This window comes from Aplidium turbinatum, chromosome 15, assembly GCF_918807975.1.
Source record: "Aplidium turbinatum chromosome 15, kaAplTurb1.1, whole genome shotgun sequence".
NCBI lineage: Eukaryota > Metazoa > Chordata > Ascidiacea > Aplousobranchia > Polyclinidae > Aplidium > Aplidium turbinatum.
The window spans coordinates 3,717,745-3,861,923 of record NC_137486.1 but is presented as its reverse complement, the minus strand read 5'-3'; the positions used below and the strand labels follow the sequence as shown (position 1 = coordinate 3,861,923).

At 38.7% G+C, this 144,179-nt stretch overlaps 5 protein-coding genes across 7 annotated transcripts in view; 2 read left to right on the top strand and 3 right to left on the bottom strand.

Moving 5' to 3' along the window:
• LOC145784236 (transformer-2 protein homolog beta-like) overlaps positions 1-4,579 on the top strand; it is a 6,417-nt gene extending 1,838 nt beyond the window's left edge. The window contains exons 5-10 of one of the 3 annotated variants that reach the window (XR_014290992.1): positions 451-579; positions 865-1,034; positions 1,600-1,662; positions 1,821-1,996; positions 2,582-2,662; positions 4,303-4,579. Coding sequence is in view for 2 of the 3 variants with exons in the window: in XM_082596020.1 (XP_082452146.1) it covers positions 451-579; positions 865-1,034; positions 1,600-1,662; positions 1,821-1,996; positions 2,582-2,592 (549 nt within the window). In the remaining variant the exon portion in view is untranslated. Of the gene's footprint in view, positions 1-450; positions 580-864; positions 1,035-1,599; positions 1,663-1,820; positions 1,997-2,581; positions 4,186-4,302 lie in introns of those variants that run through there. The other 2 variants (XM_082596020.1, XM_082596021.1) reach the window with 2 other exon arrangements.
• Positions 4,580-42,039: 37,460 nt separating this feature from the next.
• LOC145784588 (uncharacterized) lies at positions 42,040-42,769 on the bottom strand. Its single transcript, XM_082596443.1, has one exon. It carries the CDS (start codon positions 42,767-42,769, stop codon positions 42,068-42,070), a length of 702 nt encoding a protein of 233 aa, XP_082452569.1. The 3' UTR covers positions 42,040-42,067.
• A 5,071-nt stretch (positions 42,770-47,840) lies between these two features.
• LOC145784703 (chondroitin sulfate synthase 3-like) lies at positions 47,841-71,010 on the bottom strand. The gene is made up of 8 exons (XM_082596565.1): positions 70,907-71,010; positions 70,463-70,632; positions 69,924-70,179; positions 63,490-63,652; positions 62,193-62,427; positions 57,563-57,723; positions 55,724-56,872; positions 47,841-48,693 (listed from the first exon to the last, which is right to left on the bottom strand). The coding sequence occupies exons 1-8, from the start codon at positions 71,008-71,010 to the stop codon at positions 48,493-48,495; spliced, it is 2,439 nt and encodes an 812-aa protein (XP_082452691.1). The 3' UTR covers positions 47,841-48,492.
• Positions 71,011-75,424: 4,414 nt separating this feature from the next.
• LOC145784702 (uncharacterized) lies at positions 75,425-77,798 on the bottom strand. The gene is made up of 2 exons (XM_082596564.1): positions 76,721-77,798; positions 75,425-76,452 (listed from the first exon to the last, which is right to left on the bottom strand). The coding sequence occupies exons 1-2, from the start codon at positions 77,796-77,798 to the stop codon at positions 75,425-75,427; spliced, it is 2,106 nt and encodes a 701-aa protein (XP_082452690.1).
• A 9,901-nt stretch (positions 77,799-87,699) lies between these two features.
• Positions 87,700-105,432, top strand: LOC145784495 (chondroitin sulfate synthase 1-like). Its single transcript, XM_082596323.1, has 9 exons — positions 87,700-87,863; positions 88,229-88,297; positions 88,528-88,709; positions 89,082-89,337; positions 90,837-90,999; positions 91,971-92,205; positions 92,574-92,728; positions 102,058-103,203; positions 104,930-105,432. Exons 2-9 carry the CDS (start codon positions 88,254-88,256, stop codon positions 105,152-105,154), a joined length of 2,406 nt encoding a protein of 801 aa, XP_082452449.1. The 5' UTR covers positions 87,700-87,863; positions 88,229-88,253; the 3' UTR covers positions 105,155-105,432.
• The last annotated feature ends 38,747 nt before the right edge of the window (positions 105,433-144,179 follow it).

Below are 144,179 nucleotides of genomic sequence, written 5' to 3'. Positions count from 1 at the left end.
GGATCATTACCGGAAATTTTAAAATGTTTGCAGAAATTCCGATCTCAACCCTAACCCTTTTAAAATGTTTGCGAAAACTGCGATCAGCGACTTCTGCAAACTCTTAGGATCATTACCGAAAATTTTTTAAATGTTTGCGGAAAAATGGAAACTGCGATCAGCAACTTAGGCTTTGTTCCATTTTTTTCTCTCGATCTTTTCAGTTTGCTCGTTTGCGGAAACTCCAAACAATGACTTGGGCTTTTTTGATATTTTTCTCTCGATTATTTCAGGGTACAAACTAGGTTGCACCTACTTAAATCTTGTCCAAGACTTTCACTGGCTCCTCTCGGTGTGGTGTGGACAAACATTGACAACCTGGAGTGGTAATAGGATGGCCCAAAGGTTCTTATGACGGCAAAATAGTATTTTATTCACATTGTAAACAATCACAATTGTTTATGTTTTCAGTTAGACCCTCCTCGGAGCAAATGCTTGGGAGTATTTGGGCTCAGTTTGTACACAACTGTGAACGACGTGAGAAGTGTTTTTTCACGTTATGGGAGGATTGATAATGTTAACATTGTCATGGACCAGGCAGTGAGTAACTTGTGTGTTTTTTAGAGTTTAGCACTCAATGTAACATGTATATAACAATCAAAAATATTTAACTAACAAGTATTTATATTCAAATAGCTTTCATTTAAAGATAAACCAAGATTAAAAAATCAGCAATTTGCTTCAATATTTCAAATTTGTAGACAGCATTGCAATGGATAACTTTAGAAACAGTTAGCGCATCGTTCCACTACAGTATATGTATCTGTAGATGCAACTACAATGATGTAGCAGTTTGTTTCAATCTATTTTCACTCGCGTCTTCAGACTGGTCGCTCTCGTGGCTTTGGCTTTGTCTATTTTGAACATGAAGAAGATGCAGAAGAAGCGAAAGAACGAGCAAACAGCATGGAACTTGATGGGAGACGCATCAGGGTCGATTATTCCATTACAAAGCGTGCCCATACTCCTACACCGGGCGTCTATGTTGGCAGGCCGTATGTTGTGATTTGTTTCTTTTTGATTAGTTGTTACATCCACAACAAACATTTTTCCTGTTCCACGTGTAGCAATGCTCAACAATGATTTGCTCGTCTACTGTAGTACAAAATTTCTTGTTAGTCAATACAATATATTCTATAGATGAACTTGCAAGCGGTGAATGGAGAGATTATTCCGATTAACTTACGAAAGGATTGTTTTGTATTGCAACTGGTTTGAATGTAAGGTTGTCTCATTGACGCTATATTAAGGGACTCGCAGCTCCACTTTCCTGGCCACACTGGAAGGACCAATTCTTAATTTTGTATGCCTTGCTACAAGGTTGCTTTCAACAAAAAACCTTAAATTCCTTTTGAACTAACTTCAATAGTCACTACTTCTACTGCATACAGCTGAAAAAAGTACAACATACATTTTGTATAAAAGAAACGTAATCCTTCTAGTGTGATGGATGGTCTGTCTGCACCCGAAGTATCTCTAGTAAAAGTGGAACCTGTTATAAACTTGTCAACAACTGTGTCTCTGTATGTCGCATAAATTAGTTTTTATCACGTGTCACAGGTATAAAGCGCCACCACGCGGGCGTAGTGACCGGCACAATGACCGATACGAAAGCAGAGAGAGGTAAAGACATGACAACAAAATCTGAAACAATCATTTGTTCTACTATCCTGTAGCAAAAGAAACTTTCAATTTTTGATTCTTGCTCAGTTGCTTTGGTAATACAATCATGACTTGCTATGACATGAGTTTGCTACTAACACGTTGGTTTACTGTTCTAGACCTGCTGCTTCACATTACGGTCGACATCGCGATGACTATAGTCGAGAGAAACGCGACAGTTATAGACGAAGCCCGTCTCCTTACAGTCGTCGTCGGTCTCCTTCCCCCTACCATCGCAGATCACCTTCTCCCTATCGCCGTGACAGCTACAGGGAACGGTCACCATATCGCAGCAGTAAGTTGTTTTACATGTAGATCCCATCAATAAATTGTTCGTTTTTTATCTGAAGCCTGTTTTTTTTTCGCTGAGACTTTTCGGTCATTTTTTCTGATGAAAATATTTCCTTACAAGTAGCTGGTACAAACCAAAATTTGCACTTCCTGGCTAGCTACAACAGTAAGTTTCGCTGAGAAACGTTGTCGTGTTTTATCTCGAAAGGGACATTTTGACTGAATTGACTATATCTTTTTCAGACATTTTGCTAAAAAAATCGGTCAATGACCAAAAAAAAACCCAGTCTGAAACCTAAGTGTTTTAGGTTTGTGAACTTTAGCTAAATATCCTCATGTTGGCATCATTAAGCATGGGCACTGGCAGTTAAGACAATCGCAAATATTGTATACCGGTACTCTTAATACAGTTGATCTCAATCTAAAATTCATGTTAATTTTTTTACTAAAATTAATGTCTTAATATTGGATAAGCTAAGCATTATCAAAATAAGAAACCAAATGATAGAGTCAATACTCAACATGTTGATGTGCTTTGGTATCAAGGCAAAAAAAACTTTGCATAACTATCCTCTTTTTTGATGCACAGGCCGCTACTGAAACACCAATACTCAAGATCTACGCCCAGCTTGCTAACAATAAACTCTTCATAAAACAACAGTTTGTGTAGGTATGTGTATAAAAACACTTTTTTGCCTGCATTGCCACGTTTGGCGTCATTTGAATTATCGAACGCTGTTTCGCACATTCGAAGAAAGTCTCAATTATTTTAAAATCTGTAAATTTGCCAGCTTTGCTCGTTTTGAAGTTATATATACTTCTTTTTGATGCTTAAATTTAATGGTTGTCAATGCGATGGTGTCTTTGCTTGCTCGACTATTTTAATGGTATAATAACAGTAAAAGGGGCTATTCATTTTACTTTCTCGTTGTTGGCATTAAGATTTTATGCTTTCACCTTTGTTCGTAGCCAAGGTGTTTAACCGAAACAAAGTACTTTTGAAAGCAACATGAGATCAACGTCATAACAACATAAGACCACTTACATTCCCTGACAAATGGGTTAGACAGTTGACTACACGAAATGACAATATAATTTTAAGTTTCGGTACAATTGTTACCGCTTCAGAAAAAGTTGGTTTAATAGTTTGATCGGCATCTGTCACCTGCAAATTCGCTGTAGTTTGAGCCACTTATATGTGAAGCTACTTCGGTATAACTAGGTAGCGCCAACTATTTATTCAACAATATTTTCAGATACTGGTGTATTAAAAACTAAATTCTTTTCAGTATATTACAATTGACGTTTGCTAAAGCATAGTTTATTAATTGACCCCCCCCCCCCGGAATTGCAAAGTTTTGTAAGTCAGCATCTCCTAATATCTCTTAGATTGCTGGCACCTTTTCATGGTTGCGTAGTCATTGCTGGATATTCAGTTCTTTAAATTTACCGCATTGTGCATTGCTTCCAGTGTATGTAGATTAGGGTGTTTATTTCACATACCTTTCAGGATATCAATCTGTGTTAATAAATCAATGAAATCAACCGGGTTAAAATCCAAACGTTGTTTCAAAACAACACACGAGAAAGCAACTGTTTTTCTTTTCTTGCTGCAAAATATTTTTTGTTGTCATTAAAGTCCCTTTCGTATTTCGAAACTTTTAATCTAATTTGAAAACCATTTGTGAAATGAACAACTCTAATTCAATCGTTTGGATGATTATCGCCAATTTATAAACGATATGTATTTTTATGGGGTTGAGATTGATGTTTAACGTCATGATCTTTGCCATCTGGAGCATCTAACTTAACCTGCAAACATTGGAATAATTTTGTTTTAGTGTTTTTCAATTCTTCACTGATTGTAGTATTGGTTGATTAAATTAAAATACTAGTAAAGCAATCCAATATAAGACAATTACAAATTGTAAGATGCGTAATAATGAAATTTACAGTTTTTCAACTATTGAAAATTTATCTCAACCTTGATTGTACTTTTGTTACGTTGTCTAGTTATAGCCGTCTCAACGCATGTATGCGGCCAACCACTGAAGGACAGCCAATGAGAATACCAGTAGTAAAATTGGTTTGTTTATTGTGCTGATTCTTAACGCTGAACTACGCTTGACTTGCTTTATCAATCTGAAGTCTGTCTTTTTCATCAATAAAACAAATGAGAGATTTGGCATAGAAGTGCTTTGTAATCTTTGTATTCACCGATTGTAAAACAGACTTGCACGAAGCTGTACTCTCCTGTGCCATATAAAGTTTTCTAGTTCACTTTCTCACGTTTTGTTTTCTGATTTGCAGTCCAAGGAACTGAACTGTAGAAGTATTCCGAAAAATTCGTGAGAAATCAAGTCGAAAATACTCACTAGGGAAATAGAAAAAAATCAAGAAAATGAAAAAAGAATAAAAGCATGAATTAGAAATGAACCCAAGATAGAGGAGAATACCACAAGGCCTTGTAGGCCTTGGAGAATATCACAAGGCCTCCATCCTACTAATACTGCTAGAACATATTAATTCTATCTACTTCTAGATGGTGATGGCAGAGTTCACGAAACTTTTTGCCAGGTATGTGATACAAACATTCAACTAAGTTGTAAAAATACTCCATTCCCAATCAAAGATTTTTTTGCTTTTATCAACTTCTGTTTAGTTTACATCATTGATGACTTAATTAAGCCACCCCAAATATTTCTTGTCGATCAACCCCATGTAAATTGATTTAATAAGTTTGTTTTCTGTACTGTATGAAGCATACCAAGCTATAGACAGACACGTCCAGGCCATGGCCAACTACACATCAGGCCATGCTAACAGTGTGAACCTATAAAGATGAGTAAAGGCTTATGTAATTTTGATGTTGCACTCCATGTTTGAAGGCTCAATGTACTTCATATCGCTTTAAAATGATAGTCATAAGAAACCAGAATTTCAATGTGATAACTCAACTTCAAATCACTCCAAAATTTGTTTCCTTTTTACAAAATAACAAACCTTTTCTGTTACCAGTGTTGCCAAATTCTACAGTACGTGGTTCAATATTACATGGTATGGTAGGAAAAAAAATAGTCCAAAAGATAAACAATGGCTATCAACTACCACTCAATCTATTAACTTAGTGATTTTGACTGCTATCAAATGTAGCAGGTCATCTCTCAGCCAGTTTGAAAATTTGCACGTTGGCATGGCCTGTGTATATCGCCCACAATGGTATCAAGCTACACTAAACTTAACTGTTGCATTGCTGACAGTTGATATATAGAACTAAAAATATATCAGTTGTTTTAATGCTTCACTGACGTTTCATACATTATAGTAATGAGCATCTTCAGGGAGAAGATCCACAGTTTTTTTTTAAATTTGTATACAACTATACACTGTGGTATTGGTAAAGGAAAAAGAAAAGTTTTTAGTTAAGTTACAGTTTTAAGTTGCATTGATTTTATGTATTTATTTTTTTATTTATAGTGAAACAGGCTAATTCGCATCGGTAATTCGCAAACTTTCTAATTATCGGAAATCTGTGCGCAATTTCAGCGCATGGTTTGCTTTTACAAATGCCAACCTTCTATAGGTAAAACAACATGCAAACGTTGTTTACGCTCAGATTATGTTTCAGGTGTAGCCTAATTAAACATGGCAACTGCGAATTCCACTAATACCATACCAATTCGCAGTGCGAATTGTAAATTTCGCAGTTACCACTGCTAAATCGCAAATTAATTTGCATATCAAACCCATCACTTCCATATCCGTGGCAAACTGTCAATTGAAGCGAGCAAGGTATTCTAATTTCCAAGAGTTGTTAGATCACGTGACATGAAATTGCTCGACAGGAACACGTGATTTGTTGGGGAGTTTTAAAGAGTTGTTTTTCGTTTGCCTTTGTTGTTTTCGTTTGTTTAAAAAAAGTCAAATCGGAAGATCCTGATCTTTCTTCTGAAAGCATCTTGCATGCCTATTTCTGATTTGCAATCAAGGAGACTGTGGCCTTTGGAATAACTATTGGGTATTGACTATAGTATAAACTGCAACTGGCGGCAGAGGTTTCACTCTGAGGCAAAATGGAGTTATCTCTTTATTTTTTTAAATTTTTTTTTTTAATAAAGAGTTCTAAAAACATATTTACATTATGTACACTTTTATATACACTTATTGATACTCGCGGTTTTTCGCTTATCTCGGCTGGTTCTGGTCCCTATTAACGCAATAACTGAAGCATCTTTAGTTTGTTTTTATTTCCGATCATCAAAACGAACAGTAATGCTTTCCGTAACACAGTAGAAGTCTGGAAAAGGGAAGAAGCGACAAAACGCAAACGTTAAAGCGCGCCCGAGATGGAAATGATTTACTTCATGCAAGGATTAGGCACAGTTACAAGACCTTCAGAAATTTACAAGCGGAGAAAAAAACAAAACAGGTGTTAGTTAAAAAAAACATCAAAAAAAGCAACTACATAATAAACATCAACAAGAAAAGAAAGACGATTGCTATGTTGGACGGCTGTCGGCCGTGGTGCATTATCACAATACTTACTTCACACATCAAAAAATGTTATTTAAAGTGCATCTGACAGGTAAATAAATTCGCTAAATTTACCTAAGATACCAAAAAGATGACACTAACAAACTTCCCTGACCAGCAAATCGTAAAAAATATCAACAGGCTACTAAGTTACACGCTTGCAAACTTTTGTTGACATTGGCGAATCTGGCACTCATTCAATTGCGAAAATAAAAACGGCAACACCGTAAGCGGGAAGGATACATTCTTTCTCTGTGGTGACTTGGTAAAGTATAGTACGGCTACTGCAAAACGTGAATGTGTGGGGCTCTGTTGGTCTAACGCATGTGCAAATTAAGAATTACCGAAATGAAAAAGTGAACTTATTATTACTATCAGGTTTCCATCAAATAGGTTGAGTTTATTTTTATCAAACAGCATCTCAATTCAATTGAAATTTCAGTTTCGTAGGGCTACAATTTTGATACTTTTTTATTTGTTCTAATCTGGCCATAGCCATTTACAGTGTAACAATAGTATCTCACAAACAGTAGCCTTAATTTATGGTTGAGGCAATGCCTACAAATTGCTGTTTATGTGTCAGTGACAAAGACCGTGTGCTTTCTTTTCACGCTTTCCCACAAAACAAGATGCTGAGAAAAAAATGGTCAAAGTTTTCTTCAAGTGTTCGAAAGTGGGATGGGCCATACAAAACTAGTCGTATTATGTTCTCTTCACTTCACTGAAGATGATTTTGTTAATGTAAAAATGGGCTTGAAGCCTTGAGCGAACTTTACATTTTGAAAAAATCTGCCATACCATCTATAAAAGAAAAGATGCAACCAGTTGCTGCTGATGATTCCAGCACTTCTAAACAACAACGTTTACAAAAACGTACTCTTGCATAGGTAAAGTAGGCTTTTGCATGTGTAGACTCTGCTACGTAGGCTACGTAACTGTATAACTAAGATTTTGTTAACACTGGCACTGACAACTTGCATTGCGCAAAGCTCACTGCTTGCAGTTTGATGCTCTCGGAAGCAACAATCGGATTGTGCTGCCGTCATACATTGTTTGGTGAATCCGAAACAATTTTCTAGATCTAGATGGCCGTTACACCGGATTTCAATGGCCAACTGAAGGCACATTATGAGAGAGAGAGAATTTTTATTTATTTTTGAATAGTGATGATGAATTAAATATGAATGATGATTCGTAAATGTCTTCATTTTTCACTTCAAGTATATTTTAGGTTTTGTAGGAACGTATCCAGTACAGTTTTATTAAACTGCAAAAAGCAATAAATCTTTGAAAAAGCAACCGCTTGTACCAACTCCGACCAAACTGTGATCCACCAATTACATCTAGGAAACGTTTGTTTCATCTGTCGTTAACGACGCTCACTTAGGATGACGTAATACCACCAAAGTCGTCCCAGAGCAGTGAAATATGGAGTTTTGCCTGTGGTGGCGCTGCGGAACAGTCGTTTGATATAAATTACTTCTGCGCTAGGAAATGCTTTAAAAAGTTTCTATACTTGGATCCAACCTGTCAGGGGCACTTTAAGTGGAAAAGGCATGGTATTTTGATTTTCTGTCAATGTCTCTAACCTCATTGAATAGACGATTTATGGCAGCAGCATTGCGTAACTGCCACTTGCTTTCTCGTAATGGGTTCATTTCTGCCTGCGCAATGACATCTTCTGCAAAAAAGTCAATGTCTTTTGGCAGGTGCGACGGAACGTTTTCATACAGGTCATCATGACCAGGCACAGGCCTCACAGAACAGTCTATTTCGAGCTGCGAAACTGCACCATTTTCATCGGTTAAAAAACGCTTTAATGCCCTTCCTACAAACAAAAGCTTTTTGTGCTTTGCCACATAAATACAAGCAAACCATTTGCTCTGCACATCCTTTTCAGAAGCAGGTGGACTGATCCCTGCCCAGCACTTTTCCAGGGTAAGGTTTTCAGCATTGCTATAACTGCAACCTGCTTCGTTTGGATCATCTTCCCTCTCTTCAATTTGAAAAACCAACTTACGATTTGGCTGGCTTGGCTTTGTCGTCTTTGCAGTTTTTTCCTTTATTGCATCCAGGTATTGTTCGTCAGTTATGACCTTTGCATGCAGGTCTATTTTTCGACGCTTTGCCACAGGAGCTTTTGCTTTGCAAGCATCTATTTTTCCTAAAAGTACCTCTTCAAAGCTTGTTTCGCAGGTGCTGTTTGTAGGTGTTGAGGATTCAACCGGTGGGGGCATTGTGGAAGATTTTTCATTGAGCAAAGTCCATGCTGCCACCCACACTTTTCCTTCAACTTCAGCCGGCTTTTGCCCTATTTGGACACAAATTTCGCATCGGCAGGGGTCGGAGGATGTGCTTGCTGTGTCATTTGCATCACCCAGCGTGCTTTTTGCTTTCACTAGTGTATTTATAAGTGTTGTCAGATTTTCAAAATTTTCTTCTGGCTTACCAGAAGAGATCCAGCTCATAGCGATGCATTAGCTGCGGATTGAAACGGTTTGTGGGATACCTCCCAGCATCAACAGGAAATATCCCTGTTGATGCAAATCCCGACTTTACGTTGTCTTCTGATAGACCCACGTGCCAAATACCACACAACTCATCAACGAAGTACTGTTGTCGCATTGGGTTTCTCGCATGATATTTACTCACCCACATGCGCAGTACATCCTCCCACTTTCGCTTGAGTGGCCCAAAGCATGCCACATCAAGGGGCTGCAAGACGTCAGTGACGTGTGGGGGAAACTTATACAGGATGACATCATTGTCCATGGCAGCTTCAATCACCTGAATTGAAACATGGCTCAGATGGCCATCAAACAGCAACAAAAGTGGTCTTACTATGACTTTTTTGATAAACTTTAAAAACCACTAATAAAATATGTCACTGTTTATCCAGCCATTTTCACTGACAGCGTACATTGTAGCTGGCAGAGCATTATTTCCTCTCCAGGTTGATTGCAAATTTTTGCCAGTAAATATAACCAGTGGAGGAAGGCAAGAACCGTTTGCACAGCATGTTGCAAGTACTGTAGTATTTTGCCTCCCAGCACCACAGGTTACCTTATAAGCTTCCTGTCCACGCCTACTTACAACTCTGCACCGGTGCAGATCATGCGGAAAGCCCGACTCGTCGCAGTTCCAAATTTGTTCTTCCGTTAAATTGTGTTCTTCTACAAGGTTTTGTAGCGTTTCATAAAAGTTATAAATCACAAAGGAATTTGATGTTGCTGACTTCCTGGCCAAGCTTATCATATTCGCCTTCTTCATGGAAAGTCTGTTCCGTTTCAAGAACCCAGAAAACCAATCCGGACCTGGTCTATCATTCTTAAATGGCGTCCTAATTTTGTTCTTTTGTACGTACTCTTGCACAGTGTTTAACTCTTTCGCGCCCAGCATCATTTTAAAATGATTTGCGGTTTAATGCGAAACGCCCAGCATCATTTTAAAATGATTTGAGGTTTAATGCTAAACGCCCAGCATCATTTTAAAATGATGCTGTTTGAAGCGTGATATAAAACTTTGTCTTTGTAGCAGAATATCTACAAATTTACAGGTCCCTTTTAAAATGCTTATTTTATTGATATTCTCGTGTTTTTCAAAAAAAAAAAAATGCTCAAATTTGACAAAGTGTGGTTACTTTTAGCCAACAGTTAAAAGAAAAGTATGTACTAAAGGAACAAGGCATGTTTGATTTTTCCTTGATACTTCATATCATTAGGAAGTCCACTGAAGAAAAAAAATCTTTTTAGGTTCTACAGAAAAGGTGGGAGTATTTTTTTTGTAAGATCCTTCATTTTCACAAAATTTTTAACAAAAAAAAAAGTTAAAAAAGTACACATTTTGAAAATACTGCATCTTCAAATGTGTTGTATTAGGAAAGTAGGTTCTTACATTTATAGTCAGAACTTGAAATTATCTTTACAGTGAGATATTCCATGTCAAAATACGCAATCGGTGTCACGCGTGTCAACTCGTTAAAGTTAGAGAAAAAATAGCAAAAATGCCTGGGTTTTGCGGTCAAACCGTGCAAAATCGCTGGGCGCGAAAGAGTTAAAACCTGCTGTTGGGTTGGACTAAAGCCACAGTTGCACAACACGTCGATACACTTTGCCAGTCTTTCTTCTTCAGCTTTACTAAAGACAGAACGACGCCCTCTTGGTGGCAAAGGCAGCTCCGGCATCTCTTTCGTCTTTCGTAAATGAAGTGTGCTTTCATTTATGTCATACTTCTTGGCAATGGCATGTAAACTACTTGTGCCAAACTTAACTTCACTCAGAGCATTTTCCATATCCTCTTCCGACCACTTGAACATTTAAAAAAATATTTAGTTTGCTAATTGAAGATGTGGTATGATAATATTCCTGTAGAGAAATGTAAAAGTGTGTTAACATCAAAAAGATGTAGGCTACACTAATATCACCTGACATAATCTCAATAACTGTGCTTGCTAACAGTCCTATGACAGTAACTTGAGTCACGTGTTAGCTTCAACTAAGTTCTATCCAACAAGAAGTCAGTACTAATAGCTGAAAAGGTTATATTACAGACAATACAAAAACGACCTACACATCACAAACAAGCAAGAAATAAACTATTACTATAATAATGACCAACGAGCCTTGGCTATCTAGCACGAGGTATGAGCTTATTGTTATTGACCAGATTGTGAAAGCCTATGACTAAGCGTTCGCCCGGCTAGAAGTTACGCAATCAAACCATGCGGTCTAGTTAAATGATCTACTGCGAAATCGATAATAAAATTATGTTCATAGAATCTATATATTAGGGTGGCTCTTAAAATTGAGTTTTTGAATTTTGCTTGGGACACCCTTTCAAATGGTGAGGTTGTCAGAAAAAATAACTCTTGCAAATTTTTTTTTAATTTGAAGTTGATTTAGAGGTGGCCCTCCCCCCCTAAAGTTCTGTGCCCTCCCTCGAAATACCAAATCTGCGTATCTCGAAAACCAATTGAGCTAGAGATACAGTTTTTGTGTTAAAAGATGCAGAAAACATGGTTTTCTATCTGCTTTCTGAACATTGAATGCATCTATCTTGAGTAGAAAAGCAGTTATTTAGAAAAAACGCCTTTGACCAAATCTTGATTTTACAACCTTTTTTGTGACCACGAAACCGTCTACAAAATTTCGTTTTTTTGTCTTAATTTTTGCACCTTAGAGGGAACACTGGTAACGATATTCATATCAAAATGTAATTCTGGTCAGTATCATACTGGAAGAAGCGATATTATCGACAATATTTCACATATTGCCTTGCGCATCGTGACAGGATGTCTGCGACCTACACCATTGGACAATTTCCCTGTCCTTGCAGGCAACCAACCAGCTGAGTTTCGTCGCGAAGAAGCCATCCTGTCTCTTTCTCGCCGCACTACGAACCCCAACCACTTGCTCCACTCAAATCTCTACGAGTCTGTGAGCGAGCATCCTCGGCAACTGAAATCGAGACACCCATTTGTATGTGACGCACAACTTCTGATGAAAACCGCTGAAGACCAATCCATCAGCGCGGCTACCTGGGAGAACAACAAATGGAGCTCAGAGTGGAAGAAGAACTCCTCAAGACTCTAAAGTTGTATCTCCGACACCAGCCCCCATCCAACCGGAATGCATAATTTGCCAAGGAAGGCCTGGGTGCGGCTCAACCGCCTGCGTACTGGGCTAGCCTACTGGAGTCAGACTATTTCGCACCAACATGCACAAATTGGGGATGGCTCCATCCGCAATCTGTGAGTGTGGCAAAGAGGAACAAACCACAGACCACACCATCTGTAACTGCGCCAAATGGTGTGCGTGGTCTGCTTGAACTGGATGACGAATCAATGGACGAATCAAAGGATTGCTGCTCGACACCTGCTCAAGCATCTAAACCGCATCGCCACTGCCCAAGAGTGGTAAAAGACAGAGCCCTTGACCCCTGGAGTAACAAAGAAGGTTTAAACGAAGAAGAATAGACAATATTGTTCTTGTTGGAATTTGGAAACAGTTTTCTGTGTTCAGTAACAACTTGCAAAAGAAACTGAAGTTGGTACTCATCTTCAGTTAAGATTTTGTTAAAATCCTGGATTAGACTTAGAGCAACTCCTCTCTCTGCTCTGTCATTGACTACTGAAAGTCCCTTTGCCATGTGTAAAGCTTGAATAAATGCACCATCTTCAGTCCAATGAGCAGGATCCTTTGAAAGTATAATTATTGCTTCATCTTCACCCAACAGCTGAAGAAGCCATTTTGAATTAGAGGTGCAATACTGTTCTAGACCCTTATTGCTAAGAAACGCATCTACTTTGATGCTTGGTCTCCTTGGTGGACGTTCTCCTGTTTCATCTAACATGGTTGCCACCATTAGCTTTTTACTTTCCACAGACAATCGAGAGTCAAACAAGGCTAGTCCAACCATTTCTTCGGACAGATACCATAAATGCACACCAAGCTTTTTGCATAAATCGCCTTTGCCATCCAACAAGTGCGATGCATAGCACCTGAAGCTTGAAAGCGGATTCCACGCTCAGGAGTTTCTCCAAGGAATATGATACAAAACGGGCATTTTAGCTATGCATGAATGCATAAAAGTTTAGGAATACTTATTTCGTTAATTGCTTTACCAGTTTTACCGGTTAGTTTATGAACTTTGTTTATTGAATAGCTTGGGCCACAATACTTGTTTAGCACTGTTTTGTGCTAGAATACCGAAAACAGGTTTTTTCTAAATAACTGCTTTTCTACTCAAGATAGACGCAATCACTGTTCACAAAGCATATAGGAAATCATGCTTTCTGCATCTTTTGACACAAAAACCGTATCTCTAGCTCAAGCAGTTTTTGAGATATGCAGATTTGGTATTTTGGAGGAGGGAGCAAAACTTTAGGGGGGGAGGGCCACCTCTAAATCAATTTCAAATTCAAAAATTTTTTGCAGGAGTTATTTTTTCTGACAACCTCACCTTTTAAAAGGGTGTCCCACACAAAATTCAAATTTTTTTCATTTTTTGCCAAATAAAAGCCACCCTACTATATATAACAGATGCCTTCAAAGATATGAAATATATCATAACGAAAACCTGAGAACCTGCCCAAAGCTACTTCCATGACTACTTTCCACGAGGATGCAAAAGAATAAATAAATTCTCCACATTCAGAGTATTTATACAATACACCCGTCCCTTTCTTTCCCAGCGTATTGGATTAAAGAGGTCGAAAATTAAGTTCCAAATTATCTTGGGGAAAGACTAGAAATTTTGTATTGTGCTATTGGAACTAACCAGGACAAGAACGGCCTAATAAGAGACAGAAATAATCGTCCAGGAATATCTCATGACTAGACGACAAAAGAAATAATTAAGTGCATGCACAGGCGATTTATAATTGAGGTGACACATTTTTTAAATCTTCTAGAATTCATGCTAGCCCTGTTTTACGTAACACAATTAAACAATGAACTGTTTGCACAGGTCGATTTCTGATCGAGGTGACCCGTTTTTTTTTAATCTTTTAACTCCATGCCAGCGTCTTTATTCGTAACCGATGTCAAGCTGTGACTAAGTCTCCCTTCAAAGAAACAAAAACTCCGAGTAGGATGTCAATCTGGGAACTGTAACGGTGACACAAACTTCCAGCAGCGATAATGACGTCAGAACTTCTAAAATGCGAATTGCCCTGGATTTGTAGACAGGAGGGGCAATTTGCATTTGTTTTCATGAAAACCATTTAAAACAAGACAAAACGTTTTGCATGCATTTGCAGAAAGCCTTCAGCAGCATACCCCAAATTGATCTAAAACTTTGATTTACTGCGACAATCTGCTGGATGCAAAGTTAAAGCTCCTTCTCACTACTCGAAAGTATATATCTTTCTAATTTAGACCCCTTTCAAATTCTTCAATGAATCGCGATCGAATACGTGTGACAACATCTAAGTGATGCCTATTCTATCTCAGAAGGGACTGATCTTGGTAGCAGCGCAAAAATTATCGTGGAATTGTTTTGTTTATTTCTTTTAACAGGGGTGACTGCGAACTAGACAGAAAATCAAAGAAATGCGAATTGCCCTGAATGACTATATTTATTTGTATCAGACAAGAATGTCCAATTGTCCAATTTGTCCATACTGAATCACAAAAGAAACAGCACAAAGAAAGTATAAAAATAAGAGGCGTACAAACAGCAGCAACCAAAAGCATTCAAAATGAAATTACGAGCTCATTTTGATCAGACAACCAACCAGTAAAATTTTACGTTATCAAACGATGAATACCCAGCATCGATATCTTTGAGCCATTTCTATTGCATAACCTACACGTTACACAAGATGCAGTAATGCTGTAAAAGTAACCACCTTGCTTTAGTCAATGAAGCAATAACACAACTTGTTTTGGTCATTGGTCTGCTTTTTCTTGTCAGATGAACGTTGATCTAAAGGAGTCTATTGTTGGAATTGTTTATATTGATACAGAAAGTGTTCAATTTTATTACTACCCAACCCAACATGCTATTTTTTGTATGATACCATTTTATAATAGGTATGTATAATATATATGCGATCTTTTTCTGGGACAAATTTTAAATGCTGACATCGTCTGCTTCAACTGGTTTAGAACAAAGTTCAGTATTATTTTTTTGATAAATGCAGAAAATGCAACTATGAATTTTTTATGAGGCAACTGCGTGAAAAACTGAATTTGAGCAATGGAAGATGAAAAAACTAAATAGAGGGATTCCACGGTGAACCAACAGATCGTGACGGGTTGAAGCTTGCGTTGAAAGTCTACACAAACTACAGTACCGTAAGATGGGGTGGATAGGAACAATTTGGAGGTATTTTGTAATGCTGTTTTAAAATTACCGACTTAACCAATACCACAATAGTTCCAAAATGTGTACATCAACACTAGGTATACGTGTAACAACCAGATTAGTTGGAAAGTAACTACGTTTAGAAAGCAGAGACAAATAAGTGATGTTGCTATTCACCCCACACTTCGGGGTGAAAAGGAACGCTTTTGCTTTTTAAGTATTTGTTCCTATAAAACCCAACTGATGTTGCTAAAAGAAACATGCTTCGACTTGTGGCTTATAATCTACAATATGACAACCGCATGTGGGAGTTGTGGAGCAACTAATGCACACATAATTGCATTTAAACGAAGTTTTATTGTTACTCAAGAAATAAGTCCATGCAGTCAATCAATCAATATCAGAGTTCAAAATCCCCAAACGGAATCGAGTTCTGGTACAGCGAATATGCCCCTTTTCCTGACCAGTGGAGGTGCAATTTTCCTTTTCACATCTGAAAAAGGATAAACGAGGATGTCTTCGTCTTTCGGCCACTTCCAATGGAAGCCACTTTTTACCATAGATTTAATTAAGCAGCCTTCGCTTTCCACAGCTATGATCTGGCCAGGAAAAACCTCCCCTTCACAATTAAAAATTACATAATCTCCTGCCGCATTTATCTCAACAATATCATCCTCCTCAAAATCGTCCACTTCTGTTGATTCGGTGTTAATACAAGTTTGTGCCGGTGACACATCTTGACCAGAACATGAAGGAACATCGGCCGTTCCTACACTTCTTCCGGGTTCCACAGTTAGCCGTTTCCGTTTTTGAGCTTTGTGTTGCGCAGTAGCTTTGTAACGCATTCCTTCCAATACTGAAATTAAGGTATCATCCACTGCAGAAAACGAATCTCCATCATTTGGTTCGGTACCGGTACTGCGATGTGGAAGTGAGGAAAGAGCCCTGTCTTCATTTAAAGGATAAATTCCACACTTTTCAAAACCAGACTTCAGATTTGACGCAGCATTGTTATACACATCGTTGTGCAACGTATTTAGGAGGGAAGGGAATGAATCTTTAGAAAGGCCAGCCGAATCTTTGCATTTGCGCTTTTCTATCTCCAGTATTTTCCTCCAGGAACGTTTAAGAGGCCGAAAAAAGGAAACATCAAGAGGTTGGAGGATGTGGGTGGAATTTGGTGGCAAGAATGCAAACGCAATGTAGTTTTCTTCGCACTGTTTTATGACTTCAACAGACAAGTGAGAACTTAAGTTGTCTCCGATCATTATTTTTTTCCCTTCCAGATTTTTCAGATACGGAAGCGCAATGCTCACAAACCAGTCCTCAAAGGTTTGCATTTCGAACCATCCTGAACTAGAGCGATTATATCGAGCACCGGATGGCCCTCCAACTGTCCACGATTCATACAAATGAACTGCTTTGTAGCAAACGTATGGCGGAAGCAAAGTGCCGTCTGCACAGCCAGCGTACATTATCGATATTGATGATTTGCTATGATCCATGATTCTTTCTGGATATTTGATGCCTCGCTTAGTGATGACCTTTTTTCTCCCTGGGTCATTGCTTAAGTTGGTCTCATCGTAATTCACGATGTTGGCTGGTGGAATGCCAGCAATCGACACTGCAAGATTAGAAAAATATGTCTTGACAATGGCAGGCGACAACGATGCTCTTGAAGGCTTTATGTTTTGACAAATCCGATAAGACACAATCTCACGATTTCTTTTAACAAATGAATCGGCCCAATCTTTGCTTGGCAAATTATTTTTGAAACGTGGAATAGAAACACCACGTTTGTCTAGATGTCCTTTTACCATGAATGTGATGTCGAAGTTGTCCAAAGGAAAGCCCCATGTAGCACACGTAGCTACTCTTTGTGCCATATATGTCTCCAACTCTTGATCTAAGGCAGTTTGCCCCCCTTGAGTCTTCATTTTGGGATTGTTGGCTCTTCTGCAAAGGACTGCAATCGGAATCCCATATTTTTTTGAGCATGAGCGAAAGGACATTCCACGACGGTGATCTGCCAGAGCTTGATTGATTGCTTCTGGAGTATGTTTCTTGTATGTTTTTCCTCGAGGATCCGATTTATATGTTTGTGGCATGTTCTTTTGGCGTGTTCCTAATCTCCCCGAAAATTTGTCTGAAAAAAATGAAATCCATGAGCACAAAATTTTGTTAGGATTTTAATTGAAAATTACCATGAAGCGTAAACTACTTACTATGGCCGAGGTCTTTGGCAATATGAAAGTTCTCCACCTCTGCTCAACGTCGTCAGGGAATAGAAGTTTTTCACGGTTGCAAAAAACACTCCAAAAAGTTTCAAAAAAAAATCTCTGCTTAGCAGTAAGTCTGTCAAAGTACAGATCAAACACTTATGCTATTCTACACTCTATATAATGCCTAACCAAAATAACATGCGAGCCTGCAAAAATATATAAACAGATATAAGGAAATATGCAAAATATTCTAAGTCTAAAATTTGTTCCTATTCACCCCCATGTTCCTATTCCCCCCGCTTTACGGTACTGTACACTGCACAGATTGTTCCGTTCATATTAAAACCATCTTTCTGATTTATTTTTAAGTCATGTACACAGAATAGGTTACATAACCACATTATCACAATAAAACAATTATTCAGCCAAATATGGTAACGCAAAACTAAAATAAAAATTTGCAAGAGAAGGTACCGTTTTTTGCAGTCCAGAACATTATATCGAAGTGTATTCGTTCTATAAATAAAGACTTTGAAGTATAGACAACTAAGTCACACCAAGGGAGACCACTGAGGGCTATTTGCCCCTGAATTTGATAGAAGTAGTTGTGTGTACATGTCAGTTTTCGTTCATCATCAATGAAATGGAGACAAAAGTCATCATTAAGAGCTGCTTCTTGTACACAGTTGTTTCTATAATTAAATGGACAGCTGCACTTTCAAGAGTCCAAATTTTTCCCCGGTTTTGTACTTGTTAAGCACTTTTCCATCTGGGGAAGCTCCAAAAAATTTAACCCAGGATTGACTATTAGACCGCTGTCAAAAATCTCTACGTTTCTGTTTAGTTGTCTTTCCATCTCTTCGCGATATAACCGAACTGCATACTTCTCCTTTGTCAAACCATGGCAAACAGCTGGAACATGGTCTAGCATTGGTGGTTTAAAAATTGATTTTAAAAAGGAAGTAGATGCCTTAGTCTTCCGCTTAATAATTTTTCCAAAGTTTGAGGAGGTTAGTCGTAGTTTTCAGCTATTGTGCCATAAAACTGATTGCGACTGCGAAGGTGTTGCCTCCTCAAGAGCATGTGCTTCCTGTAAGCTCATGTACAAGCATGTCTTCATTTGATGCATCATGATGTTTCATGAAGCATAAACTGCTTCATATTACAGTAGGTAGGCTACATAAACCGCACATAGCCTTAGCTGTAATATCAAATGGCTTAATATGCTACAAGCAGCAGTAGCAATAATATGGTTAATAAAACAATAATCATCAAAATTTGCAAGAAGACTAATTTGCAACTACATTACAATTTAATATCACCCATCCAAACTTTCACATGACATAGAAAGAAATATTTAGCATTATAGATTGCCTACAACTATTTACTTACCCTGCATTACAAGAGCACTTACATTTGCTTTCTGTGTTACTGGAGTCGATTGCTTCATTTGAAGTGTGAGTTCATGCGGTTTATCAGTTTTTCTCTGACTTGGCCAACATTTTGCCTTGCAGATAAAACTTTGAGAATCTCCACGTTTAATAAAAATTTCATGCAAATAATCTTCAATGAAAAACTGGTAACCTCCTTTGAGAGGTCTTGCAGATTGTCCAATCCAGTCTGATATCAAACGATGGTAAATGTTGTAAAGATTTTGACCAGTCGTTCACTTCCATCATAGATATTTAGCATCGAAGCAACTAACTTGACTTGACTGGTAACAGAGGGTTTCGTAATATCTCGTTTCCATGCAACGCTTTAACCTCTCAATGCGCATTGAAGCGTAACATGGAATCCCTCTATTGAATCCAGCTCGTTTTATCACAGGTTGATTTGATATTTACTGTTACAGATATTTTCCAAATTTTGGAATATTTGCTTTTATTTAACGATAGTAGGGTCATTATGCTGAACAACCCCGAAAAATTGCAAGAAAACGTTTTACGGTGTTTTTTACAATAGTTTTTGGTTCAGAGAACAACATATAAAAAGTTTTCCAAAATTTGGGCATCACAAAGGGTGTAAATACTATGTAATTCAAGATGGCCGCCATTTTACCAAAATACTTGTATATATAACAAATCCAAAAATACACTGATTCTTAACCAATAAAAATGGAAAATTTAACCGTAAACTGCATTACTCCAATAATCTTAACAGTTAACACAGTACTCTAACGTTCACTTTTGACATCATCCATTACATCATCATGACGATTTCACCTGTTTACCCGAACATTTACAATTTTAAAGTATGTGGAGATATTGTAAAAAACACCTTGTGCGAAAGATAGACTCACAGAAAACTTTCAGTTTGCCTAATCTTTGATGACAATGCTAATGTCTTCATTCATATGTGTATTGTGTATTCACACTTTTCCATTACTAAATAAGTAAATATGTTCAAAAAAGACTTCGATATACCAAAAGTCTCAAAACTGTCTTATCAGGTGTGAGAGTGAGTTATAAATCATTATCAGCCATCAGTATCTTCTAGAATGGGTGACTGTAGATTGTTAATATTTGCACAGTTGCCGTCCTGTCAAGGACCACATGCCCTTGTACATTCAAGTCTATATTTACTACCGCACCTGAGTGGATTGCACCCAGTTGAACAATTACAGTGAACCATTTTTAGTAGAAAGTGGGGAGTGGGGTTTTTGGCCGTCATCACTGGTATTAACTAATCCCTTTGAATTTCCCAACCCCATTTCTCAGCTATCATGTGGGTACTTAGGCCCATCCATGCCATCACTTGCAAGTAGCAGCGTAATGAGTGGTATTTCAATACAGATTCTGTCGGCGGCAACTGCTCAGGCGTCATAAATGTGCTTGATGTCTCAACTTTTTTGTAAAGATAGCCATAACGTAATGATGCGAGCGAGTCAGATGTTGTCCCATTAAATAGTGATACTAGTACAGTAGTACAGCCTTATATCCAGCACTTTCTACATCACCTTGTTCAGAGTGTGATGCACAAAAAATATTTGAGCATGATCGCAATACAGTGTCTCCCTTGATAACTTTTTGAAACACTGATTTTTTTCCAGCACCAAAGATTCTGGAAGATCGAGCGTAATATATTGATTTTATTATTAAAACAGTCATTGTTCGAGCAAATGTCTCAAGCTTGCGAAATGAGGCACTTGATTAAAGCAGATTTGTAATTTGACGGGCAAACATCGCTGAAATTTAGAAAAAGATTAGTATTTGTAGGTTTACGCCAGACCCAAGTATCAAATCCATTACCATTTATCTTAATTTCTACATCCAAAAAAGGTGTTGTCTCGGTGACTTTTTCTACAGTGAACTTTATGTTAGGATGTTGCGCATTGAGCATTTCAAGAAACTGAACAAGAATTATTGTTATCAAATATGGCAAAAATGTCGTCAAAATAACGTAAGTACAGCTTGGGTAAAAATTGAGAAGTAGTTTCAGAAAAAATCTTATTTTTAAGATGTGCTAGAAAGAAATTAGCAAGAGTGGGACCCAGTGGCAAACCCATAGCCACTCCGTCAATTTGCTTGTACAGTTTATCTTTGTATAAAAAGATGCCCTCTATGGCTAAATGCATCAATTTGATGGATGGATGGTCATTTTATTTATGTATGGATGCGAAACGTACATAAAACAAAAACGTACAGTGTGCATCCAATGATAAAAATGTCGTTTTTAATGAGAGGGTGATTTGGTAGGTCTTCCGCAAATATGCAATCCGCGATAATGTCGATGGTTTCTTTTAAAGGGACGTTAGTGAATAGCGCTTGTGCATCACAGCTGACCATTACTTGATTAGGAGCACATTGAAAATCTTTCAGCTTGTCCAGAAAATCGTTGGTTGAGTCAAGCATGTATTTTTTTGGCATGTAAGGTTTTATAATACATTGTCTAAGAATTTCTTTTTTTACTATTGTTCAGTTTGAATAATCTGGGCATTCGAATTACATCCACTTTGTATGTATGACCACAAATGATGTATTGCAATGTTAATATGTTGTTTAGTATAACAACAACCGAACCAAAACATGCAGCAATTGAAAATTAGAAACTTAAAAAGTAGACATGACAACATTTCATTCAAATTAACAAGAAATAATTACCTTAGTGCGATAAAGAAACCAGGACCGAAAACTTGTATTGATTGAATTGTGAAAGTCTAGTGGTCAAAGAGCAAGGTTTGCTCAACTCTATACTGAACACACATAATTCAAAGCCAAGAAGCATTTTGTTCTGAGAAAGGTTTTTTTATGTGAGACTACGTTCGTGACTCCTTTGTCGAGGTGAACTGAATTTATGTATGCATTGCATTTGCAAGCCCTTTCACTTTGTACCACAAATTAGCCTACTTCGCATTAGTCAAACAAAACAGGCTAAGCATATCAGGATAATGATACTGATGAGCACAAGAAACACATAACCCACTCTGAAATAATACAAAAGCAAAACTACTGAATAAAAAATACGTTACGGTGAAAGACAACTTCTACTTTGAAGAGTGTAGGTCTACCACACAGTGCCACAAAATAGCAAGCTACTGCATAACATGCATGCTATTGCTTTGTAATCTTTACAGGTCATGGCTTACTGCTACTGGCCAATGATACTTTACTGCGCAACGATTATTCTATGAAATGAATTAGCCTACCGTAAAGGAATAGAAAATAATAGAAACTGCAAGCGTTACACTCAAGTTAACTTAATGGTCGAAGTTGAAAATTCTTAGGTTGTAATTAAGAAAGAGAAGTTTTCCACCAGAATCTGCGCTAAGGTGATTTCTATGGGGCTATTACACATTGCCACCAATACTAAATAAGCGTTCGCTCTCCACTGAAGATGGAGAAGCCGATAAAAATTTAGTAGCTGAATTGCTCAAAATTGGCAGTCCGTGCTTGTTGGACTTCCACCACTCCAATGGATTGCCCTCCAGGTCTCTTGTTTATTCATGGAAATGTACCAATCTACCTCGCTGCAGATGTCTGCTTACGTTTTCAGAGACAAATTGTTCGTCACATCCCAGCTTCAGATTGTGACTTAAGGTTCTCGCCACTGTCACTTGCAGTCACGGATATCAATAACTCGCTATCGCAAGATTTAAAATTAAATTCTAATAAATCAGTGCGTTCAGCAGTGTCATCTTCCTCTAATTCCACTTCTGGGATAATATTTGAAGGTGTAGAAGTCCCAGAATCCTTTTCACAACCCTTTTCCTATTTGTGACGTTTCTTAAATACTTGTTGGAATGCTCGTTTAATGCTAACCAACGATGTTTTTGTGCCCTCAGTCGCATTTTGAAATAGATCGTCTTTGAATCTTGGATCCAAGAATGTTCCCAATACCGTATTGGCCTCATCCAAATATTTGTTAAAGCGATTGTTTAATGATGTTGTTAAACCTGTCAGCATACTGGATTACTGCCTAGGTCGGAAAACCGTGAGTCATTTGACGCTTTTGTTGCATACAGCTTCATGAATTTGATATTAGGAATGATGTTTGATGCCATACTTGTCCTTTCAGAGAGAACTATTGTGGCCTTATGAAGTATATTCAACTGGTTATACAATTTTCCAATGATAGATTATTTGTTAGCCTCAAAAACAGGAAGATTAGGAATGTCAAGCGTATAATCAATAGACTTTCATTTCTGTGATGCTCTCAACAATTATTCAGATACTTCAAAGAATTCTGCAACTTTTTTATACTTCATGATTTTGGCTTCATTGTTAGACGTTGTTGCCTTGTTTATGACACTGCTGATACTAAGTTTTCGTCTAACCTTAAATCAATTTAATCTGTTTGCGTTGCGTTTAACTCAGATTTTGAAATTTCATTATGTTCCTAATAGTAGCTTGATTCTGCCATTGCTACAGTTATCCTATGATTTGTTTTGATTTTTTTTATGATGCGTTTTAAATACGGTATATCAAAACATTTAATATAATGTTTTAGCAATCAAGAAAATGAAATTTCTTCTGACAGGCGTCAAACACACAACAATGCTTGATATGACTGACTAGGTTACATGTCTTGTAATACAAACGAATTTATTGTCACACCAGTCAGTTCAAACCAATAAACAATTAATCAATAACACTGGTCTACAAATTTCAACTTTTTTTTTCAGGTTTGGGTTTTGACAACTGATTTTGGCTAACTTTGGGGCGCTGAATCTGAAAATGAACTCAGATTTTCTCTATCACATCAAGTTTTCTTTCTATCGTTGCCATTATTAATGAAATTGACCAATTTTTACCCTTTTTAGTGCAGTAAAATGTCAAATATAATTATTTTCTGACAGCTATAAACTTTCAAACATAGAGATATTTTTACACTAAATTTATAAATTGGTTCAGATTTCCTTTAAAATAAAAAAAATTCCTGTTATGATAATAATCGTAATAGGACATAGTGGAGATTGGTAGCGTTGAGTTTTTCCATGCTGGCTTGAACTCCCTGTCTTGGCTTCTCAGGCGTTATCTGTGGGTCAGCTGCTATCTCTGTGCAGCAGGGTTACCAGATGTAAATTTGGCAAGGAGCCAACTGCACGTTCAAAAAGGGCCAAAAAAGAGCCAACTTTTTAAACAAGGACCCAATTTCGTTTATTGCAACAATATAGGAGGGCTTCTTCTAGAAATGGGATTACCACAGTATGATGCAGACGAATGAAGACTTTTCATTGGTAGCTCCAAACGAAGTTTGAAGTGTGTTCTACTTCACAATGGTAACGTGTGCGATTCTATTCCGATAGGACATTCGGTGACAATGAAAGAAGAGTATCAGGACATCAAAACCTTTCTTGAAAAGTTAAAGTACCATAAGCAGGGTTGGCTCATCTGTGTAGATTTAAAAATGGTGAATTTTTGCTCGGGCAACAAAGTGGCTACACCAAATACCCATGTTTCCTATGCTACTGGGACAGCAGGGCCAAGGATCAGCACTGGAACAAAGAAGAGTGGCCTCCAAGGCTCACCTTGACACCTGGAAACAAAAATATCATACGTGATCAGTTAGTTGATATCAAAAAGATCCTCTTGCCTCCTCTTCACATCAAATTTGGTCTCATGAAACAATATGTAAAAGCTTTGGATCATGAAGGAGAGTGTTTTAAGTATATATGTTATGCTTTTCCTGGTCTCAGTGAAGAGAAAAAAAGAGCTGGGATTTTCAATGGACTACAAATCAGGCAATTGTTAAAGGATGAAAATTTTGTAAAATCAATGTTGCCATTCGAGGCTAGAGCTTGGAATGCTTTCGGTGCTGTTGTGAGAAATTTTTTGGGAAACAGAAAAGCAGAAAATTATAAAGATCTTTTAAGGGAGCTACTGCTTAGTTTTGAAGATTTGGGATGCAGGATGAGCATCAAAGTTCACTATTTGAAAAGCCATGCGGATGAGTTTCCAGAAAGCCTTGAGAAAGTTAGTGAAGAACAGGGTGAACGTTTCCACCAGGATATTAAAACTATGCAGGAACGTTATCAAGGTCGGTGGGATTGTCATGATGGCCGACTATTGTTGTAGTTTTAAAAGAGAAATTATAGATGCTGCTCATAAAAGAAAGTCCCTCAAAAGAGCTTTTTAAGCTTATAAGTGAAGAGTTCATATTTATGAAAGCTCTTTTTTTGACTGTTTCTGAACTCGCCCTGCCCAAGTCCCTTTGAGTCAATCTTTATTTTGGCACTTTGCTATTTCTGCACTCCATTGGAATGTCTTTGTGCATATTGTGTGAACTGTAGGCTATAATTCAGAAAATGCCTTGTCACTGTCCTATCGACATGTTCGTCAGCATAATGTAGCGTTTGATGTTATTATGGTTGCTCTTTTGCATGCCTATTTTTTATTCCAAGGCATGAAATTTTAATAAAGACAACGCAAATTTGTGTGAACATAATATATAATGCTTGTTTGTTCATTAAAGCTAGATTATTGCAGGTAAAACAGTGTTTATTGCATCAAAATTCCTTGTTTTGACAACAGAGGGGGGGCAAAAATTGACTTTTTTCAAAAATTAGGGATATTTCATATCTCAAAAACGTGATGTGATAGAGAAAATCTGAGTTCATTTTCGGATTCAGCGCCCCAAAATTAGCTAAAATGGGTTCTCAAAACCCAAACCTGAAATTTTGTGTAGACCAGTGTAATAAACATAAGTTTTACAAAAGTTGTTCCAATAAAACACGTGGAGTGATGCAAACATGCAGTTTCAAGTTTTCCAGATTGCCGTGGTCCAGATCTTCATTTCAGTAGAGCATTATTTTATTCTTTGATAGCATTGAATGTGATTAATCACTTTACTACTTGCAAACGTAAGTTTGTTGCATTCGTTGTCTAAAGCCTCACCCACCACTGAACAGACCAATGCTTTCTATACTGCACTTGATGATGAAATGACTAATTAACCTAATCATGAAGAATTTTAACAACAGAGAAATGTTGATAAATAATGTCACAATGTGTTCGTTATGTTTCAATTTCCTATGTTGTTTAAACATTTATGTGTCATTTATAAAACTTACATTAAACAAATTTGGTAAACGTGTTTTACTACAAGTGCTTAAAAAAAAAAAAGTTTTTATTGCGCTTTTTTTCCAGCACTCTGAAATATTCCCTTAAAATTAGTGTATAAAAAATAAAACAAGCAAAACTTCAAACTTTATTCCTATTTAAAAATTTAAAGCGTAATTTTAAGTGAAAGCCTGAATTCCTTGGATCCTAAATTGGTAAAATGCATGTTTTTTATTGTAAAAATCTTTTTAGACAGTTAACTTCACAAATAAAAAGTATCACAGACTGAGAGAAAAGAGCTACAAGTGTATTCTCTACCAGTGCATAAGCCAATACCAAATGTGCACTTTGAAATTTATACCAGCCAAATGGAGTGATGAAGGTTGTTGGCTGTTGTTTTCTAAACGACACTGGTAGTTATAATACCCTTTAAACTTTAAAGCATCAAACGTTGTGAAAAAACATGCTTGTTCTGTATCAATGTCGGCTACAGCTTCAGCTGGCGAGGAAGATGTATATCGTTCTCGTCCCACAAATTTATTTAACTTTGAGAAATCAACGCACAATCTAATGTTATTCGAGTTCTTTTTTGGTGCCACCACTATAGGTTCACACCATTCTGTAGGTTCCGTTACGGTTTTTATAATGCCTTGAGATTCCAAAAACTCTAACTCTTCTTTTAATTTAACTCTACAAGCATAAGGCACCACCCTAGGGTACTCCACAGAATGGTTGCGTTTGATCCATTAAGTCGATACGAAATTCTCCTTTCATTATATGAATCTTTCCATCGAAGACGGTTGGGAATTTTTCGACCATGTGCTGCTCGTCGTTGCTATCCGTGATATACTATTAATCTGCTTAGGATAAAACGATGGGAGAATTCATAAAGTTTTAGCTGTTCAGTGTTCACGAGATTAACATGCCGCCTGGAATATAAGGAATGTCTGTAAAATGTTTTCAGTAGTTACATCACCCAGCGTCAACTGTACCTTGAGCTGTCCAATCTCCTTCAGTGGTGTTCCATCGACTGTGTATGGTGTGGCCCATGTAAGTACGTTTTCTCCGAGCAAACGTAAGGTCGTTTCATCGGCGGCTGAGATATCTGCTCCTGAGTCCGTTTTGTAGTTCAACTTTTTCATTCTTATCTGCAAGCAATGTTAACCGAAACAATTGTACTGTGTACCTCGTGATAAAAAATTCATTCAACATTTTCCACCTGACCCCAACCTCACATCGACGATTCATTTGGTTCAGCTTGCTTTAATATTGCATGCCGTGTTGATTTTGGAAAGCTTCCATTAATCGAGTTCAGCTTTGTTTCTGTTTTAAACCATTTGCATTGCACATTCGACTTCATTGGTTGTTTTAAATATTACAACTAATAGTAGCCTACATGGCCTTTTTATGAAAAAAAGGGTAGCTCAATTGCAGCATGTTTGCAAGCAGTAGAGATTTAGTTTGCAAGGATTAGATATTTTGAAAAGTACCATAATGGGTCATTTCAGCCCAACTCAACCAGTGCTTCCATGGGTACCGTCTCAGATTTTGCTCAAAATTGCATCAAATGTACCTCTATGGGAGCAATAAAAAATCCCCAAGTTTCAGATGAAAATTCCAAGCAGCTTAGATTTTATGGCCGTTTAAACTTTACGGGCCTCATCCCTTATTCGTAACAGTGGACCGCCGCGTTCATTTTTAATGGTTTTTGAAGGCACATATCTTCATTTCTAGCATGCAATATGCCTGAAAATTGGTATTATAAGTATTTCTGGGCTGCTCTTTCAGAATTTGCTGTTATAATTGGACTAGGATGTGTTGATAAAAAGTTACAGGTATCTCAAAACTGGATTTTTGTTGGTCAAAATGTAAATTTTTCACATTTTGACCATCAGCTATGAGTCCCCTTCTTGGCCAACATCACCAAATTTGTGTAATTTAGGCAATAAGCATTGTGTAGAAGCAATAGAAGCAAAATGTCTTGATACAAACAGGAAATAATGGTTTTAGAGGCTACTGAAAATGGTCACCACTTAAAAAATACCCCTCGGGCTCCCTTTTCCGGGGGGTAGATAACCATGTAGATGGTACCCCAGAGTAATGAAACTTTCACCACTTAAAGATACATGTCTTGGCTATGCCTGATATAAATTAGAACATCTCAACTCAACTCCTTCATATATTACTCAGCTATTGAAAAGAAGCAGTTTTCCTGTACTCGGCCTGTATATTTTTAAGGTCATTCCATATCAAAACAGCCAATATGAAGATATCTTGTATATGGTACCTCTCAGATTTTGCTGAAAAATTGTCATACTATGCCTTAGGCTACCAAACGAAAGAATCCTAGATCAATATCTCAAACGGTTTTCCTATGGCTATTTAATTGTGTGGTATAGTTTATAATGAACTAGCACAGCAATTTTTAGTCTTCTAACACAAATACACAATTACAATAAAAGTTATGGGGCTCTGAAATTGGCTGAAATTTCTATTCGCTACCCCCCCCCCCCCCCCCAAGTCGGTAGCGCCAAAAATTCAAATAGCCGCCATAGGAAAACCAGCTTTTTGATCTTCGAATTACTTTGAAGGCATAGAAAGAGATTTTCTTGTCGCCAATTCGAAAGCTAGTTGTCTTGAGTTAGCCCATGAAACATTTTTGATGCAGTCTTAAGGTATTCATTAAGAATGGCTTCTTGTTCACAACTAAAGATCTGGTTGTGAGTATAATTTGGAGACATGTCGCTATTTTGGTCGCGTTTATATTTTTCAGCGAGCGTATTTTTGATAGGCCTTAGTTTTGGCGACTTTACAAACTCCTAAACAACTCTCCAAAACATCTTTCACTGCTTGCAACATGGATTCAGGAGATACTAACCCTTGTTCAGTTTTTCTTTTAAAAATTGGAGGCATGGTAACAGCATGCAACCTTAACTTCTGTAGAGTACAGTATATTGGCTGCATTTACCCTTTTTTAAACCTGTCCCAGTCCTCTTTGCAAGATGTTTTGACGCCATTTTGTAGTTCTGCCATTTGTCTTGAAAAGGGATGACTTCTTTACTACCATCAATGCAAGCTGATGCCTGAAGCAACACAGCTCGTTCATTAAAACTAATATACCTTTTTAACTCGAGCACTATTACAAAATAATGCCAAGCCATAATCTCATTCTGTATTAATGAAAACAGAAAAAATGTGCAAAACGATTGGACATGATATAAAAAGCGTAAGAACAAAACGATTAAAAAGCGACTAAAAAAATGTTTTTAATCATCTCTATACCCATAGCACAAAAACAAGAAAAACACCATAGCAACTTAAACAAATTTATTCTTCATGGTTGGCCGCGACTATATGCATAATTTCTACTTGCACTTTCATTCGTTTTGCTGCCGGCATTACCATACCAGCAACCAACTTAAAAATTTTTCTGTAGGGCCTTCTTCATGGTCTGCACCTGAAGTAAAGACAAACTCGATGGTTATGGTCACGCATAGCAAATGCATGGGTCGTCCGCCAGAGATATTTCATGGTGGGACCAAATAACACATCAGTTGCCATAAAATTGTGGTATAGTTCAATCACTTTCGATTTCCAATTTCTACCTCTTACAAACGCTTAAAAATGCTTTGGCTAAATTACTGACCAGATTGACTGCTGTTATTGCAGCTATTAAACGATCAGTGTGGGATTCAGCGTTCTGTAGCTTTCTCTTCTTGCTTGGTCCTGCTTTTCGACCTGCAATAGTAAAAAACCAAGTTGCGAACGTACTATATTGTAGCCTTTTACAATAGCTTGGGTGCATCAGGATTTTTATTCACTGTCTTGATAAACCTTTGTGTGAAATGTCTGTTCGTTTAAGCTTACAGAGATTTGGATTACAGCATTGGGCCTATCTTATTGTTGGAGCAACTTTGCTGCTTGTTAATAAATACATGATGACGTGTCGTTGCACGTGTTGGTGAATTTCTGGAAGATATAGAAGAGGATGGTAAAAGCAGCGTGAAGAGCTCCCATGGTATTCGTTTCTCCAAACATCTGCAGCTTGGTGACCATGGTCTGTTCTGTAGGCTACTGCACCAAACAGCATAAACCGAACAAGTGACATTTTCTAAACATCAATAGTTGATGTCTTAGAATGCAAGTTTATAACAAAAACGTTATTAACCACAACCTAACCTGATTTCTGATGCAATGAAGCAGAGCCAAGCAATTCAGGCTGCAAACTATCGCCTTCCAAAGAAAAATCTTCCGTGACACAACTTTGGTTAGGTGGAGAGCATGTCATCTCCGCTGATTTTGAGCTTGCTGGCTCAGACATGCTTGTGTCCTGGCATTGGATCAAGATGTCACTTTCATTTAACTCCACTCTTTCAGTACCGCGAACATGGTCGCCAGTGATGAACACTGGAAGCTGTGTCTGCAAATGATGAGAATCACATACATCGGCGGTGGTACGATTGTATTGAAATTAGAAAGGTGTTGTAATTGGGTACTGTAAATTAATTAACTTAGAACTGGTTACTGCAGAATAATTAATCCAATATCTTATAATAAAACTATCTGTGGCAAAACAAGCGACACAAACATGGCATTACCTACAGAAACAAGTGAGCTTTAGGCACATCAAATTAAAAAAGCATAAAGTTACTGCATCATTATCCTTTTCTTCATGCGCCGCCAGGGTTCTTAGCAAAGATTCCTTGTCCGAGACAAAATTTAAGGAAGTGCTTTGCAATGTATAACAATCAGTTAAATAAATGCAGAAATAAACTTTTTTGGCTTTTCAAGTAGCAGCACAAGTGAAAGTGTGGTTGGATCACCAATATGCTATGCAACTTTTAAAATGCTTTGCCTGCAACACAAGACATAAAAATCATACTTTCTTGTCTTAAAAAAGGGTTCCATGAAGCGCAATACTTTATAAAGGCTCCTCAGTCCTCACCTTAATTCTCCTTCCCGCATCGCCCGAACGTGACTGCAAGACCTTTTCTCTTTCCCTTTTAAACTTTTCCTTCAAATTTTTCCAACAAGCCTTGCAATCTTCAACTGAAAGATTAATTTAATTTACTGATTGCTGTTTTTAGAAAGCTTATTACTATTTTTCTTGTTGATTTCTATGCAAGGTCAATTAACAGCAGTGATTTTCAACCTTTTCTTACTGCATACCACCTCGATGCACCAAGGGTGATCAACATGTAGTCATAGACCTTTACCAGGTACACCACAGTTTATGACAACATTTTCCCAGGCATTGTTGTACCTGACAGTTTTCATGTGGTATGATTCTAGGTTATGGTTGTACAAGCAGTTTGTACTTTTGAACTTCCACAATCAATCTTTCTTTCATTTCTTCCGAGGAAAAAACAACTAAGCCTGTCGGCATTGTTAGGAAAAAGGTTTTTAAAACTTAAATGACAAGAAACTGCAGTCAAAGACACACTGATGTTGATGAACTTCCTAATCAGTAGTCACAGTAGCCAAACTTTTTTTATAATTATCACCTCATTACTTACAAACAAGACAAAATAGAGCTATATACACTGCATCTCTTATCTACATTTCTAGTTTTATTCAATCGCAGTACTAAGACACATTGCTGTATCCAAAGCTAGTTAATCACTTTCAACAACTACAAACTTCCTATTTGCTTGACGACCAGCAGCCTGCCCTGTCTGGATACTGAGAGCAGGGTTGCCAGATACTCAAGCTATAGTAAGGCCAAATCCATTATAAAATAAGGCCAAAAAAAGGCCAAATTTTCTATTTACTTCTAAGGCTAAATAAATGCTAACAACTTAATTAAAATACGGTAATTTTTTGAAAATGCCATTTTACGATCAAATATGACAGATAATAATTTAACACTGTCAGAGCATAATGACCGGTTCGTTTGCATAATTTGATTAATGAAAAATTACTGTAGTAGCAGATAAACTAGAAACCATTGTTACTTCAATTCATGAACAGTGCTATTCGAAACATCTAGCTAAGCAATAAGCATGAATTTGTCTTATTGAGTATATTTACCAGGGATGTCTACAACTACAGGATTGGAAACTCTTTTCAGTGCTATACATGACTACAGAAGAATTATTAAAATAAAACACTGTTTGTATCAACTAAAGAATGTATAAAATTCAATTTCGCAATAACAATATAAAATATAGCCTTCACTCACATCAAAACTTATTTGATGTATAGAAGTTTAAAACCACGAATCTAAAAAATCAAAAATGGGTTTGTAGACGGCAAACCTTAGGGGCAATTTGTACCTTGCATAATTTGCAAAAAGCATTTTCACTGCCATCACTTGCTTTTCTGATCCAATCACGAGTATGCTCCCATGCTTGGTTATATTTTCTTCCATCGTCATACCTCGCTTTCCATTTACTACTCATTTTTAATACTTGCATAGGCTGTACCTTAAGTTAAAAAAAAATGATTTAAATATAACTATTTCTGATGAAATTGGTTCTTTTTATTATTAGCCTATAATCAGCAGGTCTATGAAGTTTTTAGATGGTTCACAGAATCAGATGCTTACGCCTTACTATACTGCTGGTACACTATGTACGGTACTGACTAAGCTAAAAGACTTCACTAATTAGGCTACTTGGCAATAGTCCCGAAACCAGGTTCAACTAAATAGAACCGCCCTGTCCACCGCTAACACATTCTCTACTCTCTACCTATGTCTCTACTCACTAATTAAAATTAAAACGAATATAGGTCAGGCTCTAAGTGATAATAAGTGATACTTTTATATTACAATTGAAATTGAATTTCCTTAAAATAATACTTTCTAAACCGGTCAAAATTTGCAGCCATAAAAAGGGCCAAATAAGGCCAGATTTTCTGGCCTTATTTGCATCAATTTTTGTAGGCCAACTGCAATTTAAAAAGGCCAGTTTTCTGGAATTTGGCCTAAAAAAAGGCCATCTGGCAACCCTGACTGAGAGTAGACCTGAGATTTTGGCGGGAAAAATATTTCTAAGCTAGAGAACTCACTTATTTGCGCTTAAAGGTGCGTCTACACGACGACTGTTTTCTTGCTTAAGCTAGCCAAATTTCTTGTTTTTTTAAGTTAATCGCAGTTTGTGCCGCTTACTTTTAAGAACATGGGCGAGTAAGCGAGCCGTCAGAAAAAAATACGCTCCAGAGCGAAAAACTGGGTGCTTAAGTGAGTTCTCTTGCTTAGAAATGTTTTTTCCGTCAAAATCTCAGGTCTCCTCTCAGTATCCAGACAGGGCAGAGCGGTATCGTCAAGCAACTAGGAAGTTTGTAATTGTTGAAAATGATTAACAAGCTTTGGATACACCAATATTTCTTAGTACTGCGATTGGATAACCTGGAAATGTAGTTAAGAAGGGATGTAGTGTATCTAGCTCTTGTTTGTATTTGTAAGTAATGAGGTGACAAATTTAGGTCTGAATTAATATGTTTCATCGTATGTTTTTTTGTTGTTGCCATGTTGCAGTCAGTGCCGCATGTCTGTTCATTGCACTGCAGCAAAGGGTTGCAAACACGCGACATACATATTAGAAAGCATTTATTGCAATGAAATACATGCACAACGATTAATGCGTTCTGTTGACATAGTCAGTTTGCCAAGGAAATTCACCAACGTCGCTTACAAAATACTTCGAGAATTCTTCGCAAACTTCAGTTGCACGAATAGCGTTTCTTCTCCCCATGCGAGCCAGCGGAAGCAGTTGCTGTGGCGATGCTGCTTGTTGCCACCAGTCACCTGGGTGGGTACGACCAGATAAGTCTTCGCGGTCCACACTAGCTTCGGAAACATATTGCGTTTCGGTTTCCTTGCGCAAAAAGTTGTGCAAAACCATGCATGCTTTGATGACACTGTCGACGTTGTTCGGTTGAAGAAGTAAAGGTCTCCGGAAGACACGGAAGCGTGCTGCCAGTTTTCCGTTTTCCACCAATTTCCGTGCACGAGAGAGACGATAATTGAAAATTCTTCTTTGCTGTGACAAGTTGGACCCTGGGTACGGTCGCATCATGTTTTCCAACAGTGGAAATGCTTCGTCTTCCACAAAAACGTACGGAATAGACGGGCCATTACTGAATGGGAGCGATTCTGCATCTGGGAGGGGCAACTTCTTTTCTCTCAGCAGTGTCCCAAAAGTGGAATTGGCAAAAACGCTGACGGCCATATGCCCCAACATCCACAGCTATGAAATTATAGCTGGCATCGACGACTGCAAGCAGAACAATACTGTGTGTTTTCTTATAATTAAAGTGCAACGATCCAGAATTTGCAGGAGCCTGAATAACTATGTGCTTTCCATCAATGCATCTTAGGCAGTGTGGAAATTGCCTCACACGCTGAAATTTCTGTGAGATGTTTCGCCAATCCGATTTGTCTGAAACTTTCATCACCAATGGCTGCAACACTTCCCACAAAGCCTGGCATGTTTCTGGAACTATCTTGTCAACCACGGATTTACTCATACCGAACGATGAAGCAATGGTGAAATAGCTATCTCCCGAAGCCAGAAACCTGTTGTGTAAAAATTGTGCATTGTATAGAAAGTTTGGCCAATTTTTTTGAGAAACATAAAATAACCAAATTGATTCAGTAACTGCACAGAGCAGCCACCTCAACCTTAGCAACATGCAGCTGTCATTCAAGTTTTGATCCCAACCCGTTCTTATTAATGTTGCGGGCTGAACTGGCGGTGACCGTACTCGAAATAGCCCATAGATAGCACAATATTTTCCAATTTCAAATCCAAAACAGGATGTCAGCAGAAAACCACTGCCATTGTACACCGGGTAATAAAAATAGCGGAGGAATGATCTTGCTGGTTGTTACCAGTCACCCACGCTGACACGAAATTCTGTTTACATTGAATAACCACAGTGGTTCTGCAAACGCAAAGAAAGCTTAATCAATATCATTATGTGATAAATATAGGCATGCAGCCTACTTACAGTTACAGTGACAAAGCAGCATATTAAAAAGATGGGCTTAACTTACCAAAGAGTTACAGCAAGTCTCTCGCCTGGTGAGATCGGGAGGCGCATTTGAGTGGTTTGCTTGGTTATTTTTGATATCAACCCAAGAAGTTTGTCAAAGATCTCGGGAATCATTCTGAAAGTGGTGAAGAAATGCGAAGGTCGTAGAAGTCGCATCTCTGACATAAGCTTGTGATAATAGGGTGTGTCATATTTTTTGATTTTTAGAATCTGTATAAATATTCTCTCGGCTACCCCAACAAATGGTGCAAATATATGCCTAGTACTGGGGAAAAAAGTTTTAGCAATATTGAAGTTTGTTTACCTACATCATTTTGCATCTGAAATTTCGAGAAAATTTGAAGTTTTTTTAATTTTTTTAAAAATTAAAAAAAATTGAAAAAACATTTAAAACACAGCAACACATCGTAAAACACGTAGATAATTGTTGCACAACTACAGAAACACAACAAGAGTTGGCAAAATGGATATTTAAATTGTTCCGAAACTGCCAAACTGGATCAACTTTGCTATGTCTTGTTTGGAATGATTTCTGGACATCAGCATACGGCTAACCTGCTGGGATTTGATGTACCCTTCCCTTCGTTCTTGTGTAAAAACAGTTGCTGCTGCTTCAGACACCATCTTTACACACCTCTCAACACTTTGTGTGTGGCTAGACCACATGGGCACGTCCATAGGAATAGCATAAAACTTTCTCAGTTCACTGCTTGTAAGAGAACATGTAAGAGGTGGCTCATAAGCCGATGCTTCCCACTTTATCATGTCTGAAATCTTAGTTGCATCGATATTAATCTCTTCCACCCGTCTCACTCGCACTGCTTCATTTCCGACGTTGCTTTCTCCTTCTCCTCTCAGTTCAATGATCTTGTTAACAGCCCAAACCCTTTCACTTTCATCCTGGGAACAAAGCATTGCCTGCAAAATTGTCTCGCTGAAGGCGTTCCAAGCTGATCTTTGCACTGCAGAAATGACCAGCTGCTGCACTTCGGTCTTTTGCTTTCTTATCTGTTCTAGCATGAACAACAAATTGGCGGGACCTTCTGTCCATTTATGTTTCACTTGAATATTAAACCAGTTAGGAAGATAGACCCCCATGATAAATTGAACAATGCTTTGAAGATTTTGTAGCTTTTTTCCCTTTAAATTATGCTTGGAAATCCAAATTCGGCAGAATCGAAGAGCGGTAGTGAGCCAGCGAGCATGATTTACAGGGCCAATTTCCATGCGAGCTAGAGATGGTGAGAGGTTACCAGTTTTTATAGCTTCATGGATTTTGTGCACTGATCTGTAGACAGATCTTTTATAATTTCTGGTTGAAGATTAAGAAGTGCTGGACCACCACTAATCGTGGGAAAACTTGGATTTATCTCCGTCGCATCGTCTAACATCTTGCCTAGGGGTCCAGACCACTTACTATCAGATACGGTCTTTCCATCAAGAGCAATTATAAGATGCCTCAAAGGCAGCTCTCCAGTGTGCAAGTCGCAAACTATCCAAACCAGTTTTCTGTTCAATTTAGTTTCCAAACAGTGCATTACTCCTCCTTTCCAACCTGTGTTTACGTTAGTTGAGTCACCGCCGACCGCCAGGATAGTTTTGTCCAATCCTCTTTCGACCAACCACTCGAATATCTTCTCAGCAATGATTTCAGCATGTTTCTTTTCTTTAGTTGCAGTATCTGGCGTAAAATGAAATAAAAATTTTCCTCCTGGCTCACTACATACCGAGTAATGTTCCTCCTTTACCATTCCTGGGTACTTTTGGCTAGATCCTTCAACATAGAAATAAGAATTAGTATTGTCTATCCTTCCATCAAAAAACACACAGGAAATTTCTTCCGTTTTGATCTGCTCTTCAAGCTTGGATTCGATGCTTTTCATCACTTCTGTTTGTGCTCTTCTGAGCTTGTTATGGTCAATCACCTTAGATAGGTCATCCTTTGATATAATCCCAGCATCCATCCAAGCTGCACTGGCTATTTCAGCTGCCTCTCGTAAGCCTGTGTTGTGTCGTAAACTAGCTAATGCAATGTTTGGTATTTTTTCTGTGTTACGCTTACGTCGCTTTATAGTAGAAGGCCAAGCAGAAGCTTCTGTAACAAATTCATTATCTTGTGGACTTTCGTTTGCTTGATAGTCATCTTGTTCTTCTTCTTGAGGTTCGAACATTTCATCCTTCTCTTCTAGTATAAATTTTCTTTTCTCGCTGGCTTCCATCTTTCTTTTTTGATTTAAAGCACTTGCAATTTGTTTTCTTGTTTCAGGAACATCCTTATGAGACATTTGATGGGGCCCCTTGCTGCTATTTTTTTCCCTTTGTCCCTTGATGTACTCTAAATCCATAACTGGAATCTTGTGTTCACGGGTGCAGGTACAGAAAATATGAACCACTTTTTCACAACCCGAACCACATTGGCATTCATCACATTTTTTTATAACACAGTTGCAATGAAGGATGTCAAACAATGAGTCTATGCTTCCTAGAAACTTTTGGCGTGCTTCGGTTTTTCCCTTACCACTTCCAATCTCATTTGCTCTTTTCCACAGTTTTTTTTAACCGGTTCATAATGCTTTTTTCTGCAATAATGACAGGGAATTTGAATAGGGCATTAGCTTTTTGCCACTGAGCATACACCTGGTTGTAGATATCTGTAATGAGCTCATTCTGTGTATAATTTCTGCGATTAGTCTCACTTGTTTCTCGCAAAAAGAGACCCAGCTTCAGCACATCTCTGACAGTTGGAAGTTCTGATGGCAGCATCTTGCTGCCACATCCTATCATATTACTTAAATGACAGCTGGAAGCACTTCTTGTGTTAGTAGCCATAATGACTGTTTCATTAAAACTGCAGTCAAATTTTACTAACAGTAAAAATGATCTGGAAACAACAAAAACAAAACAATGACTAAACTTTTTGCAGTAGCCTACCTGTAATAGCTTGTACTTAGTATGTTACTTTGCATGGTAAACCTTAGCTGAATGCTTAGCTTAAGTTATAACTTATATTGTACGAGCACTGGATATCTGGTTAAAACAATGCCTGATGAATCTAATCAAAAAGCGATCTGGATAAGCTTTGAATGACATTGCAGACATAGGCTACTGCAAAATTTAACAATCTTAGGCTACTAACTGACCACTGAACCCAGTGAACAGGTTAAACCAATCTGAACTAAAGCTGGCTTTTGTTAAATCAGCAATCTTCACATTGGTGTTGGATATTGCTAAATTATCTTTGAAAGCCTACTATTTCCTTGGTTTTTCATTCCCAAACAAACTGGAAAACCAGCAACCTTCAAGCTACCATTATCAAGCAACCAGAGTTCATTATTGCATCACAAATGATTTGATACACTTGGAGAAGGTGTTTTAATCACTTTATCACATATTTATCTTGTAAACTTTTGTTTATCACTTTATTGTTAATGTTGTTTTAGAATGTAATCATATCCTTTGATATTCTGCAAAACACAAACATGTCAGGATCCTCATTGCCCTCAAATCAGAAAGTCAATAATGGAGACTATTCTTGGCTTTTTTTTTTCAAAATTCACTGGTTTTTTGACATTATTTACAAGAATGTTTTTGGAGGGTAGAGCCATTTAACCACATTTAGGAGGGAGAGTGTAACTATTTTGAGCCATACTGGAGTCAAAAAAGCTGAAAAAAAATTGTTGGGTATCAAATTATAAAATCAAGAAAAATTTTAAAAAATGCAAATTTTGGCCAAAAATGAAGATTTTCAAGTGAAAATCGATGTAGGTAGACCTTCTTCAAATTCTTTCAAATTATCAGGACTTGCTATTGTCAATAAAATATCACCTTTTTTAGCATAGCCGATAAAAAATAAATTTTTGCAAAAGTATGACACACCCTATTGTGATAATCTCCTAAAAGTTTAAGGCTACTGGTAAATAGCAGTCCCAACTAAAACATATTATAGTACACGACGTAAGCACGCAATCATTTACCGCTACAGTCACACCAACGCACAGCCTACCTTGTTTGTCCTTCTCACGCCTTCTCAGTATTGGATGCACCCAGTGTTCTCTGACCACACCTGTTTCCAACATTTCAACCTCACTGAGGTGTCTGAATGCTTCAATAAGCAGTAAATAGCTGGTTTGCATCCTTCGCTTTTTGCAGCATTTTTTACAAAACTTTTGGGAAGCCATGACTGAAAGACTGCAACAACTTCAAATGCCAGCTTACACCAACTAGTTAAAGAACAGTCAGTTGATTGGTCTACTCTGCTGTACTTTGGCGCGAACTGCTATGCTTTGGCGCAAACTTTTTAAAACGTGACGTCATTGGAGATTAGATACTCACGTGACCGCGATTCAAGCGAGCAAAATTTTCGTCGAGATTGCCAGTGTAGACGCACCTTAAGTTTTAGTAAGAGGCGCAAAGTGCGATTATCTTGGACAAACAAAAGTTAAGCGTGTTTAAGCAAGAGAACAGTTGTCGTGTAGACGCACTTTCACTCTCGCTTATTCGCGCTTAAGTTTTTGTAGGCGGAACTAAGCATGATTACCTTAAACAAACAAGAGGTTAAGATAGCTTAAGCAAATAAACAGTCATCGTGTAGACGCACCTTTACACTTTGTATGTTTAGCGAAATTTTCCGTTGTCTTTTTCCAGTTATTAAAAGGTACTGTAACAAGCTTCCCGAATTGTCGACAACCAGATTTCCCAACTTCTTTAAGAGCAAAGAGCACACAATACTTGCAATAAGCCCAATCAATTAAGGCTGAATGGCATAACCATGAAAACTGTTGTAGCCACGAGTTATTGAAACGGCGTCGCAAGTTACCTACGGTCTTGAAGAGAAATCTATAGCCTGCAGTAGGCTGCCAAACATATTACAAAAACGACAAACTGTCGCAAACCATTGCAGTGCCGGCACCTACTGTGGTTAATTGTAGAACGGCATAATGAATGTCGAAAACGGAGGCGTTGAAGGGCACCGTTTTCGACATTCATTCCGACACTGTACCGTTATCTGAAGACGAGCTAGACGATTCATCAAGATTCGTTCTCTCAATGAGATTAGAAGTTGGCCTAGTGAACCCCATGCTACTAGCAACATCATCATCCCTACCTCCGTTCTCGCAATCTTCTATAGATCTCAACTTATTCGTCATGTATGACAAAATAAAATTAGCTTTCCGTTTGCCAACACAAATAAAACCATTACTTGTTATCGCACAGAGTCTATATCTATAGTGTCACAATTTCACAATTGTACTTATTCCTCCCGTACCTATTTATATCTAACCTGTAAGCAAAAGGTATAAATTGGGGATATACAAAAAGTTCATTTTTAGGGACTCGTTTTGGCGGGGGTTTGAGCCCCCTTAACCCCATGCTGGGTGCGCTACAGGCCTGTCTCCAATTTTCGTGACCCTGTCCAAGTTTCAGAATTGTATTAATAGGTTGACCAGATATAGCATTTTAATAGTCTTTGACGAATTGATAAATTTATACTTTGATTAAAACCTTTTTCATTTTGCCAAATGTAGTAATTTCTATCCGTCTTAGAATTTCATGATCACACCTCCATCTTCCGTTTTAAATGTCTAAGATAAGAAAAAGATTTTACTTTTTATATATTTTCATTGTCAATTATAATTTGGAGTACTTGAGTGTCTGGTGATTTTGAGATTATCATTAATGTGGTCTTTTTAGCGTTAATTTTCATATTAAATTCTTTACCAATTGAGTTAACATTGTCCAATATTTCTTAAAAATCTTCTTGTGATTCATCCAACAGAACAGTATCATCAGCGTAGTGTACCTTTTTTATGTTCAAACCGCCAACTTTTACCCCTTTTATATCATCCGCATTACCTGCATCATTTTACATCACACACTTGTCAGTACTTTCATAGTTTCTCTTCAAATGTAGATTGATCTGTCACTGAATATTTCTTGTCAAATTTACTCTATCATGTATCTTGTGACCAATGTTGTTCAATTTCAATTCACTTTATTTTTTGCTGCTGGTCAAACATGTACCAGAGTGGCAAAGTAAACATACAGATGTGACACCAACAAAGGGGAAAGATGGCAAACCCAAACGGCCCGACAAAAAATGGGCCCATTTCCGAACTGCCTCAACTACGGCAGCGACTTTTTTTCCATGCTGGAATGATGGAGTTCGTTCTTTTTTAACATTCTAGAAAAGAACGCCACAGGACGATTTTGTTGATTTAACAAAGCAGAAATTGCATTCTCAGATGCATCAGTTTCTATCACAAACGGCGAGGTTTCGTCAATTATCCATAAGGCAGCAGAAGCCAAGTCGTTTTTGAGTGTATTAAAGGCTTGTTCAGCTTTACTACATACATAGAGGATATCTATCGGCATTGATAAGAGGATTAATTTTTCTGAAAATTTTGGTAACTATTGGTCATAATAGGAAAATGTACCAATAATGCGTTGAAGTTCTTTTGAGCTACTTGGCACAGGTAGATCAAGAATCAGTTTTACTCTATCGGAATCGGGTACACACACGTGGATTTTTCAATGTTTTTTTTTTGCCAAATCAATGTAAAGATTTTTTGCCGGCACTGTACAGCAAAGGGAAAGTGGTCAAGACGCAAAACAGCTACTTCACCCTATATTCTTGGTTAATTCCAACTGATGACGTATAAATACTTGCAACAAAAGCGATTTAAACTTTATTGCACAAAAAAATAGCAGTGACAAGTTTTCAGAACTTTTCACTCTGAAGAACTTCTTCACAGTGTAGTAACATTTCGTCCAAATTTAGAATTTGATTTTTTAGTGGTCGTCTAAGGCTTTCTAAAGCTGTGGATCGTTTCATTGTACCTCCTATTCCATCACAGGTAGATTTGTCGTGACTGGTAGCAAAAAAAGACCATTCAGCACAAACACCAAAATCTTCTTCATGTTTACACAAATTTACAAAAATTTTGCAATTTTTGTACTGAGATGCACAACCGTCTGTAAAATATTCAACTTTGTTGATAGATCCCAATTTGTTCTTCAGAAAACAGAACTGTAATAACATACCACTGGATGCACAGTACAATTACTGTGTGTCCAGTGATAGCCTTGAGCTTCATCTTTCACATGAAAAGCGTAATTTTCGCTGAAATCCATCAGGCATAAAACAGTTCCATCTTCTAATGATTGCTTTGAATGCCTGAGAAAATTTGATTGTTGCTTGGCAATAAAAGAGTGTGGAAGAGGTTTTATGAGTTTGGCCATGAGCAAGTTAAGGTATTCATTGACAGGGAGGGTTTGATGAATCATTTCTGTTCTGTCTATAGTTATCCACTGAGTAAAGTTAATATTGTCACTTGTGTCATCAAATTTACTTTCTAGGTAGTCTGCAACAACACTATCTCTTGGAAAATTTGCACATCGCTGTAACATACAGTCTTTGTTATTTGCATCACATTCCATCATAGAAATTAAATCTTGGTAACTTTCCTCAATTTGTGTAGATTTTAACATAAAAATGACATTTTGGTGGATTGTACTTACACACACAGCATGAGTACCAGCAGATCCAGCAAGGACACACCATTTTGGCCTTAATGTAGCAAATGTAGAAAATCCAACCTTAATATCTGGATATTTCTCCTTAAACGATAGGTAAAGTTCCTTCAATGTACGTAAGATCAGCCTTTTTTGTTCATAAACATTAGGAGCAATGCTGACTTTGTCACGAGCACCAGGCATGATCCTTGTATTTTCATTATCACAATAAAAATCAATCGTAATCTTTTTTATTTCAGTACTCAAAGTCTTCCCTTTTCTTGCTGGTGGCTTGCTGCAAATTCCATGTGTTGTTGCTAGTGATCTAGCAGCCCTGACCATGTAATGAGTTACATGGAAGTATTCCTCAACAGTATTCGTGACCATGAGTCTTGAACAAGTGTTAATAACTGTATCTTTTCTGAACGTGTTGTTTTTTCTTTGATTATTTTTTCTTTTAACTTTTCCATCAAAATGTCAAGGTCTCTAGCCTTACGTTTGCTTTCATAATCTTCCTGTTTCTTCTCTCTTGTAACTTCATGCAGGGGCACTTTCAGGGCAATTGCTACTCTTTGTCATTTCGTTGTTAATTGAAACAAGTTTACGCATTCCATAACGAGATCGGCTCCTCGAAGGGACACTGTGCAGCTTCATTGGAGACTGCCCAATTTCCGATAAACTTGTATTTAGCTGATTATTCAATAAATCAGCAGCAGTACTTTCTTCACTGTCAGTACTCTGCCCTGTTAAGTCAGTATCTGAAGGTGAACTTAATGTTCCCTCACAGAGTTTGATCAATGTTGTTTTACAGTTTCCACAAACTTTTTTTCCAGGAATTACTGCAAATTTTTTTTTCTTGCAATTCTAAAGCAAATTTTAAACTGATTACTTGTACAATTTTTTTGATGTCTTTTTTGTAAGTTTTAAAAGGGTTACGACAATTCTTTTGCAGGACTTCATATCTGTCAATTATCAGGGCTTTGTGGTGTGCACACCACAGACAGTTAGAGCTTCATCTTTTTCTTCAACTAAATCAGTTCTGTATAAAAGTTTCTTTTTATCTTCTTCTGTAAGTGATGCAAATGATATTAGTGCTTTGGACCTAACTACTGTAAGTTTGTGACACTGTGTTTCTTTACTCTTAAGGATTCCAATGCTACAAAACTGGATTTCTTCAATCATACTCATAATGTCAATATACTTTACAACATATCTACTGCTGAAAATCGTGCTATTTTAACAAGCTGTGATACTTAAACACTCAAACAATAACACATTACAAACACTTACTTGTGTTGCTTAAAAATAGTAGCACACTGAACATATGCAAAACCATGATTATTTCAACAATTTGTTTTGTTTCTGTTGTTACCCTCTTATGAACATGATATCAGTTAATATCACTTATGACACTAGTTTATATAGATTCTACATAAACAGAGCTTTCATATGATCCCTTGCTTAAAAAAATTGTTTAACTAGATTTGAGTTATTCGACTTCAAACTTCTGCTACGCTTGACTAATTTCAAAAAGTTGATGATTTTTGTTGCCATATTTGACCTTTGACCTCCAAAATAAATAAAAAAAATCAATCAATGATCTGTCTATAGAACTTGGTTTGAGGTTTTATCTTCCCACCTAAGCAAAGTTATGACTGTTTCAATGTCACTGGTGTCAAAATCAGTACATGTCATGGTTACAAAAAGTGTTTTTTTTTTAAATGCTATAACTCTGCGACCTCTAGTCCGATTTTGCTAAAACAAACTTTATTTTGCTCAGAATTACATAATCTTTCATTTCGGTTTAATTTAGTCTAATCTGAGACTTTGGATTAACTGGCCTGGTTGAATTGACATGGAATGACCCAAATGGAGTTTGGTCTTTTTTTTAGATTGATTCACACATTTTCAAATAGTCCACGTAAGTAGCTACCACAAATCGGTCAAACTGCTCCAAAAACATTTTTTGTGTCGTTTTTCGTCTGTACGAAAATTCTTTATTGACTTGCACCAATGTACCACGCTTTTGCCTTGGCTATCTCTAACGTTGCATAGCCGTAGGAGAATAAAGTACTTTGGGGGTGCGAACGATGGCAAATATATTTTTAAGAATCAGTAATTTACGAGTTTTACAAATTGCTCAAATATCTGAACATTTCGACCAAATTCGTGATGTTTTTTTTTGTAGCGGAGACCAACCGCCCTTCCCCTGCCATCTCCTACGGTTATATCTAATAGACAACCATCATTATAGCGCACATTCAGAAGTGAACAAGCACGCCACCGTTTGAAAATTGTAAAATATTAGATCGCAAATATGTTTTTTCGAATAAAGTGCATTTTTTCCTGTCACATTTTATACATGTTAAGCCTTGTTCTTATCAATGATTTTATCAGGAAGAAAGTTGTAGGAGTTGCTATATTTGGCGTCCACATCGTTTTGTGATATGTTGCACCTGTCAAAACAAATCTTTTATGCCAATACAATCCACAGTTGACTGGACTGAGCCTATTACTATTTTGGCTTAACAAACTGTGCCGATATGCTACTCATTGGATCAAGGACGTGCATAACCCCACTAGTTAGCACTACAGTGGATTTTGCCTATATGGACACCTCAAGAGGACGGAGAAAAAGTGTCGATATGGACGAATCAATATAATTGTTTGTTCCTCAATGCCGGTTTTAGTTCATGTGAGGATTAAATATGTAGCCTGCTCTAATATGCACTGCCACTAAATATAATATTTTGCTTGCACTTCGGCAAAGAACAACGCTAAGATTGTGAATGACCGCAGTTGAATTTACGCTTAATAGTCCGCCCCGATAGTTCAGTTGGGGTTAAGCGCCTGACTTTACAAACGAAGTAACTTCAAGATCAAACGACACTGATTCGAATCTCGGGGTGTGCGCTCGAGCAACGCATTTTAAGGACAGCTCTCCATTCAGCAGCTCCAAGTAGATGAAATGATACATTCAACAATCAGCAGAAACTTTAATCTCGATAGTGACCTGCGTTAGTGGGTAAAAGCCTGTACAAGTCGTCTATGGGAAACTGCCAGGATTAAGCTTTCAATGCGATGATAAAGATTCCCACAAGAAATCAATATAGGCTTACTGATGCGGAACAATATGGCGTTTCTACACGGTAAGTTCCAGTTCGCGCCGGCTGCGACAAAAAGCGGACGTTATAACTGCATGATACCAAAGCAGGACAATCAGTTTCAAATATGGCACGGACGCAACACCTACCGGTAATTGCAAACACGAAACCATTTGTTATGGTTGGTTGGTTTTGAATCATTATCCTCGGACTGAAAGCCTTGATGGTGTTTCCTGGTAGTTTCGCATACTTGTAGAGGCTCTTGACGCAGGGCCGGTTACCGAGATTGGCAGAGTGAAGTTTTCCAATTGTTAAAGTGTTGTTGCCGGGAATTATTCCATTCACTAGGGGAACGTTCAAATATTACGTAACGCCTTCGAGGGGGAGGGGGGGGTTTATGCAAAACGTTACGTTAGCGTCACATCGGGAGGAGGGGGTTCAAGCAAAACGTTACGTAACGCTTTCGAGTACGGAATGGTAGTTTTTTGTGCTGAATTCGTAGTGAAAAAGCGTTACATGGGGGAGGTCAAAAATTCGGAAAAAAAGCGTTACGTAATATTTGAACGTTCCCTAGGTGCGGCTGAATGGAGAGCAGTCCTGAAATTCGTTGCTCAAGCGCACACCCCGAGAGTCGAACCAGCGCCGCGTGATCTTGAGTCGTGAGCGTAACTACAGAGCTATCGGGGCGGACATGTTATTATACTTGATATTGGCAAAGGTATAACTTTTAATTATACAAATGTAATGAATTTGACTAAAACACAAGTTATGTTCAATCACCATGTCAAAGGAAACCAAAACATTAGGCTACATTAGATGGAGCCAATCTTCAAAACGCAAACAAATACACATACCTTGGCCAAATAGTAACCACATCACCTGATAAAGAAGAAGAATTACACTTGGTTGGCAGGCATTTGGAAGAGCGAGCTCAATATTTAAAAGTAAATTACCAATCTCAATGAAAAGAAAAGTATATAACCAATGCATTCTCCCAACAATGAAATACGGAGCAGAAACATGGAACTTAACGAAAGCACTAACACTCAAACTACGCACTACGCAAAGATCCCATGAAAACGTACTCTTGGGCATTAGGCTACATGGAGAAACAGGAAACCAGCCAAATGGATACGACAACAAACACAAATCAAAGATATCATTCAAACAATAAAAAGTTTAAAGTGAAATTGGGCAGGACATATCATGCGAACAACAGATGGACAAGAAGAGCTACTGACTGGATACCGCTTGACAATAAACGCAAAAGAGGGAAACAGAAAACAAGATGGCGAGACGAACTCTACCAATTCGACAAACACTGGACACAAACGTGCAAAGACAGACAAAATTATAAAGATATGGGAAAGGCCTTCTTCCTGCAGTGGAACAACAATGATGATGATGAAGGTAAATCGGTTGTTCCAACGCTTGTTAGCTTTATTATAAATTCAGACATGGCAGTCTATTGATTGCTTCAAGGAAGACGGACACAGTACTTGGTTTGTTATAAATTCCTTTGATGAGTTCACTTAGAACCTATTATGCAAGACACAATAAAGAATACCGCGCAGAAAATGTCCTAAAGCACATTTTTAACGCTTCAACTATAATAGCCTGCTGTATTCAACACAGGTAGGGTTGAAAGAGGGCACTGTATGACTTGGGATAACTACGAGTTCAGAACTTTCCCAACTACCGAAGAAAACACCAGGTGTTTCAGATTATTTTGTTATAGGACACAGACCCCGGAGATTGATTAAGGAAACTTATAATCTCGGACTGAAAAAGCCTCTTTGATTGTTTGATCCTGGCAGTTTCACATACTCGCAAAGGCTTTGAACCACTGACTCACGAGATTGACAAAATGAAATTTGCGGTTGTTGTCTATGTAGCCAATTATTCTATCCACTAGGTGCCGCTACATAGAGAACAGTCCTTGATATGCGTTGCTTAAGCACACTCCTCAAGAACCGAACCAGCGCCGCTTGATCATGGTTATGAGGGTGGATCTCATTGACTGATGAGAACCAGGAGGGTTCACTCAATTTTTCTACCAGCGGGCAGGCGTGGTAGGCTATTGACTACATTTTACAGTAGCCTATATAGGCTGAGCACTAGCTGATAGTTACGAAAACTCTTCGAAGAATCCATGAGTTACGATATAGCAGGTACCATAGTTTTATTTCAATGCGGCTATTTTAATATTTCAAATAAAAAACCTCAATGCGGCTGTTTATATATGTTAGACAGTAGCTCTTATGTTTCTTTACCACTGACACACGATGACCGATGATCAAGAATGACAGATAGGCCAATCACAAAAGTTTCCAGACATTTATACGACATGTAGCCTACGTCGTATTAGTCGTCAAAACTAATTTTACAGCAACTGTTATTTTCGTTTGAGTGCAAAAATGAAACACTTCAGAATTTGCTGGTATTCTTTAATGATATGAATTGATAGCCTGTAGGTAGGCCTATTGCACTAACTTTCTGCGTTTTTCCAGAAGTAGCTACCTTTGTAGGTTAAATGTTGTTTATCATGTTTAAAAAAATGTCTACACTCATGTAGATCATATATCATTGCATTATAAGAAATGACAAAGCGAAGTGAGCCAAATCAAGGCTAGGGAGAAATTTTGTAGGCCTAAATGTAAAAATCCATCTTTATAGAAGATAATGCAAGTGCTGGACATATACCAGAAGCGTCGTTGCGGAATACTTCATACGGTAACATGGCTCAATTGGTAAATTCTATGGTCGAGAAGAATATTGCAAGTGCAAATTGTATAGGCCTATTTTCAACACTCTCATTGTAGGCTAATTAGCATTTTTGATCGAAGCTTTGTACAAGTAATATAAAAGTGTCTTTGGGCCGAAATGAGAAGCCCGAGACTTCAAACAATCCCCGTATTGTTTCTCACTTGTCCCAGGGTCACAATATTTGTCGTGGTAAATATGAACTTGTCCTGGTTCTGGACTTCGAAAAATATTCAATCTAGCTCCAATGATCGTTTTGACCTGCAAGCATAACAAATGTTGTTTGTAAAGAGCTAGTTAGTTTGTTCAAAGCTAGAATCAGACGCGTTGACAGGGGGTAGGCCTACTGTCAGACCCGGGGCGGGATAATTTTAGAGGTCAGAAACCTTTTCAAAGGGTTCGGAAATATGAAGAAGCCACAGCGTATTCCTTGGAAACAACAGCGTTTTTCTTATAAATGTCTTGATTTGGTGCCAAGAATCTCATTGGTGACTTAGAGCTATTGGCTATTGTAGCCTACGAACGGTGCCCACTTTTTGGCTGTTCACTTTTTCGCAAGCTTCAAACATATTCTTTTAGTTTGCAAAGTAGCTTTACATATTAGAGTAAGAACGTTTGATTTTGACATGATCTGATAAGCCATGACGTGAACCAAGAAGCTTGCTGCAGAAAAACAGTGAACCCCAAAATCGATCGCAGTAGGCCAACCCTACTGCTCAAGTTTATTAGCCAATAATGTTTTGAGATTTTAAGGAATTATATAGCCTTAACCTTTGTATATTTGAATCAATTCCTCATTCCCTCTTTCTTGCACACGCTTCTCCAATCTCTGTTACAGATCCCTACTAGATTCTGCGCCCAAGCCTTTCAATTTCTTTTGGGTGACCGTGAACACGTTTGCAGCTAGACGAAGATCAACATTCTCTTTGCAAAGGTATTCAACTGTTTTCAATTGCACTAAAAGTTCTAATATTTCTCATACATGTAGAATTGTTTTTTTTTCTCTTAAAGGTTTGAAAAGGACTATGTGAATAGTCGAAAACATCTGCTATTTTAATTTATTTTTGTTTTGTTATGACGTTTGTGGTGTTGCTAGGTATTGTTTGTTTATGGCTCAAAGCTTAAGGCTACAAAGCTCTTTGATCGTTTCACATTCATCTTCGGAAAACTCAAAACTTCGCCCACGGAATTAATGATTATCTCAGTTATATATCCCTAACTTTTCCCAAGCCTAGTCGTTGCCACTATCACTTCTTTACTTATCTCTCAGTAACAGCAAATCAACCGGCAATGCCTTAGAAGGCAATATCCTGAGGTTGTACGTATGTAGGCTACATTGCCGGTATTGCGCAATGCGTATATTCTGAACAGCTTCACTGCCTTGCGGACTTTAGCAACGATTACTCTAACTAGGCTAACTTCAGGGGCATATAAATAAGTATACGATATAACTCTTACAACTATGAGTCCTGCACGTTTTTAATACTGGTTCCGGTAGGTCTACTTTAACGTTTAAAACGTTAAAGGTAATGATAATTGTGGTAAATGAGCACAAAACAAAGGGCAAATGGTATAAAAAGCAGCCAGGGATGGCGGGTTCTTTAACCCTTTGAGGACCGCTGGGACACATGTATCCCATGAAATTAGGCCGATTACCCCCCAGTTAACTATAAAAATTTGCCACTACTGATACCCTAACGTAGCATTGGATATCTATACTTAATGTTAGGATAGACATCCTTGTTTAATTTTTTCTTGCGTAGTTGTTGTTTATATGACATTTGAAGAGTAAACAAACAAATTCTACATAAATATTTTTTTTGGGGAAAATTAATGGTCCTCAAAGGGTTAAGCGATGGGTCCCCAACTACCAGATCGCGACCCAGTACCAGGTCGCGAAAACGTTGCTACCGGGTCCCGGAAACACTCAATCAAAATGGTGGTCAAGAGTGTGAGTTAGTTGAAAGTATGTCCTTGGCCATAAAATATACATTTACATATTACAGTACATTTTACGATTACAGTGAAAGCAATTGCAATCATGCACTTTAATACAAATAAATTTTATCTATGACCTGCTATATAGCAGCGACGGATCCAGGTAAGAGGCACTTGGTCACGTGCTCCTAAAAACATTTTAAAATCACATAACGTTTCTGCGTTGTTTCAAAATTTTCTCGCTTTTTATTGGGGACGCATGGTTTCAACAAATAGAATGAAGGAATAGTAGCCAACCGGTAAAGGTTATAAGGGTCCCTCAAACCATTGATGTCTACTGACGTTGAATCAATGTAAAAAGAACTTATTTGCTGTCTAGATGATATCTGCAGAGTAGCTACGATGCGGAGGACCGTTGAGAAAACAGGTCGGGCCCGGTAGCTAGCGTAATTTTCAGCCTTCTCTAAAAAAAGTAAAGCACCTTCAAAAGTTTTTTCCGAAGAAAAGTTAAGATGTTTGTTTTATAAGGAAGGACATCTCAACTATAGGCTTAAGAGTACAAAAGTGAAAATATTTATACAAATTTCAGATTCCTGATGAGGGCTTAAGTTAAGCCGTCATCGTCGTGTGAGCCTCTGGGGCCGAGGGTCTATCCTTTTACCACCCCAGATTCACAACGTTCCGGACTACACTGGAAGGCTACTAGAGAGCAGCCAATCTTTGGTTTCATCATTTATGACACGCAGACCTTCCGCTCTGTTTGGTGGCTTGAAGATGGAACAGTCATTGATGATGTGGTCTGCGGTCTGTTCCTCGGCACCACATTCACAGGAGGAAGAGGCCATTTTCCATTGGTGCATGGTTGAGCGGAAAAGCCGACACCCGTACAGAGACGGTTGAGGCGTACCATTGCCTGTCTTGGTAGTGTTAGGCCGATGGGGCGTGTGTCGGCGTCGGGGATGAACGAATAGAGTCTGGTGGCGCTTGACTTCCATTCAGAACTCCATTTATGGTCCGCCCAAGTAGCCGCAGAGATGTCTTGTACATCAGCTTCCTTGATCGGAATTTGAGAAGCTGGCACGAATGGGTGTCTTGATTTCAGTCGACGGGGGTGCTCGTTTGGGAGAGCAGAGATCTTGTGGTGGGGAAGGTAGTTAGGCTCCAGTGCCCGTCGACCGAGGGACAGAGTGGCTTCTTCGCGACAAAGCTCAGTGGGTTGGATGCCAGCGAGAATGGGGAGATTGTCCAATGGTGTGGGACGCAAGCATCCGGTCACTATGCGCAGGGCGCTGTATATGGCAGTGTCGATGTTATGGCAGTGAGCATTGCGACACCAAACAGGTGCACAGTACTCTGCTGAAGAGTAGACAAGGGCAAAGGCTGCTATACGTAAAGTGTCGGCCCTCGCCCCCAGCTAGAGCCTGCCAGGCGCTTGAGTAGCGCAGCGCGAGATGTGAGCTTCTTGCGCAGTGACTCCAAATGGTGGCGGTATGTGAGCGATCTGTCCAGTGTCACTCCAAGATATCTAGATTCGGGGCAGAGGGACAGAGATTTTCCGTTGTTCTGGACATGTAGCTCACGATCAGCTTCCTGATTGTGGAGGTGGAAAGCTGCTGCCACAGTTTTGGTTTCGCTGAGTTTCAGTCGCCAGTTCTGGAGATAAGCTGAGAGAGTTTTCATGTCCTGGCTCAAGGTGTCTTCTAGATTTTCCCACGACTTTGTGGAGTGGAAAATTGCCAGGTCGTCAATAAGCTTATTTTGCGGAGACCGTAGTTGGAAGGTCGTGGGTGTAGATGTTAAAAAGAAGTGGAGCCGATCTCTGTAAGACGCCATTTTTGAGGCGTCTCAGTTTGCTTTGCCGTGAGCTACCGGTGGTGAGGGTGAAGCTCAGGGATATCTAGAGAAGGGGATATGAAGGCTCGAAGCGATTGCCTTATTCTCGTGACACTACCAGGGCGGTAGTTTGTAGTGCTTTAAACATGTGTTTCTGTTAGAAAGTTTTTAGTGCAGCTGGTACAATGAGCTACAGAAGACAGTTAGCAAATGTTACGTAGAGCATATTTAAAGAATACTTGTTTACAAAGACAGTTGAAAAGTTACCAGTAAGCTGTTTTTTTAACAAAGCCTGATGCGGTAGGCTAGATGTAAAGCAAGTGTATGGGTAGTTGAATTAACAAGTCACCATGAGCATGCTGTGAATATCCAGGCCTGATGCTAATAGCGCAATGCAAGTTATCATAACAAGATTTATTAAACTACTATTGGTGCCAATTGCCATTTTACGATAAACACAGATTATTTAGGATAAACAAAAGCCCTTCTATTGTCAGATGTAATAAAAGCCTTCGTATCCCCTTCTTTAGATATCCCTGGTGAAGCTTCGATTCCTGACAAGTTCCATAATCATATGAACCATATGTCGGTCAGGAAGCAGGCGAAGCAGCTTGCAAGTAAAGCTGCGATGCCATACGGTGTCATAGGCAGCTGTGAGATCTAGAAAGACAGCGCCGGCCTTCTTTTTTTGATTTTCCGCGTCGAAACCCAGCTTGCTTTTTTTGAAGGAGCGGTATGATTGGGTTGACGCGAATCAGTCTTTCGAGGATCTTGAAAGAAACACAGAGGAGGGATATCGGACAATCTCCTTGGGTATTCTGGTGGCTTGTGAGGCTTAGGGATCGCAACTACAAAAGCTCTTTTCCAGACTTTTGGGATTGTGAGGTGGTGCAAGCAGGAAGAGAGGAATCTATGTAACCAGGACTAGAGCATAGCCAGCATGGAGCACAAGCTTAGCGCAGATCTTATCCGGCCCTGGAGACTTGTGCGGTTTCACTAGGCGGAGAGCGGTGGCGAATTCCTCTTGAGTGAAATCTCCAGAGATTTTTTCTTCTTGTGATGTTTCCACTCGCCACAGGGCAGATACTTCTTTGGCAACAAGGTGGGATGCCTTGCGGTCCTTTGTCTTGTAGACCCCGTTCTGCACTAGATGGGAAGCGATGGCATTTGCAGAACGGGGCACTGACGAGGGGAGTTTGCTGAGCGCCCAGTGAGGTTATTGATGATGATCCATGCTTTGCGGCTTGAGTGTGAGAAGTCGATGGTTTGGACAGCTTCGTTCCATCGCTCAAACTTCTTTGTTTTCAGCCGCTCAAGTAGTCTGGTGACGGCGGTGTTAGAAGCAGCACCACTTGTGGCGCCTAGGTATGAGCGATAGAGAGCTTCCACTCAAAGTCCCAGCATGGTGTATAGCTGGTTCGATGACCACGTGGCATTGTGGCCTTTGCCACAGTTATTATGGCATTGCAGAAGTCCTGGTATGCCTCGTCTGCGTTGCATGTTTCAGTCGACGGTAGCTTTGCAGCAGACTCATTAGTCAGGAGGCTGTATTGATTCCAATCGGCTTTTTTGAAGTTCCATTGCTTCACCGGTGAACTCGGGACAGGAGCCACAAGTTTTGGAGCGATGATGAGGGACGGCCGGTGTTGAGACCGCGGAAACTTCTCAAGCACAAGTCTGTCTGGAAGACAGCTGTCGACACTCGCGAAGGCCAAGTCAGGGTTTGTCCCTGTTCCCCAGCAGCCGGAGTGGAGACTGGCTGGTTCCTTTGGATTGAATAGGAGGGCAAGATGGTTTGTAGAGGTCCAGTCAGCCAGTAATTCTCCGTCGCGGCTTGTGTTGCTGTAGCCCCAGTCGATGTGCTGGCAGTTGAAATCGCCAGCGTAGAGACTGAGGAGGGGAACGTTGGAAGGGATGGTGGCAACATTCGCGAGGGTGGGGGCCTGTAGATGTTGACGATGTTGTAGTTTGAGATACAAATGCACACCCATTCAATCTCAACATCAGTTGGAGATTGGTCGACAAAGGTCCACTTCGGGCTCTCATGCACAAACGTGGCAATGCCGTGCTTCCTGCTTAAGGTAGACACGGCTAGCGTGTAGTTGGGAATAGCTAGCCTACCTGCAGAGGTGCAGTGGGTCTCTTGGAAGAGGATGACGAGTGCCCGGTTGGTATGGGCAAGCTGCTCCACAACTTTAATCTTGCTTGTTGTGTAGCCTTCCATGTTGAGCTGCAGAATGGTCGGGCGTCTAAACTTGTCCATTGTCCCTTGCAGCTGTGCCGTCCGGGTGGAGGCTCTTGGTTGACAAGTTTTGTTTGGCATCTACTTGGGTGCAGAACTGCAGATGTTACTTACAGGATGGGGCGCGAGGAGCCACTTGTCGTCCATCCCTAAGCCGAAAACGCTGGACTATTAAACTATTTGTAAATATGTAAAATATATTGTTGCAATGCTCAACCTTTTTGTATTGTTGTGTCTTGCCTGTCATTGGTACAAAACAGCAAGCTCTCTCCAGAAACTAAATATACAGAAATATCTTGGCCCATTTAATATGTTTCTAGGTACCGGTACCCAAAATGACCCTGGTTATGGTTCAAAAGTAGGCTACTCACTGGACTACCCATGTCAACGCTAGTGGCTACTATATACATCGAGCCTGACTATGCTCTTGCACTCAAAAAAGAGGAATATTGGTAACAAACTTGCAAAAAAAGAAGTAAGCAAGAAAAGTGAGATTTTGACGTAAGCTGGGTTAGCGTACCAGCATTGTGTAAATTTTGACTGTCATTTGATTTAGCTGCTACTTATTACCGCAAAGAAGTTTAACTAACAAAATTTGGGTTACAGAAACTGACAAAATCATAACGGTTATTGTTTACATCAGTGAAATGTTGAGCAAATAGGGCTCAGAAATTGAACCTTGCCTAGGGTGCAAAACATCCTCACGCCGGCCCAGCCTACAGCTTGACTGAATTATTTAAACGTCCGGATAAAGCTTTTTCACATTCTGTCTGAAAACGTTGGTTTTGATATAAAGCTAATTGTGATAAACGAGCACAAAACAGAGGGCGAATGGTATAAAAAACGTAGGCGTACAGCTTGACTGAATCATTTCAATTTTTTCAGATCAAACCTCTTTTATATTCTGTCTGAAAATCCAAGTTTCTGGTAGCCAAAGATAACAAAAGACACACGGGTTTCGGATTCGGGTGGGCTCGGTTGGAAACACTCGGAAACGACTTATGCTAATAGAGCGTAAAGTTTGCCCTGAATGAAGCTTGTACCATGCCACACTCATCTCTGGTTTAATTATTCATATAGCCTACAGAAAATATTAATGATTGTGATGCACAGAAAGATACTATAGCCTAATAATTAACAAGAAAGTTGAAACAAATGAGGTCACATTTATCAATAAATAGGCTTATTTGAGATGGACGTATTTGTGTCATCCAAAAACAGTTATCCTAGGCTACATGCTGCCAAAACGTTTTAAATATCAAGTAAAAATTATTTTACCATTCTCAAATCTTCCAATCCCCTTCCATAGATTGTTGTATCAAAACCCTTTGTTGCTGCAAAATCGCTTTTGTAGATTGTGAGCATTCCATAGCTAGAGTATCTCCAAAATCCATCACGTTCATTGAAGCTGAAGTCAGTGGAAGGTTTTGACTTTTTAACATACACAACATCTGGATCATACTGACTGAAAAACACTGGATAATAAACCTGCATTGTCTGGATGGTGTTTCTTCTGATATGAGTTAAGATACTTGGAGAAAACACCAAGTCAATGTCACAGAAGAAAAGAATTTCATCAGGATCAACTACTTCTTCGCTGGCAGTCTGGAGGCCTACTCCTCTTGAAAATTCAGTGCCGGGTTTAAGTGTAATCAGCTTAACCACACGCTCAGGATAACGTTGTCGGAGTTTATCCATATTTTCTTTAATGGACTTGATATCGTCATTAACTTTATTTGCATCTTCTTGGTCAAACACATTTAAAGAGTCAGCTGAAATGACTTCATTTTCTGAATCCTGTTGACGTTTTGTTGTTCGAATGTCAGGTTGAGGGAAATAGACGACAATAAGATTCACATTTTCTTTTTGACTGAAAAAAGTTGTTTCTAAATTGTCAACAAATCGTACAAAATTGTCAGGTCTTCCACTAAGTGCGGTTAAGAAGTTTACAGTTACTTTATCTCTTGATAAATGCAAAGCCCTATCTGTTTCTTTATATTTGGTTTTTATAGTTTGTTGAGGTTCGTTATCTTTCATTGGGATATCAATGTCTTGTGATTCTTTGAAAAACTGAAGTCCATTAAGAAAGTATTGCCTCTGATGAATGTACATGACAGATGATTTTTTTTGCTGACGAAAAATTTTAGCCATTAACCCGGGAGAGAAATTATACTTTGTTTTAGAAATAACATCTGTTGAAAACAATGGATTCACGACAAAATAACTTGATAGCAACGAAACGTCTTTTAACATCCGAAGATAAAATTTGTTTTGTTTTTGCATTTTTCTGACGAAAACATTATTATTGTAAGCTAAAGTCTTCTTCATTGCGGGGTGCATTTCTTTCTTGATTTCCTTGTCTCGCAGCTTGAAGGTATTTGTTAGTATGTTTGCATCCCAAATAAACTGAGAGTAAGAATTGGCAGCCTGTAAATTACACATTATCTTTGCTCAAGTGAAAATTTTTTAAAAAAGTACTTAATTATGCTAAAAGAAAGATGTTAATATACTTTTTGTAGAAAGAGTTCTACTTGGCTTTGAGAGCATAATTATGGATAAGCCCTATTATGACATAGCAAGTAAAACGTTACCGGTACCTACAATTAACTTTTAAGCCATTGTGACTGGAAATAACATTGTATGTAGCCTACTATATATAATTTAGGCTACTGGCAGCGTCTAAAATAGTCCGTTATTTTTTTAACACCTAACACCTAAACGTTATTCCCAAAGAGGACATCTTGTGATGTCGAAAAGTTCGATATTTAATTTGTTGCGTAGTTTTGTGTTTCTGTAAATGTAATAAACTTGAATATGTTACACTTGATAACGTTGCTCGGCTTCGTATGCCTATGGTTCAATAACACCTAAACGTAGGCTATGATGTAATCTGGTTAGTGCCCCGCTATAGCTCAGTCGTCAAGCGCCCGAATCAAGATCAAAGTATCGCTGGTTCGGCTTTGGGGTGAGAACTTAAGCTACGCATTTCAAGACTGCTCTCCATTCAGCGGCACCTAATAGACCGAATAATTTCTCGGCAACAACATTTCGAAAACTAATAGAAACTTCGCTCTGTCAATCTCGATAAGTTGACGTTTTCAAATATAAGTATCTCACCAAGACCAAATCATTTTCCTCATCAGTAAAGCTTCTACGAACTTCTTTGTCGAGCAGGATTACTCTGGTGATCAGCTTCTGAATCCTCCTTTTCAGTATCATGACGTGAAAATTAAGTTGGTAGGCCGGATTTTTATTAGAGTGAAAGCTAATACCTTGATCTAAAAAAAATTATTAATATTAAATATCATTATTTTATTATATTTTATTTATTTGGAGCTGCTCAAAAACCACATACTCTACAGGCATAAGGTAAATGAAAACAATCTCCATTAGGGTGTACCATTTTGCAAAAAGTTTTTAGAATTTAGTGCGGCTATGTATTACGGGTTTCCACTTTTGTTAAAAAGTATTTTGGTGGAGTTTCAGAATTTTCCCGCCAAAACTGTGGTTCTGCCGCCATTTTGAAAAAATGGTGGCCAGATGAGATATCATGAAAATCTACAGCCTTAAACTGGCGCAATGTGATCATGTAATATGTCGATTAGGTACATGGTTTTTGGGATCACTAAACACGAATCTGAAGTCAAAAACGCTCTACGAGAACACTTTTGCAAAGTGAAATCTTACCCCTTGAAATTAATGGTGAAATTTTACAGACATGGACACAACCTGACCAAGAATACCTCACGCCAGAATAAATAATCCTGAACTATTGTCAAACTTTTAAAATAACAACACGATTCATTTACAAACAAATTGAGTTAATCACTCTCAGACATGATCCATCCCTCTTTCTTCTGCATGCTATTCCTTATCATCAACGCAATACCAGAGTTAAGCAAACACCCAATTCACCAAGTTCTTGACGACTTTCTTTGACAATTGAGTTCGGCTAACGTAGCATTTTGTAATCTGAGAACTGTTCTCTGTGCCTTTGCACAACAAGCAAGAGAGCTTGCCGGTGGCTCTCGTCAGAACACCTGTCAATAAAATCAGTGAATAGCATAATCCCGCGTTCCGCAATATCGTTGACCACCCTTACGTTCAAAGTGAATTTGTTTAGTTTCTTATGAATTTTAGAAGTTTTTCCATTTTGATACTGGCATTTGTAGCCACTCTTGATCAGTAAGTTCCAAATTGCTTTCCCAATTAATTGTTGCCTCCAGCAATGTACAAGCACCTTGCCACTTCCCTGAATTGGCTGCTGTCGTATCAAACAACATCAAACAAACAAACAACCAATGGTACCTTTCACTCTCCAGTCTTCTACCAACTTTATTACGGCCTGTTCCTAAGATAATCCGGTGCCGTCTGGTATCTCACTCCCAGCATTGCTGCTTCATTTCTGTATTATCTTCATCATCAAAACTAACGCCAGACACATATACAGTTATACGCACTTAACCGTTCTGACGAAACATATCCTCTCATTTTCAGAATCTTACCGTCCCAGTGAATTATTTCCAAATCAGGGGCCTGGAACTCATCTCTGATATTTTGGGAGTGAGAGGACCTAGTCTTATTAGCCAGTCTATGAGCTGTTGTGGCTGAGATATTAGTGTCAGACTTGTATGCCGGACGCTTGAGCCACAGCAGCCACGAACATTGTTCTTTGCCGATAGCTCAATCCAAGTCGATCAGATGTTAAAGCTGTAGGCAACATAATATTCATTTTCTTTCTCTTCCTTTTAGGAGTTTTCTAATTGTCACTTTGTGTTTCTTCATCTGTACTCCAACTTCACTGTTTTAAGATTGTCAGCAACATCCTCTTACTATTTCCTTTCACCAGCTGCACTGTGTCGTTTTTCTCTATAGCTAAGTCCCATCTCTTCTGCAGAGCATCTGTGCACAATGCGCAACCTAATTGATCTCGCTGGAGCTGATTTTTCAGATGTTCCAGATCTGTCTCCCAGTCAATGATACCAGAATGCATGAGAATTGGCTGCGAGGTAGTCTTACATATATTCAGAGCATCCTTGAGCTTTTCTTCCATATCACGCTAACGTTTTTTAAATGAATCACTTTTATTCCTCTCACGCCTAGAATCAAGTTCTAGTTGATACCAAGTTTCATACAAATTCCTCAGATGCCAGTCTATATCCGCATTTTTAACAATAACCTTATACGATTCCTTCTCTTTTCCAGATTGTTTCTCGTTCTTCTTACCAAATACCAAACCCACGCCAAAATGATGTTTCCATACCTGGCAAATTTCCTCTCTTGCTATCACGATGGATTGGTTGATCGTTCTGTGACTTTCGTCTCTGAGGAACAACAGCCTAGCTAGAACGTCAGAGCTTTTAGGAAGCTTAGAAGCACTTAGTCTTTGCTGGTGTTCCCAATGAGGAAGTACTTTCTTTTTAGTGTTTGTGCTAATGACCGGTATGCTTCACCGGCCGTCTCATTCAGTGGCATAACAGATCTGAATCTGTAACTTGGGTAGGATCACTAGCTACTCTTCGTGTCACTGTAGCTAATGATGACCTTCGTCGTGTAGAAGTAAGGCATTTGCCCAGTTGGGAGAGTTTACTTCTGTTTTTCGAACCTTTTGGTCTGCCGTGGGGTACTCTGTTGCTGCCCATTAGTTAGTAAGTAGGTATAAGCTAGCAACTAAGTAAATATAGGCTACAGGCTACTGTAGACTAGTTAGTAGATATTTTTTGGATCTGAAGTACACGAGAACGTACATGTTCAATTTTCCCTCATATTGATTGATATAATCACACCGACTAGAAATGTTTTTGCATACAATACATGCATTTCAAGGTTAAAATGACAATAAGATGCTCTTTTCATGTAAATCTGCAGTCCAAAACAGTGTGGTCACATCTATATGTCAAAATTCACTTTACAAAATTGTTGCCGCAGAGCGTTTTTGACTTCAGATTCGTGTTCCGTGACCCCAAAAACCCCGTAATCGACATATTATATGATCACATTGCGAAAGTTTAAGGCTGTAGATCTTCATGGTATCTTATCTGGTCGCCATTTTTTCAAAATAGCGGCAGAACCACAGTTTTGGCGGGAAAATTCTGAAACTCCACCAAAATACTTTTTAACAAAAGTGGAAACCCGTGATACATAGCCGCACTAATTTTTAAAAACTTTTTGCAAAATGGTAGCAGTGACGGTCTTAGGGTATTTCGGGCCCTGTGCGGAATATGCTTTGCGGGCCCCAATGACAGTAATCCAATTCAGTAGCGTAGCTAGGTACTTTGAAAGGGGAAGGGTGGTGGCGGCGGCGTGATCGCCGAAGGCAACAACCAGCGGCGGGGGGTCTGGGGGCCTCCCCCAGAAAATTTTGAAAAATTACTTTGAATTTGGGGCATTCTGAGAGCATGTTCAACAAAAATTTAGGTATGAATATTACTGTAAAATGGTGCTGTCCGGTGGCATAGCAAAAGGATAAGATCATGCTTTCTTTGGCATTTTTCGGAAATAAAGCTATGTCTCTATGTTGAGTCTGGATGCAACCTATTTCATCCCCTGAAAAATTCGTACCCTGAAATCGTGTAACAAAATTAAATTTCGACCTATTTCGTCTCCTGAAAAGATCGAGAAATTTTGAAATGTTTGCGGCAACTCCGAGTAGCGACTTCGGCTACGTCGTTTTTTTTTCTCGATCTTTTCAGGGTACGAAATGTTCAGGTGACGAAATAGGTTGAATTCGTTGAGTCTCTATGTTTTGTTGTTGCTAATTCCTTTGTTGAAATCACTTGTTGAATTTTTCCATTGAAAATGACAAAATTACTGCATTTTCTGAGTAAATTGCGGGCCCCCTAATTTGCGGGCCCTGTGCGATCGCACGGTTTGCACATCCCAAAGACCGGCACTGATGGTAGCCTACACCCTAATCTCCATTACTTGAACGCTTTCAAAGAAGACGAGGGGAAAGCAATTAAACGTTTACGGATTTTTTTTTAAGTAGCTACACCAGTAGGCCATATCACACCAAGTTACAGTAGGCTACTTTATACAGTATGAGGCTTCCAGTCTTGTGTAATCTACACTTTCTGCACTAAAGAGATCTTAAGTTTGAAACTGTGGCGTCCTGTTTGCAGTTACGTTTATTTATTTGTTTAAAAATTGATTGATTGATTGATTGAATCTTTATCGTCGGATTGGGAAAGCTTTTTGCAGAGCTTAGCCTAATCCCGGCAGTTTCGTATACTTGTAGAGGCTTTGAATCACTGACGCAGGCCCGGTCATCGAAATTGACAGAGTGAAGTTTTTTGATTGTTGAAGTCTTGTTGCCGTGGAATTATTCTATCCATTACATGCCCCTGAATGGAGAGCAGTCCTTAACATGCGTTGCTCAAGCGCACACCCCGAGAGTTGAACCAGCGCCACTTGATCTTTAAGCTGCTTCGTTTCAAAAGTCACGCAAAAAAGTATCACTATATAAAATTACTAATTTAAACGAAGTCTTCCATTCAACATTTATATTTTCTTTTTCTATAAAATGCTTTTCTGGTGAGCCTCCATGCTTTGCTTGCTTCCACATATGTTTCAATACGTAATGAACAGGAAAACAAGAAGGTTTTACATGAAATAAAACAAGTATTGTTTTAAAAACTAAATTTATTTATTTAACAGAACTTTCTTTCAATCAACCCATAGCAACTGCGTTTATTCTAAATTTCATGAGCAGCACAGTATTATTATTGTAATTAATTAATGGTATTACCTAAAGTTTGTGGGCTCACTGTTTTGATATCATCGGTAGATTTCCCATGTTCGTAGTTTTGAATGAAGGTGCCCATAAATTCCGAAGACATGACGCATTGGATTCCAGTGACTCTTCTCACACAACGACCAAGCTCAACATCTTCGTGAGGAGTCATCAGGTTACGTAAACAATTCTTTAATTTTGGAGCCAGTTTCCGAAGAAGTCCTTTTGAAAATACTATACCGGGACCTCCCTGAAAAGTGTTATAGCCTACCCAGCATTGTTTTTCGGTAAAAGCAGATTATAGCTTTAAATGGAGTAAACAAAAATAAAAGTTCAATCTTGTGTTCACCTTCAAACATGTCATTTAGTTTGTTGAGAAAAACACACATGCATGCTCTGGAGCTGTGTTGAACAGGCGTCTTTTATCCGTCTTTATATCAGCTTTTCATTAACACCTCAGGGTTACGCATCCGACGTGAATAAAAATCTCATTTTCCATTTTAATAAAGAGGAGGAAGTAGTTTTAATTGTAAACCCTATTTTAGGATACAATAGTGTATTTTAAGGCATCTGGTATAATTTTTTGAACTCATAGCTTTGGTAGAGAGATAATTTTTAAATAACATAGACAGATAATTGATAGCAACTTGATAGGATTGAATTCCATAATTCAAAAACAATACTTAAAATAAAAGATAACTACATAAATTCGACCGTTTTCGGTAAAACTTTCTGCCCTCGTCAAGAAAATAACTTAATTCATCTAAACAAAACAACAGATATTCGTGAAATGTTAATAATAAATGACTGAAATTACAATCTGCACTGAGCTACGTACAAACACAACTGAAGAACAAGTTTTTTAAACTTTTCATCCTAAAATCTCCCACGTCAAAAGTTACTTTTTAGAGGTACAAAGGTAAGGGAAGGTAGGCTTAAGTTGATAAGTTTTTCACATTCACAGCTATAAACAGAATTTTGGTTGTTTTACAAAAGTCACTCGGCTTAAATGGACGTTAATGTATTGGTGCACTATTTTCGGTTTCATTAGTTTATTTAGTGCTGTAGTGCATTTACTTTTTGGATAATTATTGGTAAAGAGACTATTTTGTCTTTTAAATAAAGTCCTGACAATTTCAACAATAAAAGTGTAATAACTTTTCAGGGAGTATCAACTTACCTTCTATGGAAGCTTAGGAGAGAGAGAGAGAGAGAAACCTTTTATTTTGCCTGCTGCGAAATTTAGCAATACAAAAAATCATGCTGCATAAATACGTGAAAATAAGTATGCCAAAACTTTGAGAATTTTTACCATGCAAAAGTTATCTCCTTTTTTAATGAAGTCATTCCTGTGTTTTCCAAAACCAGCACGACCAAGATATAAAGGTCGTGATGAGTTAACTCTGCTCAGTAGCACGCGAAGTTTGTCAATATCAATATATGCGTCATCGTCCAAACGTACAAACCAATCGTACCTAAACATTCAAGATTAGCTTGCAGAAAGTTCCTTCAAAAATTAATTGTTGTTTCAAGATGTTGTAGTTTTATATGACAGTTTCATTATACGAGGCTATGGGCACTCCAAGATTCAGTTACCAACAATTTGTTTTGTGCTTATCGAAAATGAAAAAGTTTCAATGGCCTCTCAATGACGAGTAATTAGCCTGCATGAAACAAAAGTAAAACAAACAAAGGAGTGAGAAAGAAAAATACTTCAAGTTACATTTGAAAAAACTTCAGAGCTCGGTAAGCAATCATGTCATGAACCCTATACACCCTGGCAAGATATCTACATCAGACAAAATATCTTTGGGGATTTAGGTGCCAAATTTAGAAACAGATACCTTGGCGTTGTGTTCAGTGTTCATGGTGCACATGCTTGAAATGTTCAGAAATTATTTTATTCAAATGTGACTTAATCAACTGTAGGCCTAAGTACTTTTTGTTCTCACCTCTTCAAACATTTACAAACTACTCGTCGTATAAAGTTTCAAAAATTTTATTTTGTTCGGCACGAAATTATCTTTACCAGCTGACGTGTGCAATGTAGGCTACAAAACACAAAAACAACAAACTTTTTGTAAAAATACTCTTTTAAAAACTTTAATGTTACAATGACGTCAGCTTTTATTCTTCTATTTGTATTGTACAGCTGAAGCCTACAACATTATTGCGCTAAACATCCCTTCATTTAAGTAACCTACGTAGCCGAGTTGCATATAGTTGTGGTAAGAGAGCCTAAACATGAAATTTTACACGCATGCACAGTTGGAAAAATTATTGCCATCATCATAAATATAAAAATATATTTCTTTGCATTCTACTATCTCTTTTATCCTGGGAGAATTTACCGTATTTTTATCAAAATGTTTTGTTTTTTTATTATTGTAACTCTTCAACATAATGGGTTAGCAAGATCTTTTCTTCGTTAAGAGAAGACAGTCACTTTCATGCGGTCATTCATATAAATTTTGTGAAAATCCGAAACGAAAACTGTCGAAACCGAACCTCGACTCGAAACGCTTAGAAGATTTCACAGGAACCGCTCTTTTCAGAGCGCAGCGTTGCACTGTCGACAAGTAGACAGCCGTCGTCCCACCATCCTAGAGGTAAACGGCGAGGGCATCACATCCAGACAGATTGATGTGATCCAGCAGCTCGCTCATAAAACCGAGCTCTCATCTTCCTCCAGGAGACCCACTGCACTTCTGCAGAAAAGCTGTTAAGTCCACGTTACTCCCTAGCTGGGTCTTTCCAAAGCAGAAGGCATGATCTTGCAACGTTTGTCCACGAGAGCTGAAATTAGACGCTTGCAGGTGTCTCTTCCGCTCAGGAAACAAAATGGGTTTAAGTGGACACTTGAAAATACAACATAGTCAATGTATGCAACCCACCATCCTCACACCAAACCAGTCATCAATACCTGGATTTCCCTTGCCCAGTATTTACACTGGCAATTTCAATTGCCAGCACACCGACTGAGGTTGATTACAAGCACACCAACAGCGACGGGAAATGCCTGGCTGCCTGGGCAGAAAGTAATAACCTCGCTCTTCTCCACAATCCAAAAGATTCAGCCAGCTGCTGGTCGGAACGAGAAACTTGTAAAAAGAGAAATGTGTAACCTCTGGAAAATACCAACACCAGATGAGGAAAAGATCTGCGGTAACTTCACACCAGGATGAACTTCATCACCGCTTCTCGTCACTCAATCAACACCAGTAAGGCTCATGGACGTGACAACATCTTTCCTGAATTCATACTCCATGCTGGCACGCTATGAAGTATTGGCTAGGCAAATTCTTCTCTTCTTACTTATGCCAACTCAAAATCACAAAATCTAGAGATGAGCTAAAGTGGTCGTGATCCTTAAGCCTCATACGCCACAAGAAAACCTGATGAGGTTTCAACCAATATTTCATCTCTGCATTCCTTTCTTTTCTGCAGCAAGAAGAACAGGGTGGTTTGACAAAGTTCTGGATTGGAGAGGTGGCTTCGATCATGCGAAAAAAGCTGCTCTGAAAAAAAATTCCTTTGGCTCTTCTTACAGCCATGGCTTGCTGGACGGAAATGAATTTCTTTCTCAAACATTTCGAATGCTCCATCTACATTCGATTCGAATCAACTGTAGATTCCCTTACTGCCCTGGTAGCAAGCTGGTTGCCGACGCAGAAGATTCCCTGTAGACCAAGTCACTCTAATGACCCAAGACATCGAATACTGCTTTGCCAAGACGACGAGTAGAAATATGTTTCTTAAACTCATAGCTGCCTACGACACGTATGGCACCAAGGCCTCACCTGCCAATTGCTCCCAGAGAGGTACATGGTCCGCTTGATCATAGAGCTTGTTTACAACAAGAGGTTATCCTCACCGCCGGAAGTAGTAACCAAGCAAGTTACGATGCCTTAAAATTGCGTCCCTCAGGGATCTGTTCTGGTTCTCTTCTGTTCAACATCTACATCATCAACCTGATAAACACGGTATCTGCAAAGTACGCCTATGCCAACGATTTGGCCACTCTACACCTGACAAAACATAGGAAGACATGAGAAGGTACGGTACCCTAAACTAGGATATGTCGACACTTTCTGCATACCTTCAGAGATTGAGATGCAATCTCAGCGAAACCAAAACAATGACGACAGCTTTCCATTTAAACAACTGGGAAGCAAAGCTTGAGCTCTACCGATGGAAAAACATTCTCTTTATGCCCTAACCCTAAATACTGGGCGGTAGCTAGAACAGGTCGCTCATCTACGGTCCACATATAGAGTCGCTCATGTAAGGAAAGAATGCAAAAAATTAGAAATTTTGATACCACCCACTCGATTTCTTACTTTTATGTTCTATCACTAATAGTTGCTTGGTTATAGCCTATGTAGCGTAATTGCTATATCACAACATGGCAACTAAAGGTAATGACAACAAAAATACCTGTTCACTAAACTCGACTTAGACAAAAACCATTATTGATAAGTTGTAGTAGTAGAAAAAACGGAGAATGACACATTAAACAAAGTCAACAAGAAATTTAAGTATCAAAACTTATGGGAGTGAATTGACCCTTTAAAGTGCCCCTGACAGGTTGGCTCCAAGTATAGTAACTTTTTAAAGCATTTCCTAGAGCAGAATTATACTTAGCAAGCTTTTTAATCTTAACCTCGTAGCTCGACTGGTTAGGGCGTAATTTATATCAAACGACTGTTCCGCAGCGCCACCACAGGCGAAACTCCATATTTCACTGCTCTGGGATGACTTTGGTGGTATTACGTCATCGTAAGTAGGCGTCGTTAGCGACGGATGAAACAAACGTTTCCTAGATGTAATTGGTGAATCACAGCTTGGTCGGAGTTGGTGCAAGCGGTTGCTTTTTTCAAAGATTTATTGTTTTTTGCAGTTTAATAAAACTGTACTGGATAGATTCCTACGTTCCTACAAAACCTAAAATATACTTGAAGTGAAAAATTAAGAAATCGTACGAATTATCAGTGGCGGCTCGTGGTCTAAAAACATGGGAGGGGGCTGCATCAACCAGTAGGCTAACCTAATATAAATAATTATAAACCTGTATCGAACTGAGTTATAAATGCACTGAGTTAGGGTTAGTAACACAGTAACATGTTCTTTTAATTGGCTGTTGTTTAATGTTTTTATCATTTGAAGTAAACTTTTGATAATGGCTTGAATTTGGTCAAGTATAGGTGGTCACCAGATGGAGCTAGTACTATTTTGGGACTTGGTATTAACTTAGTTGGCTAGTTCTATGCTTGTGCTTTCCAACGATAACAAATTTGTTGAAATTGATCAAGAAATGAATAAATGGGAGACAATTTCCTTCAGGTGTTTTTCAATGCATTTCCACCCCGTACTTCTTCCTTTATAATAGTCCATTCCAACCTGTGTGACGTTTCATGACGTCATCATCCCAAAAGGACGAATTGTGAAAGAACACCAATAATTACAGTAATTGGCTTTACTTCACATCAAAACTAGTCTGTCTCAGTAACTTCTCAAAACACAGATCAAGTAAAGTAACAATTCAATTCAATTCAATTTATTTTTCTTTGCTGGCGCGAACATGTAGAGAACGATAAAGTAATCACACGAATTTTACACCAACAAAAGGAGAAGATGACAACGATCCCTTCACCTAATTTGTAACCTACGATCCCTTCACCTAATCACCGATAGCTTCCACACGCTTACCCTAAAGATTTACGAGAACCAAAGTTGGAATCCCTGACCAGGGTCTGTTCTATTTGCAGTCCCTACATCGCTTGTTCAGTGACGCTAGAAAACTTTTTTCTAAAAAACCTACGTCATAAAAAAAAGAACAAGCAACACCGGACCTGCAGAATTTGCAGACCCAGAGTTGCCAATTAATTTTTGTAGCACAATTTTTTTTTTATTACAAAAAAAATGAATATTAAGAGTTTTTTAAATTCTTCAAGCGAAATAAATTTAAAAAAACATGGCAAAACTATCTATATGTAATATAATTCACATATGCACAAAAATGTTGGGGGGGCTGCAATCCCGCAGTCCCTTATGACGAGCCGCCAATGCGAATCATCATTCATATTTAATTCGTCATCACTATCCAAAATTAATAAAAGTTCTCTCTCTCATAATGTGCCTTCAGTTGGCCATTGAAATCCGGTGTAACGGCCATCTGGAAAATTGTTTCGGACTCGCCAAACAATGCATGACGGCAGCACAATCCGATTGTTGCTTCCGAGAGCACCACCTTGTAGTACGCTATCCACTCCAACACATGCCTGTAGGCAACTAACTGATACTGCCTGCAAGGAAATAAAATCACTTCTTTTAGTGTGCATTCTTTAGCGTTTTGGGTAGTTTTAGCCTAATACAGAATCCTTACTCTTTGGATAGGTCTCCATTTTCTGCTTTCGGTTTATTGTTTTTTCTCCAGTTCTTCCTGCTCCTCATAAAAAAAAGTCCTCAGAACTGCAGTATGTAAGTGTGCCTCAAAATCGGTCAAATTTGTAACACAACTAGAGGCATCCTTCTTTAAAAGTTCTTTCGTCTATGGCTCTTCATGGCAACATACACATTCATTGGGCTGGGGCATAGACTGGCACTTGTGGCAAACACACCACCTAGAGTTGAAGAAGTGACTGCTGTACTGCAGTCAATATGCTCTCTGCAATTGTCAAGTTTTGTACCACTAAACATTAACAAGGTGGCAAGGTTGTCATAGAACAAGAAGCCATAAGAAACAAGCCAAAACTAATTTCGTACAAAAATTACAAAACTATAGATGGTATAGCAGATTTCTTCAAAATGTAAAGTTTGCTCAAGCCCATTTTTACTTGAGTGGTATTAACAAAATCATTTTCAATGAACTGAAGAGAACATATACGACTAGTTTTGTATGGCCCATCCCACTTTCGAACACTTGAAGAAAACTTTGACCGTTTTCTTCTCAGCACCTTGTTTTGTGGGAAAGCGTGAAAAGAAAGCACACGGTCTTTGTCACTGACACTGTCACATAAACAGCAATTTGTAGGCATTGCCTCAACCATAAATTAAAGGTACTGTTTGTGAGATACTGTTGTTACACTGCAAATGGCTATAACCACATTAGGACAAATAAAAAAGTATCAAAATTGTAGCACTATGAAACTGTAATTTCAATTGAATTGAGATGCTGTTTGATAAAAATAAACTTAACCTATTTGATCGAAACCTGATAGTAATACTAAGTTCACTTTTTCATTTCGGTAATTCTTAGTCTGCACATGCTTTAGACCAACAGAGCCCCACACATTCACGTTTTGCAGTATAGCCGTACTATACTTTACCAAGTCACTACAGAGAAAGAATGTATCCTTCCCGCTTACTGTGACGTCACAGCGGTGTTGCCATTTTTATTTTCGCAATTGAATGAGTACCAGATTCGCCGATGTCAACGAAAGTTTGCAAGCGTGTAACTTGCTAGCCTGTTGATATTTTATACGATTTGCTGGTCAGGAAAGTTTGTTAGTGTCATCTTTTTGGTATCTTAGATAAATTTAGCAAATTTATTTACCTGTCAGAGGCACTTTAAACCATCCCTCCCCATTGCGTGCGTCAGTCAAAAGAAGCATAATGGGTAAGTAAAATCTTTTCCAATCGTTCTACCGGTTAACTTGAGTTAAATACAAGCACATGAGAGCTAGAACTCAAACTTTCAAAAGTGTAAAGAAGTTTCGACAAAAACTATCATTTCAACGTTCTTACTTGTTCAGGTACATGTCGTGCATGAATTTCCACATCGAGAAGCTCTTCTTTTGCGGAGGGTAAACATTATCTAAAACTCCAGCCAACTGAATTACTCTGATGCCATTCTTTAAGAAGGATTCTGTGTATCTTCGCTCTTTATCAAATGTTCCGTTATTTTTTGCAAAGATTTCAACTTTAACGTTTGGTTGTTTGGCCCACGTGTTAATTGCTGCCTCTACCCGCGAATCCATTCTGCTCTCCATGGACATCATACCTGGTTAAATAATTATAGCAAGCATAATGTTAGTTAAAATGACTAGATGAGAACAACTAGAGTTGCAAGTTTGAAAACACCCAAGGAAACTATTCCGTCACAAGTCCATTTTTTCTTTGTTTTTGTCAAGATTTGGGTGATATCTCAGAGAAAATTAACTAATCTAGAAAAGTTTAATTTTTAAACTTTTAAATTTCGTAAACAAACGTGAAAAACGTTCCCGATTCTTGCATCCTTCTTGGTTGCTTTCTCTATGCTTCAAACACATTGCTTCCTAACTTACCGATGTAAATGCTACTTTCATCTGTTCCAGTTCTCTTTGAAACCCTTTTCTCTCCTTGATAGCCAAAGAAACTCAAGGGATCAACATTATTGCTACATAACTTGCGGGAGGTCAGAGGTGGTAAAAAGTGCTTTCCAAGAAAATGTCCAACAAGAATTCCGAGCAGAAACCTTGAAAAAATAAAAGATGATAAACTCATACAATTTAGCCTGTGTGTAGGCTTGGCTGTCTCAGCCTCGGCCAGTTGTTTTGTTTTTTTATTTTGTTTTCATGATTTAATTTCCTTACAAGTTAAATAACTGAACAGCTTCTTTTTGAATTTGTTCATTCAGTAGAGTTAATCTCGTGGAAGCTTGATATTAAAATATTAATTATAATCACTAATCATGTCACTACTTACAGTAAGGTAGCCTACGTTCATATACTTTTATCCCGGACTTTTACCTGTACAAGCTTTTCTTAAAATTGTAGCCCAGATTTCCAATCATTCCTCTTTTCTTTTCTATTCTGATTCCTTTAATATAAACTTTGACATCAAACATGGCCATTGTAAAATTGAAAAATTATTCTTTATAGCTGACACATACTTTATTTTTAAAATAATTTGACAAACTAACAAATGATATGTCAAGATATTTCAATACAAAGTGACTGAAGGAAGTGTTTTTGGCAAATTAAATTTTTCACTGAGCTTTTTTTTTAACAAGCGCACTTAAACATTTCTTTATAGGTCGGTGACTCACTGCTGTGCAAATGTTTAGTAGCTGATCTGAGTTATACAAATTTAATTACATTCCCATTGGGAGATACCATCATTCTAATGAAGTTCCTTCTTATCGTCAAAGATTGGAGGTGATGAAGTGTCAGGTTTCTCTGTTGTGGAGTTTTTCTATTTTAGTTTTGTATTAAAGTTCTGGCTAGTCGTCAATATCATCATTCCTTCAAGTTCTTGGTGGTCTGCCCCTATTTCGTTTTTTATTCACTTTTCCTTCTAGTAGTTGTGTAACATTACTGGGGTGGCTGGTTGAATGCTTCTGACTAAAGGTGGCTGACAAGTGACAACGACACTAGATTGTTGAGGTCAGGAAGTACATCTTGTATTACGCCACGTGTTGAAGCGATCAAGGCGGATTCAGAAACGTCACGTCATTCCATCAGAAGTGTGTTGATTGAAAAGAAAGAAGATTACCACACCAGTCTGTTTTATAGGCGAAATCAGTTACCCTTGGCGAGTGCTGCCAGACGCAATGCTAATGAATTAATAAAACTTGAACGTAGGCCAAACAGTACAATTATGGAATTATGAGAACGTTGGACTGCACCGCAGAATACCGGCTGGTGACGAATACGAGACAGCAGTCGGTACATACGTTGGCCCCAGTCAAAACGACAGTGAAACGTAGGAGAGATGTCGTGAATGACGAAAACAGTAAGTTATGATTGAGGGTTAGAAACTAAAATTGAACACTGGGGCGCAACTGTAAAATCAGCCATGAGAGAAAAATAGTTACAAGCGTTTTTAGAAAAAAAATTAAGCAGAAATACAAACAGGTAAGCGTCCATGTCCTGCCTCCGAAGAGATAGGACCTGACACCCATGGAAGCAAACCAGAAAGGTAAAAAAAATGTATGTAGCCTAACGGTGCGCGCGCGGTTGTGCGAGACAGGATGTTCCAAAGTCATACTATTAGTTCGAGTATTTTGATGAGGGAGGATGAGACAGCAGTTGATGTGGAAGTTCGATGATATATGATGAGCACGACAGCAGGTGATAAGCAGTTCAGTTAGTAGTCCATTGATGGATGACGAGCACGACAGCTGTTGAGTTGTGAGTCCGTTGATGTGTGCCGAATACGACACGAAAGAGGCCAGCTTGTGTAATTGCAAGCTGTGTGACGATGCAGCAATTGCATGTCGAAAGTGGCGCAAATAACGGCACTGGTTTGGTTGACGTCGCGGTGTGCTTCTGACGTGGAGAAGGCTTGATTGATGAACGATGCAGCAATTGCATGTCGAAAGTGGCGCAAATAACGGCACTGGTTTGGTTGACGTCGCGGTGTGCTTCTGACGTGGAGAAGGCTTGAAATGTCGCGGTGTGCTTCTGACGTGGAGAAGGCTTGAAATGTCGCGGTGTGCTTCTGACGCAGAGAAGGCTTGATTGATAAACGATGCAGCAATTGCATGTCGAAAGTGTGTCGCAGGAAGTAGCGGCAGATATGGGGTTGACCATATTGGTTGCGTCGGCGGCTGTGAATAGCCGTATTGAAATCTTCTCCATGGAGGCATCTCGTGTTGAGGTATGTAATGAGGGACTGTTCAACTCAGTGCAAGTCGTGGAGAACATGGGGTGCTGTGGTGCCATGTTGAAGTAGTCTCATCAGTGAGCTTGTCGTGACATCATCGTGGTGCTGTATTGAAGTCCCTTGAAGTCGCGCATCAAGTCTCGCAGCAACCGTGTTGAGTGGCACGTCTGAAACAAAATTAATACAAAGTAGCGCCCGCCAGAATGTAACACATAAGCAGTATAAGGACACATTACAAAAAAAATGGCGATACATGCAGGCACACAAGTTGTTAAATTTACAAGGAATGAGGTGGTCATGGCGGCAAATGCCGGCTGATGATAGGTAGGAAACTAGACATGAAACTATGAGAGTCGTTGTACAGGTACTGAGTAGGCTCAGCACTCATTAAAAAAACAAAAAACAAACACGAGCATAAAGAGTTGTTGCAACGTCACGTGACTGTAGTTAAACGAGTGACTGTAGAATTGAAAAATGGATGCAGTTTTGACGTCTTGTCCAGGACGTAAGCTACTGAATGGATGCAGTTTTGACGTCTTGCCACGGATGGTGAACTACTGAAGGGATGCAGTTTTGACGTCTTGCCCAGGACGGTAAATTGCTGTAGAAAAAAATTGGTTGAGTGAAGGTTAGTCTGTAAACCTGGAAGGTTGTTCGATGATGCGTCCACTACGAGTCGCTTTGGGCTGAAAGCGAATGAATGAAGGTTCGCGCACAATGGATACTGATTGGGGGAAAGGTAATTGAGAGAAGGTAGAACAGTTTTCTTTAATATTAGATGCGGACGGTGGACAAGGTGTGTTTGTAGGTGAAAGGGTGACGTCAGGTGGTGCAAGCGGGTAGAATGGTTTAAGTCTATTTATGGATACGTTGGAAATGCGCGAACCGAGGTCTAAAGTGAAAAATTTGTCAGAACGTGATTGAACACGAAAAGGCCCTTGATACGGACGCTGAAGTGGAGATCTAACTGCGTCGTCGCGAATGAAGACATGGAAGCACGAGAATAAGGCATCGTCAATGTGAGTTTGGTGGTTGCGCGTTACGTGTGTAGGAGCATAACGCAACGCGGCCATGAAATTGATGAAGTCATTGACGAGTGGAGTGTGAAATAAAGGTGTGTCATCGGAAGGAGTAAAAAAATGGCCCGGCAGACGGCGTTGTGTGCCAAGGGTCAATTCTGCGGCAGAACAGTCGATTTGTTCTTTCAAAGCAGAGCGCAAACCTAATAAAACCCATGGAAGGTTGAAGACCCAGTCTGCAGGGGTAGTTTGTGCTTTTAAAGCCCATTTAATCACGCGATTATATTCTTCAACAGCGCACTGGCATTGAGGATGATAGCTAGTGGAATGTGAGAGCTTAGATCCAAGAAATTGGGCAATATCTTTCCATAGAGTGGAAGTGAATTGAGCGCCCCGGTCAGTGGTAATTCGGGCAGGCACGCCGAATCGGCTGACCCAGTGCATGAGAAAAGCGTCTGCGCATGATTTTGCAGTTATATCACGTAATGGAATGGCCTCGACCCAACGAGTGAACCGATCCACAATGGCGAGAATGTAGGAGAAGCCCTGGGAAGATGGCAGCGGGCCAATGAGGTCCAGGTGAATGTGAGCGAAACGACCAGTTGGTGGTTGAAACTGCTGTAAGGGTGAGATATTGTGACAAAAGATTTTAGTTTGCTGACAGTGTAAGCAGGTGCGGCACCAGTCGCGAACATCTATTTTAAGCTTAGGCCAAAAAAAGCGATCAGATAGTAAACGCTGTGTTTGTTTGATGCCTGGATGAGCCAGAGAGTGGATAATGTCGAATACCTGGCTGCGCATGAGCGGAGGAACATAAGGGCGAAAACGGCCGGTAGATGTCTCGCCTAACAAGAAGAGGCCATTCGGGGCAGGTCGAGTGGTCAGATTCAGCAATGAATTGTCATGTAGAGGCGGAAGCGTATTGTCTTGATTCTGCAGGATAGCCATGCGATTATAATCAAGGGACTGAACATTCTCAAAAATAGCGGGTATGGGAGGGCGGGAGAGACAATCAGCGGTTACGTTGTCTTCACCGGCGAGATGCTGAAGATTCTTAGTGAATTGAGCTATGTAAGACATGTGGCGAATCTGTCGCGGCGAATGTGATGCGGTAGGACGGTGGAGAGCGCTGATTAGCGGCTTGTGGTCCGTGAGGACGGTGAAGGTACGACCTTCTAAAAAATAACGAAAATGTTGTATGCCGAGGTAAACGGCTAAAAGTTCACGGTCGAACGTTGAGTAATTGCGTTGTGCAGTAGTTAGACATTTTGAGAAGAACGCTATGGGCCGGGATTGGCCGTGTACGGTTTGTTGCAGTGCGCAACCTATGTGAGTGGCGGATGCATCTACCGCAAGAAAAGTGGGAGCTTCATGTGCGAGAAATGCAAGAAGACACTCCTTGGATAAGGACGATTTTGCTTGAGCAAACGCTGCTTCGGCTTCAGGAGTCCACGTGAGACGTTTGCGACTGGCTTTGTTATGTGTGAGCAAAGCATGTAGCGGTCGCAGAGTGTCAGCACAGTTGGGAATGAATTTGGAATAAAAAGCGATCATACCTACAAAACTGCGTAGTTGTTTCATCGTAATTGGTTGAGGAAACGATTGAATTGCGTCTACCTTTTGGGGATTGGGTTGAATACCTTACGATGAGAGAAAGTGACCTAAAAAGGTGATTTGGAATACTGCAAATGTGCATTTGTTTTTGTTAAGGGTTAGGCCAAAGTTGGCAAGGCGTGAAAAGACTTCTTGCAGGTGAAATAAATGCTCTTCCTGCGATTTTGAAAAAATGAGTATATCGTCAATGTAGCAAAAAATGAAGGGTAAGTCGCGTAGAACTTCATCCATGAGGCGCTGAAAGGTTTGGCTAGAGTTTGATAGGCCCATGGGCATGAAACGGAATTGAATGGAGCCAAGCGGCGAGATGGCAGCAGTTTTGGGAATGTCTTCAGGTGCTACAGGAATTTGATGAAAGCTCTTGAGTAAGTCTAAACTAGAAAAAACGTTGCAGCCATTAATGCGGTTAGCAAAATCGTGAAGGAAGGGAAGTGAGTAGCGGTCCGGTTGAGTTTGGAGGTTAAGTTTGCGATAATCAACCGTGATGCGATGGGACATTCCGTCCTTTTTTTTAACCATGTGTGGGTGCTTAGCGTAAGGCGAATTAGAATACTCAATGACACCAAGATCAAAAAGAGTATTCAGTTTCTTGGACAATGTGTCGAGCATTTCTGGGGACATGCGCCGTTTGGGTGAGCGGACTGGTGGCCCTGAGGTGATGATGTGATGTTGTACGTGGTGAGAAATAGATTTAGTAAAGGACGATTGATCAAAAACGTCAGCGAACGAGTCGAGGAGAGAATCAATGGAAGATGGCGCAGGAACTGTACTAGAGATGCTATAAGAGGCAGGTTTGTGTAGTGACGTCGTAGAAGTTCGATTAATGTTGCGACTTGCATGAATGGACTTTGCTGAAGGCAATTTACTGAGACACATATTAACATTAGTGGAAGAGCGAGCGTCGTTTGAGCATATAGGATACTTATCAGATGGTAGAATTAATTTACGCTTTGGGATGTCAAGTGAAATTTTGAAATGTTCAAGAAAATTCATTCCTAGAATGGGATGAAGAACATCCGCGATGAGGAAACGCCATGAAAATGATTTTTCGAACCCTAGAGAGAGATGCAGTTTAGTGTAGCCAAAGGTGTGGACTTTGGTATTGTTAATGGCATATAGATGGGATGTAGGCCTACTACGTTGAGAAGGTGCATGTTGCACGGGAAAAATGGAATAAGGACTACCTGTGTCAATAAGCCATTTAAGCTGAGTAATAGAATCGTAAATGTAATAGGTTGAGGCGATGAAGGATGTAACTCCGTAGATAGCCCCGCTGTGAGTCCTATTGACGCGGCAGCGGGGCGGCGCCGTTTTTTGGTGTACCTGAGAATTGACAAGGTGGGGAGCATTTGCGTGCCTTGTGGCCAAATCTGTGATGGTAAGAACAGAGAGGTGGGGTGAAGCGTGCGCTGTGATCTGTGGGACTACGAGGGTTGAAGGGCGGCATAGCCTGTGGATAAGAACGTGGCCGCGAGGGTGGTCGTGGACTATGACTCTGCCTTGGGAAAGGTGCAGAATGCTGATTGGGCGGCGACATGAAGGTACTGAGAGTGTGTGTGAGAGAAGTAATTTTCTGTTCTAAGAGCTGATTAATCAATGCTTGGGAGGAAGGATCGTTAGATCTGAGATTGTCATGTGAAGTGGAGGCGTCTAGAATGTTGTTGGCCTGAAGGGCCAGGGCATCTAGATCTAAATGCGCGGAGGCAGCTAAAATGAGTCGTATGTGGGAAGGCATGCGCTCCAAGAATAAATTTTTAAGAATGGCCTTAGCCGTAATATTGTGAGCATGGTCATAACCAAGCAGCTTACGCATTTCGTTGAGGAGAACGGTAGGTCGTTTATCACCTAGAGTGGATTTATGAAAAAGAGTGGATAATCGTGCGGACAAGCTTTGCTCATTCGCTGTGATTAGAGCTTGTTTTAGGGCAGAATAAGGCTGACGAGTATGTTGATTGGTGATGATGGCTTGGTCAACATCACATAATTGTGCATAAGATAGGGTATTTAAAACAAGATCGAATTGAATTTGTTTGTTGGTGATGTTGTGAGACTTAAAAAGAGACTCACACGTGCTAAACCAGAGTGGTACATTCTCTGTCCAAAATACGGGAAGTTTAATATTAAGAGGTGAATAATAGGTAGGCGTAGAGATGGAACCTACTGTAGTAAGATCATGCAGTGCAGTTACTGAGGAGCGCAATGGCGTGGTGAAGGTGGCGTCTGGATGAGACGTCATGATGGGAGTGGTGGATGCAGTACTATCTAAAGTTAGAAACAATGTGGAATTGTTGGAATGAGTTGCATGAGAGTTTGAAGAGGGCGCAGACGAATACGTAGGCGCAGCGCAGGCGGGAGTGGAATGTTGAGTAATACCACGAGAAACTGTAGGGAATCGATGCATAATGGGGAGAGTAATGAGGAATAAGGGCGGCAATTACCTGTAGGCTACCGTACTAGCTACTTGCGACAAGTTAAAAAAAATTTTATGCAGTGGATTCTATAGCAACTACAAGGATAAGGTACCATGGAATAGAAGTTAGTTATAAGTGGTTGAAAACGATTAATGTAGGCTACAGTAAGCTACTAGGTGATTACTGTACAGATACTTAAAAAAATTTTGTATGCAGTGGTTTCTATAGTAACCACAAGAATAAGGTACCATGGAATAGAAATTATAAATGGTTTAAAATAATTAATAGGCTATAGGCTGCAGTAGGCTGTTAGATGATTAGAGATATTTAAAAAAAATTTTGCATGCAGTAGTTTCTATAGCAACCACAAGAATAAGGTACCTTGAGAATAGAAGTTAGAAACTATGCATATAGACTACAGTAGGAGATAATTACAAAGAGTTAAAAAAAGTTGCAAAAACGTGGTACATTACCAGGTGGCGTTGATGTCTTTATTGCAAGTCGTGAGTTCAGAAAATTTACTCGGAGGCACCATTGTAACATTACTGGGGTGGCTGGTTAAATGCTTCTGACTAAAGGTGGCTGACAAGTGACAACGACACTAGATTGTTGAGATCAGGAAGTACATCTTGTATTACGCCACGTGTTGAAGCGATCAAGGCGGATTCAGAAACGTCACGTCATTCCATCAGAAGTGTGTTGATTGAAAAGAAAGAAGATTACCACACCAGTCTGTTTTATAGGTGAAATCAGTCACCCGTGGCGAGTGCTGCCAGACGCAATGCTAATGAATTAATAAAACTTGAACGTAGGCCAAACAGTACAATTATGGAATTATAAGAACGTTGGACTGCACTGCAGAATAATGGCTGGTGACGAATATAAGACAGCAGTCGGTACAGTTGTATTCGAATAGAATTATTGCAATTTTTTCTTTTTCTTCTTGTGAATGTACAGTATTTCCACTTCACGTGGGGTTGCCGGTGCAGATTGCTGTCCTCCACATCACTCTGTCTGCAGCATCTTTCTCTTTCACTGCTCGCTGTTCTATAGTGAGTAGTCATGTAGTGCTGACGCCAGGAAGATCGCTCCTTCTCAACGTTTCTCTTTCACTCCGACTAGTTCCACATCTTCTGTCACATAAACTTTCTATCTTTTTTTTGGTCTTTTTCGTTTTCTTTTACCAACTTCCAACTGTCTTATTCTTCTTAGGCATGTCTTTCTCAGCTTGGCTTCCAGCTCTCCGACTTGCACTCGTTCACTGATGATTTTATTTCTTACTCTGTCCTGCTTTGTCAACCCCAGAGACCATGACAACAATTTCATTTCTTCCACTTGCAGTTTCGTTTCCTGTGTTTTTGTCATCGTTTCATAAAGCTTCCGTTTTAGATTTTATGGCACCTTTCCGTCACACATGACTCCTGCTATTTTCTTTTACGCTCCCCATCCTGCTTGGCATCTCTTTGTCACTTTTCTGTTGCTTGTTTTGTCCCCGTGAACTATCGAACCAAGATTTTTAAACTCTGATACTTCTTTCACCGTTTTTCCTTGCAGTTGTACTTCTGTCTCATTTTGTTTGTTATTGCCCAGTATTTCTGATACTTTTTTCAACTCTGATACTTCTTTCACCGTTTTTCCTTGCAGTTGTACTTCTGTCTCATTTTGTTTGTTATTATCTTCTATTGACCTTTGAAGCGTGATATATTTTGCATTTTGTCTGCTTGTTTTTATGCCTCTATCTTCTATCGTTGCTCTTCAAGTCTCCAGCCTTTGTTCCGCTTCCTCTTTCGTCTTTGTGCTAACACACGTCATCTGCAAACAGCACATTCCACCGTGCTTCTCTCTGGATGTTTCTTGTTAAACAATCCGAAAAAAAAAAGAGGAACGGGCTAAGTGCAAATCCTTGATGAAACCCGACTGTTACTTCAAATTTCTGCTTGATTTCTGCTCCACACTTCAATCGCGTCTTACTTCCTTGGTACGTGTGTTGGAACAGACGGACATACTTCTCCTCCACTTCTTTCATTCAAAAGCAGTTTCAAATTTCCTGTCTTGGCACTGGATCATATGCCTTTTTTGAGTCGATAAACATTCAATGCAGATTTTCTTGTCCTTCTCTGTATTTCTCCATCAGCCGGCGCAACGCAAATATTGTATCTGACGTGCTCCTTCTCGCTATGAGACTAAACCTACTGTTATGAAATAGGAACTTTCTCCTGAATCTTTTATCTAATATTCTGTCTCACAACTTGAGGTAAGTGATGCCACGATAATTGCCACACTCTTGTATGTCTCCTTACATTTTGAAAATTAGAATCAGTGTTACTTCTCTACTCAACTGGAATGCTCTTTGTCGTCATTATCGTCTGGAAAATAGCAATGCTATTTCGTTCCAGTTTCTCCCACCACTTTCCAAACTGCTGTTGGGATATCAACTGCACTAACTGCTTTTACTCGTTTCATTTTCTGCAAAGCATTTGTTCTCCTCCTCAATATCTCCTCAATAACTTCAGTCACATCTTCATCCGTTGCTAGGTCAATTGGCACATGTTTTCTTGGGTTCTTGACATTCATCAATTGCTGGTAATCCTCTCTCCATCTTTAGAGAATTTCTGGATCACTCATAAGTATCCGTCTGTTCTTATCCTTCACCATCTTTGCTTGGTAGATATCTTGGACATTTTTATCCTTTTGTTTGGCCTTCAAGTTACCTTCAACACTCCGTCTTTATTTTCCAGGCTTTTGTACAGATCTGTATTTGCCACATTTATTGCTTTCGCTACCGCCCGCTTTGCTTCTATGTTGGCAGTCTTCACATCTGTTCAGGTCTTTGTTACGTTTTTGTTTTCAACAGCAGTCCTGAAATACGTTGCTCAAGCGCACACCTCGAGAGCCAAACCACGGCGCTTGATCTTGAGTAGGGCGCTTAACCACTGAGCTAACGGAACGGAAGACAATATTGACGGCGATTATGACTACAGCAATAACAACGGAAGAAGCTTTATTAATGCTTAAAAAGCTACTGTTGGTTCGTGTAGCAGGTGTAGCCTATTTGCTGGAAGAAAAAAAGCCCACAAAATCAGTAACAACATCGTAAAACTACAGTGTCTCATTCACCAGAAAACGTAGACTGACGATGACGCTTTAACGACGTCATGGATCGTAGACATTAATTTGTCTTGAGAAATAAACCTTCATTCAACTTTACCAACGTCAACCCAAAGCATAGTACGAACCTAGGAACTTGCCTTATTTCTGCCACGTCAGCTCAGTCGGAATGGTATGCTACGATAAGTAAACCTGTTAAGAAACATGAACCTTTTCTGAAAAGTAAAACATTATAGTGATGCAGAATGTGAAGAAGGGACGTTCTGTGATGTGATGAGATGTAGAATGTTGCAATCAAAAACAGAATTTTAATTTTGCTTTTCTGACCGATTTCAAATTGTCTTTGAACAACTGCAGAGTTGCAGTTTTAGAGAAATTGCAATTTTAAAACATAACATGTAGAATCTACATTTCTACTTGCACGTACTGTAGACAGACCCACACGTGTTCGAAACAAAACCACAACTCGGCTGTAAATGTGCCTGCTTTGCTACACTGCAGGCAAACAGATCTACGAGCAGCACATTTCATTCTTCATTAAAGTTAATAGTTTCCTGTTTAGAAAATAGAAACACATAGTATTGTGGGATTGCTGCAGTCGTAGGAACATAGAATCCTATTTCGCTATCAATTTACACATTTTGCAAGTTTCAAAGTAATCGAACAAGTGCAACCACCTCCATATGTAGCGGAACTAGATTTATTACAATTGTAATTGAATGTAATTAATTGTAAATGTAATTATAATTGTAATTGCAATTTTTTGTTGTTATGTAATTGTAATTTCAAAAAAATTTGTTCCAAATTGCAATTACATTTTGTAAGTTGCACGCATGATATCAGTACTCTTGTTAAACCGCTATAGTTGGGGTTCTACATTACAGTTTAATCTTTATCAAATGCGATTCTACCGGTCTTTGATAAAATCAAACTGTAAAAAATCATCGATGGGCATAAACAATAAAAGTTTAATTTTTGTATTTAAAGCGTGTAATTTATTACATTTGGAAGTAATTGTAATTTGAAAACTTCAAAACAACGTAATTGTAATGTGATTGGAAATGTTGATGGAATAACTGTAATGTTATTAAACTGAAAACTGTGTAATTGATCTATCTCTGGTATGTAGTTTACTGTATGCTCAGTTTGTGATGCCCTCGGCGTTCAGCTGTAGGATGGTGGGACGACGATACTTGTCGACAGTGAAACTGTCGCGATCTAAAAGAGCGGTCTCCGTAAAGTTTTTTGAGCGTTCCGAGTTGAGGTTCGGTTTCGACAACCTTTGTTTCCCATTTTCATACGACTTACAAGAAGGGACCGAGTGAAGGTGACTTCTTTCCCCCGTCTACGTCTACTGCAAACTTATAGTGACTTTTTGGAAACATAACACTGGTTTACACGATTTTTGCTCTATGAACTTTGAAAACTGATTTAGAGTAATTTTGGGGTGCTGAATCCGAATCTGACCTCGGATTTATGCTATCACGTCAGGTTTGTGAGATATGATAACAGCATATTGTTACTTTTGTCAAAAGTGGAAGATTTGACGTTGCGTTTATTGCACATACACATTGTGCAAGATCCAGAAATCCAGGCCATGTGGTGCATAAGTAGCTGAAATACACCTACCAATTATAATTTTGATACCAAATTGTTTTCTAAGCAACATTATTAACAAGGCAATAATAATAAGCTAAAAGGGAGGCTATAAGTGTAACTGACCCACTCCCCCGGTCAATGTTTTGTATGAAACCACAAAGATTTAAGCAAGCCTATGACAATGCTTGTTCAGTAACCATATTTAGGCTGTTTTGGCCTGTCTAACATTAACCTTTCGTTACAGCACTGCATATGTTGGTGGTAAACGCAACGCCAAATCTTCCACTTTTGACGAAAGTAACAATTTGTTGTTATCATATTTCACAAACCTTACGTGATAGGATAAATCTAAGGTCAGATTCGGATTCAGCACCCCAAAATTACTCTAAATCAGTCTTCAAAGTTCATGGAGCAAAAAAAATTCTTTTTTTGTAGACCAGTGTAATCTTTGATTGAAAAAAACACTTCAACAATCAGAAACTTCACTCTGTCAATCTCTGTGACCGGGTCTGCATTAGTAGTTCAAAGCCTCTATAAGTATGCGAAACTACCTGGATTGAGCTCTCAAAGAAGCTTTGTCAGTCCGAGAATAAAGATTCTGTCAATCAATAGACAAGTTGCGCTGATTTTGTCGATTTTAGGTCAGTGGGTAAAAGCTGTAGACTACATTTATTATGAAAAGATTTTTACTTATGCTGTCTGCTAAGGGAAAAGCATTACGCTATGCTAGTTTCACACTGCTTTCGAAGTAAATAAACGTTACTTGCTTTTTTCAAAATGCCATTCCAAAGTGAGATTCAATCTTCAAGTAAAACTGCTGAGTTATTGTTGTTATGTTGTGGTTTCTGCAGGTGTTATAACGTAAAGAAATTATAAACTTTCTAAATGTTTCTATAGTTAATATAACTTTTCTGGAGAGCACAAGCAGCGAACTCTGGATGAACTGAAACACAAAACAGAAAACACAAAACAAAAGCACAAACAGCGAACTCTAACAACTGCTACTACTCTCCACACTGCATAACAGCTGAAAGTCAAGAAGAGAAGCTATAAATACCATTTTTAAATTCTTTAGTATGAAACGTTTATGGTTTATTCCAACAACCTGCTGCATTCCAAATGAAAGATCATCGGTCTTCCACTGGGTGCTACAAACTATTTTTACTTCTGAAAGGTGCCCTAAACCCATAAAGGTTGAGAGTCACTGCTAGCCCATTAAATCACTCACTGCTTTCTTTATGCAATTTTAAATCTTCTGTGTTTATTTATTAACGCATGAGTGTGTATTGAACATCCATTATAATAGAGAAAAAAATAAAAGTATTAAGAGTTAAAAGAACACGAAGAAGTTCCACATAAGTCCTTGAAGAGAACGCTTGAAGTTAGTCAACTGTCAAGGATTTTGAAAGAGCAAGCAAACTAATTTTAAAATAGTTTACATAAAACGACAAAAAAATCCCGATAATCAAAATAAAAACTGTTGCTTTGATTTGAACTTAAAGAATAGGAATATGCGCCACTGCGTACGAGTCTGCGGAACTGACAGAGGAGACCTATTCCTGCAGGCCGCACCCCTCTTTTACTAACCAGCTAGGTAGTGATAGTAAAAGTTTGTTTTACTAGCTCTTACTTATGCACTAAAAACATCACATCACCCTACGCTTGACTGACACTGACTAGCAGATACACTGGCAATCAATGCAGATACTCACCAGCACACAGATTTCACTTAGCGCGCCCTAATTTAGGCTTAGTTAGGGTTAGCGCACCCTAATTTAGGCGCTTAGTTAGGGTTAGCGTAACCTAATTATGGGCTATTTAAAATAAGCTAGACTGCTTTATTTTTTTTAAAGCAATTGGCAATGTATAACCTATTGAATAACAATATTTTTTTCTGACGCTTTTGTATTAGCCTACCTGTTCTAACGATTGGAGTTGTTGTGTTTCCGGACTGGATGCTGCGTTATCTTGTAGTCTTCGTTTCAGCTGTCGAAACTGTGATTAATCCTGGTTTGTTTTGTACCCTCGGTCTACCTTGTGCTGCTTTGTTGATTGTATTCTGTTACCAATTTTGCCTCTATCGGCGGAGACTCGCATTTCCTATTAGATAGGACAGTTTCAAAGCATTAAGCTGCATGCTTGCCAACAAATTGGGCTTTAAATGGAACACAATTTGAAGGCGACATTGTCTGATTTTTCGGTTTAGCCGCTTAAAGTGTGTTGACGTGTTTTGTTATGAAACTATGGTAGGCCTATAGCTTATCAAATAAATAATGTACTGTCAGTGTCAATGTTATGTTTAATTAGCCTCAAAGTATACCTTTCCAATTTGCATTTTATTTAAACATTGATAACAAGCAGTGCGGATCAAGAAAAAAGTTGAACCGACACCGGGGTTTCCCTAGACAACCACTCAAGGACAAACGTGAACGTCAAATAGCCATGAAGAGAGTTTTGCTCTCCAAAACGATTTAACCTCTTTTGCTTTGTTTTGTTTACTCTTGGGCATTTTTGACTCCAACAATGTTTATAAAACGCTTTGCATTTAATGGTCATCAAATCAAAGCATAATTTAAACTCACTTAAAAGTAACAACGCAATTTTATTCATGAAGTTAAAATTTGGTTTCTCAAGTAATCACACTAGATATGATTCATTCAAACGTTTCAGGAAATTTGTCTGGTTTAGGTTTTTATGTCAAAAAATATTACATTAACATTGAAGTTAAGACTCATCAACCTTACATTAATCGTTGGTTTTTGGGTGGCGAGATTATTTTAGGGAGCGATTGCCTTTCAACCCCCTTGGCTACGTCTCTGAAACAAGGTAGGCTACTGTGAATGTATAAAATGAAGCCATGATAAGAAATAAAACAATCAGGTATAAAGCTCAACGGTTGAGGGTTAACTCCAACTCTTCAAATTAGTTTTGAATCTTTATCCTTGGATTAGATAAGTAATTCCTGGATTAGATAAGTAGTTTTGCATCAGTTCAGTTTAACAGGCCATAGCCCTAAGAAGGGCCGTATGCATTTCTCTCTAAAGCAGCGTCTGTTCATACTTAAGAGAGAAATCAAGGGCTAGGAGCGCCACTCAGCAATCGACTGTGTGCCTTAAAGTGTTTGCCAAAAACACAGCTACATGCTTTCGAATGGTGTCGAACCGGTGGCCTTTCGAAGGTCGAACCATGGTTCTCACCATGAGGCTATGCAGCCGACTGGTTACCAAGATTGGCAAAGCGACGTTTCCGGTTGTTGAAGTGTTGTTGCCGGAGAATTGTTCCATCCACTCGGAACCGCTGAATGGAGAGCAGTCCTGAAATTCGTTGAAGCGCACACCCCGAGAGCCGAACTAGCGCCGCTTGATCTTGAGTCGCGCACTTAATCACTGAGCTAACCGGGAGGACGTTATAGCTCGAAGGTTTATAATGCTGTAGTAGAAAGCTCAACCACAAATGATAACATGTTTATAAATAAATTCGCAACATTGCTCCGTTTTTGTTAAAAGTTCAAATTTAAATGTGAGCAATGTATTTTTATGACAAAATAAGCGATGAAAAATTTAAACAAAAATCATAAGCAAACTTGAAATTTTACTCGGCCACTCATCAATGAATGAACGTAGTTGTTGCGCCCATATTGACCAAAGCTTGTTCAAACATCGAACTTTCAAACTGTTGTTTAACATTGAGGCGGACTTGCTTTATTGCCAAATAAAAAACCTCATCGTCGTTGATCGAACGTCGTCATTTTTACGTATTTTCTGCGCAAAGTCATAGTATTTGTCAACTGAGTGGTTGAACAAAAAAAAAACAGGTGAAATGGTTGCCAAGCATCCATAACTAAGGGTGCAGGGTTAACATGTAGAAGTATGTTTGTCACAGCAATTAAGTCGCTTTCGTTTAGTTTGAAGACGGAACTACCTTAACCAACTAACAATATCCAATGAAAAAATACAATTAACTTCAAACTGAGTAGAGATCCAGACAACAAAATCCATCACTTTTACATTGATCCAACGCCTGCAGACGTTGAATCAATGTAAAAATGATGAATTTTACTACCTGGGGATGCTTTGGCACTGTATCTCACAAGGTTGGATGGGGACCAAGTAGCTCAGGCAAGATAAATAAGAAGAGTGTGAAGAAAGCAGGGTTATGAATACTTTTAGTGGTGCAAAGGACTATTCTAAATAACATGATGCAATGTTGCAAGAAGCTCTTTCCACATTTGGACCAAAAATCATGTCCTTCCATCTCGTGCTTGCAATTATTTGGGAATAGCTATTAATTGATTGAATGTCTATCCTCGGACTAACAAAGTTTCTTTGAAAGCTTAGTCCTGGCAGTTTCGCACAGCATACTTGTAGAGACTTTGAACAACTGACGCAGTCCAGATCACCGAGATTGACAGTGAAATTTTTGAAGTGTTGTTCACGGAAAACTGTTCCATCCACAAAGTGCCGTTGAATGTAGAGCTGTCCTTGAAATGCGTTGCTCATGCACACACCTCGAGAGTCGAACCAGCGCCGCTTGATCGTGCAGTTTTTTCGATTGTAAAATCAGGCGCTTAACCACTGAGCTACTGTATAGGGGCAAACAATATTTTTTCAGAAATATCACAGACGAAAAAACATGCACATAAGCAATTAAGCATACGCAGAGATTGTATAGTGTATATTGCTTTTCTTCATTATTGCAAATTGGAGTAGTAAGCGTCTCATCTTGCAGTTAAATTTTCATCTTTATTACAACACACGATTCATCGACCTGATCAGTTTGCAAACCTTCAAGTACTTGCTACCGGATCAAGTTGTTGCCTCGTGCCATGACACAAGGAGACAACAACCCACAATTGATGACAACAGCTAAACAAGGATGTTATGACACAAAGTAGGCTAAAACATTTGCAATAAGCTACACACTGAACAACCTTTACATCATTAAGAAAATCATGAAATGTTTTACAAGTAGGCAACTTCCAAACTCAACAATTGTTCTTTATAAAAAAAAAAGTTTTGTTTGATTAATTGTTGTGAGAATCGATTCAGTTCATATTATTATGTACCAGCACAAACTTCAAAATATTAACTCTTTGCTTCAAACCACTAAAAAAAGCATCTCGTCTGCAAATATTTGCTATCTACAGACTTAGGTTGATTTGAAGACAAACTGATTAGTGGCAGCTGACTTTGATGACCTTTTGGTCTTTCATTGCCCTCCTTGCTGTGCGAATCATTTTTGTTTATTGTGTTGTGTATATTTTTGTTTATTCGCCAGCAGAAAAAAATAGATGAACTGAACTGATTGTACCACATCGTTTCAACCCAAAGTATTGATTCATATGTACGGTAAGAACATAACAAAATTTAACTTGTATAACCTGATTAGGTTACTTTTCTTGTTTTTATCAAAAAATATGATTCGTTTTCAGTAGGCTAGGTTTGTAGGCTACCATATGTCTGTCATGCACTTGTAAAGCAAGAAAATACTTTCAAAAACAAAATGTCTAACTGCGCTCTTAAAAAAGAATTGCAACTCAATGGACGTTATAATGGGTTAAATGTATTTCCTTCATTCACTTTGTGACAAAATATTTTGACATAATATTTGTTAGTTTAACAAATTATTTAAAGAAATAAAGTTCGTTCCGACTAAAAAATAAATTTTAGACTTTACTGTGGCCATGTCTAATGTCAAAGTTTAAATTTAATAGAATCGGAATCCAAAGAAAGACTAGAATGATTGGAAAGCTTGGCTGCGATGTTGAGAAAAGCTTGTACAGGTAGAAGTACTGTATATGTGCGTAGCTTACGTAGTAAGTGATTATAATGCGCGGTTCTTAAATATTAAGCTTTCACGGGATTAACGCCATTGGATAAACAAATTCATAAGGAAGTTGTTCAATTCGAAAGACATTAACCCATGAAAAAGTAATGAAGAAATTAAAAAGGCCTAGGCTAAAATAGGCAAGCCCACTAATAAATTGTATGAGTTTATCTTCTGCTTTTCAAGGTTTCTGCTGGGAATTCTTGTTGGATATTTTCTTGGAATGCACTTTGTACCACCTCTGACCTCTCGCAAGTTATGTAACAATAATATTGGCCTACTATTTCCACATTGGCGTTCCATTGGGTATCCAGGGGAGCAAAGGGTTTCAGAAAAAATTGGAACAGATAAAAGTAGCATTTACATCGGTAAGATAGGCAGCAATGTGTTTGAAGCATAGAGAAAGTAACCAAGAGGGATGCGATAATAATAATAATCATGCTTTTATTTTCGCCCATTGCGATAACATACAGTACACTGCGATCACAGATGCGATACAACAGACGTCAAGAAGCAGCGAAGTGACATATAGTCTTCGAGTCAGCTGCTCCCCTTAGTTTGGCTTGCTATTAAGTGTCTTTGCCGAGACAATGCAAGAATCGGGAACGTTTCTCAAACTAGTTTAAGAAATGTAAAAGTTTAAAAACTAAACTCTTCTAGATTTGTCAATATATTCTCCGAATTATAACTCAAACCTTGATTAATATGAAAAAAAAAATGGACTATAACTATTTAACCAGGTATGATGTCCATGGAGAGCAGAATGGATTCGCGGGTAGAGGCAGCGATTAACACGTGGGCCAAACAACCAAATGTTAAAGTTGAATTTTTCGCCAACAACAATGGAACATTTGATAAAGAGCGAAGATACACAGAATCCGTTTTGAAGAATGGCATCAGAGTAATTCAGTTGGCTGGAGTTTCTGATCATGTGTATCCTCCACAAAAGAAGAGCTTCTCGATGGTAAAATTCATGCACGACATGTATCTAGACAAGTAAGAACGACAAGATGATAGCATGTTTTTAAATTTTTAGAAGTTTGAGTTTTAGCTCTCAAATGCTTGTGTTTAACTGAAGTTAAAAAGGTAGAGCCATTAGAGAAGATTTTGCTAACTCATTATGCTGAAGCATCGCAATAATCGAAAAAAATACGTTTTAATAAATGAGGTAAATGCTCTAACGGTAAAGACGATAGGACGATAACAGCAGATTGCAAAGCAATGTAGCTTTCATGTTTAAAATGTGGCCAATGACATTCCCAACTGTGAGAGAATGTAAAATTTCATGTTTAGCCTCTCTTACCACAACTATGCAACTCGGCTACGTAGGCTACTTAAATGAAGGGATGAGTAGCGCAACAATGCTATAGGCTTCAGCTGGACAATACAAATAGAAGAATAAAAGCTGACGTCATTGTAACATTAAAGTTCTTAAAAGGATATTTTTTGCAAAAGTTTGTTGTTTTTGTGTTTTGTACATTGCACACGTCACTAGTAAAGGTAATTTCGTGCCGAATAAAATAAAATTTTTGAAACTTTATACGATGAGTAGTTTGCGAATGTTCGTTTTTGCTCTTATTTCAACTACGCTGTCTAGTTGAATGAGGTTATGGAGGAATTTGATGAAATTGAAAAAACCTAAAGCAAATTGTTGATCACGTGGTCTTAGGCTGCCCTTGTACTGCACTACCCTGTGGTTACAATATAACGCACCAATTCGAAAATACTTGAAAAACTGGCTTGAAAATTATGAGCTAAACATATATATAAACAATACTTTGAAAATTGGTTTATAAGTTTCGAGTTGAACGTATAGGCCTTAAAGAGCGGGGAAACCCAAATTAACTTTTGCGAGTTTTTTGTTCAGCGTGATGTCATTGTGTACAACATGCGTTTTAGCAAAAAAAAAATCCAAGTTTTGTTGCCCTCGTCTCGCTAAGGCCGCTTTTGTTTGATACCCGTTTGCGAGGTCTCACGCGCATCAAGCTGTGAATTTGTTCGCTGTGACGTCACAAGGTACATATAGTTGTGGCGAAAAGTTTCAGACCAGACTTGATTTATGACGATTTTTGCATTACTTCAAAATACAGCATCAGATATAAGATAATGCATAAAGATGATGCAACTGAAGCAATATCTGATGCAGTATTTTGAAGTAATGCAAAAATCGTCATAAATCAAGTCTGGTCTTAAACTTTTGGCCACAACTATATGTACCTTGTGACGTCACAGCGAACAAATTTACAGCTTGATGCGCGCGAGACCTCGCAAACGGGTATCAAACAAAAGCGGCCTTAGCGAGACGAGGGCAACAAAATTTGGATTTTTTTTTGCTAAAACGCATGTTGTACACAATGACATCACGCTGAAACAAAAAACTCACAAAAGTTAATTTGGGTTTTCCCGCCCTTAAGCTGTTGTACAAAACTACCAGCATCTTAAAACAACAATTAGTTTTTGAAGGAACTTCCTGCCAGTTAATTTTGAATGTTTAGGTACGATTGGTTTGTACGTTTGGACGATGACGCATATGTTGATATTGACAAGCTTCGCATGCTACTGAGCAGAATTAACGCATCAAAGCCTCTATATCTTGGTCATGCTGGTTTTGGAAGAGACAAAGATGATTATATTGAAAAGGGAGAAAACTATTGCATGGTAAAATTTTACAATTGTTATGTACCGTACATACTTATTTTCATATACTTGGGTAGCATGTTTTTTATAGGGTTTTGTCAAATACAAGCAGCGACGGAGAACTGCTGACATCGACTTCTCACACTTAAGCCGCAAAGCATGAAGCACCATCAACTATCTCACTAAACGTTCAACAAACATTCTCGTCAGTGCCCGTTGTCATATAGGCTACCATCGTTTCCCAGGTAGGGCAGAACGACGCCTACAAGACAAAAAACCGCAAGGTATCCCCTGTAGTTCATCTCTGACCCAGACACCCGTCTCATCGTCTGGACTCTACCAAGACAGGTGTGAGTGCGCCACAACCGTCTTCATACCGGCGTCTGGATCTTTCATTCAACCATGCATCAATGGGGAATTGCGTCTTCCTCTCTAGAATGTGGTATTGAGGAACAGACCACAGACCACATCATCAACGTTTGCATTACCTTCAATCTACCCAATCACAACAACTCTGCCTGTCTTGGATGAAAAAACCAACGGCTGACTGCTTTCCAGTAGCCTTATAAGCTACTGTAGCCTGGGAACATCGTGAGCCTTCATGGTAAAACCTTAAGCCCTCGGCCCTGAAAGTCAAACGAAGATCACTTCAGTTCTTTGTACATTGTCTCATGTTGTTGGAAACGTTAAAGTGTAAAGTGAGATTTGTATTCTCGTTCGCTGCATAGCCGAGTGGTTAGCATCTTGTTAAGGACTTGAAAAGCGTCTGTTTGACACAGTTCAAGAGCAGGAATATCTAGTCTGGTATCCCTGTTTAAGAGCATGTGTCTGTATCTTAGCAAACCCTTTTATGACATGTATGAAGGTAGACGCGAAGATTGGCTTCCTTGCTTTCCAGTCTACTATATTTAAATTTTAAACCAGGCGCAAGAATGGATACGATAAAAAATTGCTTTTTCCGAAAAAATAATTTTGGGTATAACACTTTTCAGGGAGGACCCGGTATGATATTTTCGAATGGACTTCTTCGAAAACTGGCTCCAAAATTGAAGAATTGCTTACGTAACTTGCTGACTCCTCACGAAGATGTTGAGCTTGGTCGTTGTGTAAAAAGAGTCACTGGAATCAATTGTGTAATGTCTTGGGAATTTCCGAAAATCTTTTTTCAAAATTACCAACATGGGACATACGCTAGTGATATCAAAACATTGAGCCCAGACGCCTTAGGTAATATCACCAATAATTAATTGCGATAATAATACTGTTCTGTTATGTTCAATACTTTTTCACCTACCCTATTCGTAGTAGCGTTGACATGCTGGTCCAGAAGTACTTGTGGATCTGGGCCTGGGGTGATTTTAGGGCCGTAACCATTCCAAGAGGCCCGGGAACTTGAAGAAGCCACCTCGTGTTTGTTGGATATGATGTGTTTTTCTTAGAAGTGTCTGAACTTGGGGGTTGAGAGTCTCATTCGTAGCGGGCCTAAATTATCCTCTCAACGGCCCTGTCTATTCCGGTATCTTGTCGCTATATGGTATTAGAGCAGTTCCAACACATTACCACAGTATAGTATAAAAAAAAAAAATTTTTTTTAGATCAAGGTGTCATCTTTCACGCTAACAAGAACCCAGAGTTCCAACATAACTTTCACGTCATGGCACTGAAGAGGAGGATACGAAAGCTAGTCACCAGAGTGGTCCTGCTCACCAAAGATATTCATAGAAGCTTCAGAGTCAAAGAAGACAACTTGGTGGGATACTTATATTTGAAAGCGCCATGTCAATTTGTACTAAAAATAAATGAGACTGTTCGCCAGGCAGTTAGTTAAATAACATGGTATACTTTCTACTGGTGCAAACTAAGCTAAATTATCACAAGCTGTACAAAGTGACAAACTGCTTTTTATTCTTACGTTTCGTCAATCAGACACGACTGACTTCTTCAGGGAGCTAGATCAGGTTATTTACCTGCAAGGCAAAACACAGGACCATGTTGCTGTAAATCAACTAAACTTGCAAAAAAGCATAGGCCTATAGTACTATAGTAGGCCTAACTATATATAACTAAACCATTAATAAACAAATTACAAGCCATTTTTGAAAAATAGAGCAATTTTTGTTTATTCTTTTTAATCAAAATCTACACAAATTAATTGTTACTAAATGCTTATGAAACCACAAAATAGTATTTTGATACCTGTTTACCACTTTTAGTGGGTTTTAGAGCAGCAATTCTTTCAGGCATACCGCTTTTCAATGTTCCACGCAAAATTTTAATGTTTTTTGAGCTGAACCTTGGCATATATCAGATGTTGTAGCCTATGTGTTGAATTTTGTTGGTCATAGCAACATCATACATTTCATTTCTTAAAATATCCTGTACACATTTTGTTGGATTCATATCTGGTAAATTATCAGGCCATGGGAGTAGGGAGTCTACCTTTGCGTGTTTTTTATTCGTCCTGTGATAAATCTTCTTTGCAGTATGGCAAGGGGTTGGAGTATGAGAATCTCCACTCTCGATATTACTCTCTAATTTCTAATTTGTGACTTCAAGTGGGAACTCAATATCTCCATGTACTTTGGAGCATTGATACTTTCTATAACACTAAACAATTTGCTGGGACCACGCATAGAAATAGCACTCCACACCATTATTTTTGTTGGGACTGTTTTTCTTACACAGACAGGTTGAAGCTCCTCTCCGATGCTTGTCTTCCCTAGTCCTTCCTGTTTGAACTCTGTTATCCAGAACAGCTCGAGAAATTCATCAGAAAATATAACTTACCCCTTACCCCAAAAGAACAAACGGTGTTGTTGGTTTAAAATGCAGTTTGTAAAATTAATTTGATTAAAACTGATTAAATGTTCTTAAAAAAAACTTCTCTTTTCACCAAGACGCATCTTTGATAATTTCCTGTTAAGCTTGAGTATAAAGGTATTGCGTTTTCTTCCACAATTTTTAATTTTTTTGGCCTCTTTACTTTCACGATCTTTCATTTTTGTTTGAATTTGATCAATAGTACGAGTAGAGAAATTTTGCTTCTTGTAGTTTGTTCTGTTTTAAACCAGTATTCTCCGAGTACATGTACATGGCCAAGAAATTTACATTGTCTGGTTTTCATATTTTTTAATAGAGATCGATTGAACCAAACCAGATCTCTGAAACCAGACAATATAAATTTCTCGGCCATGTAATAAGAAAGCAAAAACTGGAGCATCTCTCTTTAACGTTTAACTGTTAAAATTTTTGGAAAGCGGTCACCTGCAGTGCCGTGTCAAGGGGAGGACCAAAGGGGGCCCGGCCCCCGGGCCCACCATCTCAGGGGGCCCACAGATAATAGACTTTTGCGTTTCAGTCATTCATTCATAGCTTGTCACGCCAGTGTCGGAGCCAGATAAGAGCATTGTTTGTGAGAGTTGAGAGCCTTCACGTGGCGATCCCCGTTAATCCTTTACAGGAGACTAATCTCAACACTACACTCCAGTTACTGCGTTTCAGTACCAACATGTTAATCATACCGTTTTCAACATTTATTCTGATGGGAGTGTGGTTCAGTCACTGTTTTTAAATGAATTTGATGTTGTTAGGGGTGTGGTTGTCAGTCAATGTTGTTTCGTTCAATGGTCTTTCGACTTATCAGTCAATTTTTGTGGTTCCATACAATGTTAGTAGGCCTAGTTAGTTTTAGCATGTACCATGTGTTTTACTCTCAATTTGCTGTAATATGCTATTTTCTAGTATTCTTTTTAATCGGTGGTGTTAGGGGTGTGGTTGTCACTCTATGTTTTTTGGTCTAAAGGTCTTTTGGGTCTTCAGTCAATGTTTGTAGTTCAGTACAATATTAGCAGTTAGTTTTTGCATACATGTTCTTTGCTCTCAGTTTTCTTTAGTACGCTAATTCTCTAGTAGGCTATTCGTTTTTATTGGTGGTGTTAGGGGTGTGATTGCTAGGCAATGTTTTTTGGTCAATTGTCTTTTGGCTTTTCAGTCAATGATTGAGGTTCGATACATTGTTAGTAGGCCTAGTTAGTTTTAACATGCATGTATCTGTTTTGCTCTTAGTTTTCTCTGGTTGGCTATAGCCTATTTGTGTATTTATTTCGATCGGTGGTGTTAGGGGTGTGGTTGCTAATCAATGTTTTATTTGTCAATTGTCTTTTGGCTTTTCAGTCAATGATTGAGGTTCGATACATTCTTAGTAGTTAGTTTTAACATGCATGTATCCAGCGCCGGATTAACTATAGTAGCAGATGTAGCAGCTGCTACGGGCCCCGCGCTTCACAAGGCCCCGCGCTTGGCGAGCAAAACTTTTTTTTTTGCAAAAAAAATGTCGAACATGGCAAGTAATTTTTGGCTTGCAAACTGAAATGGCATAGAAAAACATTATAATTGTAGGATTAAATTACTAGTTCCAACGTCTTGTCCCTTCTTAATTATGCTAAACTTAAACAACTAGTAATTTCCGCTGGAGGCAACTGCCTGTTCGAATGCCACTAGCCCACGATGCTAGTCCTATAGTTGTTTGAGGGAACATTCGAGAGAATGGCAGCTTCGCGTATTGTGTTGTCACAGGGAAGAATTTGATGCCGGATTACCGAATAACAAGCACAAGAAGAATTGTCCGAAAGCGAAGGCGCGATGAGGATGTATAGGCAGCGGCCGTTCAGTTCCAGATGCAATGGATAATTAATCAATCACCTATAGACAGATTCCGGGTGAAAGTTTTCCTTGCAGTATTGGACAGCCTACAATCTGCGATAGAGCAACGTCGCAAGGCATACACCCAATTGAACACACGGTTTCGTTTTTTGCGAAATCTGCATGACTTAACACCTGCGCAGATCCCAGAAAGTGCTGACAGACTTTTAGAAGCATATTCCCAGGATTTGAAAGACGAATTGAAAGCTGAACTACCTCAGTTTTCAGAATTCGTAAAGCACATTGCTATTGATTGCTCCTCTCCTGAACTCAACTATTTCACTTTGATTAAAGAAAACAATATTGACACCACGTTTCCTAACATTGACAAATTGTTGCGCATTTATCTATGTATGATGGTAACTAATTGTAGCCTACTGGAGAGAGATCATACTTAAAATTGGTTAAAAACTATCTTCGAAACACAATGGGCAAGAGCGGCTACACTATATAACTCTTTTGAAGATTGAAAATGACATTCTGAAGTCACTGAACTCATCTGAAATAATTGCCAAATTTGCAGAGATCAAAATGCGTCGAAAAGACCTTTAAATGATATTGTTGAAGCTTTATATTTCTCCTTGCCAATAAAACATTACATTAGACTTTTGTTATTTTTGTTGTTGTAGAATGTAGATCAAATCTATAAAATATTCAACTACTTCCCGGGTATTATCTGTAGCCTAGGGGAGATGCAGGAGAGTTGAGGCACAAGGAGAGTTGAACAGCCACCTCTAGCAGAAATTCTGTTTAACATAATTGCACTCTACTGTCACTAGTGGTATGAAAAAACAATGTTACAACTTCACTGTTGTCAAGAAGGCTTTACGATATAGCCACGGAAAGTTATCTTTGAAAATGCAAAAAATGTATCAAAAAGTAGATTTGACAAATTTCAGCATTTGCTTAAATAACTCTAGATCTATAAAAGATATTTAAATTACAAATATAGTGCAGGGTACCTTTGGAAAAGGTGATTGTATGCAACAATTACCATGCAGCTTCTTAAAAGCGTTTTGAAGAAATCCGGGCTAAATTCAAAATGGCTACGATTAGGAGAGTTGAACCATCACGTCAAGGAGAGTTAAACCACATGGCTCAACTCTCCCTTTTATTTAATGAAAACATTTTTTCTCAAATCTACAATTCTAGCGTTTAAATTGTTGTTTTATGCTTAAAAACGACAGGCCTATAGGCGTACTTGCTTGCAACAGTTAATTATTGAAGCAAAAATATCAAAGCAACTGGACTTTTGCTTCAACCTATTTGTTAAAACAGTCTAGCCAATCATGCAAATGTTTCAGGCATTGTGGTGAGTTCTGCAAAAGAGCCCAAGCTATCTTTGCTGAATTATTTGTTATACTGTGATTGAATAGCTAACCTAACGGCTTATCTATTAGGCTACAATTTACAAGGGTCATCAATAATTAACGTTACAAGAGATCCACTTCAAAAACTGGCAAAGAAGGCGAACGTGGCCTATGGAACCATGTTCACAGTTCTCAAGAAGGATTTGAAGATGAGCCCATTAAATAAATGAAGAAACAGTTGCTAAATGTCAATACTATTGAGAAACGTCTCTCCAGAGCCAGTAGGCGGTGGTGACGGGGAATCAGGGTTCGGTTCCGGAGAGGGAGCCCGAGAAACGGCTACCACTCCTATTTTGCTCTCACGCGTTGAAGGAGGCACGCTGCCAAATCTTGTGTTCAGCGATGAGAAGAAATTTGATGTCTAGCATCATTTTAACAGTCAAAATGATCGTGTTTGGTCAAGAAATGGTTACATGGAACCCCGGATAGTCACTCGGAGACAAGGGGCGGCAAAAGCAGTGATGGTGTGGGCCGCAGTCAACGAATCAGCAGGAAGGAGTCCATTGATTTTGTGTACCAAGGAGTGAAAATGAACCAAGAAAACTACTGAAATGACGTTCTTGAGGCTTCATTGTTGCCTTGGGTAAAGAAACACTTCAAAAAAACTTAACTGGTCATTCCAACAAGTTTCTGTCCCTTCACATGGAGCTAAGAGAACGCTAAACTGGCTTTCAGCTATAATGTGCCGTTCTTCATTTCCAAGGAAGAATGGCCTCCTTCATCCACAGACCTGAACCCCCTGGACTTTGGTATCTGGTCTTACCTGGAGAACAAGGTTTCGACTAAACACAACCAAAGTTTGGAAGCGCTGAAGGCTAATCTGAAAAAAGAATGGACCTAAATACCTCAAAGAGTTATTTGTGACTTTTGCAGGTCCTTTTCGAAGCGTCTCCGACTTGTTATCGAAGCAAATGGCGAACGCATTGAGTAAAACTTGTTTTTCCTAAATACAGTAGTCTATATGTCTTGTGGCTGGAAATGATAGCGATCCATTACAGTTGCAAGTTTATCGAAGAAGGTACCAACAGTGTATCTATTAAATGCTGTTGCCCATGCTAATCATGTCGCTTCAGGAGTAGGCTATGTATCGACAACTTTTGGCGATCTTTGAATCCCAACCAGAAGCTTTGTCCTGCTTTCTTGTCCTCTTTCCAGCTATCGGGAATAACAACGTTACTTCTCACAGCAAATTCGTAGGCAAGCATGCGACATTTGTCTTTTGACCAGCCATAATCTAGTAGAGGCCAAGGTAGAGGCCAAATCTTTCACGTGATTGGCTAGCTCGGTTTCCATTTCCGTTGTAAATATCATATTAGCTGTTTTACATTTCTTGTATCCAAAATTGTCATGACGTTTTTCTTTGCGTTTCTTAATATATCGCTCTAAAGTGGACCTGTTGTTGACGCCAAATTCGTTTGCAGCTGATCGAATCCAGGTGCCACGTTCATTTTCTTCAGCAGCACGCTGGATATCTTCTTCAGAGCTACTACGAATAGAAATCCGGGTGTATTTTATGGCATACTGGTTACAAGCTTGATGTTTTCTTTTAAAAAAGTCTGCACTCATAAAATTCTGTGGTGCACAAATATAGGCTACAGTACTTTAGGCTTACAGATAGCTTACTGTTTAACAGAAAAAGTCATTCTTAACTGCACTGATTGTTTGTCGAAAGCCCAAATTATGACTCACAAGGTTTATGAGGCTTTTGCAGAACATTGCTACTTTAACTTTGAACTTCTACATTACATGGATCAACTCTCCTTATCCGGCTCAACTCTCCTTAACACTATGATCAACTCTCCTGTAGGTGCAGGAGAGTTGAGCCATTTGGCAAAACTTTTTTAAAGTTAAATTCTGAAAATACGTTTGATATTGACTAACATTTAATCAGAGTGATTGGAAGCCAATTGGTTCTACTTCAACATAAGCACACAACATTTGGACCAGCAACCATACAATCGGAAATATGGGCTCAAAAGCAAAAATTGGCTCAACTCTCCCGCATCTCCCCTACATCAAATCAATCTGCTACAGGCCCCGCACTTGGTTAATCCGGCATTGCATGTACCTGCTTTGCTCTAAGTAGTTTTCTCTGGTAGGCTATAGCCTATTCGTAGTAGCCTATTCATTTCGATCAGTGGTGTTAGGGGTGTATGGTTGCTAGTCAATGTTTTTTTTAGTCAATGGTGTTTTGGCTCTTCAGTCAATGTTTCTGGTTAAGTAGCCTACAATGTTAGTAGTTAGTTTTAACATGCATGTTCTTTACGCACAGTATTCTCTAATATGGTTTTCGATCAATAGTGTTAGAAGTGTGGTTCGGGCAATGTTTTTTCATAAATTGCTGGTGCAGCATCACTTGTGGTAAACTACTTATTTGAATGAAACGGTTGTAGTCTATGTCTTAGTAAATGTTTGAAAGCACAGAGGGTACAATGTTGGTAAGTGCAATCGGTAGAACTAATTGCTAAACCCCTGTATGGCAATCAGGTAGGCCTATGTTTATTTGTGCCTTAGGTTTAAACCTCTTTATTGTAATCTATCAGGCAAAACATAATAACCACTTACTTGGTGAAAGTGTTGAAATGTTCTTTTTGCTAAAGTCAATTTTTGTTGCACCCAAAGATGTTTTGCTCTGTTGCGCCTACGTTTTTAACATAATAGGTTAGTAAAATTTCGAATATTTGTAATTTTAGGAAAACATTGCTTTCAAATGTAGTTAACTAAATTAAAATTTTTCCAATTTGTCAATTCTTGTCCGATTTAAAAAAACATTGAAGTCAATTTAATGAGCATGCCAAATTTTCAGGCTAGCTTCTATTGTGCGATACAAGTTCTGGACTGAATGATTCCAATACTTCATGACCACTGCCAGTAAAAATTTTTGATGCTTTTGGCTTTCATTCCGAGCAAAGGCGTAGCCTAGCTATTACATGTTAAAACTGAGTGCTTGCTATCACTTAGCCTACATTTGTGTTGTTTTCAAAACTGGTCAGGACATTTATTAAAGTGAACCACCTTTTCATATCGATATAGCCTAGTGAAACTACACACTATATTATGATAGCTTTTCTTGCCTGAAGGGGGGCCAAAATTATTTTGGCCCCGGTGCCCATAAAGGGCTTAACACAGCACTGGTCACCTGGCAGACAAACAAATCTGAAACAATTTAACGACAAGACAGAAACAATCATCCATGCAACATACAATAGGAATATTTGGTTTAATTATTATTCATCGGAGGCCGTCGATGCCTGGTTGAGGCAAGGCCAGTGGCGTAGCCAAGGGGGGGGGGGTTTTGGGGGTTACAACCTCCCCTTTGGCACGCGTGTGACGTCACGATATTGAGAATGATGCTTTCAGTCTAATAAAAACTTGCCTAGTTTTAAACAAAATTGCATTAAAAGAGCGAGTTTTGCCAATACCAAACATTCAAACATCTCAGCCAGGAATTAGCAACAAGAAAACACAGAGACTTAGCTTTATTTCCAAAAAATGCCGAAGAAAACATGATCTTATCCTTTTGTTATGCTACCAGACAGCACCATTTTACAGGAATATTCGTACCCACATTTTTGTTGAAAATGCTCTCAGAATGCACCAAATTCAAAGTAATTTTTCAAAATTTTCTGGGGGAGGCCCCCCAGACCCCCCGTCGCTGGGTGGTCAAAACCCCCCCCTTTCAAAATTCCTGGCTACGCTACTGGGCAAGGCAGTTGAAGAAGAAGAGGCTCCAACAACACCTTTATTTGAACCTTTTTGTAAGGACTTCAATCACTCTAATTTCCCAGTTTTAAGCGTTACTGATGACTGCAGGGTACTGAGCAGAGCAAAAAATAAAAACAAATTTTATTTTTATATATTTGTAAATAATGTTTTTCAATAAAGATAAAGACAATGATTGCATAATGCATAACGTTATACTAAATTAGCCATTATAAACTCTTACTGCCTCCTTTTAGGATTTTCCTCATATTTTGATTTGAAAAAACAAACTGGCTAATAATTTGTCTAGTACTGTAGCCTATACTGTATCAAGCCATGTACATTGTACAGCAGCCTACTGTGTATACCAGTGGTTCTTAACCTGGGCGCTACCGCCCCCTAGTGGGCGCTGTTAACTTTTAGAGGGGCGGAAATATTCAGGGGGCGTTATAGGGGGCGCTACATTCAGAAGGTGTAACGATATTTTCCTCACTGCAAATTTGCTTTAGTAGTTCTGCTGGGGGTACGAGAATCCACCGAGGATGAGGAGCTATATACAGTATAGAGATTGTGTTTAACAAGGGAAGTAGTGATTCTCTCTCAGAGCATTCTATGTTGGCCTATACAGCACAATGCACAACACCATCCGACAAGCGTGGACGTCGGATGGTGTTGTGCATGGCCTTTGTTGTTGATAATGGGCATTGTTTCCCTTTCCTTGTAGTAAGTAAATGGCATTTTGTGGTCAGCTTTTGGCAGGGACAGCGGGCAGGCAGTGCAAGCAAACCATAAGGACTGGTCATAATAATAGTCAGTCAATAATGGTTATTAGTGTAACTCTTACTAACTACTAAAAAATCAGCAGAGATGTGCCTTAAGACTTTTAAGTTAAGAGCCTTAAGGCACATCTGTGCTGATTTTTTAGTATTAAAACTAACATCGGCTTAAACTAGTTTTTTCTTACTAACTAATAACTAATTACTACTGGATGTAGGCTAGCCTTATAGTCTTGGAAGAAAATGTCATTAGTAGGCTACAGCCCTTATATTATGGTGGGCGCCAGACTATGGAAATCTCTGAAAAGGGGCGCTGGGGAAAAAAAGGTTAAGAACCACTGGTGTATACAATACAATGTTAATTAATTCTTGCCACTATAGCTTTAAGATGATTGTATGCTACGTTTTACTTGTTGTATCACAATACTGCGTATTCACCAATGTGCTCTCATAAACAAATAGAACTCTTTCTGAGCAAGTTTGAATATGTTTAAACCTTTATTAAAGCAAATATAATGTGTAATTTACAGGCTGCCAATTCTTATTCTCAATTTCGTTGGGATGCAATTATACAGTCACATAGCTTCAAACCGAACGATAGGGAAATCAACAAAAAGATGCATCCCGCAATGATGAACAAATTGGTTGACAATGCCAACGTTTTCGTTAAACAAATGAAAAAAGAAAACAAGTTTAACTTTCGGATGTTAAAAGGCGTTTCGTTGCAATCCAGTTATTCTGTCGTGAATCCATTGTTTTCAACAGATGTTATTTCTGAATTGAAATGTCATTTCTCACCGCCTTTATCAGCTTTAATGCCTCGACAAGAAGACTCATCCGTCATGTACATTCATCAGAGGCAATACTTTCTTAATGGACTTCAGTTTTTCAAAGAAATACAAGACATTGATATCCCAATGAAAGATAACGAACCTCAACAAACTATAAAAACCAAATATAAAGAAACAGATAGGGCTTTGCATTTATCAAGAGATAAAGTAAGTGTAAACTTCTTAACCGCACTTAGTGGAAGACCTGACAATTTTGTACGATTTGTTGACAATTTAGAAACAACTTTTTTCAGTCAAAAAGAAAATGTGAATCTTATTGTCGTCTATTTCCCTCAACCTGACATTCGAACAACAAAAAGTCAACAGGATTCAGAAAATGAAGTCATTGCAGCTGACTCTTTAAATGTGTTTGGCAAAGAAGATGCAAATAAACTTAATGAGGATATCAAGTTTATTAAAGAAAATATGGATAAACTCCGACAACGTTATCCTGATCGTGTGGTTAAACTGATTACACTTAAACCCGGCACTGAATTTTCAAGAGGAGTAGGCCTCCAGACTGCCAGCGAAGAAGTAGTTGATCCTGATGAAATTCTTTTCTTCTGTGACATTGACTTGGTGTTTTCTCCAAGTATCTTAACTCATATCAGAAGAAACACCATTCAGACAATGCAGGTTTATTATCCAGTGTTTTTCAGTCAGTATGATCCAGATGTTGTGTATGTTGAAAGGTCAAAGCCTTCCACTCACTTCAGCTTCACTGAACTTGATGGGTTTTGGAGATACTTTAGCTATGGAATGCTCACAATCTACAAAAGCGATTTTGCAGCAACAGAAGGTTTTGATACAACAATCCACGGATGGGGATTGGAAGATTTGAACATGGTAAAATAATTTTTACTTGATATTTAATACGTTTTGGTAGCCTGTAGCCTAGGCTAACTGTGTTTAGTAAGGTACCCTGTCATTTGGTCGACAGTCATTTGGTCGACAGACATTTGGTCGACAGGACGTTTGGTCGACAAGACATTTGGTCGACAAGACATTTGGTCGACATGACAATTGGTCGACAGACATTTGGTCGACCAAATGTCTGTCGACCAAACGTCCTGGCGACCAAATGTCTGTCGACCAAACGACCGGCTACGGTTTAGTAACATATGCCAATGTGACTTTCTTTTGTTTCAACTTGAATGCTTATTGTGGGTCATAATGGTCATAATCACTCAAAAGTTTCTGTAGGCTACGTGAGCAACAAACCCAGAGACTTTTAGAAGTAGCGGATGTCCAGCTAGCTATCAGTCTACAAAACGGTGTGAATTAAGTATTGCTGGACGTTGTTTAAAATTTTCTACTGAAGCGTCATTTTGCACTTGTGGTGGCTCAATTCTTGCCTATTCAGTAGGCTACCTATTATTCCAAAGCACAGTTTATCAACTCTTTAATTCTTAACATATTTTGCAACTTTAAAGTAGAGTAGCCTACATAACCTACGTAAGAATAGGGTAACACGTGGCACACAATAGCGTTGACAGGGGTGTCCAAGGGGTACTTTTGGACCCGGACCCGAGTTAATTTCAGGGGCCCGTAACCTTTTCAAGGGGCTCGAAAATTTAAAGAAACCAGGGCATATTATTGGTCATAATACGTTTTTCTTAGAAGTGTCTTGACTTGGGCCCGAGAATCTTATTGGTGCCGGGCCCAAATTATCCTTTCAACGACCCTGGTGGCACATAATGCTGTACCCTATATTCCTTGTGTGTAGGCTACTTTAATTTATTTACTTTCAAATGCAGAATGTCTAGTCTGATATTTTTTGAAGGTTTTTTTTTCCGGATTAGCTTCTATATGCTACGTAAATGTATATATTTCAAATTTCAATGCAATATGACGATTACAAACAGGAAGACTTCAGTTTTCTACAAACGTGAAATTTAATTATTGACATAATGCTAAGTATCGAATGCTGTGTACCGAAGCTATTATTCTTAAAAAGACTTAGAAGCGTATGTATTTTTGCATGTTTTTAAGACATTATAGCCTAATAGGTAAGATTAATCAGTAGCTAGTGTTGGCCTACTGCAATCTTTGCTTGCGTCTCCGTATTTCAGCAAGTCCTCTTAATTTGCACAATGGATTTTTCAAAACATATCAAAACCAAACGATCTAACATCATATAAGAAGCCATGTTGCAAACTAAAAGGATACCATTAAAGCTGGCGAAAAAGTGAACAGTCAAAAAAGTGGTCACCGTGCGTACAATAGCCATAGCTCTAAGTCACTTAGGGTTATTGGCAGGGCCGTTGAAAGGATATCTCGGGCTCGGTACCAATGAGATCCTTGGGCCACAAATCAAGACATTCATAAGAAAAACGCAGTTGTTTCCAAAGAATACGCTGTTGTTTCCAAAGAATACGCTGTTGTTTCCAAAGATTACGCTGTTGTTTCCAAAGAATACGCTGTTGTTTTTTCATATTTCTGAACCCTTTGAAAAGGTTTCAGACCCCTACAATTGTCCTGGGTCTAAAAGTACCCCCTGTCAACGCTTCTGATTATATCGATTTGAACAAAATATCTAACTCCCCACAAACAATATTTGTTTTGCTTGCAGGTCAAAACGATCATTGGAGCTTCATTGAATATTTTCCAGAGTCCAGAACCAGGACAAGTTCATATTTACCACGACAAATATTGTGATCCTGGGACAAGTGTAAAACAATATGGGGATTGTTTGAAGTCTCGAGCTTCTCATTTTGGCCCAAAGACACTTTTATATTACTTATACAAAGCTCCAGTTGAAAATACTGATTACAGTGAGAATATTGAAAATATGTAATTTGTAGCATTGTTCTTGGTCATGCAATTTACTAAGTGGGCTGTATTAGCAGATAGGCCTACAGTATTCCACGCCGACGTTTTTGGTTGATTATTATTAGCACTTGCATTATCTTCTAGTTCTACAGAGATGAGTGATTAAACAATAAATGCTATTAATGCTACAAAAAGTGGTCCATGCCAAGCAGAGCAAATTACATCAAATTTAGTTACTATTTTTCAATATCTTCTACAGCAAGGGTCTCAAACTCAAATTGCTCTAAGGGCCAAATGAAAACTTGTAAATTAACTCGAGAGCCGTAATACTTTTTTTGTATTACGGAAAGTTAAGCCTGTCTTCCTTGGCCGTTTCGCCATTCTAAATTTTACGGACGGATCATACAGTCCACGAATTTTCGATTCACACTCTCCTTCCACAGGCACCTCGATTCTACAGCCTGGTCCCCAAGACCTAAGCTTTAACCTAGTGGACCTTTCCTAAGTGCATCGTCACCCAAAAATCATTGCCTACCTCTTCCTGCAGCCTCGTGTGTAGCAGGCTGGTTCTTTGAAGTCTCTGGTCTTGCTATGCCTTTTGTGCACTTCCGCCGTGTCAATTCTTTCATTATCGTGCGTTGTCGATGATGATAAAACAGTTAATCACCATTCAATAAACAAACACAGTAAGGGGGCAACAAAACAGGTAGTGAGAACGCATCAAAAACTTAAGATCGCAAAAAAGAAATAGTAGTAAGAACAAAAAGATAAAAAAAAAAACTGTAAAAACTGCAAACGGAACGACTTGGATCTGGAGAGCAAAAATATTCGTGTGGGAAATTGATTTTAAATTATTGAGTTCTATTACACCTTTTATGCTTTCTTTGCGGTCGCCGGTCTATGTCAAATACAATACGAAGAAAGTTATTGCATGTACGTTGCAGCTTTTGCAATGTAGTTTCGTTTTCATGACACCATGTTGAGATACAATATAGGCTAATATCTGACTCTCAACTAGAGAATGGTAAATAGAGAGAAGTGCTTGTTTGTTTAGGAAAGGCTTAACTTTTTTTGTCACGCAGAGTGTTGATCTTATTTTTTGAAGCAATATTTCCATATGAGATTTCCATGACAAATGCTCGTTTACAATTATTTCCAGAAACTTTATTGAGGCAACTTGTTCAATGTTGTTTTTTCGAATATTCAAGGGTGGGTTGCATGATAGTGACTTGCTTCCTTGACTTGAAAATAATATATGTTTAGTTTTGGTGACATTTAGAGACAATCGATTTGTTGATAGCCATTGATCTATGCATACAAGCTCTTGATTTGCCATATCATATACAGTAGAAACGGTTTTATTTTTATATATAATGGTGGTGTCATCTGCAAACATAATTGCAGTTCCGTGTTGAAGGCAGTTAGTTACTGTAAGTCATTTACATCAATGAGAAATAGAAAAGGGCCTAAAATAGACCCTTGTGGGACACCCAAAGATATGCTGTTAACATTAGAAGATAGTATGCCATTGAAAATAGGCTACCAAGGTTGCTGTGGCGTAAATAGCACAAGATTATAATCAGTAGGCAATGTCACAATGTGATTGTGATGTAAATATACGGTTTCTTGCAATTAATAAAATGGCGTGACAATAAACCGATCCATCGCCTAGCAACGCTCAGCCAATCAAAGCAAAGGAGAGCAAGCTTTGTTAGCTTTCCAACAAGTCGCATTGGTTTTGTGCAGTTTCGGTCACGTTTATGTTGTTTTCGTGATGGTAAATAAGCGACGTAGTTATGGCACTTGAAATTCTGACGACAGATATCCAGAGAAATGCAAAGATATCACTTTCATTTGCTTTCCTAAACCAAAAACAAGATTGGAAGACTGTTTACGTTAGATCAAAGCATGTGGTCGGCCTGATTCTAGAATCTGAAATTGTTTGCGATCTTATCAAAACAGAAACTGTCTTACAATGCTACATCAATTGCCTAAACTAAACAATCTATTAGGTCTGCTGGAAGGTACCGATAGACTGATTTTAACATTTATTTGTGATGGTGGTTTTGCAATGTATTAAAATACAATCAATGCATGAAGTGTTACCAGTTATTAGTATTAAATTTACGATTAAATTTACAGCATGTAAATTTAATCGTACCGGTAGTAGGCTAGAGGCCTATTAAATTAACAACAAATCTTCACTTTAGGCTTGATGCATAAGAGTGTTATTGAATGAATAGCCTACAACATTTATACAACCTACGAATAGCCTACTTCAGCACTGATTCAGCTTCCGATCTAGCTCTTGGTTTCAAGTTGATGCATTTAAGTGAGGTCTTTAGAACTTTTATCACAGAAGGGTAACGTGAAGCTATGGCCTTGACTGCGTCATACCTTATCCGTCACAACAGATAAGAAATCCGTTTTTGCCCAAGAATATATGAAAACAACTATTTAGGCTACAGTAGAATAATTTAAAATATTTCACATTTAGGCCTAGGCTATGTATGGTAGTTTTCTGACAGAGAACCCTCCGCTTGAAGTGGAAATAAAGCCGGAAGAAGCCTAGGTGGAAGAAAGTGAAAGAGCACTTGATCCATCTGAACTAGCTACGTTTATGATTAACCGTATTAAGACTGGGGCTGGCATAATATGCCCGCGCCAATTTCAAACGATTGTATTTTAATGGGCATACGTGCTATTAAGCTGAAATTTCTTGACTTTTCCTAAATATTACTTGGCTAAACGTATTTAAAGTTTCGTGGCTATGCCTGATTTGGTTTGGGAGATATTTTACCGTTTTTAGCATGTTGGCCTACCTTTACAAATCGGCTGCCGAGAAACATATTGTTGATTAGATGGTCTGAATGGCTAGCGTGGAAGCTATACCGTTATGGTTAGCGAATCGCAACTGCTCGCTGTACTAGTGAGTGCTCAGCCTTGTGCTGATAGCCGGGAAGAACGCCCCTTTCTTCACAATGTCCTCTGACCTGGAAAGTGTCGGCGTCCCGTCTGCGGGTCGACCCGAAACCTTTCTCCCTTGCCGGGGAGGAAATTCGAGTCATCCCCAAAGGCGAGACGTATAAATACCTCGGCGCTCGAACCGGTTACGCCTCGGACGCATCCCTAACAGAACCCTTCATCTCCATTCTGGAGAAGCACATTTCCTTATTGATGAAATCCTTTCTTACCCCAAGCCAGAAACTTCTGGCACTCACTTCCATCATTCTCCCGTCCGCGTCATACCATTTGCGAGTGCGGCGCTTTAGACAGTATGAGCTTCTGAAGCTTGACCGACTGGTTTTGCGGTGTTTGAAGGTGGCGTGGCGTCTTCCCAAGTGGGCCTGCAGCGCGCTCTTTTACTGTAAGCCTGCATTAGGAGGTTTGGGCATCACGAACTTGTGTCGCGAAAGTGACACGCTTTCGCTAGCTCATGCTTTCAAGATGCTGACGTCACCTGACAGCATTGTCTCTGCCGGCAGCTTAGGCGTCATGCCTGTCTGAGGTTCGGCACTCCAGATCCCACGACTGACCACCTGGCCAGTTATCTGAATAGTGACCCCCCTCCTGACGGCGCCCGTCCTAGACCGTGCCCTACAGGCGAGAGCCTGTGGGGCCGTGTCCCGGCGGCCACCCGTCGCCTGAACGTACGTTGGTCCGCCCGCCCGGATGGCGGCCTTGAGTTGGCCACGGGGAGCTCAACAATCACCCCTCCTATAAGGAAAAAGTGGTGCCGACCCTCCATCAACACAATGACTTGTGGTGGAGGAGACAGTGGGAATCCAAACTTGACCAAGGCAAGACGGTCAGTGCCCACTGCCTGTCCGGATTTTCAAATTCCTGGACCCGTCGCCCGGAGCTCCTGGATCACGCGGACCGAGTATTTGCGTACAAAGCTAGATTGAATCTAATGCCACTTGAATCAAAACCAAGCCATGGCCGCCGTTACCTACCTTCCATGTGTCGTGCGTGTGGGAAAGCGGAAGAGACTCTCCCCCACATATTGAATCACTGCCCTACCGTGATGACTGTCATCACGGAACGACACAATTCAGTATTAAGGGAGATCGTGGGGCACGTGCCTGCTGAATGGCAACCCGGGCTTTTCATAAATAGTACTGTTCCACAGCACGTGGAAGCGGGCGGTGCCGATCTGCGTCCTGACATCGTCTTGCAACGCCCTGACGATGTCACGGTCGTATGTGACGTCACATGTCCGTTCGACAACGGCGCGGATTCTCTTCGAAAAGCCGCCGACAGGAAACACGACAAGTACGGCGAGTTGTGTCAACATAAAGGAAGACAGGAAGCGTCCTTGCAGGGACGTCCTGTCACTTCCGTTCGTCGTAGGCTCCCTCGGGAGCTATGCCCCGACGAGCTATCGAGCTCTGACGGCCTTGGGCGTTCCTGCTTGTGGGGTAGCAGAGGTGGCTAGAAAAGTGGCTTCCCTCTCAATCGAAGGATCCTTCCGCGTCTGGAAAGCTTGGAACGCCGGGCTCACTTGTGGAGGGGCTACGTCATAGAAAAGACGACATCAGCGATCAGAAACTTATTCCCTAATAACGTTGCAGTAAGTATCCGAGCGTGCAAGACAGCAAACCGTTTAGACGTTATAACCTTATAACAATATTGGCTTAAAATTGATCACCTTATGTCATCACCTTATTTCTATAAACCTGCGCCATTTCTTTTATATGATACTCCAGTCTCTTCAAAAACAATCATTCTAAAGTAAAAAGGAAGGAAATAAAATACCTCATGTACATTGTGACTTGAGACTGGTTTAATAGCAATTAAGCAATTTCAATCATCACTAGATTCTCTATGTACTAATCAATCAATTGTTTCGAACTGTCATACACTGCTTTCGCCTTGTAACGCTGTTCTTGCCAGCTCGGATCAACATCGCTCTGCTTTCAATGCATTGACCAACACGATCCCCTGATCAACTCGATGCAGCCTCAAAACTTCTACCCCAATTTTCTATTTTTACCGGTAATGTAGCCTATCAGTGCCTCTGGTTTCGATCGCTAGCCTCCCCGACCCAGCTGGGCGAACCTGCCTCAACGTCTGGCCAGTGCACATCCGTGCTCGCCGAATGAAAGCTTACTCTTCTCCAGTGAGTATTAATTACACTCCCACTTATATATTTTTTTTTTATTACAGTATATTGATTCATCGAGCCTCTGCTCCACATTTTTATTGAATATTCGTCTGCCACGAGAGCCAAATTATCCTTAAATGGTTCGACTCTCTTCCTCGTGGGAGACCCCAATTTTATCCGCTCTGCTTACTGGCAGACCGGGTATAAGAGTCAAAGTACCTGCGCGAAGACGCGTGAAGGAGACGTGGGCGCTGCCCGGCGGTCAATTACTGCCGGTTCCAGCGTCCACACGCGACGGGTCGCCCGGTCCGTCGCAGGGCTTCATTCTGGGCTATGCAGAAAGAGCCTGTCTCCCTGGCCCGCTCCGCCATTCTAAATTTGCGGACGGGCCATATAGTGTTTCGATCCACACTCTCCCTCCACAGGTACCTTGACTCCCCAGCATGGCCCTCGCGACGTAAGCTGGTGGACTTAACCGTCCGGGTGCATCGTCACCCCATAAACCACGCCGCTCCCCGCCGCCGCGGGGTGTGGCAGGCCGGTTTCCTAAAGTCTTCGACCTGGCTATGTTTGTTTGTATTCTTTCACCGTGTCAATCTTTTGTACCGTGAGCTACTGATGCGAACAAAACAGTTCAACACTAAATACGGTGCGATACTGATGAGCCCAGCCTCATGGGCGAAACACGTGTCTATCGCTGTCAATTCTTGCTACAAATCGGCTGCCGAGAAACATATTGAAATATTTCATTGATTTGCTCCTGGAGTGAGAGCAGATTGCGCCTGGTTGGTTTCTTTTATAAAAAGAGTGGCAGATCAACGATTGTTTATTCAAAGGCGCCAAGTCGCGTAATGAGCTTATCGTGCGTGTAATTTGATTAGTTGTGAAGAAGACGCTGCACAGTGCCGGTCTTAGGGTTTTTCGGGCCCTGTGCGGAATATGCTTTTGCGGGCCCCAATGACAATAATCCATATCAGTGACGTAGCTAGGTAATTTGAAAGGGGGGCGGCGGTGGCGGCGTGATCGCCAAAGACGACAACCAGCGGCGGGGGGTCTGGGGGGCCTCCCCCAGAAAATTTTGAAAAATTACTTTGAATTTGGGACATTCTGAGAGCATGTTCAACAAAAATTTAGGTATGAATATTACTGTGAAATGGTGCTGTCCGGTGGCATAGCAAAAGGATAAGATCATGCTTTCTTTGGCATTTTTCGGAAATAAAGCTATGTCTCTACAGTAGCCTATGTTGAGTCTGGATGCAACCTATTTCGTCCCCTGAAATCATGTAACAAAATTAAATTTCGACTTATTTCGTCCCCTGAAAAGATCAGGAAATTTTGAAATGTTTGCGGCAACTCCGATCAGCGATTTCGGCTATGTCGTTTTTTTTTCTCGATCTTTTCAGGGTACGAAATATTTAGGCGACGAAATAGGTTGAATTCGTTGAGTCTCTATGTTTTCTTGTGGCGAATTCCTTTACTGAATTCACTTGTTGAATTTTTCCTTTGAAAATGACAAAATTACTGCATTTTCTGAGTAAATTGCGGGCCCCCTAATTTGCGGGCCCTGTGCGATCGCACGGTTTGCACATCCCAAAGACCGGCACTGCGCTGCATGATATCAATTACCGATTTGCGTCTGGCGTAAATTACCTACAGTTGCTTCTGTCTATGACTGAAACAAAACCATTTATTTTACGCTGATTGAACATCATTGCACAATAAATCAACGCGAAAAGCGTGGAATTTCAAGCTGGGAATAGAGTAGTTCACATGGACAAAACCGGATAGACGATATTGATGATATTTTTGATAGTAAAATTGTTTCATTTCGCTATCGTTCAACTTTAAAAATCAAATATTTATAAGTCGATTTTTGATCGTTTTATCCACAATTTATACAGTATCGGCAACCATTTTTATTCAGTAATTTTCTAGCCGACAAAACTGCGCTGTTATTTCGTCGATTCAACGATTAGCGACAGCTATTAAGTGTAAAAACATGAAGATCGGCTGACGGATATCATCAGTGACGAAGGATTGCCAAGCTGTAAGCAAATATAATTTATTATTCAAGTTCAATGGGACTTGATTCTAGGTGGCTGGTAATCAGGGCCGGATTTACCAATAGGCTAGGCAGGCTGAAACCTAGGGCCTCAACGTCCAGGGGCCTCGAAATTCGATTTCAAAGTTTGTAATTCTTTTAAAAACTTGACAAGTTTAAACTCTACCTAAAGTACCTATCAAGCTTTTCAGAGTAGAAAATTCTATACACAAGTTGCAAACAGTCATTATTACGTCGTTACTCGTTTGCATCATAATAAAGGCAATTATTGCGCTTTCTGCTGGAAGCTTCTATGTTAAAGTGCCGCAGTCTTCTCTGCAAAAAACAGTATGAAATAATCTAGTGGTTTTCTTGGAGAATCTAGTGTTTTTTTTTAAATTTTGAGACTGGCAGCATCAACTTTCCTTCTGTTGTTAACGAAGAAGATTTAGATGATTTGCAAGAAGAATAGGGAGCTTTGCCTCAAGCGTGCAATGCTCTGCATGATAGTGATAACCTTAGCCCACCAGAGTTTTAGCTAAAACTGAAAATGGACAACCAACTATTGTAGGTTTAAAACTTTTAAAGGAAGCGTATCCGGAAGATGTTGACCCGAGTCCCGAAACTTAGGCTACTGATGAACTTCTATGTGTAAGGAAAAAAATTAACACTGCCTTTCAATATGTAGAAGCAATATTAAGACTGTTTCCAAGCTTAATGGTCACTATAACTGCTCAGGAGAGAGATCTTTCTCAAGGCTCAAAAGCATCAAAAATAAGCTGAGATCGACAATGTTTCAAGTTGCATGATTTTGCTTTGACGAAAGCTAGAAAAAAAATTTGGTAGCCTAGTCTTAGGCTACTTTATTTGATGGCTGTAATTCTTTCTTATGTCTTCGTAAACAGTGGCGTAGCCGGGGGGGGGGAAGGTTGGGGTTTTAACCCCCCCCCCCCTTTGGCACGCGTGTGACGTCACGATATTGAGAATGATGCTTTCAGTCTATGTTTGTCTCTGAAACAAAGTTTGCCTAATTTTAAACGAAACTGCATTAAAAGAGCGAGTTTTGCCAATACCAAACATTCAAATATCTCAGCCAGGAATTAGCAACAAGAAAACATAGAGACTTAGCTTTATTTCCGAAAAAATGCCGAAGAAAACGTTATCTTATCCTTTTGCTATGCCACCGGACGGTACCATTTTACAGGAATATTCATACCGTAAACCGGGGCTACATTGAACGCTTTTTGACTTCAAAATGAAGTGCATCAGCGGTTTCTTAACCTATCCGCGCTAAATTGCAATATGTTAGGGGGACCAACTAGGTCTCTAAATAGCACAAACAAAATTCAGTTTTAATCTCAATCTTAACCGCTTTTTTTGAAAAATTGTCGGTGTTCAAAGTATCCCCGTACTCGGGGTTACTTTGAACAGACGTAAATTGTTAACGTTTGTTCAAATTTGGCTGTATATGAGGTTACTTTAAACACATTGAAAGTTTTTAAAAAACCTTTTTGATATCGGTACTGTAGTATATTGACAATAAGCAACATATTTCACTGAAGAGAACATATTTGCACGAACTGGTACACGAATTGGCAATAGCAATTATGATGCTACAGGAAAACAAGAAATATGGCTCAAAACAGTTCATATCAGCATCGGTTTTGTAACTACTTGCCCCACATGTATTCTAAGTCAGGAAATTGAAGAATATTTCTGTTATTGAGAGGAATAGCTTTGGGCTGTACTTTGACAACATCATCCCACTCATAGAGCATCTTATCTTTGGTTTGGGGCCATCTCCATCCGCTTCGATTGCACTTTGTCAATGTCGATACCACCGCTCCTTCGCTCTCAACACTTGTCACTTTACCGGGGAAATGTTGCCCTTCGTATTCAACAATTAGCCTATGTACTCTCCAGTTGCAATATCTTTTTTATTAGATCTTTCTGCTTCATTTTCTTTAATGTAACCATCAGAAACCGTATCATCATCTGATGAAGCACCATCTTCTATGCTTTCGTCCTCATACGACTCATCGCTTTCCGATTCATCTTGTAGCTGCAGTTGCACTTTTAGATGTGCCTGCAAAAATATTTATTCAGAGCAGCAGTGCAACAAAATCGTAGCTTTTTGCAAATGGTAATGAAGTTGTTAATGATGTGCTTCATAGCAGAAATATTTTAGACACCAATACCAGTAGGCCTACTGGTACATAAAATTAAGTTATTTAACCTTTGCAATAAAACTAAAAAAACAAAGGGTTCTAGAAATAAAAGAATGGTTACCAGTACGTGCTCTGGTGCTCACCTGCTTCTGCTATCTCATCACGTGTGATGCCTTTCCCTGGAATGACATTGATCTTTTTTCTTCTCTTCTTTGGTCTGTCCTCATCCACACCTACATCATTCTGAGCACTCCAAGAACTGCATCTGACACTCTGCGAGCTGTGTCGGTACCGATAGTGGCATCGCCATTTTCATTCAAATCATAGTCTGGAAGTCGTTCCAACACTTTTTGCGGATAGAAAGGAAGAATACCGCATTTTCGAAATCCACTTTTGATGTTCAAAGTAACCCCAGAATACTGTTCAAAGTAACCCCACCTAGCATATGACCCAAGCTTTCCAAAACTACTACAAAAAAACTCAATGTGCATATTGATATAACTTGCTTATGACTTACCCTGCAATTGATAAGAAGGTCTTGCCCAAAAGCGTTAAAACCACTCAGACACACAATGAAGTATTCTTACCATGCCAAAACTGATTATTTCCCTCAAAATCGAGGCTGAAAGCAAAATAGTCTCAAAGCAGCAATCTTCTTTTTTTTCGAACAGAAAGGGTTTCCAGAAATAGTTTACCAGACACTATTTCCAAATTGACTGCCAAACAGAAAAATAAAATAAGCAAAGATACGTTTTTAGGTAAACATACAATGAACAAACAAAATATAAAAAAATGTTCAAAGTTACCCTGGCGTTCAAAGTAGCCCCGGTTTACGGTACCCACATTTTTGTTGAAAATGCTCTCAGAATGCACCAAATTCAAAGTAATTTTTCAAAATTTTCTGGGGGAGGCCCCCCAGAACCCCGCTGCTGGGTGTCATTTTAGGCAAATACGCCGTCAAAAACCCCCCCCTTCCAAAATTTCTTGCTACGCCACTGCTCGTACATAAACTTTACAATTATTGTAACGGTTGTTTGATCAGAGAAATTAAAATTAAAAGCAAAACTGCCTTAACTAAGTTTATATTCTTTTAATTAAAAATTTGCACACATGAATGTGGAAAATGAAAAGAACGAAGAGTTTAATGCATTCATATTTTTAACATTAAGCAATGACATGTGATGTTGTTTAAAGAGAATTTCTGAGCTCAAAAATAGGGAGGGCCTCACAAATGAAATAGGCTAGGGCCTCTCATGGTCTAAATCCGGCCCTGCTGGTAATGCTCAACATTGCCAGATTTCAACGTCCTCAGTTGTTGAAGTTACGTAAATATAACCAATTTTGTCGGCGGACATATTCTTCTTGGAATAACCTACTGTACTTCAAAGTTTGGTTGCTCTGTCTATGACTATGTTTTTCGTTCTGAGATGTACTTCTAATATGAAATTGGGGAAATGAAGCAAATATCGACAGAAATCTGCCTACATCTCAAGCATAGCCGTACGAGACCAAACCATTTTGGGGGGGGCAGAACGTAAATTTGCCCAAATGTGCACGCTTTTATAGAAATTGCCCAAATATAATGTAGCCTATGCGGTGCATGATAACAGTGAAAAACTGACATAACAAGATCACCAGCAGTGGCGTAGCCAGGAATTTTGAAGGGGGGCGTTTGATGACCAGTTTCGCATATGGCGACACCCATCGGAGGGGGGTCTGGGGGGCCTCCCCCAGAAAATTTTGAAAAATTACTTTAAATTTGGTGCATTCTGAGAATATTTTCAACAAAAATGTGGGTATGAATATTCCTGTAAAATGGTGCTGTCCGGTGGCATAGCAAAAGGATAAGATCATGTTTTCTTCGGCATTTTTCGGAAATAAAGCTACAAGTCTCTATGTTTTCTTGTTGCTAATTCCTGGTTGAAATATTTGAATGTTTGGTAATGGCAAAACTCCCTCTTTGCATATTTCATTTAAAATTAGGCAAACTTTGTTTTAGAGGCATAGACTGAAAGCATCATTCTCAATATCGTGACGTCACACACGTGCCAAAGGGGGGGGGTTGCAACCCTCAACCCTCCCCCCCCTTGGCTACGCCACCAGCTACCTAGAATTTCTTACCAAAGAAATCAAGATAGAAGAACTGAATTCCTCTTTGAAGATACCTTGCTTGTGCATGTGCATTGCTCGATGCTTCTGCACTTTGGCATGGTAGATAGGAGTAACAAATATTGTTTTACACACCACAAATATAAAACAACCCCCACTTAAATATTCAGTTGGGATGTCATAAAAGACTCAGAAAAATAAACATTGCAGGAAACCTGCTCAGTGAGACCATACGGATTCAGAAAAAAGTACATAACAATAGAGAAATTATAATTCAATGTAATAAAACACAGACATACTACTTCTGTTCAAATAAACTTTGTTCTGAAATCAATTAAAGTAGTTTTGATGATACGAATTTTAGTACAAAAAATAAAAAGGTCTGGCAGCACTACTTCTAAAAATATAGTTAGGCTAGGTAATTTGATGACAAAAATTAACTAATATATTCTAAGGTTGCATACAGACGGTGACGTAGGATTCAAAGAACCCAATTAGTCTAACAGTTCGTATTTACATTTTCAATGTCTGAATATTGAATAATATTCAATCGTCGGATTTGCAGAAGGCGTCGTTAGATTTTCAAAATATCGCCGAATAGCAGCAGACCCTTTTATAAAAGTAACCAAGCAAAGCTAAGCTACACCTTAACATTACTTTTAACAGGTAGGCTATAATATTTTTTTGTTAAATGTTGTGGTGTTGCTTAGCTAATAGCTATGTCTGTTTATGGTTGAAAAAGTACTGTAACCTCTCCACCCGAATTGTTTTATAAAAGTGTTCACCAGATTTATATAAATTCATATTTTGTAGTCGCCCAAATCGAGATGATGCATTTATGGATATTATGAAAAAAATTAAAGACTTTGTAAATTTTGATGCGAGGCAACTGTATCATGCCGGCAGTTTTATAAATAGACTATAATCAGATAATTTCATATTTTTTTGTTTCCCAAATCTAAACGATACAATTATGTAAATGGGAAAAATTAAGGCAATGGCTACGGTATTTGACCGGCGCCGGCCTTTTAATCTGAAACACTATTTAACCGGCTCCGGTCTTTTAATCTGAAACACTATTTAACCAGCTCTGGTCTTTCAATCTGAAACACTATATGACCGATATCATATATAACCTACATTACTGTGGTTGTTCACGAAAAAGCCACTGCCTTATATTAATGAATTTGTTCATTTTGGGGAAACTGCCTCACGCTAATTTGAGCAGTTGCATAAACAGACTAATCAGTTTTATCAAATAATTTCATGTTTTCAGCTGCTCAAATCAACACGATGCATTTGTGAAAATTAATAAAATTAGCTATTTGAATAAGACCTTCTGATGATCCGTTAGGTGAAACAATTTGTAAAGGCTTCAGATAGTAATAACTACATTTGATTTAATTCGCTCTGCTTTGCCTTTTTGCTTGGCATTGAGCACTTTTTGTAGTATTAATAGTTTTCATTGTTTTAAAATTAGCTATATATATAGCAAATTTTGCGTTTTGATTTGGGCAGTTTCACAAAAGTGTTAGAGACATATTTTGGTGGCTGCCCAAATTGGCATGATGCTGTTGGTTAAATGCATTTCGTACTACAGTTTGATCACCATGCAATACAATACGTCAATATTGTGTGGCCAAATGAAGATTTTGCGGCACATTTCTTGTACAAATAAAAGGTTGTACTTAGTTTGATAGGTAAAAGATATTAATTTATAGTTTTTCTTAATTCATGCAATTTTGTAGCTTTTCATATAGCAATTTTTGCCCTAATAATTGCAAGATTTTGCCCGAATTCGCGACGTTTTGAAACTACAGGGGGGGCGGCTGCCCCCCCTGGCTCGTACGGCTGTGATCTCAAGCAACAGTTGTTTCCGATCTTCCCATCTTTCCAAACAAACTGAAGTCAAATAAACAATTTTCACGTGTCTAAGAACTGTGGTCAAACGTTGAGTCGATATAATAATGTCGCACTTTTGCCAGCTGGATAATTACAGAATAAATATATTATCGGCATTTGATGAGCCGTTACGGTTGTTAGTGTGAGAGACAGAACGCAAAGTGTGACGCGGGATAACAGTGACGTCTTTATCTCAAGCAGAGCAAACCTTGTTTCTTTATTATAGTTTACATCTAACTTTGGCGATTTGACTGCTGTCTAATAAATCCATTACAGCTATAGATATACACATGATTCGAAGACAAGTTTAAATTTGTTGGAAAGTCAGATAAATTTTCTTTCACTTGCTAAAATATCTAACTGACAGCATGCGTATCAAAGGCGTAACAAACGTTCAAAACTGCAGGCGCTTTATGCCCCCCCCAACTCAAGAAATCCCTTAAGAACCCAGTCTGAATACAGTTAAGCTGGTACATTTTTATTTCAATAGCCTACCTTAGCAAACATAGCTATCCTCAAAAATAAAAAAACACTCGTTTTGCTCGAATATAGGCTAGCTTACTTGTTTTACCTTCACAATGCTATGCTAGGGCGGGAAGAAAGTTGCACGACTTTCAAGCTTGAGAGCTTTGGCTGAAGCGCTTTGTTGTTCAAGCATTTGTAAAGCGTAGGCTATCTAGCCTACAAACGTTTTGATCAGTATGTACCGACTGCGACTTCGCATTCTATATCTTATTGTCTTTCGTATTGAATTCGACTTCTCAATCTCATCAAGTACTAATAATCTTAGACCCTTAATACGAAACTTATAATTAATCTTTCTTGTCGTCACTAGATGTCACACTCTCGTTTGCTATAAAATTATTCGCAGTTTTGAAAACTGTCTTTTTCAAATTAAAACAGTTCGGCAAATGTATGCTTTGGCTTGGTTATCCAGATATTCGACCAACCTTTTCAAGCGACGATCTAAAAATGGCGAAGCTGATGCAATATTTCAACATTCAGTAACTGGCATCTATGACGTAACAGTCCATATATTGTTGTGTAATTTCACAGGTGTTAAAAAAGGGATGATGCAACATTTCATCATTCTCAGATATGTTCTATGACGTAAGACGCCAGGTTAATTAGACTTTAACGGTTGAACGGTTTTATGTCACGTTTGATCTGGGGAATCAATCAATCAATCGTTTATTTATCAAAAAACAAAACACAAAAGTGACATAAAACAATAATACATACAATGTTGAGGTTTTGTTATTGATAGGGAGACAACGAAACGACCATACGGTCAACTAGTCAGTTGCCACCCTGGAAAGAATAATTTGAGTTATGAAACTAATCAACAATTTAACCAAATTAGTTACAATCAAAAAAGAAAACACAAACAAGACTAATACTTCGACTAGTAGCTTACAATTAATTGTCAGCTTCATAAAATTGTGTGCGAGATTTTCCAACAAATAGTAATCATGAAAATCAGTGGACACTGGACACCATGACAATAGACATTGTTGAATGTAAGAGCTTAGGCCAAATGAAGACCCACTTATCAAGTATCATAACTTTGCAAAGCTGATGCTTTGCTATGTTTTTTGAAATCATAAAAAGATAACTTTTTGAGATTGCTTGGAACCTCTGACCATACCACTGGTCCAAATACTTGTATGGATTTTTTGCCAAATTCTGTATTAGTGCGATTAACAAAATAATTATTGTTTGCTTGATATCTAGTGTTATGGTTGTGGATGAGTGAAGAACTTGTGAACAATGCACAGTAGGCAGAAGGGTACAAGTTCATGCAGACTCTGAACATGTGTTTTTTTACTTCCAGTGTACATATGTCTTCCAGCTTTAAGATATTCATTTTAAAAAATAATGGACTGGTATGGGCTCTATAATCGCTTTTTGTGATTATTCTTATTATTTTTTTTTGCATTTTTCTGAGAGGGTCTAGAACTTTGTTGCAAGCTTTACCCCAGCTAGTAATGCAATATTGAAGGTGGGAGTAAATTAAAGTATAATAAACGGTTGTCAATGTGTCTGAATTCACATAATCTCTCAGTTTTAATAGTGCCCAAGAACCCTTTGCAACTTTCCCACAGACTTGTTCTATGTGGTGTTTCCACGTTAACTTATTATCAATATAGACACCAAGGTACTTGATTTGATCTTTTTGCTGAATTGGTTTACTCCCAATCTTAATGTTAACATTTCTTATTTGTTTTTTGTTTGTAATAAGCATGTATTCTGTTTTTGTAAAATTTATTGATAACCTGTTAAGTTTCATCCAAGTGAGAACCTTTTCGAGTTCTGTGTTCACATTTTGTTGTAAGTCATTCTCACATTTGTCTGCCATCATTAGATTTGTGTCGTCAGCAAATAATTTAACAGTCATTTTTGTTGAGTTTGGCAGATCATTTACATACAACAAAAAGAGGAGAGGTCCTAATATTGAACCCTGGGGAACTCCACAGGTAACTTTTCTAGAAGTGGACGGAACACCATTAACAACTGTGTATTGTTGATGGAACACTTCGAAAATTTAGTGGAGACCCAGTGGTTGACAAAGGAATCTTCGATGCCATTGAAGGACCAATTTCAGTGAAATAATCATTGAAACAATTGCTCACTTGTGTTGGTTCAGATAAGATTTCATTATTAAGATTGATTATTTCTTTTGGTATTTTTGCATTTTTCTTTTTGTGTTTAATAATATCATTTATGGTTTCCCATGTCTTTCCAGTGTTGTGTTTGCTCTCTGAAATTAAAAAGTTGCAATGCATCTTTTTTGCTCGTTCCCTAATATGAGTGAGCAAATTTCTATATTTTTTGTAGGCATCATGAGCAGATGTATCAGTTGGTGTTTTTATTTTTAGGGAATATAATTTGTTTTTGGTTTTGATAGAGTTTAAGATTGCTTTTGTTATCCATGGTTTAGCCTTGAGCTTTTTTTCTTTTCTTGTCAAGATTCGAGGTGGTGCATGTTTATTAAGTATGTCGTTATATGTATCTATAAAGTCATTAAATTGATTATGGATTGATTGATCTAATGTACAGTGATTTGTAAGAGAATTCTCAAGATCACATAAGAACGTTTCTACCGAAAAATTTCTTGTATCTCTAATTGTATGAGTATGTTTCCCCTCTTTGGGTTTCATTGACTGTATTGCAATTGTAATTGGAAAATGATCAGAAATGTCATGTAGCAAAGTATGGCACATAATTTTATTTTTTAAGTCATTTGTGTAAAAATGATCAATTAAAGTTGAGCTTTTAGCGGTTACTCGGGTAGGAGTCTCCACTAGTTGCTGACAGCCACAACTGAGAAGTGTATCAGAGTAGGCCTTGACAGATGAGTTAACATCTTTTTTTAAAAGATCAATGTTAATGTCACCACATATATAGTAGTTATATGTGGAACGATTGTTCGTAGCATCTGGGTAGGCTACATCGGCACGTGTGCAGGGGCGCCGCCAGCGGGGGGATAGATGCTCCTCCTGCCCTCAATTTTTCTGCAGATGAAGGAGCAGGGGGGAGCAATGGGGCCAGCATAAATAATAAAAGACGAAGTTGTTGGTTGGTAGGCTACAGAAGCAAAGAAATAATAAAAGAAGATCTTGTTGGTTGGTAGTCTACAGAAGCAAAAGAAAATTAAAGACTTTTCTTCTCAGTTGGTACTGAAGAACTTCAAGTTAAAAATTAAAGGCGTTTCTTTGTTGGTTCTAAAGAAAAAACAACATTGACCTTCATTGGCAAGATAGAAGATTTTAGACAATCGATCTGTGCTTGAAGATTCAAGTGAACGAATCCAAGCAAGTTTTGTGGAACTTTAGGACTTCATATACCCGTACAACTACGGTATTGTGCATTTAAATTCTTTTTGTATTTTTACGGTCTTTGGAGTTAAGTTTTTTATAACTTAATTTTGTGTGTTTGTGTAACTTAATTTTTTAATTGTTAAATTTAGCCCCAACATTTAATATGTCTACACTCGGTGGCGACAGGGACTCGACCGCCGTCGACTCGACTGAGTTTAAGCCTGATGATGTTCTTTGCGGTCGGGCAGGCCATTCTGGGGAGGGACCCAGTAACGATGAGGCTAAGTCAGTTCGAGAGGCCCGGTATCTTAGAAGGGATATTTTGACTCAAATTGGGGAACTTTCTGTAGCCCTAGGTTCTTTGAGTGATAAGCAGGAACTGTTAATTTTTAGATCTAAGTTCTCTACTTTGGAAGAGGATTTACGGCATTTCCATGCTCTTTTGACTAAAATTTTTAACTGCAATCTTGGCAGAACTTCATGATAAGGTAGATCCCGAATTTAACTCGTTAAAAAATAACTTTGAAGAAAAAATAAGAGAGTTCTCAGATATGTTGGACGCTGACATACATCCTGAGGATAGCGCTTCAAATGTAAGCACTAGGATGTCTGAGAGCTCGTCACGGATAGTTGCACAAATTAACCTGCAGCTAAGACGAGAGGAGCTCCAGATACAAGCCGAGGCCGAAGCGAGAGCTGCTGAGGCCATACGAGCTGAGGCCGTCGCGAGAGCTGAGGCTGAAGCGAGAGCTGCTGAGGCCACCGCGAGAGCTAAAGCCATACGAGCTGAGGCCGTACGAGCAGAGGCCGTCGCGAGAGCTGAGACCGAAGCAAGAGCTACTGAGGCCGCCGCGAGAGCTACTGAGTTCGCACTTAAAGATGCACAGTTGAGGGCTGAACAACGTAAAGAGGTAGCTTTAGCTGAATATCGATCAGAGGTGGGCTCCCGGCGTAGCTCCAAGAAGGGCTCTTCTAGGCATTCCAGAAGTGAACATCAATCGCGGTTAAATTTACATAACCTTTTCCAGACGCCTGTTCAATCCGTAAGTGGACCAGTACAATCCACATCTTTTCAAGCTGTTTCAGGAGGTCTTGGGGCCGCGGCTAAGGGTCTTCCGAAGGCTGTAGAGCCAAGGCCTGTGAATTATAACCTAACTCCTCCCCCAGAGCCTACAGGTCACGGGGCCGCTATCAGAAGTAATGCTTTGCCCTCTTCACAGTTTTCTGCGCCGCTAGGTTTTGATCGCCCAGCTACACATAATTTGGGTGGTTGTGAGAGGCGTATCGCGTCTCCTGATTTTAACGTGTGTGAGGATCTTGATCGGGCTGTGCATGTGACTGAGCCCCACCAGCCCCTTAAGGGATATAGCTTGTCTTCTCCCACTAAATCGAGTTCTCAACAACAGGATTGCTTTTTTGAATACCAAAATAGTAGGACGTTTTTCGATAAGGCGGCCTTGATTGGTTACGATGGTAATAATATGCCATTTATCTTCTTTAAAAATCGTGTTACAGCCTTAATGGCAGCTTCGCCCTTTAAAGGAACTCGTTTGACTTTGTTACAAGCAGCTTGTGTTAGAACAGCTGCGCAAACGATTGCTAATTTGGTTTCTGACACTCCTGGCTTGTCAGAGGAAGACAGGATAGAAATGTTGTTAGCTCGCTTGTCCCAGCGTTTTGGGGTTCGTGGAGGTCTTTTCGCTGAACCGGAAATTAGAAAGTATCGCTATGGTAGCAAATTGACTTCGATCTTTTCCAGTGATTTGAAAGAGTTTAAAGATGAATTGTCGCAGTATCTGCTTTATGCGCAAGCTTATGGTCAGCGTGATAAATTGGAAGGACGTTTTGTTTTGGATTTGGCTAAGCGACTCCCGTTTGACGCTAAGCAGCGTTATCTTGACTTTTTAGGTGATCAGTATGGTGGTACTGATGAGCCTACTTTTCAGAGTTTGTTTGAATTTGTAGTACGGGAGGAAACGCGTAAGTCGACTGATTTTAGCATTATGCTAATGGGCGATTCTGGTGAGTCGCAGCATTTTAAAAAGTTTGGCAAAGGAAAATTGCCTTCATGTCCGGTTAGGCAGACGTCGGTAAAACCCCATGATAATGTGATGTCAGAGAATTCGCAGTACTCGACTGCTGTTGGCGCACCGCGCGGTGGTGAAGCCAGACGTAAAAACCTACCGGCATGCATTTGTTGTTCGTCACGTGGTCAAGTTGAATATCATTTTTTGTCTAACTGTAAAGAATTTTTGCGCTTGACACCTAAAGGTCGGAGAGATGTTATTGTAAAAGCTGGCAAATGCTTGAATTGTTTGCGCCAGCATATGGTTAGGGATTGCGTTCATGCAAACAACTGTCGTAAGTGTGGGCCTAACAACGATAGGAAACACTATTTTCTTCTGCATGATTTTTATGTGACGTCACGTGATTCTCTGGATTCGATCGGCAAAGATGATGCTGGTGCCAGAGTTCCTGTGCGTAATGTTAAGATTGGAAATGTTAAAGCAGCTTTTAACCGCGTTACTGCTGCTCGTGTTTTGAATCCAATAACTGGTAAATCGAAGTTGGTGTATTGTCAGCATGATCCTGGTTCGCAGTTGACATTTGTTTCGAGTGATTTGGTCTGCGAACTTGGCGTTAAACCGTATGATAAAGCGTCGTTTAAAATGGATACTCTGGCTGGTCAGAAACTTACTTGTGCTAACCTTGTTAAACTCAACATCCAGTCGTTAGAGACGAATGAACTGTTTTGTGATATAACTTCGGTGGTTAACCCAGCTTGGGCTGACGATGTTAAAACTTTACCGCATAAACAAGATTTAAGTGGTTTCCGTCATTTTCATGACGTGAATATGTTTCATTTGAATGATTGTAGTACTGTAGATGTACTGATTGGCAACGACAACGCTTATTTGATGTGTGCAAAAGAAGAACGTGTTGGTGAAAATCGTAGTGAACCGCATGCTTTACTCACTCCTCTCGGTTGGTTGGCTTGTGGTGGTAAGTCACCCTTAGTTGAAAGCGTTGCTAAAGTGTGCAGAGTGCAGACGTCTTCAGAGTCGGATGTCATCTCTGGCTTTCAGCGTAAAATTGAGTCTCGTGATATGGAAATAGCAGACCTGAACAAAGTCATTCAGGATTTGACGTTGCAAAATGAAACCTGTGAATTGTCTCGCAATGACATTTTGGCTAGAGAACTTGTTGAACCGAATATTGAGTTGAAAGATGGTCGATTTGAGATACCTGTACCGTTGAAGGAAGATATTGATTTACCTAACAATTTTGTGTTGGCGTCAGATAGAGCTGTTGCTTTAAGGAAGAAGGCTTTAAAACAACCTGAACTTCGTGATTTCCTTACTGACACCATGAAAGATTTTAAATCTAATGGCTATATCGAGCGTGCTGGTGAAGCAGGAAATGTCAAGGGATTTGAATGGTATTTACCATACTTTGTGACGTCACAATTAAAAAAGCGTATTGTTTACGATGGCAAGTCTGAATTTCGAGGAACTTGTGTTAATGATGTAATGTTTTCGTGTCCTGATTTGTTAAACCCTCTGGCAGATCTCTTGGCTTGATTTCGGCTGAGTAGATTTGGTTTCGTGGCCGATATGACCAAGTACTTTTTTCACATTCTGGACTCTTCAATACGCAAGCCCAATTTTATTGAACTGCTTACGTACACAGGCAGTGCCGTTCGGATCGTGAACGAACGTCCTTTGGTACCTTTGAGTGACGACCCTAGGGATTTTACTGTCATCACCCCTGCCTCACTTTTGACCCCATACTTAGACCCATACTGTGCTGTTGGGCAATCACATGATCGTGACCAATTAAGAAGGGATTATCGGTTCAATTTGTCACTTTCTCGGCAGTTTTGGAGTAAATGGATCGATTTTTACTTGCCAGCTCTTCGGGGCCGGAAAAAATGGCTAAAAATGGCCGAGAATTTGGAGCCTGGTCAACTTGTAGTGGTGGGTTCTCTCCAAGACATTGGTAAACGTGGGAAGTATCAACTTGGGAGGGTGCATGAGGTAGTTCCACAAATTAGGAAAGGGAAGCCTGTGGTTCGTAGAGCTAAAGTTGCCGTCTGCAACTATGATGAGAGTACGGGGAAAGTGAAAGTAGACTACGTGTTGAGAGATATTTCGTGCCTCGCCCCCGTAAAGAACACCTAAGTGTTAGGGTTTGAGCCTGGTTTTTTCTGCGGTGGCCGACACTTGTCTGAGCCCAGAACAGTCGGTTATTATCGCAACCATTGTACATAGCGTCATTTTTGCGTTTACCTACTACCTATGGTACCAATTTCATGTATCGTGGTGTTTATTCTTATTGTTATTCATTCTTTGCGCATGCCCTTTGTATTTGCGTATTAACTTAAACGGGAGTGATTCAAACAATTTGTGTATCATGTGTTTTTATTCATTGGCTCACAATTGTCGTCAATTCTTTTTTAGTTATGCCATGTCAGACTGTCATAACTAGGGGCCGCTATGTTCCCGACAATGGTTCACCTAATCAAACGTCATATAAAAACCGTTATGGTCTACTTAACCTAGCTGGCATCTTAGGTCATGGAAGTTGCTAGAAAATGAGCCAAAATTGCACCATCGTTTGTAAGACTTGTGTCAAACCTGTTTAAACATGAAACATTGCATCACCGCCTTTGAACACCTGTTTGAATTGCGTGACAATGTCTTTCACTATTACGTCACAGTACTGCGTACGTGAGTTTGAGATATTGATATCTATTCTGGTCATTCGTGAAATGGTTGCTTGAGAGTTAGTCGCACATTTAATTGTTTGCTTAGTGCTTGCTAGCTGGACAAAAATTCCGTCTTTATCTAAGTAGTTTGTTCTGTAGTGACAAGTTTTAGAGGTGTACGGTGTTGCATCCCAATTTCGACAGCCAGGTGGCTAATTTTACAGAAATACAATTTTGAATAGACGTTTCAAAGAAGTGTTTCTTTCGGTCATTACATTCAGACGAACGGATTCGGGAATCTTATGTTACAATTTTCCCACGAAGAGATTATGGTTTACCGCTGTGACCAAATATTTACGGCACAAAATTCTGCAACACAGTAGGTTACATCATTATAACATAGCATGATGCCCTTCTTTGTATACCGGACATTTGTAGGCTATCATTACTCAATAGTGAGCTGATAGATGAGCATTATCGCTATATCTTATCTTAAAACTTTAAAAAAATTGGCCCTTTCAGTAAACAAAAGTGCCCTTTTTTCATAATCCTGCCTTTTCAGCCAAAAATCGTTCCGGCACCCCTGCACGTGTGCAAGGTAATCAATAAACAAATTATTTTGAAACCCAACTACATTGTCTGATTTATGCATTCAGCCAGTTAAGATGACTTCCGACTTTCTCATCCCTTGATGTTAGCCAGCGGAAGATAGCATCTCGACAATTTCCTTTTGCTGCCTCGTGTTAACAGTTGGTTGCAATCCACACCAACCATCTCTGTTACAAGTTTTTCTTTAGAATAGCTTTGTTCAGCACTTTTCCCTGATACTGGACGCTTCAGTACTGTCTCAAACCTGTCTCGTAAGGCCTTATTTTGCTATTGGACTAAGGCCTAATAGGCTACAAGCATTTATAGGTACGGTACAGCCTAAGAAGCACTTTGACTAAAAAACCGCAAAGTTTGTTGATGCTTCTTGTTTATCTATTTGCTCATTAAGCAAATAGATAAACATTTCTTTGCCTTTCTCATTGACTTGCAATGAAAAAGGCAAATCAACAATCTTTCTAGTGAAAAATAAATCTCGCTTTTTCAATGGTATAGTAGCCTACGGCAGGGGTCCGCAAATAGTGGGTCGCAACCCACATTTGGGTCGCGAGACCATCCACTGTGAGTCGCTAAACAGTTTAAACTTAGCCTATTATAAATATAACTTGTTTGGCACAAAATAAATACAATAATATAGCCTACTCTTTGATGTGCAAGTTTCATAGAATTTTGTACAAGAAAATTTATCCTTTCAATAGTAGTGCAGTAAGTTAGTCCCCGCTTATAAAGCATTCGATAAATAGGTCCATCCGCCTATTAAGCCTGATTTGGTTCATTCTGGAATTACTGAAGGTAGACTATAGAAGTGGCAGTAAATCGTCTCCCTGCTTTAGTGGGCTTAGCCGCTTAATAAGCCCAAAATTGTCCTTTCCCAATGTGGGCTTAATAAGCGGAGACGGCCGAAAAAAAAAGAATTTTATTGATGTTAAATTGCAAACTAGTCTATCTTGCACAAAATTATATGCTGAAACGTTTGGGTCGCTAAGATTTAGAATGATTGTTTTTTGGGTCGCGCCAACAAGTATTTGCGGACCTCTGGCCTACGGTAGCCTATAGCCGAATACCGCACTGCAAGGAAAAAAGAACTTGTGATTCAGTGGCCAAGGGCGCCGGAAGCAGGGGGGCAAATGTCCCTCCTGTCCTCAATTTTTCTGCAGATGGAGGGGCAGGAGGGCAATGGTGCCCTTTTAAGGTCATGCAGCCTAAACTACTGCACATTTTGCAATATACCAATGTCTACTATTCGCTTTTAGCCTAATTATAATCTTTCATTTTTGCCTCAAAATAATTATTTACGGCACAAAATTCTGCAACACAGTAGGTTACATCATGATGCCATAGCATGATGCTCTTCTTTGTATACCGGACACTTGTAGGCTATCATTACTCAATAGTGAGCTGATAGATGAGCATTATCGCTATATCTTATCTTAAAACTTAATAAGTTGGCCTTTCAGTAAACAAAAAAGTGCCCTTTTTTCATAATCCTGTCCCCCAGTCAAAAATCGTTCCGGCGCCCCTGCCAGTGGCGGTGTTTATGGTTATAAAACTGGAAACATTGCAAATTAAAGTTGTACGCTCTCGTTTGACCTGAATGATTTTCTCACAGAACTTGTATGTTCATTAAAGCCGTTCCGAAAAAGCTATAGCTAATATCGCTACTATGGAAGCATGAGCAGTCGCTTTCATCATTATTTTCAAGCCTCAGGTGTAGTAGTATACAACAAATATAAAAGTAACCTAGTATACAAATATAAAAACAAACAATACAACTAAAAATCACAATAATCCAGTTACCAGATAATGCTGGAGCGGAGAATTGTCAACCAGTAAACTGCAAATGGCAGAATTGAAATACGGCGATTTGACAAAAGCGTCAGAATTGCAGAGAGCATTCACGCAACAATTTTTAAAAGATTGACATCTACATAAAAAATTGTAAAGAGATTTGCGAATTAGGCCTACGGCATCAAATGTCATTGTCACAGTTTCTTTCTATCTCTTACCAGTAAAGAGACTTGGAAAGATTCAATGACGTAGTTTAATGGGATATTACCGAAAGGCAGTCAATTAAATGTCGAATATTTCCACTGGTGAAATAATAATGAAAATTCTTGAAGGACTTTAACGAACGGCTTCTCAAATAACTCTAATTTCAAACACAATTTATATCAGCACCAATTCTCATCTAGGCCTACTTGTAAGCCTATTCAATTTCTTCAAATCTCAATCAACAGTAATTTCTGCACCTTTTACCAATCCACAACTCATAACACAACTCTCATGATCAACTCATAATAATAATTTATCAATCTACACCACTATTTATAGAAGATTGTTCGGTCTAGTAACTTCGAGAAGGTTACGTAATGTTACATCATAAGGACTCATTGTTCTATCACATTGCACTCAACGTAAACAAGCAAGTTAAAGAAACTTCTAGATCTGCACGTAGCAGTAGAATGATCTAGAAAATACGTTACATAATAAAGATTTCGCAATCACAGATCTACTGTTAAACATCCTTATGACGTCATAACAAACGACATTTGGCAATCGTGGAAAGCAAAAGAACATTCCAGGTTTGTTCTGAATGAATGTTCTGGAAATGCATTACATAATAGAGATCTCGCAATCAAAGGTTACTAGAGGACAATACCCGATGATAAACTATAGCATAAGAATTTTACAATCAAAACAGCACGCTCGATCAAGATACAAAGCAGCCCGTCGCGAGACCTCGCACATTGATTGTGACAGTCAAGATATTTTGTTCAATTTGAATAGTGCGGGCACTAGCATAACGAGGTAAGCCATGCAACACAGGCCTACGAAAGGCATCGTTGTAAGCAACAAGTAAATGATGGATGGGGGCACGAGAGCAATTACACCAAAGTTGACGTGCACAAAAAGAAGCACAATGCGCCTGAAATAACAAGTTTTTGATAGAATAACAGCACTTCGAGAAATTAACCTTTAAACTTGTTTTCAACACACTAGAAATGTCTTGTTTGTCTGCTTGTGTCATAGTCATCTTCTAATGACGAGTTGAAATGAACATCCAAGTGTATAACGTTATCTTTGAAAGCAACAAATGATTTGAATTCATGAGTATAGATGAAGATGGTAACTTAAACTTGCGAGGAGCATTGCAGCAGACTTTGTAGCCTTGAACACAATATTATGCTTGTCAGCAAAATTTTCACACGCATTTATTAGGTCTTTCAGACCATCTAGGCTAGGAGAAAAGCAGCAACTTTTATCCGCAAAATGGATGTGATTTAGACATTTATGACCAACTGTACATCCAACAATGACTTTATTCAATTGAATTGATAAATCATTAACATATCATGAAAACAGATGTGGACTTAAGACACCACCTTGCTTCACCCGGTTTGTAACATGAAACGATTCAGAAAGCAAGCTTCCCCATTTTACTTGCATCATTGGGTCTCAATACCAGGAACAAAGTAGCCTAAGCAAATAAAACACAGCGGCACATTTCGATTACTTAATTTATCAAACAGAACATTATGGTTAATTCTATCGAAGGCCTTCGATGCATCTAAAAAGGCAACAAAATAATACAGGGGTGTTGTGATTTTGATTTACATATGAAGAAATAACTTGTTTCAAGAGAAAGGTGCACATATCAGTGCCATGCTTAGATTTGAAACCAAATTGCTTGTTACTAGTCAGGAGAAAAGGCGAAGTAAAATGCAAAATTATATGTTCAAAAAGCTAAAAAGCTTGGAAATAGTCGTCGATAAAGTTATAGGGATTTTACCACAGGGACAACTAGCCTACTGTCTTGAGGCAGCTTTTCGGAATGTAGGCTAGTTATGCAGAAGACATCTGCATCTTCTTGAACAGATGCACGATTGTGCTTTCCAAAGATAAAAAAATGTTAAGATCCAAAAATAAGTGGAAATGTCACATTAAGTTCTATGGAAGCACTATTCACCACGAACAGGGATTGGGCTTGTTATGTTTAACTTCAGCTGGTGGTTAAAATCGCCCTTGTTGCACTGGCAAGTGTTGATTGTAATTGTACCCTATTTTTGTAGTAGGCCTAGGCTATTTTCACATAATTTTTTTTAATCTTTTTCATCTCTTTTCTAGGTTTGGTGGCTGTGCAAATTAAAAACAGTGACATCCAAACACTGTTTTTGCATATTTTAAACCTTTTGGTTTTGCCATCTTTCCCTTTTGTTGGTGCCAAATTCGTGTGTTTACTTTGCCGTTTTCTACATCACTGGTTTTTAACCTTTACTAACCTGCCGAACCCTTACGTTAATCTGCAAGCTTTCGTTGAACCTCAAATTTTCGCTGAATCACAAAAACGAAAATCTACCACATTTAATAGTAATACATTAGCCTACTGTATAAATGAGACTTTTCTGAGACCAATAGTGAAATTCGAGGCTTTGTCTCGGAAACAGCAATTCTCATGTCATTTTGCATGCAAGCCGGTTTCGTTTTTTTTTTTTGCTTTAACATCCACTAAAATAGAAAACGCATGCTCGCATAAATAAGTAGGCTAGGCTACTTATGAATGGCATGAGAACTTCAAGGGCAACTTTTGTAATAAGAATACAACTTTCCATTTGTTGGCACCAAAACGTTTGAAAATTTGTTGTGTTGAAGTTTTTTTTTGCATCTTGCTTTCTTGAAGCTCGATAATGTAATCCAAGTAGCCTGTGGACTGTGTATATCTGCTGTTGTGGAAAAAATTAAAAACAGAACTAAATTTCCTTCAACTTAGGAAATTTCTTCAAAAGTGAGAGCCCTGCTTCTGCCGTTCCATGCAAAAAGCAAACACGAGGAAATTCATGTTTTGAGAAAATGAAGTTTTTCTTACCGATTGTTTTTACAATGTTAGGTATAAATATAGCTTTTTGCATTTTGTGTTAGATGCAGGTGGCATCATTACATCACGCGTCAAACACACAGATGTTTATTTACCATCATGTAAGCCGCATTCAAGTTTCGGTTGGACAATATTTTCCAAAAATATTCTCTGATATACCATTCAGCGGGCCGTGTGTTAATGTTTCAGAGGACGTTCGCGCCGAACCCCTGAAACAGCTTCGTCGAACCCCAGGGGTTCGAGCAAACCCTGGTTAAGAACCACTGCTCTACATGTTTGCGACAGCAATGAAAAATGAATTGAATTATTATTATTATTATTTATTTGCGTCAGACAAAGTTGTCCATATTCAAAACAAAAACAACGAAATAATACACAAACTGCAAATGCACAAAGGTCACAGAGAGCCACTTTGGATAGGCTACTGTTACAAATTTATATACAATGAGCGTTGGAAGAATTGAAAGTATTCAGAACGATAAAAACAATCAGATGACATCAGGTCTGATATAAAGCGATTTGAGGAGTGAATGCAACGGTTGATAAACGAAAACATGTTTTTCCTCAATAAAGCATCAAACGTGAATTGAATGAATTGAACAGGGAGCTTATAATTATGGATAATGATCGCTTTACCATAAGAATGCAATAGAAATAACTTGGCCGAACGACTGCCTTTAAACGACAATTGCTCAATTTAAAAATAAAACACAAATGTAATACTTAGCAGGTGGATGAAGGAAGATAGGCAATATGTATTGTAGGCTATTTGCAGTGGTGTATGTGTTTATTGGGAAAATTAAACCGCTGTTCAGTAATTCAGTTCAGTTTGTCTTTATTTCTGACTCATCATTTCGAAAGCTACTGTTCAATCATACTGTTTATTGATTCAGCTAATGTAAATTTAAATATGTCTGAGGCTGCAATGTAGGCTATGAAGTCTCATGTCAGGCAGCACCTCGACCAGCCGCAAGGTTGTTCAGTGCTGCCAGACCTTTCTATTGCTATATTTCGATTTTTATATAGATTGTGTTTCTTTTCTCGACTCGTATTAAAAAGGCAAATAAAACAAACATCTCTTTCTCTCTCACAACAAAAAACAATATATGCTCAATATAGCAGAGGTCTAGAAAAAAGATAGAAGCGAAAGCTAAACTATCTTGGCGAAGTTTACTTCTGTAGAGACCCAGTGCTAATTTTCCATTGTTTTCTACACATTTTTTTACATAATATTTGCGTTATTGAAGCTCACATGTTTGGAAACAGTAATTGGCGGATAAATTGTAATCGCTAATTATTTTGAACTTTAGAAACTTTAGTTATATGCGTGAGCACATGCCTTGCAACGTAATGTCTTCGATTTCTAACTCGGATATTGCTCTCACATTGCATGATATATTTAGTCAGTTACTGTTGCTTTTTACGTTGATTCAACGTCTGTGCACGTTGGCTCAATAAGGGAGAGGACTAATTTGCTTTATATCTGTGACTTTATTTAAACATCCAGATTTGAACGATTTTAAAAATATTTTACTTGTGATAACCGCTTTCTACTTCCACAGATGGTTTGAAGATTTTTTTTCAAATTTTGTTTGGACATTTTCTTGTTGCTGACTTGGGCTTTGGAGTCGTCAAAAACTCCAAAATCCAAAGCCATTTATAGCGTCAACGGATCGGTTCATTTTTACATAGATGCAATGTCTGTGCGCGTTGTGTCAATGTGGAAAACTAATTTGATTCAATTCAATTCAATTTATTTTTCTTTGTCAGAATGCAAAAGAAATGATCATCATCATTTTCAGCAGCAGTGGCCGAGTGGTTAGCGCGTTGGACTCGCAGTCGAGAGCCTGCATGTTCGAATCCAGCCACTCGTACTTGCTGTTGTTTCTCTGGGCAAGAAACTTTACGATAATTGCCTCTACCCAGTGATCGATTTCGAGTAATGGGTAGTACCAAATTTAAGTCATAAGTAGAGTAGACAACCGGAAACAGACATTACAGTCGGCTGCAGCGTGGGTCAGGTGTACGTCGGAAGGCGTACACCGATGCATAGCGCTCAAGTCCGCTTTCTCGCAATGTAGGATAAAGATAATAAAACAAACAAAAAAAAACAAACAGCCTGTGAGAGCCCACTGCAGAGCGTAAGCCTTCCCCTTTTCATGCCAATTTATATGATTATGTGCTAGTTGGTACCAATTGGTTGTATTGCATTGTCTGTCAATGTCGTCCCTCCATCTCACTTTTGGTTTTCCTTTCTTTCTTTTGGTTTCTCGTGGTGTCCATGTTGTTAATTTTTTAGTCCATCTATTGTCTTGATATCTTGCTATATGACTTGCCCAGGACCATTTTAGTTTCTTGATTGTGCTTAATATATCTCGTAATTTCGTTTGGTTTCTGATCCATTCGGCAGTCTTTTTATCTCGCCATGTTAAACCCATCATGATTCGTTCATGTGCTCTCTGCATAGTTCTTACTTTAAGTGTTAATTTCTTTGTCAAAAAGAAATGATAGGTATTGTGAAAAAGAAATACAGTAACAAAACCAACAAAAGGAAAAGGTGGCAAAAACCTTAATGGTTTAAGACGTGCATGAAAGGATCTAATAGGCTATTGCGTTATATGCATCAATAAATATAGTTAAGCACGGCCACCAAACCTGATACCGGTACTCTAAAATAAGTTGATGAATTAGTTAAGAATCAGTCGCCTCCTCGTTCCTGGAACAACTGGAGCGCCAATTCTTAAAGCAATGAGAACACGTCTGAACCCAACAACATCACAAAAACAAACTAATTACACAGTTACACACACATATTGAAATTACGTAACGGACTATCAAAACAAGAACTATTTACAGATTTCATACAGAAATAAAGTGTTTGCAGCAACGATATTAAGTAGCCTATATTTTGCAGAACAAATACATAATATGGCAGCTCATTATCAAGATAAAATAGTTGAAAAAACTTTGTTTTTTTAAATTAATTTCCTGCGCATGTAAGAGCATAACAATCATGATGATATAGCAGCGTGTTTTTGATATTTCTAATAAGAGTTAAATCATCTTTTATAGCGTCAATGAGGGATGGAGTGTTTTTGGTATCGCTAATGAGAGGTGGAGATTCTTTGGTAGTGCCGATGAAAGATGTAGTGTCTGAGTTGTTTCAAGCATCTTTTCCAAACCAACCTAAATAATAATCTTACGAAAAGTCAAGCGATTCTCTGAACGAACATAATAGCTTATAATAATCAGGGAGTAGTTATAGATGCAAGCTGGTAGTAGGCTAACTTAGTGATATATTTTTATTTGGCAAATATTAAACTATACAATATGGCATAGTAGCTTATTCATGGAAGAGTAACGATAGTAATCAGCATCCTTATCCAGTCGGGTGTAATATATGATAAGATATACGTATAGTAAGATTTGTTAATACCCATATATAATATAGTAATATATGATATGTAGGATAAATTTACAAAAATGGCATTTGGAAAGGCATGCTATACCAGGATTTGGTGCAACAATCAATAATACAGTCAGATAATTAAAGAGTTACAGCATAGGTTGTTAGAGGTTAATTTTCAGAACGCAAGTGCTTTTTCTGGTTACTGCAAAATATTGAAAAGGTTTCAATTTCAGTGATGGTTTTAGGAAAATTGTTCCACACTTTAACTCCACTAAACTGAATGGATTGTTGAGTCAGTCTTTTAGAGAAGTAGGGGAGGAAAAAGTGACTGTTGCTTCTGGTTGATATTGAGTGCAAATTGTTAATAAGTTGAAACAGAGAATTAAAGCATTGGGGTAAGTGATTGTGTTTGAGTTTGAACATAAGTTTTGCAGTTTCTATTGTGTAGGCTGGATACAAAATGGATACAAAATATTCTGGAAGCATTTTGGTCATTTTAAGTGTGCATCAACTACCTATGTATTTTGGCTCCTCTTTTAGGCATGTTACAAAAAATTGGCTCGTTTTGGGCTGGTTTGAACCTTGTTTTTGGCTGGAAAATTTCTTACGTCTGGCAACTCTGCAGCGTTTGTTGTCCTTTGAGCAGTGGGTGCCACCCACAGACATCTTATTATAACTAGACTGCGCTTCTCGTATTTCGATTGAAGAAATTGAAAAAAGGCGGCGGCCATTGTTAGTGTCTCAAACTCGCGTGAAAGCTGCGCTGTTAATGTTAACGATAACATTTCTGAGCTGGTTGCGCTTCTGCAGAAAACTAACTTGTTAACTATAATTTAGAACTTTGGTGTAATAGAGGTTTTATTCATCTATGAAATGAATAAAAGCATGTGTTAAATTGCACAGAATTATACATACAGTCTATAATATAAAGCAAAAACACTGCGATGCGAGAGCACGTATACGATACACTGAATGCATCATTTCCAGCAGTTCAGCAGAACTCTTACCGTATTCAATTTGGCGTTACAGCTGAGCTGATGATTAGCTTATTGTAAAAATAGCAACAAACAGTTTATTACATCAAACCTAAGCGAATGATACGCTATATTATAGCGGCTATAACGTAGGCCTATAGCTCAAGAAAATCAAAACAAATTAAATATTCACCAATACTGATGTGATGTCGAAAGGAAGTGGTTTATTGGTGTTTGAAAAGCACTGTTTTGTTAAGCGTTTTACGAACCAATTTGCCTTGTATTTGCTTGCAGGTTTCCTTACCAATGTGGTAAAACCTAATTTTTAAATAACATTTGGACACAGTTTTGACTAGCGTAAAAATGTGATTATCGGTAACGGTGCATTCAAACACATGATCCGTGAGATTAGTAAATATCTTGGAATGATTTATATTTCCAAGCACAGCTACCGCAATAGCTTCCACAATGCCTGGACGAAGAGGTAATCTCCCAGCTGTGGTAGTTAGTAACCGTTTAATGCATAATTCAGTTTCCTCACAAATATATACAACACTGAAAGAAGGTTTAAAAAGTCCACTTCTATCTTTAAACGATAAGAAGCTGGGTTGAACAGGTAAAGTGTGTGAACTCAGTTCAAAGCGGCACCTTGCACATAACGTTATCTTTGCGCACATTTTGGCAGCATAACCAGCAATGTACGAAATTGCAGCTTTTTTGTAAACTGACAAAACGGAAATGTTTGGAATGTCAGCATAATCATGATCCATTTGAGCGGGTGTCCTCTTCTGCAGATCGTACTTTTTCACCAAAGATGTTGTGGTTAAAGACAGTTCTCCCTGGTCTGTATTGCATGTGTCAGTCAAGCAATACAGAATGTCAGTATCCTCTTGACTGACACAGTTTCCTTTTCCACCTTTAATATGACTTCTCACTAGGAGTCGCTTGAAAGCAGCAGTGAATTGCTGGCACGTTGGGTTGTTGTTGCAACCACCTGCTGATCGAACTGCACCAAAAAAAAGTTCCAAGTGGTCCTGGCTGAACTTATAAGTCAATAGATATTTTAAGGGTAGCTCGTTGTCCCCAACCAAATCTGCAAAAAGACCTTTCACTGCTTCAATACAAATTAGGAAACCTAAGAAACCTGTTTTTCGACGAGAATTGCACAACGGAGTACCGTCTGCACGTTTCAATTGCAGGATGTAATTGTAACACTTATTAAAAAATGGAATCCAGATGTTTTTGTTTCCTTTGCGCAAAGGCGATTTAAAACCTTTTGCTATAGGATTGCGGGAGTTCAGCATGTCAAATAGAGTATCAAAAATGCGAATAAACTTTACGGTAGCTTCACTTCCTTGAAATTGCTTCAGACGTAAATTTTCTGTGCAGTATTGCAAAGCATCGGCAACGCTACTGCTTAGCACTTGTGATGCTAAGTTTACCTTCATTTTTTGTTGCCAATATTGTATATGTGTTTTCGTGAGCTTGTTTGCGAGTCTCAAACCCTCTTCTTCTTGAAGTCTCTGCAGATCTACAATGTATTGCCACTTAATCTTGTGACCTTCACCATCTAGTAGCATTTTCCAGTCTGCAAATGTATTTCGGACCAACTTTAACATGTGACAAACATCAAGCATAGTGTAAATATTTTGCTGAGGACAACAAGGGTGTGTAAACGAAACTTTCAGTTTAGTGAGATCTAAAGATGCACCCAGTTCTGAAAACATAGTTAAGTGGTAATGAGGTCCATCACAAGTAACAGAAACGACTTTAGCACCAGCAGCATGAAGTCTTTCAATGCAGATTTTTACTACATTAGCGCGCTCAACCGCGTTAAGACCATTTACAAAGAAATACGCACAGGGTACTTTCCAGCAATCATTTATGGCAACAGCCATGAGGACTAAAACATCAGTTGCATGTGGCAGAGAGTCATCATCAGTGATGCCATTTCCCATATCAACGAAACCTCTGAATCTTTTCCCATCCCAGGCAACATGCTTTTTAATAGCCATTTCATCTAGTACCAATGAACATATAACGGACCTGTGGTTTTCGTGTGCATGTTTTACTTTTTCACTAATTGCATCAAATGCAGGTTTTACAAATCCAGGTTCAGCAGCGACTTTGCCATACCATTTCCTGATTTGGGACTGGTGCGGTAATACTAAATTGAATGTTTGCCTCACATATTCATATGCCTTAGCAGAATAAAATTGTAATGTTAAGGCAAACGATCGCAATTCACTGGAGTACTTGAAACCTTTTCCAGTTTTCCCTGAAAACATTCCCTTCACAATATCACGAGATACTCCGGAAAGAGAATGATGCAATGCATCCGTACAACGTAAAGAAATCATGTTTTTGTCTCGAAGCAATGATGTAAGTTCTTTTAAAGATGAAACTTTAACTTGCAGTCGTTTAGTCTTTTGATTTGATACTTTCAATTTCTTCTGAAGCTCATTGCATCTCTCGTTTGCTTCGTTGGTTAATTTTTTTAGTTTCCGTGGTGAGTCCTGTATGAAGTATCTGTGATCATGCTGGACAACCTCATAGGCATTAGGAAGATCTTCTCCAGTATCGCGGACCATTAAAGGTAATATAATCTTCCTCCGTTTCGAAGGCGAAGGTCTTGTTTTGGTCACCTACAAAAGACATATTTTAGCTTGCCTAAACTGCAGGGTAATCATGTCTCAACAATACAATATTTAACTCTCAAGAAAAAAAAGCAACAACAAAGCAGACATAAAAGCTATTGGAAACAGCAAATAGCGGTAGGCTACCGTACTGGGAACTCCACAGCATGTGCAGCTTAAAGCAAAGTAGCTTGCATTGATTTTAAAGTTGTATAAGCATAACGTTTATTAAAACCAAGTCTCATTTTTCAAAAAAAGTTTTAAAGTTGCATCGTTTTAATTTTATAAGCATAAAATTTACAAGCATACCAATCGTAATTTTTTATGAAAATATTATCATGTCTAAGCATCCCAGCTTTCAAATCACATTATTTCAAGTGAACAAGGATTCCGTGACCGGTTCGCTCTTCTTAGAGCACATCAGACAGACTCAGGTTTCGAACCCAGACCTCCTGGTGTCTACAGCCAGACAAGTCTGATATTTTAACTACTCGGCCCCCCAATGTTCCATGTCTCAATGGTGGCAGATTAGGATTATGTCTGCTTGAACCCCTCTACTCGACAGAGCTTATGCGATCTCATAGTAGCCTATATACCCAATTAAAATTTACAATATGTCACTCTACAAATAATTTTATTTATTTGGAGTTATGTTTATGCGTCTTGCATAGCCTACAAGTCGCAATGCACATAGGCCTAAGCGTCTGTCTTCATTAAGCAGATACAAAATACAAGGTAGGCTATAGGCTATTTGAAAACTGGAACTAAATTCAAAAATAGCCTATCATTGGCCAACAGTGCGCATAATCATAATAATAATAGTCGTGTTTTTATTTAAGCCCATTGCGGCAGTTAACTTTTCGTACGTTTTTCAAATGATTACCTTGTTCAAATGCTTTGGAAATGCCTTAAAACGAGTGGGGACAGCGTTGTCTCGTAAAGTCACTCGCTCACCACAGCGATACATGAACTCTTCCTTGAAATGATCAGAACAAATAAATGTGTGTTTAGAAGGTGTCCAATTGGCACGCTTGACGTTCGCAATCCATAATTTTCTTCGTTTTTCATTGGTTGGAAATCTAAGCAACGTAAAATAGCATGAAACGTTATAGGCTAATGTAGTAGCTAGGCTATATATTGAAAGCCCGATTTCACATTTTTTTTTTTTTAAGAAAAGCGCCACAATTTTTGTCCAAAATATAACAAAAAAATTACAAAAATCTCCGCCTAGAAGGAAAAGAAATTAGTCAGTGTCAGTCCGAGGATAAAGATTCAAAACCAACCAACCAGTGTTATCGTTACAATACTAGTATTTTCTATTTTCTCATAGCTCGCTAAAAGTATCACAATATTTCCATACCTGTGAAATGAACGCGGAAATGTTCTCTTCGCAATTGATTCTTCATCCTCGCTGCCTTCACTGCTACTCCTTTTATCATCTGAATTGTATTTTCTTCGTTTGCTACATCCATATGCACAGCACGCCATATCCAAAGTCCAGGGGTTTAAGGTTTTTAATGAAATTTTATTAACCCCAGAATTTGAAACACTAATTTTTGAACTAGCGTTTTTTTAGAATGAATAGATTTTTGAATTTGAAACGTAAGAATTATCGTAATTGTCATACTATAGGCCTACTATATTATATCTAAAACTTGTTTGTGCGGAGGTATATAAAGCACTTTCAAAATAAAAGAAAAAGAAAGCAATTACGTAAATTAAAATTAACAAATTCCAACAATATGTTTGCGATTGTAGAACAGCAAAGGTGAAATCATATAAAGATTTCGTCATACTAGGTGAATTGCGGAGATATTTATTAGTTGTTATTTCACAGCAACTTGAAACTGAAGCTATATCTTTAAAAGTTATTGTTGATGAAATCACACGAATTTACGTCATAATGCAACGTTTTGCTACAACGGAGAAAATCGAAAGCCATCAATCTCTATTGAACAGAATCCTGGTAAAAGCTGCGGTTGTGTTGTTGCATAGAAAACTATTTGTTTTGTCAATTATTTGTTCACAACAACTGAGTTTTTTAAGAAACGCAAATATTATAGGAGAATTACATTTTGTAGAAAGTTAAGTTGTGTTCAGTCGTGTTCTCATTGCTTTAAGAATTGGCGCTCCAGTTGTTTCAGGAACGAGGAGGCGACTGATTCTTAACTAATTAATTCATCTACTTCTACTTGTTTTAAAGTATCAGGTTTGGTGACCGTGCTTAACTACTGTATAGGCCTATTTATCGATTCATATACCGCAATATTAGATCCTTTCATGCACGTCTTAAACCATTATAGTTTTGCCACCTTTTCCTTTTGTTGGTTTTGTTCCTGTATTTCTTTTTCACAATATCATTTCTTTTGCATTCTGACAAGGAAAAATAAATTGAATTGAGTTCAAAACAATGAAAATTCATTACGGGTCCCTACAAAAGCATTGGCAAACGCGCGGAATAGGTACACTAATAATGGCTGACGTCTGAACCTGCTTTCTTCAAAAATCGTAAACGAGAGAAGTGACGATGCGCGGTCTAGTTATAATAAGATGTCTATGGTGCCACCATAGATATCTTACCACCATAGATATCTTACTAAGATATCTGGTGCTGGTTTAGCATCGGCCGCCTTGGTCAGTGACGTCATTAAAATGTGTAACGTCATGCAAAAAAACGCAACTACTTTTAAAAAGGGTGCAAAAACGCGGAACAGAAGTAAAAGCGGAAAGGCTATTGATTTTTTAATATTTGTAGTGAATAGTGCCTTCTAGCTTTCTCATTTCTGCTCGGACTTTAACAATTTTCCTATCGTTGGAAAGCATAATGCCTCATCTACCCGAATGGATTAATTGTCAGTCTAAAGTAGGCATTACATTTATGTAGCGCTAACTTAAACTTTACTATTTTGTACCAATTCTCCGCAATTCATTTTTTACAATAAAAATACCAAACCAACACAAATTAAAAGATTAAGTCTTGGTTTATTCATATGTTAACTTTCACATTTATATCTAATCCACAAAACGAGCAATCGTTGTTCAAACGTAACCGCTCGACGAAGCTTTTTTCCAATGCATTTTTCAAGGCGATTCGATCGTGGTTCAGTAGCCTATAAGCCGCCCACAGTTTGCAGTGATCGATGAATACTGCCTCCACCAAATGTGTTGTAGCTTTCTCATTTCTGCTCGGACTTTAACAGTTTTACCATCGTTGGAAAGCACGATACTGCATCTATCCGATTAAATTGGTTGCAAGTTTAAAGTATGCATTACATTGACCTAGCGCTAACTTAAACTTTACTATTTTGTACCAATTCTTAGCAATTCATTTTTTACAATAAAAGTACCAAACCAACACAAATTAAAAGAGTATGTCTTGGTTTATTCATATGTTAACTTTCACATTTATATCTAATCCACAAAACGAGCAATCGTTTTTCAAACGTAACCGCTCGACGAAGCTTTTTTCCAATGCATTTTTCAAATCGATTCGATCGTGGTTCAGTATGAGCCGCCCACGGTTTGCTGTGATCGATGAATACTGCCTCCACCAAATATGCTGTAGCTTTCTTATTTCTGCTCGGATTTTAATAATTTTACTATCGTTGGATGGTATTATGCTTCATCTACCCGAATGGATTAATTGCCAATCCAAAGTAGGCATTATATTTATGTAGCGTTAACTTAAAGTTTACTATTTTGTACCAACTCTCCGCAATTCATTTTTTACAATAAAAATACCAAACCAACACAAATTAAAAGAGTATGTCTTGGTTTATTCATATGTTAACTTTCACATTTATATCTAATCCACAAAACGAGCAATCGTTGTTCAAACGTAACCGCTCGACGAAGCTTTTTTCCAATGCATTTTTCAAATCGATTCGATCGTGGTTCAGTATGAGCCGCCCACAGTTTGCTGTGATCGATGAATACTGCCTCCACCAAATATGCTGTAGCTTTCTTATTTCTGCTCGGATTTTAATAATTTTACTATCGTTGGATGGCATTATGCTTCATCTACCCGAATGGATTAATTGCCAATCCAAAGTAGGCATTATATGTATGTAGCGTCAACTTAAACTTTACTATTTTGTACCAACTCTCCGCAATTCATTTTTTACAATAAAAATACCAAACCAACACAAATTAAAAGAGTATGTCTTGGTTTATTCATATGTTAACTTTCACATTTATATCTAATCCACAAAACGAGCAATCGTTGTTCAAACGTAACCGCTCGACGAAGCTTTTTTCCAATGCATTTTTCAAATCGATTCGATCGTGGTTCAGTATGAGCCGCCCACAGTTTGCTGTGATCGATGAATACTGCCTCCACCAAATATGCTGTAGCTTTCTCATTTCTGCTCGGACTTTAACAGTTTTACCATCGTTGGAAAGCACGATACTGCATCTATCCGATTAAATTGGTTGCAAGTTTAAAGTATGCATTACATTGACCTAGCGCTAACTTAAACTTTACTATTTTGTACCAATTCTTAGCAATTCATTTGTTACAATAAAAGTACCAAACCAACACAAATTAAAAGAGTATGTCTTGGTTTATTCATATGTTAACTTTCACATTTATATCTAATCCACAAAACGAGCAATCGTTTTTCAAACGTAACCGCTCGACGAAGCTTTTTTCCAATGCATTTTTCAAATCGATTCGATCGTGGTTCAGTATGAGCCG

What these genes read in the sequence shown, in the direction of transcription:
- LOC145784588 (XM_082596443.1), bottom strand. Translation starts at nt 42,769, where the DNA reads ATGCCTGGTGCTCGTGACAAAGTCAGCATTGCTCCTAATGTTTATGAA.
- LOC145784703 (XM_082596565.1), bottom strand. Translation starts at nt 71,010, where the DNA reads ATGGCCATGTTTGATGTCAAAGTTTATATTAAAGGAATCAGAATAGAA. An exon ending in TGAAAGTAGCATTTACATCG is followed by an intron (nt 70,180 to 70,462) that starts GTAAGTTAGGAA and finishes TTATTTAACCAG; the next exon opens with GTATGATGTCCATGGAGAGC. An exon ending in AGTGAGCCCACAAACTTTAG is followed by an intron (nt 57,724 to 62,192) that starts GTAATACCATTA and finishes AATTTTTTTTAG; the next exon opens with ATCAAGGTATTAGCTTTCAC.
- LOC145784702 (XM_082596564.1), bottom strand. Translation starts at nt 77,798, where the DNA reads ATGCATCGATTCCCTACAGTTTCTCGTGGTATTACTCAACATTCCACT. An exon ending in CCCACCTTGTCAATTCTCAG is followed by an intron (nt 76,453 to 76,720) that starts GTACACCAAAAA and finishes ATCTCTCTCTAG; the next exon opens with GGTTCGAAAAATCATTTTCA.
- LOC145784495 (XM_082596323.1), top strand. Translation starts at nt 88,254, where the DNA reads ATGATTGGAAAGCTTGGCTGCGATGTTGAGAAAAGCTTGTACAG. An exon ending in CACGACATGTATCTAGACAA is followed by an intron (nt 89,338 to 90,836) that starts GTAAGAACGACA and finishes TTGAATGTTTAG; the next exon opens with GTACGATTGGTTTGTACGTT. An exon ending in GAGTCAAAGAAGACAACTTG is followed by an intron (nt 92,729 to 102,057) that starts GTGGGATACTTA and finishes TGTAATTTACAG; the next exon opens with GCTGCCAATTCTTATTCTCA.